At 38.7% G+C, this 106,403-nt stretch overlaps 1 protein-coding gene and 1 pseudogene across 1 annotated transcript; both read left to right on the top strand.

The window, feature by feature from the left end:
• The first annotated feature begins 307 nt into the window (after positions 1 to 307).
• GMPS (guanine monophosphate synthase) lies at positions 308 to 69,122 on the top strand. The gene is made up of 16 exons (XM_045903495.3): positions 308 to 775; positions 21,127 to 21,308; positions 25,189 to 25,303; positions 30,468 to 30,565; positions 34,077 to 34,180; positions 40,434 to 40,627; positions 40,883 to 41,048; positions 44,149 to 44,300; positions 44,781 to 44,954; positions 46,458 to 46,563; positions 49,033 to 49,148; positions 51,414 to 51,539; positions 57,103 to 57,218; positions 60,970 to 61,100; positions 62,075 to 62,247; positions 63,836 to 69,122. The coding sequence occupies exons 1-16, from the start codon at positions 749 to 751 to the stop codon at positions 63,935 to 63,937; spliced, it is 2,082 nt and encodes a 693-aa protein (XP_045759451.1). The 5' UTR covers positions 308 to 748; the 3' UTR covers positions 63,938 to 69,122.
• LOC123835002 (U6 spliceosomal RNA) lies at positions 14,895 to 14,992 on the top strand (annotated as a pseudogene).
• Positions 69,123 to 106,403: the final 37,281 nt, after the last annotated feature.

Below are 106,403 nucleotides of genomic sequence, written 5' to 3'. Positions count from 1 at the left end.
TCCTACTCCGCTCCCCCAGCCTCTCACAGTGGTTGAAGGCCGCCGGCCGGCAAGCCTCCTGCAAGCTCTCGGAGGCTCGGGTTTTTCTCAGAGGTGGGCCTTCACGGCGAGGAGGGGCCGACCGCCTCGGGCTCCTCCTCCTCCCAAGGCCGGTTGCCCGGTGCGGGGGCGGGACGGGAGCCGGGCTGTTAGTTGCGGGCTCCTCCCCCCCAGGGGAGGACCAGAGGGGGCGGAGGCGGGTCAGGTTCCTACTGGGGGGCGGGCTTTGGCGGCGGAGGCGGGGCCGGGCGCCGCAGTCCCTTCTTCCCGTGGACCCGCGGGCCGGAGAAGCTGCGGGTTTCTTTTCCCGGAGGCGGACCTGGGCGGCGGGAACGGACCTGGGGGGCGGGGCCGGACACCGAAGGCCCCTCCTCCCCAGGCGGGCTTATTTGGCGGCGGGGGCATCTGCCAGGAGTCCGCGGTTTGGCTCCCTAGCCGAACGGGCTCTGGCTCCTCCCAGTGGCCGGCCGGGGCGGAAGCAGGAGGCGGGGGCAGCGTGCGCGCTGCTGGTCTCCTCTCCCGCGGCGCTGGGGCCCGCGCTCCGCGGCTGCTGCTACATTCGGCGCCTCGCAGTCGGCCAGCTCCTCTCCGCGCCCGCCCGCTTCTAGACCAGGCCTCCTCCTCAAGCCCCAGCCCGCGGCGTCGACCCCGCCGGCCCTCTCCCGCCCCGTCTCATACCGTGGCCGCCGCTGCCGCGGCCCCGGCCCCGATGGCTCTGTGCAACGGAGACTCCAAGGTCAGTCTTTGGCGTGGGGCTCCCTGCCTCGCCGCTTCTGGGAGCAGGCGAGGCTCCGGGGCCAGGGAACCACCGCTCGACCCTCCTCCCCCCAGCCCGTCTGCGCAGCCCTGCGGCCCGGGCAGCTGCGCGTCGGAGAGTCCCCGGTCGGGGCCTGTGGCATGTTTTCTCCTCGGGAGCGGCAGGTGCTTTGTTGATTTTTGTCTTCGTGTCGGGGTTCCTGCGCCCGCCGGTCTCCGGGCGTCGGGGAGGGCGTCAGCTCCCCGCGGCCACGCCGCTGGCCCTCGCCTCCCCCGCTCCGCTGTGGGGCTCGGAGCCCGAGGAGCGTGGCCGGAGGGTGGAGGTAGGGAGGCAAGCGGGTGTGTGTGTTTGCTTCCTCAGCCTCACCCCCGTCCCTTCGGGAGGCTGGGGGCCTTTTGTGGACCTCCTGGGGCCCGCGGAAGGCAAGGCAGGGTCGGGGCCTCGCGTGCGGCGTTCAAGCTGTGCTGGCCTCCAGTCTTCCCGCCTCCCCATTTCCCGCCTGTCCTCGGTGAGGCCCTCCCCGTTCCCCAACGCCGGCCTTGGGGTCCGCGGCGGCGAGGCCGGCCCTCCGCGAGGCCGCGTGATTGCAGTCCTCCGTCCTCCCCACCCCCCGTGCCCGGTCAGGGCCGGTGACCCGAGGGTCGTTCGCTCCGCTGCCCTCCCCCCCATCCTTCTCCGAGGGCTGGAGCGTGGGTCTAACCCCGCCCCTAGTCGCTGGCTGCTGCTTTGGCACGTTTGTTTGCGGTGGATCCGCTCCCCGCGGCGGGGAGCCCTCTCCGGGACGCGAGCCGCGGCCACCGCGTCCGAGGGCTGGGGAAGTGGGGAATCCCGGGGTGTTGGAGAAGTTGCTAACTTGATGTGGGGAGAGCACGTTTGGGTCGCCGCTGCGCTTCTCGTCGCCTCCAACTCACTTTTTTTTTAGACCCTCCTCTTTCGTCTCGCTTCTGAATTGAGCACCTTCGCGTTCACTTCTGTATTAAAATTTTCGTTGGCTTGGAGTTTTCAGACCCTCACAAAGTCGCTTTTGTCAGCGATAAAGTGCATAGTTTTGAATTGGCGATTAACTTGAGCAAGATGTATCTCCTGTACACTGTTTAGAGCCTGGCTTTAAGAAGTTACTTCATTAAATTTTATTCATGTGTATGGGATTTTAAAAGTCAGGTGGGAATTGGTGTTCTAAGTCAGATAGTAGTGCCTCATGCAGGTGGTATTCTCTTTCAAAGGTGGTGTCTAAGTGTCACATATTAGTAGTAGATCCTCTCCTACTAATGATTGCCTAGTACCTCCTAAACATTAAAATACTATTTGTTGAACAAATGAGGAAAGATGATAAGGTAGCGATATGTTCTTTTAAACCGAGAAAACTAATGCGTAGACAATGTGAAACTCTTTTCTCGGGACTCTAAAGGGGAATGAAGACAGTCGAACTTGTTTTTGACCTCAGAAGCTAATGTAAACCTCATTGTGCAGCTCTTTTCTGTACATTAGCTCACTTGCAAAGCATTTTTCTGTTTTGAGACTGATAACTTATCTTTGTGCGGGTGGAGGAAATGACCACTAATAGGAGGACTTAAACCTAATTTCAGACTTTGAAAGATATGTGGTGATTTGAGAAGAGTATTTTCACAAAATTAACTGGCAGCAGAAAGTTCAAGACTCAGTTTCCAAATTTGTGTGTCTTAGGTGTATAGAGCATATATATATATTTTTTAAGATTTTATTTATTTATTTGAGAGAGAGAATGAGAGAGAGCACATGAGAGGGGGGAGGGGAGGGTCAGAGGGAGAAGCAGACTCCCCGCCGAGCAGGGAGCCCGATGCGGGACTCGATCCCGGGACTCCAGGATCACGACCTGAGACGAAGGCAGTCGCTTAACCAACTGAGCCACCCAGGCGCCCGAGCATACATTTTTTTTTCCTAGTTGATATTTTTGTTTTGTTTAACTTGCATTTTAAGGAGAGTCTCAATCAATTTGATATATTTTTGAATATTGCTGATTCAATATTCAATTAATCAGCAGTGAATTGCTGATTAATTTTATTTCAAGGTCCTTTAAAAACATACTCAAAGATGTGTGTTTGTGTGTGTGTGTGTGTGTTTGGAGTAACAATTAGATGTGAACTGAATTGGAAGCACTTTCAGGAGGAACCATCAGGGAAATAACATATTTCATCAAATCTGTTATTATTTCATGTACTCTTAAGGAGGAAAAAACTCCCTATAGTTAAATGGTGATATGTCATTGATCATAAGAAACATTTCAAGTAAAGAGATGTGTAAACTTGGGATAATATGCATAATAAATTAGGTGAAATAAGGTATGTCTAAGAGGTCCACCTGGAAATCTGATAGGCATCTCTTTTCCATAGTTTACCACTGAACCACCCTTCCCTCTGGAGTGAAATACAAGTACTGTACCCAAGCTTACTTTGTTACACCTATTGTGACTCTTGACAGTTTTGTGTAAATCCTGGTTCATAAATTAAAGTGGGAGGAAAGAGCTGATTTTGATTCCTATTCTGGTACATTTCAGTTTGTATCAGGATTTTCTAAAATGACATTTTTGCATGATAGAAATTAGGGAGAGACCTAACATCTATAAAAACATTTGGGCTGATTAACTATCCAAAGCAGAGGTTATTGTTTTCTTATTTAAGGAGTTGATATAATGTCTTTAAGAAGTTAAGATTTTATATAATGGTTTATTTAAAAACTTTTTTTTACCGCTACTCAATGTTATATATGAATACTATAAAGGTCAAGTATCAGACATAGTAACTATTTTCTGTTTTATTAAGGCAGGATTATCAGAATATTGTTCTTTGGGCTACTTGTGAAATTTCCCACTTTTTGGCCTTATCTAACCCTCACATTCTTGGTTGGAGCAGAAGTGGGACCTGCTTCATCACCTTACCTAGATGTTGACTAGGGTAAATCATATTTGAATTAAAGGTGTTTTATAAATTGATTGTGATATAGAATCTTTAATGACCTCTACTGTTAAAATTTTAAATTTGGCATTTTTAAATTTAAGGTTTTTGGGGGGCACCTGGGTGGCTCAGTCGTTAAGGGTCTGCCTTCAGCTCAGGCCATGGTCCCAGGGTCCTGGGATCGAGTCCCGCATCGGGCCCCCTGCTCAGCGGGAAGCCTGCTTCTCCCTCTCCCACTACCCCTGCTTGTGTTCCCTCTCTTGCTGTCTCTCTCTGTCAAATAAATAAATAAAATCTTAAAAAAAAAATAAGGTTTTTTTAATAAAACAAGCCAAATTTTATTTTTTTAAAGGTTTTATTTATTTGGGAAAGAGAGACAGAGAAAGTAAGAGAGAGCACGAATGGGGTGAGGGGCAGGGCTGGATCCCAGGATTCTGGGATCATGAGCTGAAGGCAGATGCTTAACCAACTGAGCCACCCAGGTGCCCCTTTAAATTTAAGTTTTTGAATCAGGTTGAAAGATAACAAGATTTTTTTCCTGGGTTGCACTGAGTATTAAACAACTGTCCTTTTATGATAACTCTATAGAACACTTTTTTAAAGGTCAAAGATTTTTTTTTCCTGCTTCAGATTTTGTTCAGATAATAAGATATTCATCTAGGGCTAGGTTGATTAAGTGTCTGACTCTTGATTTTGGCTCAGGTCATGATCTCAGGGTTGTGAGATTGAGCTCACATTGGGCTCTGTGCTGGGGGTGGAGCCTGCTTAAGATTTTCTCTCTTTCTTCCTCACTCCTACCTCCCTCTCTTTCTCCCTCTGCCCCTCAAAAAAGAATCTTCATCTAGAATGAAAGAGCTGTTACAAAAGGAATAGTTTTTATTGTTTCCTGTTCTTAGACTTGGAAGGTTCTGAAATTCCTCCAGGAGCTTCAGATAGCCTTGTCTTTTAGCTGGACCAAATGTAGACTTGTCCTATACTTTTCAAATGTATTTGATACTTTTAAAAGGCCGTTTAATGATTGCTATTCCAAAGGATGCTGTTTAACGTAATGAATACTTCTTTGCTATCCAGAAGAATAAAATTTACCTCTGTTAATGGTGCTTACAATGTCTTCATGTTTCCTTCTAACCTAGACTCTGTTTAGATGCTCAAAATGAAGTCCTCAGGGCTAAAACATAATTCTGAAGCACTTTGTGAATCAACAGAAAAGTAATCATTTCATAGGAATTTGACTCTTTGTATAACATGTATAATTCTGAGTTGTGTAGAATACTTTTCTCATGCTTATTGTGGAATAGAGACGTTTCTGTATTTGCTTAAGAATCACAGTGGTTTAAAAAAATAGTTTTACTATAGTAGTAATGTGGTATTAGTTGGTTTTCTAGTGGTGGATCCTTGCCATGTTTTGAGGACCAAGGAGATGGTTTATATAGTTATGTCCGTACATTCCCTAATACAATACATTATAATGTGATAGGGAGTGAGGTGTTTGGTTATAGTAGTGTGACCTTATAGTCTTTGTCTAAACTGGGGCACTTAAACATAAAAGGAATTGGTAAAAATAAATTGTAATTTTCTCTAAAATAAAACATTACCAAACAAAATAAGAAATTTTGGTTTTATACAATATAGTAAATAAATGGCAAAACTCCTGTAGCAAGAATGCTCAAATTACTCTCTTTGGAAATCATGCACGGGAACACACAACATCTCTTTCCTGCATATACTTTACAGATACCTTATTCACATTTCCCACTGACACAGATGATGGTGGTCTAGAGGTTTGGTGCATCTTGCAAGCTGAGCAATGGCTGTGGCACTCAAGACTGGATAGAGTTAGCTACTCTTAGATGTCCCTGTCCAGGTGTACTTCATTTTATTAGGAAAGGATGTGGAAAAAGAAATGGTATATGAGTGGTTGGCTTGCAGATTGAACCTAAAGTTAGAAGTGAGAACTCTGTGTTCATTGCACCTGTACTCCACAGAACTAGACAAAACCATGGCAGAAGGTGGAAGTATAAAGTGAAAGTGTAACAAACCCATCCTATGTTACTTTAATGCAGTTATTCATAAGAATGTTAAAAAATGAAGACTATGAGATAAATGGGTGGGTGTGGGAATAACAGGTGTAAATTAGGACAGTCCTGGCAAACTGGGCCATATGGTCACTCTAGTTATAGAGCACGTATTGCCCTGAGTTTGGGTCTTGATTTCAACAGTGACATCTATTTAAAATTTGGCTAACATTTAATCCTAATGTGTATATTAGAATAATTATTTCTGAGTTAGTAACTATGCTAAGAGTTTATGAAATTCTTAAAAACTGAGTGTCACATTACTTGTTTTCTAAAAGGTGAGAACCAGCAGTGTTGAAACTGACCAACAGATAAAATCTGCTCTACTCTACCATAACGTTTTCAGGGGATGTTTCCCAAACTTTTAAAGCTGCCTGGACATGCAAAATTCTGATATTCTTGTTTGTCACAGGAGAACAGAATCCTTTTTGTCTCTTAAAACTTACTGAGATCTGTGTAAATTTAAGTCACCTTCACCTTGTCTGTAATTTGGAAAATTAGTTTTAGTAATTCTTATCCTCTGAGTCTCATTATGAATATAAATCTAAGACTCTGGAATTCTAAAATGCTGCTTTGAACAAATTTTGGATGAACAATTCCTAACTAATTTGGGAAAATTTAGATGAATTATAGATAAATCATTGTTTTGATACATTTATTGGTAATAGTGAACTTTTTATGCTGTAATTTTTTCCCCCTTTAACATTTTATGAAGCATTTCAAACTGACAAGCAAGTTGAAATTTTAGTCAGCATTTAGGTGTAAAACCTAGATTCTACTCTTTATTTTTCTTAAAAAAAATATATATATATATTTTTAGGGGCGCCTGGGTGGCTCAGTCATTAAGCATCTGCATTCGGCTCTTGGGATCGAGCCCCGCATCGGGCTCCCTGCTCAGCGGGAAGCCTGCTACTCCCTCTCCCACTCCCCCCTGCTTGTGTTCCTTCTCTCACTTTGTCTCTCTCTGTCAAATAAATAAAATCTTTAAAAAATATATTTTTATAACCACTTTATTGAGATATTCGTATACCATAAGATTGTGCCATATAAAGGGTTCAGTAGTTTTTAGTATACTCACAGATTTGTACAACCATCACCACAGTTAATTTTAGAACATTCTCATCACCCCCAAAAGAAATCCTCTACCTTCTAGCAATCAGTCCTCCTTTCTCCTGGTCTGCCTTTCTCTCCCAACCCTAGACAACTACTAATCTGTTTTGTCTCTATAGATTTGCCCATTCTAAACATTTTATATGACTAGAATCTTACAGTATATAGTCTTTTGGGACCGGCTTCTTTTATTTAGTGTAATGCTTTCAAAGTTCATCTGTCTTGTGGCATGTGTTAAGTACCTTATTCTTTATTACCAAATAATATTCTGTTGTATGGATATACCACCTTTTACTTACCAGTTCATCAGCTGATGGACATTGGGTTTTTTATACCCTTTGGATATTATGGATAATGCTGCTATGAAGATTCTTGTACAAGTTTTTGCGTAGACATAAGTTTTCATTTCTTTTGGGTATATACATGAGGGTGGAATTGCTGGGTCATGTAGTAATTCTGTATTTAACCTTTTGGTGAATGGTCAGACTGTTTTCCAAAGTGGCTGCAGTATTTCTGTCAGTATTTCTGCAGCATTTCTGTCAGTAGTGCATGAGGTTCTAATTTCTCCACGTTTTTGCCAGCACTTGTCTTTTGGATTATAGCCATCATAGTGGATATGAAGTAGTATCTCATGGTGATTTTGATTTGCATTTCCCTAACGACCGATGACGTTGGACATCTTTTCACGTGCTTATTGTCCATTTGTATATTTTCTTGGGGGAAATGTCCATTCAAATCATTTGCTGATTTTTAAAAGTAGGTTACTTGTCTTTTTATTGAGTTGTAAGAGTTCTTTATTCTAGTTTGACAAGTTTCTTATCAGAAATATGTTTTGCAAATATTTTCTGCCATTCTGTGGGTTTTTACTTTCTTAATGGTGTCCTCTGATGCATAAAAGCTTATAATTTTGATGAAGTTCAACTTATTTTCTTTTGTCACTTGTCTTTTGGTGTTTCATCTAAAGAGCATTTCCTTTTTATTATTATTATTATTATTATTATTATTTAAATTCCAGTTAACATCCAGTGTAATATTAGTTTTAGGAGTAGAATTTAGTGATTCGTCACTTATATATAATTCCCAGTGCTCATCACAAAAGTTCCCTCCTTAATACCCATCACCCATTTAGCCCATCCCTCCTCCTCCCCTCTAGCAACCCTCAGTTTGTTCTCTATATTTAAGAGTCTGTTTTTTTTTTTTAAAGATTTTATTTTATTTATTTATTTGAGAGAGAGAATGAGAGAGAGAGAGAGAGCAGCAGAGGGAGAAGCAGACTCCCTGCTGAGCAGGGAGCCCGATGTGGGACTCGATCCTGGGACTCCAGGATCATGACCTGAGCCGAAGGCAGTCGCTTAACCAACTGAGCCACCCAGGCGCCCCTAAGAGTCTGTTTTATGGTTTGCCTCCTAAGGGGCATTTCCTAATGACCTTGAATCTTGTATAATTGCCTATGTTTTCTTCTGAAAGCTTTGTAGCTTTAGCTCTTATATTTAGGTCTTTGATCCATTTTTGTTGTGAGATCCTAAGTTATAATTTGGTGGAACATTTTCATATTGTTGCATTATTGTCATGAACTGTGAGATATGGTCCTCCCAACTCCCGACATCTGATTGGGTGAAATAAGGCACCAGATTTACAGCATTAGACTGAGGAGATAACTTTTTAAAAGGTAATTAAAGGTAATTAGGAATAAAAGTACAAACTTTTAATGGATGGTTAATTGGATGCTTAATCCACTTAAGTGGATTTAACCTGATTTTGGTTTTGTAATGGAGGGGCTCTTAGATTTGAGTGAATGTTGGCCTTGTTTTTGACACCATGGCAGAGCTTGACCATCTGGTGCCCCTGAAGGCTGAGGGTAAACAATTGCTTATTGTAACATTGTCAGTTTGTGGAGACACATGGTTTGAAAAAGGTCACTAATAAGTATTTTGTTTTGCTTGTTTTTATTGAGGTAAAATGTACATAGGTGAAGTGTATAGATCTTTTAAGTGTACAGTTTGAATTTTGACAAATGTATATACCTGTGTAACCACTACCCCAATCAAGATATAAAACATTTCTATCACTCCCAAGTTCTTGCATGTCCCTTGGTTCCTCCAGCAGCAACCACTGTTCCCATTTCTATAGCCAGACATTAGTTTTGTCTGCTTTGAACTTTATATAAATGGAATCGTATGGTGATGTTTGGCTTCTTTCATTCAGCATAATGTTTTTGAGGTTTATCTATGTTGTATTAGTAGTTCATTTTTATTGTTGTGTAGTATTCCACCGTAGGATATACTAGAATTTATCCATTCACGTGTTGATGGTCATGTGGACTGTTTCCAGATTTTGTGGACATAGATGTTCATTACTCTTGGATAAATACCTAGGAGTGGAATTACTGGGTCAGAGGATACCTTAATAGGTTTTGGTATTTTCTATTTTGTACAGTTTAGAATATTTAGGTTATAATAATCTACTTGATGCCTGGAAGAGATAAACACTGGTAGAGTAAAATAAACTTAAAAAAATTGCATCATGGGGCGCCTGGGTGGCTCAGTTGTTAAGTGTGTGCCTTTGGCTCAGGTCATGATCCCAGGGTCCTGGGATCGAGGCCCACATTGGGCTCTCTGCTCAGCGGGAAGCATGCTTCTCCTTCTCCACTCCCCCAGCTTGTGTTCCCTCTCTTGCTGTGTCTCTCTCTGTCAAATAAATAAATAAATAAATAAAGTCTTTAAAAAAAATTGCATCATAATATTTTGTCCTTAAGGGTATTTTAAAAAGTACCTTGTTGAGCTGTATTTTAATGGGAATAGGATATGGTTTGTTGGTAAACAGGCTACTTTTAGATTGGCTTTATAAACATGTACCAGTAGAAATGAACAACTTCTTTATTTGATAATAGCAATCTGAATTTTAAATTCAAAAATAATTTGAGGGCTTCTGGGTGGCTCAGTCAGTTAAGCATCTGACTCTTGATTTCTGCTCAGGTCATGATCTCAAGGTCGTGAGATTGAGTCCTGTGTTGGACTCCACGCTTAGCAGGTAGTCTGCTTGGGATTCTCTCTCTCCCTCTTTCTCTGTCCCTCCCCCTGCTTGCATGTGTGCCCATGCACTCTCTCTCTCTAAAATAAATAAAATAAAAAAATAATTTGACAATAAAGCTGATGAAAAAGGATTTGGAAGCACTCGGGATTTTTTTTTTTTTTTTAAGATTTTATTTATTTATTTGAGACAGAGAGAATGAGAGACAGAGAGCATGAGAGGGAGGAGGGTCAGAGGGAGAAGCAGACTCCCTGCCGAGCAGGGAGCCCGATGCGGGACTCGATCCAGGGACTCCAGGATCATGACCTGAGCCGAAGGCAGTCGCTTAACCAACTGAGCCACCCAGGCGCCCAGCACTCGGGATTTAATAAGGCTGGGTTTCTATTTCTTTTTTTTTAAAAAAATGCAACCTTGGCATTGGTGCAGTATTTGCATATAAAAAACTATTTTCAGGTGTTTGATAAGAACTTTTCTATCAGTTTGTGAGGCATAGTATCCTGGTATGGTAAATCTTGGGTTCACCAGGCCTACCTCTCCAGAGGTTAATTAATAGTGCCTCTACGTGGTTCCTTTTCCCTTATGTCTTTCCTTCATTAGTTACCCCCTTAAAAAAAAAGATAAGTATGTATTTATGTTTTAAATTTCCAAAGCTAGAGAATCAGTGTAATGTGTATCTTAAGGACAAGGTCACAGAGAGCTAAGCATGATTACAGCCATTTTGAATAATTTTGCCCTGTATTCTTATGCATTTCTGCTATATATGGCCAGGGAAAGCAGAATCATAGTATGTTACCGATTGAGAACCTGCCATGGGTGCTTTGGTGTTAAACAGTTTTTGTAAAATTTCACTTTAGGTGGTATTAAACATTCAGGACATGTGAACTAATTTTTTGCTGACAAGTTTGTGGGTCAGCTCAGCATTGCTGAGCTCCACTACTTTCATCCTTCTCTTGGGACTACTAGGTTGATGGTGTTTTCATGATGGCAGAAGGACAGGATGGAAGTAGAATCATTAAGATGGCTTGGCACTCTACCATTTCAGCCCTCATTACCTTGGCCAAAACAAGTCTCATGGTTGAGCCCAATGTCAAGAGTGAGGAAATATATTCTGCCTAAAACAGGATGAACTGCAAAGTCATATGAGAAATGGCATGGATATAGGGAATAGTGAAGAATTAGGGCCAATAATACAGTCTGTTACATATAGAATATTAAAAACATGCATAAGTAGAGCAAAGAGTATAAAGTACTAACCAGCTAAACAGATATAAGCATATGGTCAGACTTCTTTCATATACGTGTACATAGAATGAACTACTGTATAACTGTCAACTGTATTCAATAATTGCACCTAGAGGGCGCCTGGGTGGCTCAGTTGGTTAAGCGACTGCTTTCGGCTCAGGTCATGATCCTGGAGTCCCTGGATCGAGTCCCGCATCGGGCTCCCTGCTCTGCAGGGAGTCTGCTTCTCCCTCTGACCCTCCCCCCTCTCATGTGCTCTCTCTCTCTCATTCTGTCTCAAATAAATAAATAAAATCTTTAAAAAAAAATAATTGCACCTAGAATTTTTTATATATATCTTAAGAGACTTAGACTTTTTTGAGAATCATATACCACTTACAATTAAAAAAATATGAACTAAATTAGTTTTGGTATTTTTAAAACTTTCTTCATGTTTAGTCTGATACTTCTAAGTTATTTTTTGACCTGAGTTGTCCAAGAACTGTTTTTCCACACATCTTCCATGCCATCAAGAATTTTGATGATTCAGCAATTCTTGAGAGTGCTCACTTACTTCTGGAATTTTTTTCCAGGCCATTGATGACTCATTCTGCAAGTTTTTTTTTTTTTTAAGATTTTATTTATTTGAGAGAGAGAGAGAGACAGCGATAGAGGAAACACAAGCAGGGGGAGTGGGAGAGGGAGAAGCAGGCTCCCCGCTCAGCAGGGAGCCCGATGCGGGACTCGATCCCAGGACCCTGAGATCATGACCTGAGCCGAAGGCAGACGCTTAACGACTGAGCCACCCAGGCCTCCCTCATTCTGCAAGTTTTGATGCTAGTACTTCCTTGATCTTACCAGAAGATATCAATGGAAGTTTTTCAGGTAGTATCCAGAATTCAGCCCTTCTTCAAGTAGTTTTTAAATGTTAAGGGGTTGCACTTGTCCAGTGATACTACTAGTAGTAACAAGCCACTGCACTCTCCAGAGGTCTTGCTCAAGTGTTTGTAGAATACATAGAGAAATGACATAGAGAAATGAAATAGAGTTATATAAAGTTTCATAATGTCTATCCTAGGTGAATTTCAGCCAAGCTCAGCTATATTTCTTTTGCTCAAACCTTGGGACATCTTTCTGCTCTAAGGGAAATTTTCTGAGAGACTCCAGGGAATCTCTTTCCCTTGAGGGATTTTATATCAAATTGTACATAACTATGGCCATGGCAGTGACAGCTGTGTCACTGAGCTAATGGAAAATTTAAGATACAGTGTGATTTTAGAGGTGTCTGGCTTCTTTCAGTTGGCATGTCTGAGATTGATTTATCCATGTTGGGATTTTTCAGCCAAAGAGGACATTACCCTCTGTGGGATCATGGGGTGTTTAAACAGCAGTTTAGGTTAAAGATTAGGTCAAGACCTTATAGGGCTTGGACGGTATTTTGGACTTAATTGAACTTTATTCTGAGGGGAAATAATTGAAGAATTTTAAGCAGGGGGAGGACTTGAAGTCCGATTTCTTTTTTCTTTTTTTAACATAGGCTTGTTAACCAACTGATCAAAGTCAGGATCACCAATAGTGGAATAAAATGACATCGTATCCTTGCCATCGTGTTTTATTAGGAAGAAGCATAATTACATCATCAGTGTAAGATTGTTGCCAAAAAAATGTTTATTTGGAATCTAATCATAAGGCAGCAAATAGAATCTGGTTGAGGCATATTCTACAGAAAGCTGGTCTGAACTTCCAAAAAAATGGCTGTGTCCTAAAAGACCGTAAAAAGGTGAATAGGTAGTTCTGGATTAAAGGAGACAATGACATGACAGTGTGAGTACAGAGTCTGTGGTTTTTGATAGGGTTCTGGAATTAAAAACAAAACAAAACAAAACAAAAAAGCCAGGGGCACCTGGATGGTTCAGTTGGTTGAATGGCGGACTCTTGATTTTTGGCTTAGGTCATGATCTCAAGGTCCTGGGATCAGGCTCCACCCTCAGTGGGTTTGGGGGGGATCTGCTTCAGGATTCTCTCTCTCTCCCTCTGCTCCTCCCCCCACTTGCTCATGCTCTCTCTCTCTCAAATCTGGAAAAGAAAAAAAGCCATAAAGGACATTAGTGGTGACATTTGAGGAAATTTGTGTATAGATACTATTAGGACTAAGTTTCTTGGGTGTGATTATGTATTGTAGTTATATAGAGGAATGTCCCTGTTGGTAGGAAGTAAGTACATGCTGAAAAGTTTTTTGGGAGAGAAATATCTATAATTTATTTTCCAATAGTTCAGAGGAAGAAGTATATATAGATAGAAATAATGCAAATGTGGCAAAATGTTACTAATTGTTAAATTTAGGTGGACAGTGGGGTTTATCGTGCTATAGATTTTTTTTAAGTTTATTTAAATTTAAAATTTTTTTAAAGTTTATTTATTTGTTTTTAGTAATCTCTACAACTAGTGTGGGGCTTGAACTCACAACACCGAGATCGAGAGTTAACATGCTCCTTTGACTGAGCCAGCCAGGCACCCTATGCCATATTTTCAACCTTTCTGTAGATTTCTGTAGGTTTAAAATTTTTCAAAAATAAAAAAAGGAGGGTAGAACACAAGCATATAAGATCAAGAGCTAGAGAGTCTCTTCCATTTAACCCTTTAATTGTAGGCTCAAACTTCATTCAGTGTTGTATGTGAGGTGATGGTTTCTTAAGAAAAACCTTCAGTTAAGTTTGTTGACATTTCTAAAGTACCTAAGATGTTAGATAATTTTGTGAAGAAAATGTACAATTTTTCCCAAGTTATAGGTATGGTGAGATTAAATAAGTAAATATGCTACTTCAGTAGCCTTTTGGTAATGAAAGGATTATTCTGGGTAGTTGAGTATTTCAGATGACTAAAATGTCTGTGTGTGTGGGTGGGGGGTGGTTCTTAAAATCTCTTTTAACCCTAAGACTTTTATTTTGGCAACTGAAGTCTACTAAAGTGTTTTTTGAAGAGCAACTACCTGAATAAGTTTAGTACTGATGAAATTCAACTTCCAAAATCATTTATATAGCATACTACTACTTTTCTCAGACATCAGCAGAACATTATTTCACTCATGTAAGCAAACTTTCTAAAGTAATAAAGCTTACCTTTTAAGTACCAAAATATTAAAAATTAAAATAGGGCGCCTGGGTGGCTCAGTTGGTTAAGCGACTGCCTTCGGCTCAGGTCATGATCCTGGAGTCCCTGGATCGAGTCCCGCATCCGGCTCCCTGCTCGGCAGGGAGCCTGCTTCTCCCTCTGACCCTCCCCCCTCTCATGTGCTCTCTGTCTCTCTCTCATTCTCTCTCTGTCTCAAATAAATAAGTAAAATCTTTAAAAAAAAAATTAAAATAACTTTGAAGTCTTCCAAAAATATAATGCATATTTACCCACCTCTATAGTGCTACTTGTTTTGGGGTTTGAAAAGGCCTACATTTACCTTCTTCTGCCAGTGTGTCTCTAGGCAGGTGATATAGTATCGGAATCTCATTTTCATCTGCAAAATAGAAGTACATACCATTATGAATAAGAAAATATGTAAAGCACATGAAATACTAGGTATGAAGTAAATATTAGTTCCCTTTTTTTTAACTGTAAAAATCTTTTTATTGTAAAATAAAACATGGATAAAGAAAAGTACACACAACAAATGTATAGTTGAGTGAATTATAAGTCATGTGTGCTTTTTATCCAAAATATTGAAAGGTTTTTTTCTTTAAAGCCCAGTAATTTGCTAGGCATATGTGTTGGTACAGAGAAGATTAGCATGGCCCCTGTGGAGGGATGACATGCAAATTTGTGAAGCGGTCCATATTTTTCCATTTGCAGCGATGTGGATGGAGCTCTATAGAGAGTATGATGCTAAGCAAAATAAGTCAGTCAGAGAAAGACAAATACCATATGATTTCACTCATATGTGGAATTTAAGAAACATAACAAATGAGCAAAAGGGGAAAAAAGAGAGAAAGGCAAACCAAGATACAGACTCTTAACTCTAGAGAACAAACAGATGGTTACCAGAGGGGATGTGGGTGGGGACGATGGGTGAAATAGGTGATGGGATTAAGGAGGGCACATGTCCTGATGAGCACTGCATGTTGTATGGAAGTGTTGAATCACTATATTGTACACCTGAAACCAATATTACATTGTATGTTAACTGAGTGGAATTTAAATAAAAATGTAAACACAAGTATATGTTGAGATTGGTCATTCTGGGTTCATAGTCTAATTTTGATTCGTAATCTTTTATGCCTTACATAATTTTCTTAATATCTTTTAGTTCATTTAAAATTGTACTTTCCAGTTTTGATCTCTTCTTTTTGGCTTGCTCTTGTAGGATGTTTTTATTCCTTATTCTCTCTTTTTTACTTTGAGTAACTTTGTATAGGATTTGACTTCTATAATTTGTTTCTCTTATATGTGAATATAGTTTTCCTGAGTTTTTAGAAGGAATCTTGATTCAGATAACTTTTATAACTTTATAGAGCCCCCTCTTCTGTTAAAATTATGGCAGCTTGTTCTCTGAGGATTCCTTGCTCTGATTCTTCCCTCTATTTTAGTTTGACACTTCTATTTTCCTTCTTCCTTGCCCTTGTCCTGCTTAATTTTGATTCTGCTCCCAGCAGTTGCTTCTCATTTGTGAGCCTTGTTCTAGAAGGGAGCCCTGGCCCATTAGTTGAGAAAGTTCATGGGGATTAAACTCCTTCCACCTGTTTAAGCCTTACCTTGGGTCTCCTGCTACCCATGTTACTGTTGGAGTATGCATACCTTCTCCCGGTGCAACTGCTGTAGTCGAATTGGCCCCTGTACTTTCTTTTCTTTTAAATAAAGATTTATTTATTTATTTGAGAGAGTGTGCTTTTGTAGGGGGAGGGGCAGAGAGAAAATCTTCAAGCAGACTCCCCCCTGAGTATGGATCCCAACCTGGGGCTTAATCTCACGACCCTGAGATCATGACCTGAGCTGAAACCAAAAATCAGGCATTCAAGTGACTGAGCCACCCACGCGCTCCTGACCCCTGTGGTTTCTAGCGAGTACCTTTTTGGCTATCTTGGAATTCTGTTCTCAAGTTATTCAGTGAAACTCGGTTGTTTCCCCCACAAATGCTGTTACACTAGAGTTTGTGACTATGGTAGTTTATTCCTACCAGCTTCTATTTGGGGAGATAACTTGTCATTTAGTTTTTGGTTTTGCTGTTCAGTGATACATGGAAATTCAGGAAGATCCAAAAATGATACCATCTTCATCTTATGAGAATCTGCCAGATTATTTTGCTTTATTGTTAAATTAGGGTACTGATATGGTTTGATTGTTTCCTTAATATCATTTGTTGATGTCTTAAAAGATATCTTTATGAACATCATTTACTTTATTATGATGACCTCAAGTCAGTTGAGAGGGATGTGAACCTTTTAGGCATTTGTGTTTCTTTTTCTTTTTCTTTTAAGGATTTTATTTTTAGGTAGCCTCTACACCCTAAGATTAAGAGTCACACGCCCTAAGACTGAGCCAGCCAGGCGTCTCTGTGTTTACTTTTTAATTGTATAAATAGATATAATAGATTTTTCTGTTGTGTACTGTTGAGTTTTATTTGTCTCTACTATTGATGTGACTAACAGCTTCTTTTCTCATTAGGGTCCTTTTTCTAATCTGTTAAGGTTTGGAAGTCTATCAAACTTTATAACTCTGTGAAGTAGGAGTAAATAGAGTCTAGGTTTTGAGGGAAAGGAACTTTTGCTTACGTTACTGGTGACCTTTTTGCTTTCCCCTGAGTTGTTGAAGTTTGTGCTGGATAGGCAAGTTGATAGCTGAGGTAGAAAGAATGAGTCAAGGATTCAGTATTTCCTCAATGACCTCTGATATTATATGATTGAACATTTTCAAAAGCTGATAAGAAAACAGTATACATTTTTCTTTTAAAATTCAATTAAGTAAAAATGAGTTGATTTAAAGAAATACAGACAGTCCTCACTATATAATAGTAGGACGACCATAAAAATGATTGTGCAAGCTGAAACCATGCGAAGTAATTTATTTCTTTTTTTTTTTTTTAGAGAGAATGCATGCATGTGCACACATACAGAAGAGTTGGGGGAGGGGTAGAGGGAGAGAATCTTTAGGAGACTCCTCCCTGAGTGTGGAGCCTGACACAAGCTTGATCTCAAGACCCATGAGATAATGACCTGCGCGGACACCAGGAGTCCGATGTGTAATGGACTGAGCCATCCAGGCACCCCGAAAATCTCAGGCAGGCTCCATGCCCAGCGCAGAGCCTGTTGCGGGATTCATTCTCACCACCCTGACATCATGACCTGAGCTGAAATCAAGATTTGGATGCTTAGAGGCACCTGGGTGGCTCAGTCGGTTAAGCATCTGCCTTTGGCTCAGGTCATGATCCTAGGGTCCTAGGATCAAGCCCCACATCGGGCTCCCTGCTCTACAGGGATCCTGCTTCTCCCTCTCTCTCTGCTGCTTCCCCTGCTTGTGCATACTCTCTCTCTCTCTGTCAAATAAATAAATAAATAAATAATAAAATCTTAAAAAAAAAAAAGAATCTGATGCCTAACTGACTGAGGTACCCAGGTGGTCCTTATGCAAAGCAGTTTTATTCAGTGTGAAGATTACAGTGGTTTGGGGACCTTTAAAATATTTTGTTAAAACATTAAATCTTACTGTTAATTATACAAGTATAAGAAATAAAATACTATAACTGTTTAGTATAAGTTAAAACATTAGACACAATGAGAATTGTTTTCTTTGTGAAATATGAATCAAGAGTAGTTTAAACAGTCTTTCCCTTTGCATCTTTTCTATGCCTTAAAACAGTGTTTCCCTTTGCATCTTTTCTGTGCCTCCTTGGCTTTTGACATTTTATCCTTTACAATTGAAATGTCATGAAATACCTCCAAGAGTTTCTTTCTTTTTTTAAAAGATTTTGTTTATTTACTTTTGAGAGAGAGAGAGAGCATGAGTGGGATAAGGAGCAGAGGGAGAAGCAGGCTCCCTGTAAAATGTCATGTGGATTTATTACTGGGCAATAAGGAGGTAACACAACTGTACTCTAGCTATTTGTTTTGCACTGTCCAATTGCAATAAACTTTAAAAGAAGGGACACATCGGTCAGTGATCATCATATTTGTTATTAATGTGATTTATGGATTGAAGAGCTGACAGCGAAGTTTGTACTTAATGTAATTTCTCACAGCTAATTATGGTAACTGAAATTTGAGCCATGTTATTGCAGACTGTTGTTAGTTAACTAAACCTTGGTATAAACCATGATAACTGAAATTTATGCTTGTCAGAATCATGGAAAGTGAGAACTCTGCCTGCAGTGTTAAAAAAAACAAAACAGGTTGTACTGGATTTGGTAAAAATTTTGACAGTGATAAGGGGACACAATAACAAAGTAGTCCTTCAAAACACTTTTTTAAAAAGATTTTTATTTTTAAGTAATCTCTACAGCCAACATGGAGCTCAAACTCACAACCAAGAGATTAAGAGTCATGCGCTCCATCGACCAAACCAGCCAGGTGCCCCAAAACTTTTCTTTCTCTTCTTTCTTTGCTCTGCTCCCCTCCCCCCTTCCCCCCTTCTTTTTTTAAGTAGGCTTCCCACTGGGCTTGGAGCTCCATGCAGGACTTGAACTCACGACCCTGAAATGAAGACCTGAGCTGAGATTAAGAGTCGGTTGCTTAACTGACTGAGCCATCCAGGCGCCCCAACACTTTCTATTCTTTACAAAAAAATAGATTAAGATTAAAGAATTTTAGATAAATTCTTTAAAGAGTAGTATGTATGTTTGTGTGTGGACTAAGGGCAAAGGTCTAAAAGGAAAAAGTTTTAGTATTTCTTGCACTCTAATATATTTTATAAACTTTCTGTATTCTGCTTTTTCTACATTGTTCAGTATTCATATGATTAAAATCTTCATTTTTGTGATCTGAGTAATTCTTTCTGGCCTGTGGTCAGTCCTTCTCACAAATCCTCCTCTGTAGATGGCTGTGATTGTTGGCTTTTTTCATTACTGTAGCAGAAGTGTTAGTGATGTTGTGAGGTCTTTTGTTTTTTCATATAAAGGGAAAAGGAAGAGGCATGGAAAGAATTACATAAGTGTCTGAAGGACTGGCTTATGCTTTTTTATGTGCAAATTTTACAGCTGGAGGGGGGAAAACTCCAAAAATGTTTATTGTAAACATTTAAAACATACTGAAGAAGACATGTATCATATGATCTCACTGATATGAGGAATTCTTAATCTCAGGAAACAAACTGAGGGTTGCTGGAGTGGTGGGGGGTAGGAGGGATGGGGTGGCTGGGTGATAGACATCGGGGAGGGTATGTGCTATGGTGAGCGCTGTGAATTGTGTTAAGACTGATGAATCACAGACCAGTACCTCTGAAACAAATAATACATTATATGTTAAGAAAAAAAAAAAAAAAGGAAGAAGATAGCAGGAAGGGAAAAATGAAGAGGGTGAAATCGGAGGGGGAGACGAATCATGAGAGACTATGGACTCTGAGAAACAAACTGAGGGTTCTAGAGGGGAGGGGGCTGGTGGGATGGGTTGGCCTGGTGATGGGTATTAAAGAGGGCACGTATTGAATGGAGCACTGGGTGTTATATGCAAACAATGAATCATGGAACACTACATCAAAAACTAATGATGTAATGTATGGTGATTAACATAACATAATAAAATAAAATTAAAAAAAAAAAGAAACAAAAAAAAAACCATACTGAAGAGTATGAGAAAAATTGTAAATCACCTGTAGCTCATTACTTGGATACAACCTCTGTTAGTATTTTTGTGTGTATCTGTCTCTGTGTTTCTTCTTCATACATGTATATACATTCTTGATGAAATATTTTAAAATGGGATTATATGCATCCTACAAGTGTTTTTCCAGAGTACACACATGTTTTTAAAGTTTTTTTCTTTTTTTAGATTTTATTTATTTACTTCACAGAGAGAGACAGCGAGAGAGGGAACACAAGCAGGGAGAGTGGGAGAGGGAGAAGCAGGCTTCCCGCCGAGCAGGGAGCCCGATGTGGGGCCTGATCCCAGGACCCTGGGATCATGACCTGAGCCGAAGGCAGACGCTTAACGACTGAGCCACCCAGGCACCCCTAAAGTTTTTTTCTTATATAAAATGTACAAAAACAGAATAGAGACTAGACTAAAATGAAGACTGTGTATCATTCAGCTGAAGTGATTTCAGTGCATAGGCAAGCAATCTTGTTTCATCCATACCCACCTACTCTTACATTAATCTGAAGCCAGTTCCAAGTAACTATTCCAGCATACATAGTTAAAAATTTTACATTTTGTCAAATGGCTTTCCAGAAAAGTATTATCAATATATAGGTGACAGAAATAAGATTAAAAAACCTTTTTAAAATTCTAATGTTATGGGTTGGATGCATCTGTATATAACCGTTTCCTCATGTAATACAAAAAATCCTAATGAAATGAATTTGAGCATGCTTATACTCTGGCAGCAAACTTTAAGTTCTTCATCAGTATATCCCTCATAGGAATACTGTGACTGTTAGATAGGGTGACCATATAATTTATTGTTCAAGCTAGGATGCTTTTGAGATTCACAGGAGGCCCTCTTAGTAATAATGCCAGTATAACAGGCATAAACTAGGACTATATTTTGGCACAGCTGGGTTGTATGTCCACCATGTTAGATAATATATATAAGATGCATTTATATGTAAAGTGACTATATTACATAGTCAGTAAATGCTGGCTTTTATTAAAGTGTTTATGTATGCCCACGTATGGATATGTATAAAAATCTTCCTTTTAAAAGAAGTGCTTTTGAATTGGCAAGTTAACAGTTTTTGTTTCTGTATGTTTTTGGAGCTGACAGTGACCACTCTTTTTTAAAGGAGCTCTAATTTTTATAACTAAGAGGACATTTGCCTTAATATTTGCAGCTGGAGAATGCTGGAGGAGACCTTAAGGATGGCCGCCACCACTATGAAGGAGCTGTTGTCATTCTGGATGCTGGTGCCCAGTACGGGAAAGTCATAGATCGAAGAGTGAGAGAACTGTTCGTGCAGTCGGAAATCTTTCCCTTGGAAACACCAGCATTTGCCATAAAAGAGCAAGGATTCCGGTAGACCTTACACTTGTATTTTCTATGAGATTGAGCTTAGGTTGTGGAATTTTTTATTAATTTGCTTGCGCACTGAATTTTTTTTTTTAAAGATATATTTTGAGAGAGCGAGGGAGTGTTCGGGGTTGGGGGAGAGGTGGTGGGGCAGAGAGGGAGAGAGAGTCTTAAGCTGACTCCATGCTGAGTGCGGAGCCCGACCTGGGGCTCTGTCTCAGGACCATTAGATCACTACCTGAGCTGAAACCAAGAGTCAGACACTTAAACGACTACACCACCCAGGTGCCCTGGGCACTGAATTTTTTTAAATGAATATAAGACATGCAGTGGTTTTACAAAAAGTTTTCTTCTGTGGTTCTGATTTTTAAAGATTTTATTTTTATTTATTTATTTGACAGAGAGAGACACAGAGAGGGAACACAAGCAGCAGGAGAGGGAGAGGGAGAAGCAGGCCCCCCACGGAGCAGGGAGCCCGATGCGGGGCTCAATCCCAGGACCCTGGGATTATGACCTGACCCGAAGGCAGATGCTTAACGACTGAGCCACCCAGGCGCCCCTGGTTCTGATTTTTAAAAAATTAAAGGAAAAATAATTTTTAGTTAAAAAGATTGCCTTAATTTTAATTGCACAGTTACAAGAATTTTTCATTTGAATATTTTATTTTTTTTTTAGGATTTTGGGTCAGACTTGAATTTGGCTATTATGGTCATTCATTCATCCCCGAGCGTTTGATCAAAGGAATATATACAGTGGCTAGAATACCTAAATGAGAAGAATTCTGTGTCCAATGAGTCTCTTTTGCCTCCTATCCCAAGAGACTGAGTTTCTAAAATATGAAGGTTTCTCAAGTCTAATATAAGGTCTAATTCAACAGCTTTTATGCTCAGAACTAGTCAAAATGACAGCCAACTTATATTGTTTCTTCCTTTAACAATTTCTGGTTAATGCTATGCCTTTTCTCATGGAATTGATGGTCTTTGTATATTAAGAGTGTTACCAAAAGCAAACAACTGCAGTTTGTAACTTTAATTGGGTCTTAAACATTAATGCTATATTTCTTTCAAAATACAATATGTTTAATTTTTCTCAAAAGCATAATTTTTTTCCATTAGAGAAATGGTTAACTTTTAAAGTCTTCATAGACCTGTTTATCCTGTGATTCTTGTTTCTGAAATAGAGTGAATTGGAAAGCAGAAAAGACAGGTTGAAATTTAACTGTCCTAGTCTTAGGATACAGTTAAAAACAGTCATCTCTTTTTATTTATTTATTTAAAAAAAGATTTTATTTATTTATTTGACAGAGAAAGACACAGCGAGAGAGGGAATGCAAGCAGGGGGAGTGGGAGAGGGAGAAGCAGGCTTCCCACTGAGCAGGGAGCCCGATGCAGGGCTCAATCCCAGGACTCTGGGATCATGACCTGAGCCGAACGCAGATGCCCAACGACTGAGCCACCCAGGCGCCCCAGTCATCTCTTTTCAAACTGTAGAATTTTTAGAATAAGAAGGGACCCTTGAGTTTCTCTAACGTGACTGTGTCAGTTTGCCAGTGAGAACCAGTTTTAGGGAATCAAAAAACTGTGTGAGAATTCTAAATGTCTCTCTGTCATAACTAAGCTCCTTCATTCCCTTCACCCCAAACAAACAAAAAATCTCCAGCAGACTAACCCAGGCTAAATGTTTAAGAATAGGGTAGCTGGGGGCGCCTGGGTGGCTCAGTCGTTAAGTGTCTGCCTTCGGCTCAGGTCATGATCCCAGGGTCCTGGGATCGAGTCCCGCATCAGGCTCCTGGCTCGGCGGGAAGCCTGCTTTTCCCTGTCCCACTCCCCCTGCTTGTGTTCCCTCTCTCACTGTGTCTCTCTCTGTCAAATAAATAAATAAAATCTTAAAAAAAAAAAAAAAATAGGGTAGCCAAATACTTGGCAATAGAATGCTAATTATTTTTCCTGCCACCTGATTATAAACAATTCTTAGGTCCTGCTTGTGTCTAGAGGTTCTTTCTGTGTAGGAGTATAGGAACTATAGCCCTGTGGCTTTGCTTATTATAATCCTGTCTGCTATCTAGTTGATCATCCTTTTCCTAGAATATTAATATTATGAGAGGAAAGACCTCTTAACCTACTTGTTTTTGGAAATTTGACCTGCTTAAAATTGGTATCTGGAATGCCTTGTGGCTTATTGGCTTTGTAATTGCAAGTTAGTTTCAAAATAATTGCAGGGTAGAACTAGAAGACTGAGTGATTAGCTCTTCTTGAGAGTTATTGAGATAAGAATTTTCATAATTGGCTTAAACTGCTTAGGTTTCATCCTTGACTAAGTCCATTCCCTTTTCTTTTTAATAGTCTTAAGAATCTTACAGTCATGAGTTGTTTAGCAGATTAATGAGAAATGCTGGGCAGTCCCATGGTGGTTATCTTTTATAAAACTAAGTATAATGTACTGAAATTCTAGAGGGCTGTTTATTTATGTTTTATAGAATTTTAGCTTATGCATTTTTAAAGAGCTAAGTTGCGTATCTACCCTTAAGGCTAATGCTACACCCCTTTAGGATTGTTATCTTAAAGATGTTACATTTATCATCTGAGTAGGTTGTCTTTAGTCTCTTTTGCAGGAGACAGGCTAACAAACATGATGAATAGCATAATTCATGTTAGCAATACAAAGTTCAAATGGGGCCTTTGAGCTCACTTGAATTGTTATATTTTTTAAAAATGTCCTGTCTTGCTGAATAATTTTTATGAATTTGACTATTATATCATTCTTCTGGATGTATTATAAGCCTGTATTTTAGTTTGTGTGTTTTTATATGGCAAGCAGCTGCTAATTACAAAGTGAATTGCCTAAATTTGTAAGAAGATTTTGGTTAGATCTTAAAATGCATTTTCCTTTAGAAATGTAGATAAATCAGGATTCCTGCAAAACTCAAACCTAAAATGAGTTTGAGGATACCTTAGATTAAGTGATGAGCATAGGTATGCCTCTATTGTATAAGAGGGCATGTGTGGCAAACTGGGAAGCAGGAGTAGTCTGAAGATGCAGGTTTCTCTGTGATTCCAGTTGTTTGTAGCCATATGAGAGTGAAGGTCAAGTGCTGCTAGATTTTTTTTTCCCCTCTTCCTAAAGAAAACCCAGAAATCTGGATTTTTATGTAAAATTTGTAATATTAAAATGTTCTCAATCTTTTGAGTGTATGCTGAGGGCCAAATTAGATCTATCACTGGCCAGGTGAAGAGCATAGGCCTCAGTTTGCAGCCTTTTCCATAATAACTGTTTGACTCCCAAGTTAACCCATCGAATGCTCTGTAAATTATAATATAGTGAAATTATAATATTGACCTGGGTTCTGAGAGAATGCCATATGGGCAAAATTCGTATGTTAGCTCCCTTTCCTGGGTCTCAGGTAAAATTGTTGGGAACGTTGGATAGGTTTTCAACAGGCAAAGTTAGGTTATTATTCATATTCTGTCCTCCTTTGTTGTATTTTGCTGTGTCATCTAGGGTCTTTCTGTGACTTGCTTTACTCCTTGCTTCCCGGAAGACCTATATTTTCTCCATCTCCCTTTAGAATTCTCATTTACTCCTTCATTAATGTGGAAGACAAAACAAACTCATGCTAAACCTTTACAGATAGAAACATTAGTATTTATGTATTTGAAGTTTGTACTTATTAACAAGTGAATGTTGAATTGATGGACTTTCACACATTTCAGTAGAGTACAGATGACTGAGCTGTGTAGGAGGCTGGATCTGCCACGGTACTGAAAACATAACAAAATCTCTGCATCTGTACTGAGTCTTAGTGCTTCAAGGGAGAGAGGGCATGGACTTCGGGATAAAAATTAGCAGTTAGAGGATTCTTCACTGACTCTCTTCCTTAAATCCACAGTGCTATTATCATCTCTGGAGGACCTAATTCTGTGTATGCAGAAGATGCTCCCTGGTTTGATCCAGCGATATTCACTATTGGCAAACCTGTTCTTGGAATTTGCTATGGCATGCAGGTACATCTGTGAATTTGCCTTAAGAGTTGACTTAATTTATTCTCTTTGTGATTCTTATTGTACTAATATTTTCTGTCTTTAGAGTATTTAGGATATTGTATGAGTTAATTTGTGCATGTTGCGACTGTTTACAAATTGTTATAGCAGTATGGCAGAACCGACCTGAGTGGAAATCTGTTTTTAGAGAAGTAACTATACTACTGAATACAACATAACACTGTCCATTAAAAAAAATTTAGACATTCAAATTTACATGTTACAGAAATAGTACACAGAGCTCATTTATATTTTTACTCAATTCCCTAATTGTTGACATTTTTAAAACGATTTATTTAGTTTAGAGATAGCATGCCTGCATGCGTGCATGAGCCAGGGGAGGGGCGGAAGGGAGAGTGAGAGAATCTCAAGCAGACTCCATGCTGAGCACAGAGTTCCAGGTGGGGGGGGGGGCTTGATCCCATGACTCTGAGCCCCGAGATCATGACCTGAGGCAAAATCAAGAGTCGGATGCTTAACCAACTGAGCCACCCAGGTGCCCCTCTTACTGTTGACATTTTTAACTATTTGAGAGTAAGTTGCACACATTATGTCCTGTTACTTGTTGTATTTCCTAAGGATGAGAGCTCTCTCCTATGTAACTACAGTCCAAATATCAAAATCAGGAAGTTAACACTGATTCAGTTTTGCATCTAATCCACAGACTGCATTCACATTTCATTGTTTGTCTCATTAATATCCCTTGTAAGTACCGTGTCCAATCTAGGACCATGTGTTATATTTAGTTGTCATGTCCTTTATTTTGGAACCATTCCTCAGTCTTTTCTTCTCTTTCATGACCTCGACAGTTTAAAAAAAAAAAAAAAGACATTCCATTTACTTTATAGATTCTCCCTCAGTTTTGGTTTATTTGATGTTTCCTCATTGTTAGGTTCAGGTTCTGTTCTTTTGGCAGGAGTAGCACAGAAATGCTCTGCTCCTCTCAGAGCAGGTCATTAGGAGGCACGTGATGTCAGTGTGTGCCATGACAGTTTGATCGTTTAGTTAAGACGATGTCTTCCAGGTGTCTCCACTGTATCGTTAATGAGTATGCATACCTTGGAATTGTATCAAAAACAAGAATATATAGGGACTGAGGTCTAGATATAAAACTATTCTTCTATAAGTTAAATGTTTAGAAATCTATTTTGGCTGCTTTGATACCTTTTTAGAGGAGTATAGGTTTATTAGACAAGTAGAATGTGATTACTGAATAAGATGATAGAAAGATAATACTGAGCCAGTAACATGCTAAGTTCTCACTTAGAATGATTTGTTCAATAAGATCTACTTACTAAGGAGGTGGGAATAGAAATAAATACATTTAAGAAAAGTTATCCCTAGTGATTGTAAGCAAAATGATTTTCTAGTTCAGGTTAACTTTTAACATTGTATCTTACTTAACCACATCATCTGAAAATTGAGCTAGCTGGGATAGTATTCCCTGGGTAATATAATTACTAATTGACATGTTATAGTATTTTGCCTTTTCTAGTGTCAGAAGCAAGATAGTTTTTTTTTTTTTTAAACTCAGAATTCTCTGCTATGATAAGAATAGCCAAATAAATACAATGACTGGATTCACTTGTTTATAAATGATCTTGATCTCTTTTCCCTTTTGCCCACCTTTTGGCTTTAGCCTGTACTAAATCAGACGGGAAGACAGGGTCACAATACAAGTGGAATATCTAATGTGAGATCCTAACTGACCAAATGGAATCGGTATTAATTAAAACATTAGCTTTTTAATTTCCTCATGATACATTGGTCCTCCCTAATTGATTATTGAGAATTCTCTATTAACTTTTGATTTCTTGTATATATGGCTTAAGATGATGTGTTCTTTCTCCCAGTGACTGAGTTGTTTTAAGTCCTTGGATTGAAGATAACTTGAAATTTTAGTAATGGGCAAAACAGAGGGAGTCGTTTTTTTTTTTTTTTTTAAACAATCTGGTTGAGGGGCGCCTGGGTGGCTCAGTCGTTAAGCATCTGCCTCCGGCTCAGGTCGTGATTCCAGTGTCCTGGGATCTAGCCCTGCAGCAGGCTCCCTGCTTGGCTGGAAGCCTGCTTCTCCCTCTCCCACTCCTGCTTGTGTTCCCGCTCTCGCTGTCTCTCTATGAAATAAATAAATAAAAACCTTAAAAAAAAAAGAATAATTAAACAATCTGGTTGAAATTGCTGTGCTTTAATATGAATATTGTACAGAAGGAGGCTGTCTAAAAGGTAGAAAGTGAGCAGACCAGTATATTTTATCTGGCCCTGGAGCATTCAGCAAAGGAAAAAACAATAAAAATCAATGTTCACATAAGAATGAATATTTTTGTTGTTCTTATACTTGATACAAAAGCAGAATATTAGGGATCACTGGTCTGTAAAACAGCTTTACCAGATTTCATTTCTTGCTAATTGTTCATTATAGTTTTCCACTTTGATTTAGAGGAAATACTGACCCCTAAAAATATGTGATGTATGAAGTTCAAAAGCTACAACAATGGGTATTTTTTTCTCTAGGAAGCAAGCATTTTCTAGTAAAAGGCTCTTTTTGTCCTGTTAAAGTTTTCTGAAAAGCCAAGTGGTGGTTATGAATTTGACTTGGATAACAACTTACTTTTGGATTTTCTTATATAGTATCCTAATGAATACATTTTCTTAGAAGAGTCTACATCCTGATTGAGTTGAACTTTGGAAACTGGCTGGTTTTTTTTTTTTTTTAATATACCTTTGCTCTTGGATGTAATGTATTTACATAATTTATTGATCTCCCATGCCAGAGTAGTCAGTATTAATAATGTAGCACAACTTAACGTTAAATGATTTTTAGTATATTGAGGTATTATAACATTCTGTAAGGAAGAGTCTCACAGATATTTTTTTTTTCAGGACCCCTTATAGTGAAATATGTCTGGAAAATGCTGCCTTAACTTAAGTGCTAGTGACTGACTGTTTCTCCCTTATGCCAGTCCCCCATATAATTGTAAGGCCTAATTTTTCTGTCATTCAGTAGAGATCTTGCGGTAGCCAGAGCTAGGCCTGCTCATGTTAAATATGTAAAACAATTTGCCTTTATGTCCTCTGAACTTACTTATTAGGACAATAGAATAGGCTGATCTTGGTCCTTTAGATAGAAATTGTCTTTCCATAAAAAAAAAAAAAAAGAAATTGTCTTTCCATAAAATATTGGTATAGATGATACCATCTAGCTAATATGTTGTTTTTAAAGGACTAATAATTCTTAGTGATTGTTAGTTGGGTAAGTTTAGCACCAAAGGTCTCACCCTAGTGTATACTTTTGCCCCCAAGAGCATCCTGAAATTTTAGTTATTTCAGTGTCTTATGTACCATCTTTCCCATTCACTGGACTCTTGTGAGAACCTTTCTAATAGCTTTCTGGGAATTCTTTGCTTTAGAAGAAAAAAGACTGTCTTGCCCATTGCTCCTTTTATCTTTATATCCCCTCACTCAGCGTAAGAAATAGAATATTAGTAGAACTTTTGAAACTCTTTATACTTTTCTCCATTCATGTTGTTCTCTTTTCTTACCAGAGGCAGCACTTTCCCTGAATTTTGTTATTCATTCCCCTTTTTCTCTTTACAGCTTTATACATAAGTTTATATCCCTAAGTAATATATTTAGTTTTGCCCATTGACCTTTGTGGACTTTTAAGATTTTATTTATTTATTCATGAGAGACAGAGAGAGAGAGAGGCAGAGGGAGAAGCAGGCTCCCAAGGAGCAGGGAGCCCGATGCAGGACTCGATCCCAGGACCCTGGGATCATGACCCGAGCCGAAGGCAGACGCTCAACCATCTGAGCCACCCAGGCGCCCCCCTTTGTGGACTTTTAAATTGCGTTGAGTTCCAACAGTTTTAGTTATCTTGATCATTCAGCTGTCTTCTAATTAAGAACAGCAAATTAAGGAAGGTAGAGGTACACAAGGTTCACTGAGTATATAGAAGAAAGCACTTAATTTTTCATTCAGAAGCTTTTAATGACTGCTTTGGGCCACATACTTTGTTAGGCCCCTGGGACTGTGAAGAGACCTGAAGACGTGGGGGAGAGAACATGGTCTGTTTTGGCAATTACTCTAGCTTGAATGGTTTGAGTACAGAATGAGGGGGAAGAAGAGAAGTGACTAGAGGCAGGGGAACTGGTTAGATTGTAGCAGTGTTCCTAAACTGTGTGGTAGTTAATGTGCTGCAGAAAGTGTTTGATAACCTGGGTTTTTTGTTTGGGAAATACTGGGCTAAATGGGTTAGCAAGTTTTTTTCCTGCTGAACTTAACCCAGACCTTTATTGCAGTAAGCTTTATTGTGAATGTCTTAAGAGGAGAATGTAGAGGGCAGCATTTGCTGATGGTTTTGAAGGCTATTCCACTGTGCATTATCCGAATGAACACTTATTAGCCCTCTGCCTGCTTTTTTATCAGGAGCTGGATCAACTTGTATCTTGCATGGTTATGGCAGGTATCTTGTGACAACTGTGTGAAACAGATATACGGAGATGAATCATAGTGATTGCATCAAGGCAGAATTAACGATTGTAGAAATTTTGTGTGTTTTTATTTGGTGTTGGGGGGGAGTCTGTAGATGTATCGGATTTATACAAATAAATTTAATTGAAAGACCAGATTTTCTTGCTTATGCTCTCTCCACAACATAGCCTTCTGCAGGCTTTCAGACTGTTCCTTTGGGGCCAAAGGTTAAATCATTTGGAGAAATTTGTACCTGCCTAGTTTTAATACCAAAGCTCTTCCTTTCGTCTGCTCTAGCTTTTTCTAAGCTCAGAGTACCTTTTAAAATGCTTTTAAATTAAACCCAGATGTAAGTATTAAATATCTATTTTTAACAAATGAATTAAAATACACTAAATGGAAAATCTGCCAGTGTTTAATAGAAATTAACCTCAGGTCAGATTTCTAATCTAGTTTTGTTTTATAACTATTCCTCTTAATAACTGTATAATTACATATAATAATACCAAGCTGTCTACATTTATCTAACTCTTTATTTTGGGGACACAAACAGCAGATATCCTGAAAACAGGAATATAAATTATTAAATTAGCATAATAAAATGATTGGGTAATTCTTTTGATTCATATTGATGTCAATTTATTTTCTCTTTGAACAGATGATGAATAAGGTATTTGGAGGTACTGTGCACAAAAAAAGTGTTAGAGAAGATGGAGTCTTCAGTATTAGTGTGGACAACACATGCTCGTTATTCAGGTATTATAGATATTTTTAGATGCATAAGAACAGTTAGTAGAGTAACTGACTTAAATTTGGGATTGTTATTCTTCAAAATTAGAGATTCCTTCATTCTTAGACAAATTAAGGCCGTACTAGTGGCCAGAGGTGTAACTGTCATATTTGTTTTCCATTTGAGTGTCAGGGTGGCAGAGGATGGTGGTGATGCTAAGTAGGGGTAAGGAAAGCACTTATGACATAACTTAAAAGCACGTGTTCAGTCTTGGATCCTTGTTTGGGAATGCCAACATTTGTAGTTTTTCCTTTTTACTCTTTGGAGTGTGATTCTAAACATTAATGTGCCCTATGTGGCAAATGGATGTTTTAAACTATCTTGTATCTACCAAATGTGTTTGTATATCTCTTCCCTCATGTTTTTGCTGGGTACTTAGCACACAACCAATTTGTTGGACTCATTATTAAATATGTGTTATGTTTCCCTCCTGCTCACTTTCTCTACGTTGAGCATAACTGTACCTAGCATACTATCTTTTAATATAGTGAATGTATTAATTGATTTTTGTTCTAGGTAACAACAGATGAGGTGCTATAGCTCTAATCTATTTAAAAATTGGTGGATGAGCTATTCACTCCCTTCCTGGAACCATTTATCTTCTGCTTGACTTAAAAAAAACATGGCTGCATTTTCATTCAGTTTTCCAGAGGACCAGAAGCTTTCTTTTTTGGGAGTTTTCCATGTTTTGGGTAAAGCTCATTTTAGGGGATTGTTGATAGGGTTACTCACTTGCTTTTTTTTTTTTTTTTTTTTTAATTTTTAAATAATCTCTGCACCCAGTGTGGGGCTCAAACTCACAACCCCAGAATCAAGAGTAGTATGCTCTGTTGACTGAGCCCCCTGACTTGCTTCATTTTGACTTAAATTTCATTTTTATTTTTTCGTTTTTTTAAAGGATTTGAAGTAATCCTACACCCAGCAGGGCTCAAACTTAGAACCCTGAGATCAAGAGTTGCATGTTCTACCGAATGAGCCAGCCAGGAGCCCCTTAAATTTCATTTTTACTTTAAAACTACATTTCCCCCTTACTGCATTAAATCTATAAAATTTATAAAACTGATGTCATTTAGTGAGCCACAGCTACCCCTTTTTGTGTGTGTGTGAATCCAAGAAATTTACTTCTATCTATTTATAATTGAAGTATAGTTGACACAGTGTTAACATTAGTTTCGAGTGTACAGCATAGTGATTCCTCAAGTCTGTCCATTATGCAGTTACTTCTTGTTATCATTTCTTTTAATTGTGCTAATTATTTTTAGTTATAGGTATGTTTTGTTAACATGCTTGTGCCTAAATTAATTTCTAATGAATAGTTTTCTCCAAATTGGACAGATCAGAAATTTTAAAATCCAAGTTATAAACTTATTATCTGAAATGGAGATATCCCAGATTATAAACAAAACTGGCTATGGCTGTCTCCTCTTTAATTTTGAGGAAGAGCAAAAATAAGTATATCTGTTCGAATATTCTCGTTTTCAAAGGAAGATTAATTAAAAAAGCCATGGTGGCTCAAAATAATCTTATGAGCTGAAGCTACTCATTACCAAAATGCATTTGAAATCTAGCACTTACTGCACTTCATAATGGAGAGGTTTTGCTTACATTCTTCTGCATCTAAAGTGACTAGCCTTGAGAACCATTTTAGGAATCATGGTAGTATGTGATACTGCAGAGGCTTTATATCTAAAGATCTGGTTAAAAAATATTTTTTTTTCATTAAAAAAAAATTTTATTATGTTATGTTAGTCACCATACATTACATCATTAGTTTTTGATGTAGTGTTCCATCATTCACTGTTTGCGTATAACACCCAGTGCTCCATTCAATACGTGCCCTCTTTAGTACCCATCGCCAGGCTAATCCATCCCCCCATTCCCCTCCCCTCTAGAACTCTCAGTTTGTTTCTCAGAGTCCATAGTCTCTCATGGTTCGTCTCCTCCTCCATTTTCCCCCCCAAGATCCCGTTAAAATTTAAAGTTTTCTGTCTGTCTTCCTAGTTGTAAAATTGTGGAACTCATTCACAACATACATTAATCCTAAGCAACAACGATGACAACAGTAGTAAGCCTGAAACATCCATTTGGCTTTAATGTAGTTTATTTTCTTGCTTTATTTTTAATTTACTTTTTTTTTTTTACTTCTTAATATTTAATATTCAGTCCTCTGTCAGATTTTCTCATAATGTAAGAAATATCTTTTTATAGTTGATTTGTTTGAATCAGGGTCAAGAGAAAGTCCACATGTTGCATTTGATGAATGTTACATCTTCTTTTTTTTTTTTTTTTTTTTAAAGATTTTATTTATTTGACAGAGAGAGCACAAGCAGAGGGAGAGAGAGGGAGAAGCAGGTTCCCCGCTGAGCGAGGAGCCCGATGTGGGACTCGATCCCAGGACCCTGGGATCATGACCTGGGCCGAAGGCAGTCGCTTAACCAACTGAGCCACCCAGGTGTCCCGAATGTTACATCTTCTTTAACCTATGCCTTTAACGTGTTTGGCATGAGAAATAGAGGTCCACATTGCTACTGGGTTGTCTTTGTTTCTAGGCCCTTTCAGTGAATAAATTTAGTCAATATGTATTCTTTTAGAGAAAACAAAATCCGTGTATACTCTTATTTCCATTTAAAATGAAAGTTTATGGGGTTTTATAACAACTTTGATTTTTGTATCTCCTTACTCTGAGGCTGAAAACCTCAATTCCTAATTATTTAATATTTGTTTTAACCTATAACATGCATGTATTTACAGTATATATAGCTGCAAAATAACAATATCAGTATTAGTACTTTTACTTTCTGATATAAAACTACTGAATGTTTAGATCTCTGAAATGCCTTCTCTTAAGATAAATCCTAATAGAGAAAAAATATTGAAATTATTATTTTGTAGCTTCTTGAAATAATTTTTTATGCATGTGGTTATACCACCAACTTTTAAATATATTTTTTTCAGTTTTCAATTTTTACAGATTGCCTTTTTTGAGATTTAATACTCCGTTTGGCTTTATTTATAATGCACAGAATAAATTTAAATTCTAGCAGTGTTGCACTGCTACGTACTTTTTTTTCCCTATTTTATTGTTTTCCACATATGGTGAGTTAGTATATTAAAGGAAAAGAACAAACTAGTTGTAAGATGAGTAAGTTCTGGGGATCTAATGTTCAGGCATGGTGACTACAGTTAACAACTGTCTTGTATACTTAAAAGTTGCTGAGAGTAGATCTTAAATGTTCTCCCTATACACATAAAAAAATGGTAACTATGTGATGTGTGATGTATGTGTTAACTAACCTTTCTGTGGTAATTATTTCATTATATATATATATCAAATCATCATGTTGTACATCTTTAACTTACATACTATTACATGTCAATTATGTCAGTAAAGCTGGAAAAAAATAAAGCATAAGATCCCATTGACCATGTCTTTAATTAAGATATTTCTGTGTTGTGTTTTATTTTTTGTATGTTTAGGGGTCTTCAGAAGGAAGAAATTGTTTTGCTTACTCATGGAGATAGTGTAGACAAAGTAGCTGATGGATTCAAGGTTGTGGCACGTTCTGGGAACATTGTGGCAGGTGAAAATTTTAAAACTTTTGCAGATTTCATTTTAAAAAACTTCTCTAAAGAGTCTAAGAATATGTTTCTGTATGAGGTACTGTTATTTTTTTAATTTTATTTTTAAAAGATACTGTAAATGTCATAGGATCAACCATTAATTTATGAAGGGAATTTAGTGTTAGATTATTTAAAAGTCACTTACTGGTTTGCTCTGAAATACTTTAAAAAATGTTCGTTCTAATAAAAGTTCTCCAGATGTAAAACACTACTTTTACGGCTCAGGAAAAATTTGAGAATGGTCTATTTTCTAGTGTGCTTTATTCATTGGGTTTTTAAATGCCTTTCTCAGGTGTACATAGGCATATATCTTGGACATCTGTGAAACACCAGACTAAGCACTCAGGACATTTCTCTGAGGCAGGGTTGACAAACTATGACCTGTGGGTCAGATCTAGCCTATAGCCTGTTATGTTATTGAAGGGTTATAATAAAAGACAGGGACTGTATGCATATGTTCCACAGAGCCTAAAATTTTTATGATTTAGCCCTTTGTAGAAATTTTGCTAATCTGTACTTTAAAGCCATTTTTATTCTCTGCTTTTTCGAGGAAGAGGAATTGATTTTCTGGCAGTTTGTGATTTTTTTTGACTTGCTTATTTGAATAGTTGTTATGTAAATAATTATCAATAATCTTGGAAGTCAGTAAAAAAAAAAGTGGATTTATCAATAAAGTTCTTTTTGTTTGAAATGCCACACCTCAAGAGTAAGTTGAAAAAAGATTTGTCATGGATAAACTGAATTGAGTAATTTGCCTGCAATTACTTAACATAAGAATAGGAATGATCCAGAATGGTTTTCGTATTGAAATGTTTTTACTTAAGATTAACAGTGGTAGATGGCTTATGTATTTGTATTCATTCAACCAATATTTGTGTGCTTTGTGCCAGTAACATTTCCAGGTGCCAAGGGTAAAGTAATGAACAAAGTGGACAAAAATCTCTGTTTAACATTCCAGTTTGGGGAAGGGATGGGACAGCTAATAAACAAATACAGAATATGTCAAGTGTCAGATAGTGTTTAAGTACATTGAAAAGAAATACAGGAAGATAAGAGTGTTGCAGAATATGTGTGATTAAGGTTGTTACTCTTTTATATAGGATATTCAGGGAAGGTATTCCTATAAAATGATACTGAACATGAAGGAAGTAAGTGCTGACCCTTTTGGATATTTGGCGGGAAGAGGAAGTAGCAGTACAAAGCTCCCAGGATGGGACCATGTTTGAGGAACAGCAAGGAAGACTACATGGTTGGAGTAGAGTAAGCATGGAGGAGAGCGGTAGAAGATGAGGTTAGAGGGATGGTCAGGGGGGCCAGGACACAGGCCATTTGAGGCCACTATGAAATTGTTGGGTTTACTTATGATCTAATTTCAGGATTACCTTGGCTATAGTGAGGAGAAAAGAGAAAGGGTCAAATGTAGAAGTAGGGAGATCAGCTAGGAATCTACTGCAGCAATCAGGAGAGGAGACAGTAGTGTAGGGAATAGTGTGGTAGAGGTGGAAGTGGTCCAGAGTGATTGTTTTCTCATATAGATCTTGTACATATTTTGTTAGATTTATACCTTAGTATTTCATTTATTTGGGTGCTAATTGTTTTTAATTTCAAATCCCACTTGTTCATTGCTGGTATTTAGGAAAGCAGTGAACTTTTGTGTATTAACCTTACATCCTACAACCCTGCTGTAATTGCTTACTAGTTCCTGGAGTTTTTCTGTTGATTTTTTTTCCAGATTTTCTATATAGATAATCATGTCATCTGTGACAGTTTTTCTTTCTCAGCCTGTATACCTTTTACTTCCTTTTCTTATTGCGTCAGTTAGGAATTTTATATGGTGTTGAAAAGCAGTGGGGAGAGGGAACATCCTTGCCTTGTTCCTGATCTTAGTGGGAAAGTTTTGAGTTTCTGTTTAGGTATGATTTTAGCTGTAGGTTTTTAGAAGATAATAAAGTTGAGGAAGTTTCCCTATATTACAAGTTACAGAGAGTTTTTATCATGAATGGGTGTTGGATTTTTTTCAGATGCCTTTTCTTTCTCTCTTGAATCAGATCATGTAACTTCTAAAACTGATAGAGGCCTATTGAAATTATCTATTTCTTGTGTGAGTTTTGGTAAGTCGTGTCTTTCAAAGAATTGGTCCATTTCATCTGTGTTATAAAATTTGTGGACATAGAGTTAGTCATAGTATTCCTTTATTATTTTAGTGTCCATGAGACTTGTAGTGATGTCTCCTCTTTCATTTCTGACACTAGTAATTTGTGTCCTCTCTCTTTTTCTTAGTTAACCTGGCTAAAGGCTTACCAATTTTATTGATCTTTTCAAAAAACCAGCTTTTAGTTTTGTTGTTGTTGGTGGTGGTGGTGGTGGTTGCTGTTGATTTCCTGTTTTCAGTTTCATTGATTTGTTTAATTTTTATTATTTCTTTTGCTTACTTTGGATATAATTTGCCCCTCTTTTCTCATTTCTTAAGGTGGAAGTTTAGGCGATGGAATTTAAATCTCCTTTTTCCTAATGTATGTATTCAGTGCTGAAAATTTCCTTCTAAGCACTGTTTTTGCTGTCTTTTGGTGTTCTGAGAGCAATTTCCAGTGTGTGGGGAGAGTTGGGGAGTTTTTCCTACACCAACAAACAATTCTTATACACCAGTATAGTATTTGAGCGGTCACCTCAGTTCATCTCAATTCTGACCCCGTGTACCTGGAGATAGCACCAGATTGCACGGGTTGAGGGCTGCATCCCACAAGACCACCCCCCTTCCCTACCCACATACACTTCAGACACCAGTTACAAGCCGAGGTTATCACCTGTGCCTCTGACTGAACAACCATAGATTGGAGGTTCTAGTGACCCCCTCCTTGGGTTTCAGACACCAGTCACAGGTCCAGGTTACCTGTATTCTTACTGACTGGCTGGAAATCAGAGGTTCTCATGACCTCTTCCTCGTTTCAATTAGTTTTCTAGAGTGGCTTACAGAATTCAGAGAAACATTTTACCACTAGATCCCTGGTTTATTATAAAAGGATATAACTCAGGAAGAGCCAGATGGAAGAGATTTATAGGGCAGAGAATGGGGAAAGACACGGAGCTTCCATGTTCTCTCCAGGTGCACCATTCTCCCCAAACTGCACATGTTCATTAACCTGGAAGTTCTCCAAACGTCATCCTTTTGGGTTTTTATGGAGGCTTCGTGACATAGGCATGGTTGATTAAATCATTGCTCCCTGGTAATTGATTCATCTTCCAGCCCCTCTCCCCTCCTCGGAGTCTAGGAGGTTGGGACTGAAAGTTCCAAGTCTCTAATCACATGGTTGTCTCCCCCTGGTAACCAGCCCCCATCCTTAGGTGCTTTCCAAAAGTCACCTTATGAATATGAGAGATACCTTTAAGCTCTAATCTCTTAAGAAATTCCAAAGGTTTTGGGATCTGTGAGCCAGGAACTGTGAATGATGTTCTTTTCTTTATGTAGACTAAAGTTTCTGACCTTTATCATTTTCCTTTTCTCTAAAGAAATTCTTTTATCCGTTCTTGCAAGGCCCATGTGCCGGCAACAAACAGCTTCAATATTTGCTTGTCTGAGAAAGTATTTTTCTTCACTTTTGAAGGATAATTTCTCAGGGTACAGAATTCTAGGTTGGTAGTTTTTTTTTCTTCTCTCAACCTTTTTTTAATTTAATTTTTTAGCTTTACTAAGATTAATTGACAACATTGTAAAGTATTTATAAAGTATACAATGTGCTGATTTAATATAGGTACACGTAATGAAAAGATTCCCCCATGGAGTTAATTGACACATCCATCACCTCACATATTTGCCTTTTTTTGTGTGTGTGAGAACACTTAAGTTCTGTTTTCTTAGCAAATTTAGATTACACAATACAGTGTTATCCATAATAAGTCACCATATTATTAATTAGGTCCTCAGACTTTATTCATCTTATAACTGAAAGTTTGTACCCTTTTACCACCTCTCCCTATTTCCCCCAGCCAGGCCCTGGTGATCACTTTTCCATTCTCTATTTCTGAGTCCAACTTTTTATTTTTTTTTATGATTCTACATATAAGCAATACCATTCAGTATTTGTCTTTGGCTTAATTCACTTAGCCTAATGCCCTCCAGGTTCATCTGTGTTGTTGCAAATGACAGGATTTCCTTCTCTTTAAAAGCTGAATAATACTCCATTTAGTGTGTATATATTATGTGTGTGTGTATATATGTGTATGTATGTTTCCTTGGTTTGTGTGTCTGTATTTATGCCAGTACAGTACTGTTTTGATTACTGTCATTTTGTAATGTAGTTTGAAATCAGGACATGTGATGCCTCTTGCTTTTTTTTCCTCAAGATTGCTTTGGCTCTTTGAGGTCTTTTGTGGTTTGATGCACATTTTAGGATTCCTTTTTTTCTATTTCTATGAAAAAGTCATTGGAATTTTGATAGAGATTGAATTGAATCTGTATATAGCTTTGGGTAGAATGGGCATTTTAACAATATTCTTCTAATCTATGAACATAGGATATTTCTTCATTTATTTGTGCCTTCAATTTCTTTCATCATTGTCTTAGAGTTTTAAGTATACAGATCTTTCACCTCCTTGGTTAAGCTTGTTCCTAAATATTTCATTCTTTTTAATGCTATTGTAAATGGGAACGTTTTCTTAATTTCTCTGTTAGTTTAACTTATAGAAACACAACTGACTTTGGTATGTTGATTTTCTATTCCACAGCCTTACTGAAACTGTTTATTTGTTGTAACAGGTTTTTTTGGTGGAATCTAGGTTTATTTGAGATCTTTTTTTCTTGATGTAGTTATTAATTGCCATAAACTTCCCTCTTAGAATTATTTTTGCTACATTCCATAAGTTTGGGTGTTATGTTTCCATTTTTATTTGTCTTGGGTTTTTTTTTTTTTTTTCCTCTTTTGATTTATCCTTTGACCCATTCCTTTGTCAGGAGCATGTTTTTTAATCTCCATGTATTTGTGAATTTTCTAGTTTTGTTCTTGTAATTTCTGGTTTCTTACCATTGTGGTTGGAAAAGATGTTTGATAGGATTTTAATCTTCTTAAATGAGATTGGATTCTGATATGTTTTGAATGGAAAGACTAAGGAGTTCCTGTTGGATTGCATTTGGAGTGGGGAAAAAAGGGTATAATTGAGTTTTAACTTCCATGTTTTTTGATCCAACCATCCAGAAAGTTGAAGTTTCTGTTTACTTGAAAGGAAAGAATGCAGTCATTCAAGTTTGTAGATTAAATTCAAGATGCCTTATTAAACATAGAAAAAATGGAATGAATATGCAGTTGTATATAGGAGTCTAGACTGTAGAGTAGAAAATTGAGCTGGAGGTATAAATTTGGGGGTTTACCATCATATGGGTAAAATGTAAAGTTATGAGAGTTGTAGATCACTCAATGTATAGAGGAGAGATTTAAGGGCTGTGTACTGGGCAACTTTCATGTGTAGAGATGGATAAGATGAGGAGGAAACAACAAAGATTAAGAAGGAGCAGACAGTGAAATAAATGAACCAAGAGAGAGTGGTGTCCTAGAACCAAGTAAAGAAAATGTGAGGTTTCGTGGTATAATAGAATGAGTATGAATTTGGGAGCCTGCTCAGCCTGATTTAACTACTTAAACAGCTATAAGTTTCTTGATATCTCAGAGCCGTAAACAGGGGTAATGCATACACAGGTAAAACATGTAGCCTATCATCTTTTGCTTAGTAAATAATTCATAATTTGTCAGAAACACATTACTCAAATCCATGAAGTTACATTTGTGGTTAATAGTATCTAAGAAAGGAATACATAGAATATTCTGACAGGCCTAATACATGAGGTTTTTCTAATACATAAAATTGATAGCAGTATATTGCATATGAAAGCCATGTGGAACTGAGAGCCAAAATTGAGTTATCATTGTATTAAATAGACAAAGTAATCTGGGTGGAGAAGGAAAGTACTATGAAGTAATCTGTGTAGGACTTATTTCACTGTCCTATATAGTGCACTAATTGCTACCTAAGGACTTTTAAAGAAAAATTGTAGCAACGTAGTTTTTATTTATTTATTTTTTTTCCCCCTGTAGCTAAAAATGCACTAAGTTGTATCAGTTTTTGTATTTATAGAGGAAGAAATTGTGAGGAATTACTATGGGTACTTAGTTGAGTCTTCCACATGAAAACATTTTTAATTTGTGATTATTTTCTCTATTAAAGGTATAGCAAATGAATCTAAAAAATTGTACGGAGCACAGTTCCACCCTGAAGTTGGCCTTACAGAAAATGGGAAAGTAATCCTGAAGAATTTCCTCTATGATATAGCTGGGTGCAGTGGGACCTTCACTGTGCAGAACAGAGAACTTGAGTGCATTCGAGAGATCAAAGAAAGAGTAGGCACATCAAAAGTTTTGGTAAGGAATTTACATCTGAAAGTGTACAAATTTATGTCAATAATGCTAGAACTCAGAGCTGGCTTCAGCACCATAGCCCTTAAATATTGACTGGGTGATCGGATGTTTTGTGAGTTGTACTGTTTCAGAGTGCTTTTTCAATTACCATATCTACTTTGATAAAATCAGTGTTTTTAAAGGTAATGATTTAAGCTGATAGTTTTTATTTTTTTGTTGTTTATTGTACTCAACTTGATTTTTAATTTCACCTTGTAGGTTTTACTCAGTGGTGGAGTAGACTCAACGGTTTGTACAGCTTTGCTGAATCGTGCTTTGAACCAAGATCAAGTCATTGCTGTGCACATTGATAATGGCTTTATGAGAAAACGAGAAAGCCAGTCTGTAGAAGAAGCCCTCAAAAAGCTTGGAATTCAGGTCAAAGGTATTGATGAGCCCCCAGAAAAGTCTATATGTGAGGACTTATTTAACAAATCAGATCTAGCGTTATGGTTTGAGTGAGCTCATTGTCTTAACCAAGTATAGGTTTCTAGAGGTGCCTGGGTGCCCCAGTCAGTTGAGTGTCTGACTCTTGATTTTGGCTCAGGTCATGATCTCAAGGGTGTGGGAATGAGCCCTGCCTCTTGTTCCGTACTGAGTGGGGAGCCTGCTTGAGAGTCTCTCCCTCTCTGCCCCCATTCCCCGACCCCACCCCCTGCTCTTATGTGCTCACACAGGCACACACACTCTCTCAAATCTTAAAAAAAAACAAAAAACAAACAAGTACAGGTTTCCCAATAACTTATAATTATGTTTTTTACTTTTACATTATAATTATCTGGTTCAAGAGGGGTCCTAGGATAAATTTTAAAACTGAAATCAATAGAAATTCCAAAAAATCAAATCAATAAAAAAAATCAGTGAAATTCCATCTGTCATTCTATTCTCTTCTACTTGTTCACTCTTTTTGAGTTATCTTTTCCCATCCATAATATTATTTATGTATGAGAATTTCCAAGTCTTCCTACAACAAATATGGATGTACAGATTATTTTACAAACTGAAAGGCTTATACAGAGAAGAGAAGTGGAGAGTCCATAGTCACTTTTTTTTTCTAGTTTAATGAGAAATAATTGACTTACATCACTGTATGAGTTTAAGGCTACAGCATGATGATTAGATTTTGCATATATTTTGAAAGGATTATCACAGTAGTCTCCGCTAACATCAATCTTCTCATATGGGAACAATAAAAAGGAAAAATATTTTTATGATGTGAACTCTTAGGATTCACTCTTAACTTTTCTATGTATCAGCCAGCAGTATTAGCTATAATTGTCATGTTGTACAGTATAGCCTTAGTACTTATTTATATTGTAACTGGAAGTTTGTACCTTTTATCCATCTTCTTCCAATTCCCCTTCTCCTCACCCTCCACCTCTGATAAGAAGTCTGATCTCTTTTTCTGTGAGTTTGATTTTTTAGATTCTACATATAAGTGAGATCATACAGTATTTGTCTTTCTCTGACTTATTTCACTTGACATAATGCCTTTAAGGTCCATGCATGTTGTCACAAATGGTAGGTTTCCTTATTTTTTATGGATGAATAATTTTCCTGTGTGTGTGTGTGTGTGTGTGTGTGTGTATACTACATCTTTATTCATACATTGATGGACACTTAGGTTGTTTCCATACCTTAACTATTGCAAATAATGCTACTATGAATACGGGAGTGCAGATATCTTTTTGTGTGTTTTCATTTCCTTCGGGTATCTCTCCAGAAGTGGAATTGCTGGATCACATGGTAGTTTTATTTTTAATTTTTTGAGGATCCTCCAAAAACTTGTTTTTTTTAAAGATTTTATTTATTTTAGAGAGAGGGAGTGTGAGCGGGGCCGGGGGACAGAGGGAGAGAGAATCTCAAGCAAACTCCACGCTGAGCATGGAGGCCAGTGTGGGACTCTTAATCTCACCACACTGAGATCATGACCTGAGCTGAAATCAAGTTGGACACTTAACTGACTGAGTCTCCCCCCAGGAGCCCCTCAAAACTCTTCTATAGTGGGTGTACCAATTTACAATCCTACCAACATTGCACATGGATTCCCTTTTCTCCACATCCTCGCCAGCATTTATTATCTCTTGTCTTTTTGGTGATGGCCATTCTAACAGATATGAGGTGATACCTCACTGTGGTTTTAATTTGCATTTCCCTAATAAGTAGTGATATTGAGCATCTTTCTATGTACCTGTTGGCCTTTTGTATATCTTCTTTGGAGAAATGTCTCTTCAGGTCCTCTGTCCATTTTTTGATTGGGTTATTTGTGTATTTGCTGTTGAGTTGTAGAAGTTCTTTATATATTTTGGATATTAATCTCTTATCAGATATGTCCTTTGCAGTATCTTCTCCCATTCAGTTGGTTGCCTTTTCATTTTGTTGATGGGTTCCTTTGTTGTGCAAAAGCTTTTTATTTTGATGTAGTCCCAGTAGTTTATTTTTGCTTTCCTTTCCCTTGTCTGAGGAGACATATCTAGTAAAATGTTGCTAAGGGGAGGAAACTAACAAAAGCAGGACTTGTGGGGAGGCTCAAGATTTGGAAACATTGGCTTCCCTGTGGGGTGTGGTTCTCTGGGTGAGCCTAAAACAGTTTGGTTGAAAATCTGAGAAGGCGATTCTTTTCCTTAACACAGGAATAAATTGCTGCTATCCCTCCCTATGGGAAGACTGTGGACTTATTCTCTAGAGAGGCTACATAAAAGAAACTTTGGATTTGGGCATATCAATACCAGGCATAGTTGAGGGTGGAAATAAGATTCTACATTAGAAACAGTAGGGTGAAGCAAAAATCTGTATACTGAATGGTGACTCTCTCCCTGCCTTCTGGTGTTTCGTTATCAGAGTGCTGATAGGCAGGAGATTGGAGGTGTCTTTTCTGGGGCAATTGACCAGTTTAAGAGAAAGAGCTACAAATTCACTGGTGTCCCGCAGTGAAATAGCCAGCTGTATTTCAGTGAGGTTCACCAGTTGTTCAGCCTTACTACCAAATAGAGATCTTAGTAAGTTTTTAAGTACCTTGCTCTTTAAAAATAAAAGGATAGCCAGTGATTGCTAAATGTATGCTGATAAACATCAGTTTTTCAAGAGACTGTTTAATTCAGTGTGCAGTTTGGAGGATTTTGATCCCTGTATATGAACCACTACTTTTAGTTAGTTCCCTTGGGGCTATGCTTCTTCCTTTGGCTTTTGCTTGTTGTTCTGGTGGGGCACTGAATACAGGAAAGCAACCAGCATAATGTATGATATTATGGCCTTAGATTACTAAATGCCACAGGATTCTCAAAAAAACAAAATTTAGTAAGTTCCTGTGTCTGGACTCTATTAATCGTGGTTTATTGGTAGTTCTGTAATATGTAGCCAAGGTAAAAGATAAAAGATAAAAGGTAAAAGATCGATCTAGGTTTTCTTTCTGTAGTTTGACCCATTATTTACGTTTTTTAAAATCTTCTGTTAGTTTTAAAATGTGCTTCTCTTCTCTTTCTCAGTGATAAATGCTGCTCATTCTTTCTACAACGGAACAACAACTCTACCAATATCAGATGAAGATAGAACTCCACGAAAAAGAATTAGCAAAACATTAAATATGACAACAAGTCCTGAAGAGAAAAGAAAAATTATTGGTGATACTTTTGTTAAGGTACCTTTTTAATATCCACAATGTGTACTATTTTTGATGTGAATTTTAGTATTTGTTTTTCCTTGTCCTTATATGAAATAATCAAATTTGCTAATTTTGATTTTTTTTTTTTGATTAAGAATTTTAGTGTATGTTACTATTATACTGACTTGTTTTTAAAAAATACATATACTTACGTTGCCAGGCTTTTATTTTAACTATTTTAAGAATAGGTGTTTCAGTTGATATTAGACTTTTTAGTTCTTTGAGTATTTCAATGGCTAGTTTTCAGGCTCTTGAATGTTTGCTTATCTTTATGAATCTTTCTAAAGCACATGTTCTTAAAAGAGTTTACTTTGGGAGTTGGTGTGGATTTTATCTCTTGGTCAGTATTGCAAAAGGATTCTGAGAAATCTTGTCGAAAGTATAAATAAAAAAGACTGCTATCTTTTTTTAAAGATTGATCTCTTTAAAAGGCTGTTTTACTCCTCTTGGTTATAGATTGCCAATGAAGTAATTGGAGAAATGAACCTGAAACCGGAGGAGGTTTTCCTTGCCCAAGGTACTTTACGGCCTGATTTAATTGAAAGTGCATCCCTTGTTGCAAGTGGCAAAGCTGAACTCATCAAAACTCATCACAATGACACAGAGCTTATCAGAAAGTTGAGAGAAGAGGTAAAAGCTTATGAGAACTTTGCCATAAAGCCTTTCTCCCTCCCCCTCTCCCTGAACCATTTTTAAATGGATAGTTCAGTAATATTAAGTATATTTGCATTGTTGTGACACAGATCTCCATAACTTATTAATCTTGTAAAACTGGAACTTTATATCCCTTGAACAACAGCTACTCTCTTCTTCTTCCCAACCCCTGGTAACCACCATTCTACTTTCTGTCTCCATGAATTTGACTACTTTAGATACCCTATAAAAGTGAAATCATTTGTCTTTTTGTGACTGGCTTATTTCATTTAGCATAGGTCCTCAAGGTTCATCCATGTTGTAACATGTGAGAGGATTTCCTTTCCTTCTTAAGGCTAAATAATAATTTATTGTATGTATATACACATTTTGTTTATCCATTTATCTGTTAATGGACATTTGGGTTGCTTCTACTTTTTGGCTATTGTGAATTGTGCTGCTATGAACATGAGTTGGCAGATATCTCTTGGAGACCCTGCTTTCAGGTTTTTTGTTTTTTGGTTTTTGGTTTTTTTTGTTATATACAAGCAGCAGTATTGCTGGATCATATGGTAGTTTTTGTTTGTTTGTTTTTGTAAGATTTTAAGTAATCTCTACACTCAGCATGGAGCTTGAATTTAAAACACCAGGATTAAGAGTTGTATGCTCTACTGACTGAGTCAGCCAGCACCCCATGGTAGTTCTATTTTTAATTTTTAAAAGGGACTTCTTAATGTTTCCAAAGCAGTTATATCATATTATAATCCACCAACAATGTTCCACACCTTGCCAACAATTGTTATTTTCTCTCTCTCTTTTTTTTTTTTTTGTAATTCACACTCATTAAGATGGCTACTACCTGTCTTTATTTTAGGCATCTTAGTGGATGTGAAGTGGTATCTCATTGTGCTTTTGATTTGCATTTTCTTAATAAAACTAATGATGTTGAGCATCTTTTCATGTGCTTATTGGCCATTTGTATATCTTCTTAGAAATATCTGTTCAGATTTTTTGCACATTTTTAATTGGTTTATTTATTTTTTTATTACTGAATTGTAAGTGTTCTTTATACACTCTGTAGGTCCTTTATCAAATAGGAGTAGTTGTCTGTAGGTCCTTTATCAAATAGGAGTAGGTTGTCTTTTCACTTCATGGTATCATTTGGAGAGCTTTAATTTTGAAACACTAGTATGATGTTTTCTAATTGCCTTGTATTCTAATGAGAACTAGATCAGAGATGGTGGGTAGGACTGCTCTGATTTATTTATATTTGAAAGGTTTATGTTTAAAATGTGTTTCAAAGAGAAGTATGAAGATCAGTAAAATATTCATCTAATTCCTTACGACACATGGGAGAAGATAGTTTAAGATACGAAATTTTAAGAAATGTCTTTCACCTTAGATTAAAAAATCAACAGGAAAGGCCAATGATATGTTATTCTTTATTTTCCATGTCATTTTCATTACTAATTTGTATTAATTGGCTTTTTCCCTCTGTAGGGAAAAGTAATAGAACCTCTGAAAGATTTTCATAAGGATGAAGTAAGAATTTTAGGGAGAGAACTTGGACTTCCAGAAGAGTTAGTTTCCAGGCATCCATTTCCAGGTAAAAAAAAAGGAATTGCTCAATTTGTCATTAGACTTTCATGTTGAAGAAAAATCAATTCAGACAGTTTTGAAATAACTTTTTATCTCGGAATATGTAACTTTAGAGAAAGGAAAGTGTGGGTAGGGAACAAAATTCTTCTTAATATCTATTGTATATACTTCGTTTTCTTACATAATTATTTTCCATTGTATTTATATTTAAATATTACACCACCCCAGTGAGTCTGGCCTATAATGTTGCCATCAGATGAGAAAAACAAGGTATAGAGGTATTTTAATAACATTGCCACACAATTCTTTTTTTTTTTTTTTTAAGATTTTATTTATTTATTTTAGAGTGAGCATGAATGCCAGCAGGGGGAAGGGCAGAGGGATAGGGAGAGAGAATCTTAAGCAGGCTCCACACCCAGTGCAGAGCCCAACATGGGGCTTGATTTGACAACCCTGAGCCGAAATCAGTCAGATGCTTAAACTGAGCCACCCACGTACCCCACATTGCCATACAATTCTTAGTGTTAGAGCTGCAATTTATATGTTCTTTCTACTATACCATGATGCCTTCCATGGAAGACAAGGTTAAAACGTGGTTCTCTGCAATCCTAATCCTATGGTTGACTACTTATCTGAATGAATTACTTCTTTGCATAGGGCTGTATGTAACGAATTCATGAACAAATAAAACATACTCAGTTTAAATAGTCATTTGCTCCTGTCATATAGAAAAATAACTAACTGAAGGTGGTATTTATTTAAAGTTAGGACTGAGAGTCTTAAACTGTTTTTGTTAGAAGTTCTTGAGCTTGGGTAAGTCTTGTACCTCAGTTTCTGGTTCTTTATAGTAGTCATTAGGTGATGAGTCGAGAGAATGGTCTAATTAAGCATAGTAAAAGTTAACAATTCTTTTAAAGATTTTATTTATTTATTTGAGAGAGAGAGCATGAGAGACAGAGAGCATGAGAGGGAAGAGGGTCAGAGGGAGCCCGATGCGGGACTCGATCCCGGGACTCCAGGATCATGACCTGAGCCGAAGGCAGTTGCTTAACCAACTGAGCCACCCAGGCGCCCAAGTTAACAATTCTTAAATACTAGTGTGTGCTAGGCATTCTGCTAAATATTTTACAACTGTCTTATTTGATCCTCACAATAAAACTACCATTATTCTGCTTTATAGATGAGGAAATTTTGGGAACAGAGCCTAATTTGCCAAAAGTTAATGCAGATTAGGTTTGGAGCTGGGATTCTAGCCCTGACTGTCTCACCTCAGAACTTGTATTCTTAAATATCATATTGGTCTTATACGCAATCTCACAAAGGTATAACTCGTGGTGATTAGCGCTATTTGTATTAATAAACTTCAAATCTGGGAATTCAAGATGTTCAGTCTCTAACCTGTGTATTGGCAAAGGATTGTGTTTGAATGTAATGGAGGGAGCCAAGTGGTCCTGTGTCCTTGGTCATCATTGCACTAGAGTCACTTGACTTTTAAAAGTCTATTTATATATTGGATATTTTTCATTGTGTAAGATTTCTTTGGTAAAAAATATTTTGGTGCTTTTAAAAAAATAAGGCATACTACTTACTTTAAATAAGCTGTTTATTCTACAGATGAAGAATGAAACTGAGGAATTAATGGAACATGGCTAAGGTTTTGTCTATAACCAAGTATCTCACAGGATACCTTTTCTGTTATAGTAAAGAAGCAGAATCCATTTTTTTTTAGATCCACGCATACCTTATGTTTTCATCCTTTTAAGTATTTGGTAAAATAGAAATACCAGTTTGCATTTTTGGAATTAAACACTGTTGTACTTTTTTTTTTTAAACAGCATATTCTTCTTCCTAAATTAGATTGGTAGTTGAACATGGGTGATGAATAATAAGGTGGTTCATTACACTGTCCTCTTTACTTTTCTATATATTTAAAAATTCCTTTAATAAGTTTAAAAAAGATGGGTGCATATATTGTGAATTAATATTTATTGGAGAATTTTGTGACACTTAATACATGGGCTACCAAAAATAGGAGATAGAAATCATTGATGTAAAGAGAACTAAAGCATTCTAAAAAATGGTGAGTTGGATGGGAAACTAATAGTTACATTTGAAATAAAAGACTTAAAAAAACTTGAAGTGGAGGGGCTCAGTTGGTTGGGTCTCCCACTCTTGGTTTCGGCTTGGGTCATGGTCTTGGGATCGTGGGATCAGCCCCCCCAGTTGGTCTCTGTTCTTGACAGGGAGTCTGCCTGGGGTTTTCTCCCTCTGTCCCTCCCCGTGTCTCAAATAGATAAATCTTAAAAAAAAAATAAGCTTACAATGGTTATGTGTCAGTTATATCTCAGTAAAACTGGAAAAACCTTAAAATGACCAATGGATTTTAATTTTTGGAAGGATTTTATATTTGGAAACTTGTATTTTTATATTTAAATATAAAATTTATATTAAATACCATTGTTATGGTTCTCTTTAGGTCCTGGCCTGGCAATCAGAGTAATATGTGCTGAAGAACCTTACATTTGTAAGGACTTTCCTGAAACCAACAATATTTTGAAAATAGTAGCTGATTTTTCTGCAAGTGTTAAGAAGGTAATAATTTGCATTGAATTTGTATATTAACAGGAGCTTTAAATAGACATAGCTCATCAGTATAAGGAATTGAATGGATTCTTGTAGTACTCTAGTATCTACAATGAATTTATTAGAATTTCATTTTCTTAAAATTTAGGGTAATTTAACATGTTAAATGACTATACAGAAAATATTCTACAGAGACTTGTAGACTTACCTTTTTAGCCTTACAACAGATAAGATACCTTGAATCCCTAAAAATTCTAGATATGAAGGGGTGTTTAAAAATATTTTAGGGGTGCCTGGCTGGCTCAGTTGGTAGAGCTTGTGACTCTTGATCTTGGGGTCATGAGTTTGAGCCCCATGTTGGGTGTGGAAATTACTTAAAATCTTTAAAAAATATATTTTATATGTATTGCAAGAAAATAAGGGAAAACATTTTTACTCCAAACTAAGGATGAATGTAAAAGTCTCCCAGTCCTTCTGTAGAGTTGGTGCCTAAATTTATAATCTTTGTGGTCTGAAAAACTTCAAGCTAAGAATTTAAAGCGGACCTTGGTTGGTAGTGCTTCCAGGTGTCAGGCTTAGCAATGTAAACTCTTTCTGGGATTGTCTTAAGGCCTTAAAAGATCTCCACATATACAGTTCCAATAAATATATATGAACTTAAAATATTGAAAAATATATATAGAAGTAAGGTAACATGAATGAGAGCTAGTGGAAAAAACTGGCACAAGACCCTCAAACACTTCAGATACTGTAGTTAGTGTAAAGTACGTAGAATTAAAAGAAGCAGTTGATAATGAGAATAAGGTATATGGTAAAAGACTATCAAAATGACTTGGGCAGCTTTGAAAAAAATTAAGTTCTAGTAATGAAAATAACTGAAATTAAAAACAGCTAAAGAAAGAAGTAATGAACTCAAAAACAGATGTTAAGAAATTTTCCAGAAATCGGAACAAAGCATCAAAGAGAAAATATAGAGAAGAGGTTAAAATAGAATGAAAAGGTCAATTTTAACATATGTCCAGGGGGAGATAAAAGACAAAAGTATTTGAATTCGTCCACACTGGTGAAGACACCATAGCTCAGATTCAGGAAATGTAACACATCTCATTTAGGATGATGAAAAAACAAATTGACACCTAGTAGGCATACCTATCAAAACTGCAGACTGCCAGAGACAAAACAGCTACAGAAGAAAGATGGTTTATCCTTTGAAGGAAAGACTATTATACTGAAAGCACAGGAAAAACAAGAAGATTTCAGAGTGCCATGAGAAAATAATTGTGAATAGTGAACAGATGAACTGTCTTCTAAGAACTAGGGCAAATGAAGACATTTTTAGATAAACAGAATTTATTACCAATAGTCCATTACTTAAGGAACTAAAGGCAGTGGTTCTCAGCCTGAAACAAACATGGGCTGTATAATAAAAATAATCTCAAATTTTTGTTTGTTTAAAAATATTATAACAATATACAGCTAAAATAGCATATAAGCCACAGGAAATTGATTGCAGTTAAAGCATTCAAAGATACTTGTATTGTTTGCTAGGGGGACAGAGAGATTGATTCTCTTCTGTTAAGTATCCATGTTAACACTTAGGGGGAACTACTAAAAGAAGAAAAATATAGGGTTTAACTTCAAAACCAGTAGAAGGGAAATAAATGAGCTGGGACAAATAGTTTAGAAAAATGTAAGAAAAGACAAAGAAACCTAAAAACTGGGACAAATAGAGGCTACTGAATAAAATGGTAGCATGAAATCCAACCATATTATTAACCCACAATTAATTAAAAGGACTAACATCTCCAGTTATGACATAGATTGTCAAACTGGATTGAGAAGTAAAATCTAATTACAGCCTGTTTACCTAAGGATAGAAAGAGTGAAAGTAAAAGAATGGAAGAGCATATACCAGACAAATACACCAAAAAAGGGAAGTTGGTGGAGACATATTAATTTTAGACAAAAGTGACTTTATGGTAAGAGGTTTTATTATAAGGAAAAGGTTTAACTCATGCGACATATGTCCCTTGCTGCTGACAGGATTAAATCCCCGAAGTATACAAATATAATCTGTGTTTCTTACCCGGATACTTCTCATAGCCCTGGCCCTCAGGAGTGAAATTCTGATGTACTACATAGCACACACAAGTCAAATATCAAATAGGATCTATTGCTGTAAACCAGTAAGTGTAGATGCATAAGACAGTAATAAATACCAAAAGAATACCTTATTTCTTGAAATCTTAAGAAATGTCTGTTTGGTTTTCTCAGCCACATACACTATTACAAAGAGTCAAAGCTTGTACAACGGAAGAGGATCAGGAGAAGCTGATGCAAATTACAAGTTTGCATTCATTGAATGCCTTCCTGTTGCCAATTAAAACTGTAGGTGTGCAGGTGAGTTGTGTGAATTCATTGATCTGTAACGTAACTTTTTGCAGTTTATTCTTTCCACTAATATTGAAATAGGAACGACTTAGGAAAATGAAATATGAAAGTATATACACCACATTTGGAAATGTAAAAAGGTGGTACTTTATAGAGTGTTCATGGAGTGAATAAGGTTATAGGAACTGAAAATTCAGGCTGAGATTTTGTAGTTTGGGAACATCTGTCTTCTCCAACCAAAAGTAAATATTCAAACAATGGTTTGCTGTAGGGTTGACTTGCTTGCTTCTGCCTTGAAGGGCAGGTACCAGGAAGTCCTGTCCTTATGTGTGCTTCTTGGTGTGAAAGTGTACTGTGACTTTAGAAGTGTTCAGTGCAAGGCCCCCAGATGAACATGTTACACTATTTAAGTCTGGGCTCTCAGCTTGTGTATTCCTTAAACCCAGTGCTCTCTGCATCTTCAACATGTTCTTTCTTAGCTGTAATCATGTACAACTAACATTTTTGTATTTATTCTTCTGTTTTTCTATTTGTAAAAGCATGTGAGGATAATATAGTTTTCACTTTTTAAAATGTTATTTATAAATAGATTATATTAATTCTCCTTTATATGATCCTCAAGTGAGTTTCTGGGGAAAAGCTTGGGAGGGTAGGGAAGAGGAAAGTTTCTATTCTGTTAGGGCTTTTAGTTAAATGAAAACTAGAAAAAGTGTCAGCAATTCAACTCAAAATGGTATGAATGCCAGTTATTGGGCCTTCCTTACGTGTGGGAAGAAATTAACTCTGTTTTAGAGATTATTCATCTGAAACTTAGTAAGTATACTTTTTTTCCTAAATACATGAAGTTGAGTCATCAATTTAAATTCCTCCTTCTCCTGAATCCATGTAGCTCTGTCTGTAAATGAGGCAATAAAAATTCATTGTTGTCTTCAAAGTATTTTAGTTCATGGAAATGATAGGTCCAGTTATTTTGGAAGGCAGCTATGCTCACCACTATACCACCAACGCAGGTCCAGTTATTTTGAACTTGTTCCCTCTTCCCCCCTTTTTAAAGGCCATATGTGAAAGCTATGTATATTCTTTTTAAATCACTATTAAAATAAGCCTTTCTGGAATTGTAGAAATAATTTTCTTTCAGTGGTATTTGGTTATCATACACAGATTCATTTTGAAATTTATGCTATGATACTTACAGGCAGATATTCTCCTACTACATAAAAATAGAAGGACAGATAAGTTATTTGATTTGTAAAAGTTTTTCCAGTCCTAAGTAGATCTCTTACAGAGGACTTCCAACTCTATACTAACTCCTGCTAGGTGGGAAGTTGAATTAGTTCCCCATTCCCCTCCTTAGATAATTATTATAGGTAATAATGTTAGATGAATAGGTGTTTGAGGCAATTTGTTAGATGAATGACTTCTTTAAAAATGAAGCTTATTCAGGCTCCACTACTTTTACCATCAAAGTAAAAGTTTTTTTTGTTGTTAGATATCTTACTTTATTCTAGTCTTTTATGCTTTTGAAGGTGAGACCCTTGGAAGCCCAGAAAAAAAATCATAATTAGTGGTTAGTATAGCGATGAAACTTATTTTCTAAATACCAAAATAAACCATACTTGTAAAAAAAAAAAATTCAGTACATTTAGGATAATTTTCCCTCTGCCTATTCTCCAGTTGTATTGTATGTGTCCTTCCAGAAACACTAATTTTAAAAAGAAAAGAAAAGGAATTATAGATGTGTATTGTCATCTTTTTCCTTTAAACTTGATGACATGAATTTCTTATCTTTGCGTGCCATTACAAGTAGATTATTCTTAACTACTGCCTTGTATTCCATGTATGGTTATACAATAGTTTAATCATTTCCCTACCAGTGGACATTTAAACTATTTCAGCTTTTCACTATTATAGGCATTTCAGCAAGTAATATCTTATTCTTCAAGCAGTTATTCATGCTTCTGTAAGATCATGTCCTAAATTAGGAACATGTACACTTTAAACTTTGATAGATACTATCAAGTTAGCATTCATATAATCTGAATTCTCATATTCTCAGTATAGTGGCTGGTAGGTAGTTAGCTAATGAATCTTTTTAAATTGCTTATTTTAGTTTAACTTTTTTTTTTTTAATTTTTTAAGCAAATCACTTGGGTTAAAAAGGACAAAGGAGGGGCATCTGGTGGTGCAGTTGGTTAAGCATCCTACTCTTGGTTTCAGCTCAGGTCATGATCTCTGGGTCATGAGATCGAGCCCTGTGTTGGGCACTGCACTCAGCGAAGAGTCTACTTGAGATTCTTTATCCCTCTGCTCTTCCTGCTTGTGCTCTCTCTCTCTCTCAAATAAATAAGTCTTTAAAAAAAATAAAAAGGACAAAGGGAAAGGGAATCAATATTACGTTTTATTCTTTTATTTTTAAGTTAACTTTCAGTGGTTCATTTTTAAAGAAATTTATAGTAAATGTTTATGAAATTATTTTTATCTCTGACTTAAGAATACTTAAGAATATCCACCTAATAAACATGGGTAGATCTTTTTTCATTTTAATAGTTGTGTGTGTGTGTGTGTGTGTGTGTGAGTATAATTGACACACAATGTTACGTTATTTTCAAATGTACAGCATAGTGATTCAACTTCTCTATATGTTATACTATGCTTGTTACCATAGGTGTAGCTATCATCTGTCACCATACATCCCTATTATAAAATCATTGACTGTATTCCCTATGTTGTGGCTTTTATTCCTGTGACTTAGTTAACTTCTAACGGGAAGCTTGTATCTCTCCCCCTTCACCCATTTTGCCCATCCTCCCACCCCCCTTTCCTCTGATAATCATCAGTTTATTCCTGTATTCATAGGTCTGATTCAGCTGTTTATTTGGTTTTTAGGTTTCATATATGAGTGAAATCATACGGTATTTGTCTTTCTCAGTCAGACTTACTTCACTTAGCATAATATCCTCTAGGTCTATCCATGTTTTGCAAATGGCAAAACAAAACAAAACAAAAATCTCATCCTTTTTTATGGCTGCATAATATTTTCTCTCTGTGTGTACGTGTGTACATATCACATCTTCCTTATCCATTCATCTGTTGATGGACATACTTTGGTTATTGTAAATAATGCTGCAGTAGGGCACCTGGGTGGCTCAGTTGGTTAAGCGACTGCCTTCGGCTCAGGTCATGATCCTGGAGTCCCGGGATCGAGTCCCGCATCGGGTTCCCTGCTCAGCGGGGAGTCTGCTTCTCCCTCTGACCTTCCTCCTTCTCATGCTCTCTGTCTCTCATTCTCTCTCTCTCAAATAAATAAATAAAATCTTTAAAAAAAAAAAAAGTGCTGCAGTAAACATAGAGGTGCATGTATCTTTTCGACTTAATCTCTTTTTTTTTAAGATTTTATTTATTTATTTGAGAGAGAGAATGAGATAGAGCATGAGAGGGGGGAGGGTCAGAGGGAGAAGCAGACTCCCTGCTGAGCAGGGAGCCCGATGCGGGACTCGATCCCGGGACTCCAGGATCATGACCTGAGCTGAAGGCAGTCGCCTAACCAACTGAGCCACCCAGGCGCCCTCGACTTAATCTCTTCATTTTCATTGGGTATATACCCATTAGTAGAATTACAGAATTATTGAATCATATGGCATTTCTATTTTTAATTTTTTGAGAAACTGTTTTCCACAGTTGCTGTACATTCCCACCAACAGTATACCAGGGTTCCTTTTTCTCCACATCCTTGTCAACACTTATTTCTTGTCTTTTTGATACTAGCCATTCTAACAGGTATAAGGGGATATCTCATTGTGGTTTTGATTTGCATTTCCCTGATGAATAGTGATGTTGAGCCTCTTTTTATGAGTCTTTTAGCCATCTGTAGGTCTTCTTTGAAATAGTATCTATTGAGGTCCTCTGTCCGTTTTTTAATTGGAGTGTTTGGGTTTTTGGTGTTGTGTGAGTTCTTCACATATTTTGGATATTAAACCCTTATTGGATATATCATTTGCAAATATCTTCTCCCATTCAGTAGGTTACCTTTTGGTTTTGTTGATGGTTTCCTTCACTGTGCAAAAACTTTATTTCAGTGTAGTCCCAATAGTTTATTTTTGCTTTTGTTTCCCTTGCCTCAGACATATCTAGAAAAATGTTTACTATGGCTAATACCAGAGAAATTACTGCCTGTGTTCTCTTCTAGGATTTTTGTGGTTTCAGGTCTCACATTTAGATCTTTAATCCATTTTGAGTTTAATTTTGTGAATGGTGTTAGAAAGTGGTCCAGTTTTATTCTTTTACATGTAGGTGTCCAGCTTTCTTAGTACCATTTATTGAAAAGACTTTTTCCCCATTGTATATTCTTGCCTCCTTTGTCATAGATTAATTGATCATGTAAGTGTGGGTTTATTTCTGGGCTCTCTACTCTGTTCCACTGATCTATGTGTCTGTTTTTGTGCCAGTATCATACTGTTTTGATTACTATGGCCTTATAGTTTATCTTGAAATCTGTAATTGTAATACCTTAGCTTTGTTCTTCTTTCTCAAGATTGCTTTGGCTATCCAGGGTCTTTTGTGGTTCCGTACAGATTTTAGTATTATTTGTTCTAGTGAAAAATGCTGGTGGTATTTTGATAAGGATTTCATTGAATGTGTAGATTGCTTTGGGTAGTATGGACATTTTACAATAGTAATTCCTCTAATCCATGAGCATAGAATTATATCTTTCCATTTGTTTATGTCCTCTTCAGTTTCTTTCATCAGCGTTTTATAGTTCTCAGAGTTACAGGTCTTGTACTTCTTGGTTAAGTTTATCTCTAGGTATGTAATTCTTTCTGGCACAATTGTAAATGGTATTCTTAATTTCTCTTTCTGCTTTTTCATTTTAAGTGTATAGAAATGCTACTGATTTCTGGGTATTCATTTTGTATCCTGCAACTTTACTGAATTCATTTATTACTTCTAGTAGTTTTTTGGTGGAGTCCTTAGGATTTCCTATGTGTAGCATCACGTTGTCTTCAAATAGTGACAGCTTAACTTCTTTACCACTATTGATAGCTCTTATTTTTTTTCTTCTCCGATTGCTGTAGTCAGGACTTCCAGTACTACATTGAATAAAAGTGGCAGGAGTGGACATCCTTGTCTTGTTCCTGCTCTCAGAGGAAAAGCTCTCACTTTTCACCATTGAGCATGATGTTAGCTGTGGGTTTTTCATATATAGCCTTTATTATGTTGAGGTAAAACATGGGCAGGTCTTGTCTGCCAAATTAGGTGTGCTGGCTATATACATTTGTGCGGATGCTTGGAATGAAACCCCAGTGGGCCTCTGGCATGTGTTGAATAAAATTTTAAAATTTCCACAACACTTTGTGTCTGAACTGATTTAGATAGAATTTAATATGGGATTTTAATTTAGAGTTTATATCATTAGAGAAATATTTGTATATACTTTTATTCAAACATGTTTTTGTTTAAAAAAAACAAAGAAATTATTATTGGGGTTACCATGCATGGAATATTTTCCAGTCCATCTTTTGGCTTTTATAAAACCATTAAAAATTATTGACTGTATTTTTTTTTGTTTTTTTAGGGTGACTGTCGTTCCTATAGTTATGTGTGTGGCATCTCCAGTAAAGATGAGCCTGACTGGGAATCTCTTATTTTCCTGGCTAGACTTATACCTCGCATGTGTCACAACATTAACAGGTATGTTCTGCAGGGGACAAGGGGTGAGGTGAAACGGAAGGGTGTATTTTTTAAGATCTTCCCACTTTTGAGAGACCAAAGACTCAAAAGTATAGATACAGGCATGCACATAGGTAACAATTGAGCAGATACTTAATAATACCTTGTGTTTTGTTCCTTCATCACAGTGCCATCATCTGCTTATTAAAAAACTTTTTGCTCTTGTTTAAACAAAAAATAGGAAGGATTTTTTTTATTAAGTATTAAATATTAAAGGCACTTTTAAAACCTGTCTTCCAAATTAGGAGCTTATGCTAGCTGTTGGTTTTATGGTAATATGTTTTCTTCCAGGATTTCTTCTACTGGAAGGAATATGTATGAGTTATAGAATTACCAATAGAGACTTGGTTAATTTAGTAATAATCCCAGGAGAAATCACAGAAAAGAAATAGGCGTATGCCAGATATCATTAAAATAACTACATGTGGGATTTATTTTGAATTTATTTTTTTCAGATCCAGTTTTTCTTTCACTTGCATGGTAATTCTAATGTTGGATATATCAACAACTGATTTATAATCTTTGTGTAATGGTCCATTGCAGTGTCCCATATAGAGTTCAAAAAAATCTACCAGATTGCTGATTAGATGTTCTAGTTTCACCATTGTCTACTCTTTTTTCATTTTCTTCATGAGTATTAAGCAATTAACAACCAAAAAGAATTACTTGAGGTTTCAGTTTACTCAAGTTTGCTGCAGGAATTAGGAACCTACCTATTGGTGTTCACCCAGGAGGGTGTGTATAGTTCTAGAACTGCCTGTTGATATGTCCTTTGAGAAAGGAGTCAGAGGGAAGCCAGTTTTTTACTGGTGGGAACATGCCCACTAAAAGGCTAATATTATTACGGTGATGAATCTAAGGCTTGCAGATAGAGAAGCACCATCAATATACTGAAAAGAGTGAATTATTAATAAATAATGGTAAATTTGTAATCACCTATTTTGAATGGAGATAATTGCCTTGGTTAAAATAATGGTTCATTATCTATCTTCTAGAGAATGCTTAATGTCTAAATAAACTTTTTAGTCATAGAGAACATTCCCTTTCCCTAAGTTTGACTCAACTGCTTCTGTTTTTCATTTCACAACATTATTAGTTTCATCTCCCTCTCTCTTTTTCTTTTGCCACAGGTCCCTCACCCTTGCTTAAGCTTTATCTGTCCTTTTATATGCTGGTTTCTCTGCCTGTTTTCTTTTTCCCTCATTTGCTCCTCCCTCCTTTCCCGAATGTCCCTCCCCCCTGCAAAAAAAATAAAGTCTAACAACCAACAAACAAAAAATAGATTTTTAAAATATGAACCTAGCAAGCCTTTAAGAGTCTTGGTGAATTTTAGATTTCCTTGCCAGGGTCTGTTTTGGGAATTGGAATTTAAACAGTTAAAACATTTTTTTCTATTTTTGCCAAATTTTTTCTTAATTTGCATTGTGGACTCTTTGTATAGAGAGTGTCCACTCCAGTTTTACTGTCCTGTACAATGTGAAAGAGTACTTATTCCTGTACATTCTAGGAACACTCTTATTTGTAAGAAATAAGACAAAAAGAGCGAGTTCATGGCATTCTTTTTCCTAGTTGATTTTTCCTCGAAGGATCATTTATGAACTCTAGGGACTGTATTGTTTAGTAGAAGTGTGGTATTTGAGGGACACCTGGGTGGCTCAGTCGGTTAAGCGGCTGCCTTTGGCTCAGGTCATGGTCCCAGGGTCCTGGGATCAAGTCCCACATCAGGCTCCCTGCTCGGCAGGAAGCCTGCTCTCCTTCTCCCACTCCCGCTGCTTGTGCTCCTGCTCTCACTATCTCTGTCTCTGTCAAATAAATAGATAACATCTTTGAGGAAAAAAAAAATGCAACTGATTTAAAAAAAAAAAAAAGAAGTGTGGTATTTGATACATGGGACAAAAACTTGCTATATGTATGTTTGGGAGGAGGCAATGAATTAGTTGGTGGTAGTTTGGTTTTGATCTGATGCTGTTTTCTTCTGTATGTTTTTATTCCAAGTACATATTAAGAAAAAGGAAAAAAGCATTATTAAACTTCACCATGGAAGTTGCCAAGAGAGATGCATTTTCTTTGGTTAAGACAGATAGGGCTAGGGAAAGGGGACAGTTAGTTGGGACCTGGTTGGAGTCCAAGTCGGGAGAGGTAGGATGCATTCATACCTATATCCTGACTGCCCCTTGTTTTCTGGGTGAAGGTTGTGGAACAGATCCTCCCAACCAGTGGTAGGATTTCTCTTGAGTTGTAATTATCTGATCCTAATTTCTTCAAGCTGTGTTCTTTTATTAAAGTTACTTTTATTAACGCCTGCAGTGCATCTTCCTATCTTTCAAACAGATGTTTACTTAAGAAGTAGTGAGTTATTCCTTTTAGGAGCAAATAGTAGGATATCAAGTTCTATTTTGGTAACATTTTTAATAATGGGGAAATGAGAATCAATCTTTGAGATCAGTGTTTTGCAAAGTGAAAAAGAATTTAGTCAAATAAGTTTAGGAAATGCACTGTAGCCTTATCTTCGAGGTTTCTAGTGCATATTAACATATAGTTTCTGAAGTTCTGGCATAAAACAACCTATTTATTTGTTCAACTCAGTGTTTCCCCAGGCTTATGTATATTTATTTCTTAGGGGTACTATAACAAATTATCACAAACCAGGACGCTTAAAACAAATTTATTCTCTCGCAGTTCTAGAGGCTAGAAGTCTAAAGTCAGGGTGTTAGCAGGGCCACGCTCTCTATGGCATAAGGCTCTGGGGGAGGATCCTTCCTTGACCCTTCCTAGTTTCTGGCGTTTACTGGCAATCTTGGGCTTGTGGCAGTATAACTCCAGTCTCTGTTGCCATCTTCACATGGCCCTCTCTATTTTGTCTGTTTCCAAGTTTTCCTCTTCTTAGAAGGACACCTTCAAAGATTTTTGCCTACCCTGATCCATTATGACTTTATCTTAACTTGACTACATCTGCAAAGACCCTATTTTCACCTATAGATTCCAGATGGACATGAAGTTTGGGGGATATGTATCAATCCAGTACATCATATGAAAAGAGGATTGTGATAATCACATATATCTTTGTATACTCTGAGATACTATTTTTCCAAAGAATACACTTTCAAGAAGGTACACAAGAACACAGACCCTTCTATAATCTTATATCCTGGGGGACCTGGATGGCTTAGTCAGTTAAGCGTCTGACTCTCAATTTTGGTTCAGGTCATTATCTCAGGGTTGTGAGATCGAGCTCTGTGTTAGACTATTCGCGGGGTGTGGAACCTGCTTAAGATTCTCTCCCTCTGCTCCACCACCGCCCCCCCCGACATGTGCATGCTCTCTTTCAAAAAAAAGTATATAATCTTATTTTTAAGATTTTATTTGAGAGAGAGTGAGTGAGTATGAGTGGGGGGAGGGGCAGAGGGAGAGGTAGAGGGACAAGCAGACTCCGCACTGAGCATGGAGCGTGATGCAGGGCTCAATCCCAGGACCCTGAGATCATAACCTGAGCCAAAGTCAGATGCCAGAGCCACTCAGGCACCCCTATATATATAATCCTATATCCTGTCTTACCCATGTGGTGATTTAAAGTGGGTAAGAGAGGGGCCTCAGAATTAATGGAAAGAATGGTAGTCTATGTTCCTTGAATTAATGGAAAGAATGGTAGTCTATGTTCCTTGCTTCTTCTACTAAATTGTCATTTCTCTATAATTTTCACCTCCCCTTCTAGAGTTGTCTATATATTTGGCCCACCAGTTAAAGAACCCCCTACAGATGTCACTCCCACTTTCTTGACAACAGGGGTGCTCAGTACTTTACGCCAAGCTGACTTTGAGGCTCATAACATTCTCAGGGAGTCTGGTAAGTTGTTCATTTTATTACTACATGCTCTAACTAGAATTTTGAAATGTGGCGTTATGATTGCTAATTAGGAGGATGCAAGTTTGAGTTTTTAGATGCTTTTATTTTTATTATTCATTAATTATTTATTTTATTATTTATTATTCATTCATTATTTATTCATTCAGTTCTATGATACTGCCTGCCATACAAAATTTTTCACCTTTATGGTCATTTGTGGATATGTACATGTAAGCAAAAATTTGAGTTGCCTGACTCCCATTGTTCCCAGCTGAGGTTATACAAGGTGATATTCTTTTTGCTCACTCTTAAGTGTCCTTTTTGTAGTCTATTTAGTAGCATGTTTTTTGCATTTCTGTGCTTATTTCTGATTTTACTGTTTGAAAGGTCCCCCAGTCATAGGGCTGAGGTGCTTGGGTTTCTGAGCACAGGAAGGCTGTCATGTGCCTTATGGAGAAAGCATGTGGGTTAGATAAGCTTTATTTATGTATGAATTATAGTGCTGTTGCCTATAATAGTGCTGTTGCCTATAATTCAGTGTTAATGAATCCAGAATAAAAAAGGTGTCCTTAAACAGAAACATACATAAAACAAGGTTACGTATTGACTGGTTGATGAAAATGTTGTAACCAGAGGCTTGCAGGAATCTCTTTATTTCTTGTAGGGACAGTGGTTTACAATTTGCTAATTCAGTGTTTATAGTATAGACCATAACTACCTTGAGTAACAAGAATGGACTTATATATATATTGCATCACTGTAACATCACCGCAATCATCAAATTCTACTGTTTGTATTTGTGGTTGAGTTTACTTAAAGATATGACAGTAGTTGGAAACAATGCATGATGACAGTCTTAACTGGTATGTTTATGTATGTGATTTTAGATATTACCTGGGAGGATTTAGTGGGACTGGGTTAGAGTGCTTTTTCCATGGCATGATCATTGGGTTCTACGTGTTTACTTTTTCTAGGGTATGCTGGGAAAATCAGCCAGATGCCAGTGATTTTGACACCATTGCATTTTGATCGGGACCCACTTCAGAAGCAGCCTTCATGCCAGAGATCTGTGGTTATTCGAACCTTTATTACTAGTGATTTCATGACTGGTATACCTGCAACACCTGGCAATGAAATCCCTGTAGAGGTAACTTACATATTTTTCTCATGTACATTTTTAATATCTCCTACATTTTATAATATGGTGACTGGAATAGACTATGACAAAATTGATATTTCTGGGGTTGGTTTTCTGTTTGTAAGATTGGCTTTTTTATTTTATTTTTTAAAGATTTATTAGCATGCGTGTGCGTGGGATGGGGGGCAGAGGGAGAGAGGGCCAGACTCCCCACTGAGCATAGAGCCTGAAAGGGGTGTGTGTGTGGGGGGGCTCTAGGCAGAGCTCCATCCCATGACCCTGAGATCCTGACCTGAGCCAAAATCAAGAGTCAGACTCTTAACGGACTGAGTCACCCAGGCACCCCTAGGCTTTTATTGTTTTTTTTTTAGTCTCCACATAATTGATTAAATAAAGCACTTGGTGTTATAGTCAACTAATGAACCATTGAACATTATATTAAAAACTAATGATGTACTATAACTTGGCTAATTGAATTTAAATTAAAAAAATAATTATTGTAGTTTTCTAGAAAAGATCTTAAATTTATTATACCCCTCCAGATGTCTGATTACTATGTGGAGTAACCACCTCTAATCTTGCCAACCTCTACTTTATAAATTGTATTTTCCAAATAAAGGAGAAAACCCTGGTAGTGAAGAAGAGTTTATTAGAAATATGGATGAGATTTGATACCATGATGGCTAGACACCCATGAATTGCTTAATGCTCTGCCTACTACCAACTATTTTTTTTTTTTAAGATTTTATTTATTTGAGAACAGAACGAGAGAGAGCATGAGTGGGGGGGAGGGGCAGAGGGAGAGGGAGAAGCAGGCTCTCCACTGAGCAGGTAGCCCAATGTAGGGCTCCATCCCAGGACCCTGGGATCATGACGTGAGCTAAAGGCAGATGCTTAACCGACAGCCACCCAGGCGCTCTGACTACCAGCTATTTTTGATCACCATCTCCCTCTCCTGTTCTCTCTCCCCTGGAGTGTTCCAGAGCAGCTATTTGCATAGTAGCAAATGAAATCCAAGTGAGACTTTATTAGGTGGACCTCTGCTCTGTACTCTAATGCAAGGCTCTGGTTATAGTTAGATAGCTAGGTTGGGGTTTGTGGCTTAGAGTTTGTTTCCCCTTAGGCTCAAATTTGCCAAATCTCTGTCCATTCAAGTGACCAGGCCTTCTTCTCCTCTTGTACACTTGGTAGTGGTTGTTATTACAGTGCATTATGTGCCACTGCGCTGGCCGTGGACTTGTACGTTTCAGCCACAGAATATATGTGAAGCATTGGCTTTTAATATATAGTATCACATGCTTGGATGTCACAGCAATTTCAAATTGCTATAAATGTTTCTAAACACTTGTTAGGACAAACATAATTTGCAGACTGGTAACTGTTTGCAGACTACGCTTTGAGTAGTACTGAGTTAATTCACTTAAATCTATAGAAGGAAATTAGGTTCACTACATAAAATTAATCAGAGACCATACTATATACACAGAAGAGAATAATAAAAGTAGATCGCATTTTAATTATAAATGCAAGCCTTCTAAGTATGTTGGACATGCGCTGGATCCTGGCTCTTCTATTTATGATCTTTGTTTTATAACAGGTGGTGTTAAAGATGGTCACTGAGATTAAGAAGATTCCTGGTATTTCTCGAATTATGTATGACTTAACATCAAAGCCCCCAGGAACTACCGAGTGGGAATAATAAACTTCTTGTTCTATTAAAGTATTGTGTTCAGTTTAAATTGATTAGAAACCATTCCCAGTATTGACATGTGGTACTGTGAAAAGAGTTACTGGAGCGGCTGCATCACATCTGAGTTCTCTACAGCAAAAATCTGCGGCCTGAGAGCTGAGTCGGGGATCACTAAAAGGGACTGAAGTGTTTGTACGGGTATAATCAAAGCACCATTGCCTACACGTATCAGACAGATTGGCACTGCTTTTGCCTTTGCCTCACTTGTTCTTTATGTATAAACTTACTGTTGCTATTAATGTCTCTGTCAATGAAGATATATGAAGGTGGGTGAGTTTGGGGGTAGTAATAGGCTTCTGTCCCCTTGCCAGTTTCTAAGAGCTGTTAGAAAACACGCGTTATTTACCAGTGTGACTTAGTATGTATGTCTTTCAGAGAATTTGAATTTGCTTATAAGTAACCTTACTCCTCCAAAGGTGGGGGTGAGGGATGAACATACCAGATAAGGTGTAGGTGGGCTGTTCCAACCCTTTTGCAGGACACTGGAGCTATCAAATGTAAGCTCCCTTAAGATGGAAAACACCAGGAATTTGTTGAAGTACTTTAGAATATTATGACATTGCAGCCATGGGAGAAAGAAGCTACGAATGGTCTTGGTTTAAAATGTTTTCAAATCCTGTTCCACATAGATGCCATGGTGTTCATTGTCAGCCTGTTCATTAGTGAGGAGCTTTATCCCCCCACCACCCACCCATGTTGCCAGCTCCCAAAGCCTTGTGAGGAAGTTTCTGTTCTCTTTCCCGGAAGAGGCCGTCTCTGGTGTAGCATAAAGTCAGAGTTTTGATCTCATTTGGTCAGAGGGCCAGCTCTGAGACCACAGAAACCATTACACATGCCCACAGCTTAGACTATCTAGTAAAGAGTTGTAAAATGAACTCTTAGATGTAATCTGTAGGCAGGTTTATTACCCACTGTTCAGAAGACTGTAACCAGTCTTGGTGCATGCAAGATATTGCCACACCTTGTAATCCTCTATCATTTGTAGGATTCAAGAACTTGTATAGGACTCCTTGCCATTGCCACTGGTGTCTACCAGATCCTTTATAACATTCGTATAAGCACTATAAAAATAGTACTAGACTTAAATTCTATAACCATTTCTCAATATTTTAGCTGTTGTTACTATTTAAGAACATTAAAGAGTTTTTCCTTTTTTTTTTTTTAATTGAGGTGTAATTGACCTATAGCAGATTAGTTTCTGGTGTCATGTTTTTCTCATGCCTCTTATGCATGTTTTTCTCATGCCTTCTCATGCCTTTCTCAGGTTGCTGCCTCTTATTTTCAAGATCCTTTGTATTAATCAAGTACAAAATTTTGTTTGGGATTCAGTATTAGGTAAATGGTAAAATCATGCATGGCAGAAGTCTACTTTTTATTCTGGCTGGCCCAGAGGACAAAAAAACTGTATTGTCAGACCAGCAAGGGAAGAGCTTCTGTCTGTTGTAACGGATATCTGTACCCGAAACAAAGGAGTGTTTGACTTCTACAGAACTTGAAAGGTTCATTTTCTGTCCTGATGATGAGGTATTCATACTAGCCTTTTGGAAAGAGGATGTGTAAGTGATCTGGCTGTTGGAGTCATGTTATCTTAGAGCTGGAATAGACAACCTCTAAAAGGCTTACAAATATTTACATTTTTGTGAAAAAATTCCTCTTCTAGCAGAAGTTTTCGAGCAAATAGGAAACTAGGAAGAACATATAGTGAGAGTGTTTTCTTTCTCTGTATGTTCTATGGAACACTGCTCCACTGAGCTGATCCTTGTCAAAAGGGTTAGATGGTCATGGAAGTTGGGAAAGTGCTGTTCGCTTTTCCTTCTATCTTGGAAAGTCATGGTGTACATTATATTCAAAGCTCTGAGAAATTTTGATGTGAAAAACAGTTGTTAAACTTTCTTAACTTGATGTTTTCCTGATCTTTGTCTGCTAAACTCTTTTTATAATCCTTAATACTGGAAAAAATGGTCTCCAAAACACATCCTGACATGATATAGTAAAAAAGTTAATTTTGGGGGAATTTTGAAATTCCCTAATATTTTGAACCCCCTCTTCCTTTGCAAAGCACTTTTTGCTTTGTGTCATACAGTATTACTCTGTATCTTCACAGTATGTCATCCAAGCAGCTGAGAAAAGTTAAGATTATAGTCCATTTTACATTAAGGAAACAAGCTCAGCTTAGTAAGGGTTACCTAATGAAATTCAGAATGAAATATGATCCTTGGTAGATTATGACTGCATTCCCATCAAATTAAATATATTTTGTTCCTTCGTACTGATTAGGAGTAGGTAGGCAGGTCAAAGCATCATTTATTCCCCAAATTGTCAGGCTTGCCTTGAAAAGGTACTTGCCTTTCAAGTACCCAGTTTCACCTTAATGGTGCTATTTTAATCATCACCTGTTTTAGAAATAACATGACCTGGCATAATTTCGGAAGGTCGGTCTTTAGATGTATCTGGGAGATGGGTTACACTGTTTTTCCATCTTTTGCTGCCCCTTCATCCTGAGGTAGCTGCCTTCATGTAGCCAAACAAGCATCATAAAAGTTTTTTTCTCACTGTTTGGGCTTATCTCCTGATAGCCTATTTTACTGTATAAATGAATCAAATCCCCTAAGAATGAGGGCATTCAGATTAGGTAGGTGGGACTGTCCATCTTCAATGCTTTTGTGCTGACGCTAAACAGCTGTGTGAACGATTAAGTAATTTGTTTCTTTATCTGTAAGATGAGACAGTTGGGTTAAATTTACATGAAATTCAGCCATAAATTTTTCATAAATAACAAGGAAAAGCATAGGAGGAGACAGAATGGAGAAATTGAGGGGTTTTTTTTAAGTTCTTTTAACATTAGATATGACCTTACGCCAGTCAAAGGTAAACATCAAAATACAGTGTAAAGTCAAATATTAATTACCTTGTTTTTTGAAGCTGTAATATAGATCCGCAAAATTTGACTACTTGAGAATCTTCTGTTGTGACCATGACACTTGGAAAATATCCATTAATAGAATGAAAAGTCTCCCATAATCAGTTATCTGTAGCTAATTGTTGGCAGAGCTGGAGCTAGAATCCAGGCTTTTCTGTTTCTCTCTATTGAAGAGGTAATCCTCTAAGGCCTTTAAAGACAAGGCTTAACAGGAAGTTCTCCTTGTATAGTTGACCCATCAGGGATAAATGTATTTCTAAAGTGTAAATCATGTCCTTACTTACAATAAGTAGTTTCTGTCATGCCCAATGTTATACCCCTCTTTCTTTTTATTATTCCTCTCCACTACTCTCCATACCCTCCTCCTCTCTCCTACTGTTTCCTGAATTTTCATTGGAATGTGGTAAGGACACACTTTAGCTATTACCTCAATGGGTATTCCTTTCATTGGCCCAAATTCAGAAAGTATTAGGGAACTGAGTATAAGCTGGATCTCTATACCCTTGGAAATTCCCCCCCGCCCTTGTTCTTACTGAGGTAGTTTAGCCGTGCAGGTGATAGAGGGAACCAGGGTATCCGTTTTTTCTTTTTTTTTTTTTTTTAACCACTGCAGGGCTTTGACAATAGTAACGGTGGTATCCTTGGCTCTTACGTTCCTGACCATTTCATTTAATGACAAGTGAAGAGATTCGGAATCCCTCCCCACCCCCCCGCCAAGAGTGCCAAAATGCCAGGTCTCAAACATAGTCTTCTGTATTGAAGAGGCCCAGGTATTCTACCCAACTCTGACCTTTTGTCAGTGGTTCTCAACCCTGGATGCTTATTATTACTACCTGAGTAATTAAATCTGTATAATGTCTAGACCCCACAATCAAGTCAATTAAATTAGAATCTTCGCAGAGCCCAATTATTGATAGTTTTAAATCTCTCCGCTCCAAAGAAATACTACTGAGGAATATACCTGGCCTATCTAGTTATGGCTTAAAATCTTAGTCAAGTCTATGAGAGAAATGATAAGAGGAGGCCACAGATAATGTATTGCTGAAGACGTCCTAGCTAAATTACTTCAGAACAAGGGACCAGACTGGAATTGATCCTATGTATACTGTATGGTAGGTCAGACACTCTGAGGGCGTTTGGTCTACAGCTGACGTAAATGTTAACCCTTGTTGAGGTCCATGCAACAACGACCTAGGCGTCTCTCAGCCTCTCCTCACTCCTTTTGCTTTTTGTCACAGAAAAGAAACCCATCCCTATGCTGTAGCCACCTCTCTGAACTTGACTGTAGCTAGATCATGAAACACACTGAGCTCTTCTTACTCCACCAACTGAGAAATCCTTCTGGAGCTGTGTCATTTGGATATAATTTGTCAGCTGGAGAGTACCTACCTGTAACCTATGTTCCCGGAATGAGAATTTTTTGAACAGTCCCATTTTAAGTGACCTATCATTAGTGTCTTTGTTCACTGGTGGATCCCATGGCATCTTTTGACCTTGGTAAGGGCTCCTTGATTAGCAAAATTGGGAGACTTTGGGGAGAGTTTGGCTCTTTCTTGGGTATACGAAGTTCAGTAGCTCTGAAACCTTCTAAGTTGTCCACGAAGCCTGAACCTTAAGTAATCCAAGTGGAGTAATGCCTTTGGAGAATACAGATATTTAAGGTAAGTAATTTTCTGTCTTTGAACCTACTGTGACATTGTTACAACCTTATGGTATTAAATGAAGAAGTGAATGTAACCTTTTGAACAGATTTTTTTATAAAGAAGTATTTTGTTAATTGGAATAAGTAGTATAGTTGTGAAATCACTATGTAATTGTTTATGGTATACTGATACATTCTTGTATGTTGTGGTAATGGCATAAAATAGCTTTGCCAAATCAATATGAATGACTTTAATGCCTTTTGTTTTCAATATACTTCATAAAGGAAAAATGATGACTTTCATAACTTGTCATTAACCTTCAGTGTTTATGAGAAAGTCAGTGAAGGACAGACATTACCAGGGTACGGGAAGTAAGAAATTGCATATACTGTCAGACGTTTCTGGATAATAAATTTAATCTATTTCTCTTCTATATAAGGAAGGGTGTCAGGGTTTTGCCCAGAGTGTAACAGTGGACATGGTAGAAACAAAATATTGGGTAGCTTTTTAAGTGAATAGCTAGAAGGGTGTGTGTATGTGTTTCCAAAATTAAAGTCCTATACACACGCACCACTTATTTGACTTCTTGCATATTTATTTATATTTAACTCTGTCCTCAATTTCTTAAAACATACATTACCTTTATTAATTTGATACAAAAGTTGGATCCTGTTTGTTGTTTGGAAGTATAAAAGTTGATCAAACCCATCAAAGTAAATGTATTAAGTTGCTAATATGATGATGAGAGGAAATAAACCATGTTTAGGAATTGAACTCAGTAATTACTTTCAGGTAACTACATTGCTGTGGTATGATTTCTTACAGATAAGTGGCCTGGTCTGACCTGCTATTTGAGAAAACTGTATTTTGAAGATTCAACTAACTGTAAAGGTTTTGCTGTTTTAACATGGCCCAAAACAAAAATATTACTGAGGTTTTATCTTGAACTCTCAAAAATCTGCCATTCTACATCTTATTTTTAAAAAAATATTGTTATCAAAATTATCTTACATCATAGCTAACCTTTTTTTTTTTGGTAGATTGTTAGTGAATTATTCTGAGTTATAAGACATTAGATTCTAAGAAACACAGCTAAAAATCTCACTTTAACCTTACTGTTATCCAAATAATGTGTCAAATTTTAATTAAATCCTTTTTTCACATTTTAGAATGCTATTCCACTTAAAATTGCATATTACTGTTTTTTTTTTTAGACAATACCTAACCTGCCCACACATTTTTTTTTTTTTAATTAACACTACAGAGAAAACGCTATTTTAAAAATTCCTACTAAATGTGGCTACATTAAATAGTGGAGAACATGAGGGCCTTTTGTCAAGGTGTCTTTACCTAATTGCATTAGGATGATTGATACTTGTTCATAATAAGAAAAAAGTTTCAACAGACTAAAATATATTTAGCTAAGTGCAAGCAAATTCCATCTTCTGATTCTTTTCAAAAGCAACTTCTATTACAGTGTGGGTGATGAGGATGTAATGAATTCAACTTGTTTATAGTGCTTATTATAGTTTTGGGGGAATAATAGTAATATATATATATATATCATGACCATTTTTGTTAAAGAATCTGCTTAAAAATTTTCAAGCAACTCACAAGTGGAATAGTACAGCTAGCACCCTCTACATCTTACTACTCAGATTCGAGAATTAAAATAGTGCCTTTCCTTAATTACTGAATAAATCATATAGCACATAGTTGAAATTACCCCAAAGTTGATAATAAGTACCCAGAGATTTTTAAGTAAATGCAGTATCTTGGAATATTTAAAAATAATTTAATGTTTATGTTGTGGGCTTAGCCTGTTTTCAGATTTTTGCTTAAAGAGAAATTTACCATTGAATAGGAAACAGTTTGAAAGATCTTTTTACCTTTTTCTTTTTTCTTTTTTTCTTTTCTGGTCAGGCTCTTAAAGCACCTGATGTGAATTTAGTGTGGAGTTTTTCAAACTTTCTCCTTTCACAGTTCCATTTAGTGTTATTTTGGTCTAGGGTTGCTATAAAAAAAAAAAGTAATAGTCCCATTTTTTTAAGTGATGGTAATGTTCAAACAACTTAAATATTTATGCCCTAACAACATAGTAACCACTTGAAAAAATATCCTTTGAAAGAATATATTTTCATTCTTAAATAACTGGAGATGGTTACTAATGGGATGCATGCATCTGTTGGGGACTGTGCATCGTACTGAACTTTGCATACATTGAACACTGCCATCTTCATTTTCTGTTCCATGCTGATGCTTATGCAGTCCTCTTTATCACAGCAGCCACTGAAAACTCAGCTTTGCAAAGACATGACATCATTGGAGGAAATGGAGCATGATGCTGTGTTGAAACTGACCTGCCACAAGCTAGTAGCTTATCTTGTGTATATGTGAGTTTGCTGTGGTGGCTCGGAGTGCCTCAGTGAACAGTTTGAGAACCACTGTGTCTGAGTTTTTATTTTATTTTTTTCCCCCTTCTCAACTTCAAAGGATATATTTAAAAAAACTTGTATCCTTAAAATTGATTGTCTTTCTTGGTTTTGATGTTAAGAGTTGGAATATTTTGCAAAAAGAGATATTTTTAAATCTCAACATCTTTTTTTGAAAGGTCCTTTCCTTTTTTTTTTTTTTTTAAGATTTTATTTATTTATTTGAGAGAGAGAATGAGAGACAGAGAGCATGAGAGGGAAGAGGGTCAGATGGAGAAGCAGACCCCCTGCTGAGCAGGGAGCCCGAGGCGGGACTCGATCCCGGGACTCCAGGATCATGACCTGAGCTGAAGGCAGTCGCTTAACCAACTGAGCCACCCAGGCGCCCTAAAATCTCAACATCTTTTTATGAGTGCAGAAATAAGATTTGGCGTATGTTACATAATGTACACATGCATAGAATCTGCCTAGATCCAAGTTTGATGTATACTTACTTTGGAGCTTGCTTTGTCTGGTAACAGTTGTTACTATAAAGACTTCCTATACTTTTTAAGTTGAGGATATATACCCTTTATACTGTAGAAGTGAATATTTTATTTTATTTTTGATTTTTTTAAAAGATTTTATTTATTTGACAGAGACACAGAGAGGGAACACAAGCAGGGGGAGTGGGAGAGGGAGAAGCAGGCTTCCCGCTGAGCAGGGAGCCCGATGCGGGGCTCGATTCCAGGACCCTGGGATCATGACCTGAGCCAAAGGCAGATGCTTAACAACTGAGCCACCCAGGTGCCCCGAAGTGAATATTTTAATGTACTGGATTTACACCATGCCAAATATGCTATCTACACATTTGTTACTATATTGATTTCTCTTTGTAAAGCAAGGGGAAATAGTTACATACCACATACACTTAAAAAAAATTTTTTTTGGTTATGTAGACAATGATGGCCATCCCTTGAATGTTTTTAGAGTTTAGAGATGTGATTAGTTAAGACAGAGGGAATTAACATTAATCACATCACTTTGGGAATAAATTGAATTTAAAGCTTAGTAAAAGAACATGGCTATCTTGTATATAGTTTCACCTTTCTTTGACTTCTTTACTCTAGATCTCAGAAGAGAACCATTGTAGAAAATGTAAAAATTTTCTGAGAATTGGGAATAGGAATCTATTATGAAATCTTAGAGTATTAATGACATAGAATAAGATTCCTAGTTCTGTTGTTAGATGTAATTTTGGGAATTTATTTTAGAAATATTTCTTCCTAATTCTGATAAAATATCAGCCTGAAATTCAATAAACTTGGTATATTTCTGATTGCACATAGCTGTGTCACCTTGGGCAAGGCAGCAATCTCCTGGGCAATGGTTAACTCTAATGTAGGAATAATATTACTGGGGTGGGTCAAGTGAAAGAATGTAGGAAAAGTGAATACATTATGAAAATATGCTTTATCTGTAAAATGCTAGTGTAAGCATAGTCTGTTATTTGAAACAGATGGCAGTGCAGATGAAACAAATGATGTGGGCTTAATCCCGTTGTGCTCAATTAGCTGGGACAATTCAGGTAAGTTTACCACCATGTCAGATCTCCAGATTGTGAGGGTGGGGTGATATTGGGATAACCTACTTTCAACTACGCAAGGGCTATGTATGCATCTTTATGAAGTTTATGCCACTTGATATTAAAGAAGAGAGGGAACAAAACTGTCTCCCAATCTCCAGCCTTGCACTTGAAAAGTACAAAAATTGGGTGTCTAGTTTTCTTTCTGTTCTGATTCTAGTGGTGTATGCAATAATGTAATATTTGTCCCCTCTATCAATCTATGTCCCCAATCATAGTTGGGGAAAGAAGTTTGGAAAAAAATAGAAGTGATAAGTCAGCATGTGAGTAATTACCGAATTAAATATTCAGGTAGCACTTTCCATAAAATGTTGAGAGGTGAGGGAGAACACCTGAAGCTCGTGACGTTCAAGTGTTTTATGTCACGCCCTGGATTGGAGTGGAGTCTGGGTGGTAGGTTCCAGAGAGGTAGAAAGTATGGACTATTCCAGATAGGTAGAGGCCAGGAAGAGCCACAAATGAATAAATTGTGACTAGCATGGGTTGTTTGGGAGGGTAGAACTGGAGAGTTGGTGTAAAATTGTGGAGGACTATGATTCAGCCAAGGGATTGGGTTGTGTCCAGTTAGGGGTGTGTGCTGGATAAGCCAGAAGAGCGAGAATAGCTCCACTCTGTGGTAGCCCAGCTACCTCGTGAGACAGTCACACCAGCCCTTTTCCTTTGCCCTTTTCTCCCTCTCTCTGCTACACTATGGTCGGCTAGTCAGTCATACAGACGTTACCCAGGCTGTTTATATGGCTCAAGTGACCCGCGTCTTTCTGAGACCATCGACAGCCTAACTCTTGCCCACCAATCTGGCCTAACTGCCTTCTGTAGCCAGGCCGATCCACTTGTGGGTCCCTCATGTCCCCTGCTGTTCCACTTCTTACCTTTGTCCCTACTGCTCTCCCTGCCTGGAGTGCCAGCCCCAGGCCCCTATGCCCCACTCTGCAAACATTTAAGTCAGCTTTCAAGACTTAGGAGGGTTTCTTTTTCTTTTTTTTTTTTTTTAAAGATTTTATTTATTTATTTGACAGAGAGAGAGATAGCGAGAGCAGGAACACAAGCAGGGGGAGTGGGAGAGGGAGAAGCAGGCTTCCCGCCGAGCAGGGAGCCTGATGTGGGACCCTGGGATCATGACCTGAGCCGAAGGCAGACGCTTAACGACTGAGCCACCCAGGCGCCCTAGGAGGGTTTCTTTTACAAAAACTTCTTAGTTCATCCTCATGTCTGTAGGATGGAGTACTCGTCTTCTAAGCTCCCACTACCTGTTGAGGAATTCCAGGACTTTATTTTATGTCTTATTTCTATTTTACTTGTTTATATTGTCTACGACCAGACTATAAACTTCTTGAAGGCAGGATCAGTGATTTACTCACCTTTGAAGTCTTAGAGCCTGGCTCATAAAATATAAAAATGGAATGCTTTTTAAAGACCTGCAAGAGGACAAGGCTTACTTCAAAGGAATAAATGTCTAATAGTAGAATTCCAAGCATCAGACACCTAAGTGAAGAAACTAAACTCAGCCAGGTAACCTAGCCTGTACCCCTACTTTCATACTTGAAATCACCAAATAGGAAACTACTTATATTTAAACCTATGTTTAGCTTCAGCTGTTGGTGCCACAGCCCTAGGTGCACTTGCTGTGCTTTTAAAAATTACTATTTTAACTTTCGGCAGACAGTCTGTTTTTTTGACAAATTCTGTTTGACTTGTAAAGTAAAACATGAATGCTTGGAGAACAGCATGCAATTACTAGGGGTTTGCTCAATTTTTTCTTTTAATGAGGTTGGGTGGTTAAGGGCCTGCCTGTGTGGGAAGCAGAAAACCACAGAATTCTACGAAGTGGGGTGGTAGTCTTTGACGTCAGGTGGTCTCAACGGTTTCCATGGTGCTTACGGTTGGACCGGCCAAGTGGCAGTTCAGGTTTCTCTTAGAAACCGTTCTTCCCTCTGGCTCTTCTTTGGACATCTTGTAAGTATTCTTTTTGACAAAGCTAAAAGAGTTTGAGAAAAGATGAGACAAGTCTGAGGATTTTAGTGTTGTTCTTCAGCTTCTGTTGTAGCAGGGAACACTAGTTCATTACTCAACAAAAATCCTAATGGTATTAATCTTACAAGGTTTGTTTTTGGGTATGGAAGCTGCTGACGGCCGGGCAAATGTGAGGCAGCCATGGGCTGCATTTATTTTGTAGTTTAATGGCAGAAGAGTGAGAGAGATGTATTATCCATCATCATCATTACTTCAAATATTCTGCATTTATTTAGTAAGAGGAGGGTATAAATAACTTGACATTTGCTATCCTCCCAGCACGCAGGAGTTCAATCGTGGCGGTAACTATGGATTGAGCACCTGTTTTGTGCCTGGCACCGTGCTGGACTCCAGAGAACAAGGCCCAAACCTGGAGGAGGTCATGTCCTGTTCAATTGCCCTGGCTCCTCACCATACCCAACCCTCCACATACATATCCGGTTTGCTCTTAAATGACCCCCTCCTTCCAGGACGGCTCTTCAATCTGCTCCTTTCCATTCCGGGCTTCCACCACAGTCCAGCCCTCCGTTGTCTCTGAACTGTGTTACTGCAGCGGCAACTGAGGGCTTTTCTCTACCCTTCGATTCCTCTCTCTCCGAACTAGCACCTCCATTTCAAAACACAGATCATGGACTCAGAAAATCCTGGTCACCTTATTTGTCGGTTCAAAGTACATCAATAACCTATGTCCAGGGAATGACACCCTGGCTGCTTTAGCTACCACATCATCATTTTTCCAGCTTTATTTTCTAAAACAATCTTCTAGCCACCCCTCAAACTTAGGCATCTTTCTGCTCCTGTGTGGGTGTCCAGGTTGTGCTCTACCCAGGCTGGTGTGACCACCAGATGCCATGAAGCCAGCTCATGCGTTAGGCCTAGCTCATGTCACTTGTAGGAGCCTTCCTTGGTTCCTTGAAGGCAGAGCATTTGCTCTCTCCTCGTCATTCCTGTAGCACATTATGTACCTCTGTATGATGGCATTTATCCCATCTGCTCTGCTGTTCAGTTGTTTGCTTAGTTCCCATACTCAGTTGTAAACTTTGTGAGGGGAGACGACGGGTCTTGATTTTTGGGTCCCATTGACACCCATCATGGTGCTTGGCCCACAGCAAATGCTCAGCAAATGCTTGGTCAGTGTTATGTTCTGTGTTTTATATGTGTTTTTAATTGCTTGCTATTTGGTCAGCAAGCTCTTAATTTTCATAAATTACCATTATCTGTGCTTAAAAGAGGAACTGGACTATCATCATCCAAACTTAACAGGGGTTGGGTAGGGAAGGTCAAAGGTAGCCTGTAGGTGACAAGCAGGTCAGCTTCAGAGTAGAAGCAGCGTGGCATAGGGAGATTTCCTGAGGTGGTTTCTCCAGCATTATCAGTTACCAGCTATATAATCTTGGGGCAAGTTACCTCATCTTTCTGAACCTGTTTCCTCACTTGTAATGAGATGCAGATATTGCCTGCCTCCCGGGATTGTTGTACAGACTAAATAAGGTGTTTGAAATGCAGACCCTATGCAGTGCTGACACATAACGGTTTCCTGGCAAGTGGTCATACGTACACACCGCCTCTTCTGCCCACAGCCTCCGCTGCTTCGCTAGACTGGTTTTGTTTTGTATGACCTTACGCCTTCCAAGCTACAACTGACAGGCACAGAGACAGACAGCCTGTTCAAAGACCGGCCAGTGACCTGAGATGGCCTGGCACGAAGGGCTCCTAGATAGTTGACCACTATTTCCTGCCTTTAGAAATAAAGTAGGGGATTCTGAAAGAACGAGTTACGTAGGGGTGTAGGAACTTAAGGTAAGTTAAAGTTGGGTTTTGAGAGGCTGTGTTGGCCCTGTGCAAGGTAGTTATGAGTAAGTAGGGGAAAGTGGTCAGGTGAGGACAGAAGAGATGCACGGATGCAGGGATCCTGTACTGGGGCAGAAGTTGGGGGCCGGGGGTGGGAAGAGATGGCAGGCTCAGTGCTGAGTAGCTCTTAATAGCTTTCTGGAAGGTATGAGTGGCCCTCTGTGTCTTGCCACAGAAGACAGAAGGGCTGGCGTCATGTGACATCTGGGCTTTGTTGCTCTTACGTCCTGTTGTCCTAGGGCTGTGACAGGCTTGCTGGTCAGGCAGGCTCACACAGGAACTGCACATTTGATGCCTGGTGCCCTTCTTCAGACGGGCAGTCACCGAGGGATTGTCTGCAGTGTCCTTTCTGGGTCCTTTCAGACCTGGCGAGGCACGACAGGAGCAGTCTGTACTCCCCGGGGAGCTTGAAGGTGGTCACTTGTGGCACTAAGGGTGCAGGGCACTGGGCTGGTAGAGCCCACCCCAGACTCCTGTGGTGGACAGGAGCTTGGCATTAGGAGCCAAAGGAACTGACTCAGACAGGAGTCCACAGACTGCCGCCTACAACCACGGTTAAATGCCACAAATGTTGAAAATTTGAACAAGGGGGAAAAAAATCTTAGTTCAGTTTTGCAGTTTAGGCAATGAAATTATGGGCTAAAACAATCCATCCATTCCGGTCTAATAGTTCAGAAATAATAATGAGATTTACCTAAGGGTCCTCTTTGCGCAGTAAAGGTTAATCACGCCCCAAATCTCCAGCTCCCTCTCCCACCTTCCAACACCCAAGTTGAGGCACAATCCTCTTTACCAGCTTAGTTTCTGAACCAGCCTGGAAAAGAGTTCCTATTTTATTTTTTTAATTTATTTAAAGATTTTATTTATTTATTTGACAGAGAGAGAGAGAGGAATCACAAGTAGGCAGAGTGCGGCAGAGGGAGAAGCAGGCTCTCCGCTGAGCAAGGAGCCCGATGTGGAACTCGATCCCAGGACCCTGGGATCATGACCTGAGCCGAAGGCAGATGCTCAACGACTGAGCCACCCAGGCGCCCCAAAAGAGTTCCTATTTTAATTGGTTCCTTTCCCTTTTCATCTTTTAGCACCAGAAGTCAGCCTGTCTCAAATACATTTGCAACCAGATGTCTGGGAAAAAATGAAGTCAATTTTTGTTTTAAGCAATTAATCAGTTACCATTCTTCTGGAGCTTTTTGGCCTCTAGGAAAAACAAAAATAGGGTGTATAAATTGGTGGGTGCAAGCTGTTGGAGCTCATATAGCGTGACTTGGTACAATAATTTAAGTTTATTGTTTTAAAGATTTTATTTATTTGAGAGAGAGACAGCAACAGAGAGCACAAACAGAGAGGAGAGGGAGAAGCAGGCTCCCCACTGAGCAGGGAGCCTGATGTGGGCCTCGATCCCAGGATCCTGAGATCATGACCTGAGCTGAAGGCAGACATTTAACTGCCTGAGCCATCCAGGCATCCCATAATTTAAGTTTAAAATGCTTATTTATACCTATTCATCCCTCAGCTATGCAAGCCTAATTATTTATACTCTCTGCTTCCTGTCTTCTTACTGCCTGACATAGCTACTGAACTGCTTGTTATCATCTTGGTCATTAGGAAGGAAATAAGAGGGAAAGGCATAGAAACACAAACTGGTTAATTTTCTTTTCTTTTTTAAAGATTTTTATTTGAAAGAGAGCACAAGCAGGGGGAGTGGGAGAGGGAGAATTAGGCTCTCCGCTGAGCACGGAGCCCAGCGTGGGGCTTGATCCCAGGAGCCTGAGATCATGACCTGAGCCGAAGGCAGAGGCCCAACTGACTGAGCCACTCAGGCACCCGGTTTATTTTATTTCTTCATAACTTGAGCTTATAAAGAGGTTTTGTGGCAGAAGAAATACTGTTGGCCTCAAGGTTATATGTATCAGATCATAGACACTGATTTTTCAATCTTTAGAGGTCTTCTGGGAAAGCAGAATTTAACTTTTTAAACGTTTGAAGAAAAGACATTTAATGCCTTCAAAAGCTAATTCATTTAATTGTTTAACCATTCAACTTTTGAATGCCAACTCCATGGTGAATCATCTCATGACACTTGAACAGAAGAGAATCATAAAATGGTTCTCAGATACTTTGATTCTGCTTCATATTTTAATCTCTCTCTAGATAGAGCTATGAAGAAAGTGATATTTCTGTTTTAAACCTATGCAGCTTTTTTTGATGATGACTCCTGGGATCTCAGTGGTAGGCCTGGATGAGACAGAGATGAGCTTCTGCTATGAGGGCCTGGGTGAGTACACCTAACATGGTTTAGGATTATCCCCAATCTCTACGTGTCCATGAATCCCAACCTCAGAATGGGAGGTGATCGCAGACTGAAGTGGCACCTAAGCAGGAGCAAGGCTCTGCTTCCCTAAGTAGGACTACAAGAGAGGCAGGGTGTCCAGTGGTGATAAACATCAGACTATGGAGAGTCAGACCTGATTGCATTACTATGTGCTATCTTTATCACAACGAAGGAACAAACATTGGTACATTACTATTAACATTTTTTATTCCTATTTCACTGGTTTGTCCCTAATGTCCTTTCTCTGTTCCAAGATCCTATCCAGGATACCACTGTACATTTAGTTTCATGTTTCCTCTGCCGCCTCTTGTCTGTGACAATATGTAAGACTTTGTTTTTGATTACTTTGATTTTGAGGTGTGCTGGTCAGGTATTTTGTTGAATATGCCTCCATTTGTTGTTGTTTTTAATACTGGCTTTATTGTTGCAGAATTCACATACCATAAGACCCACCCATTTAAAGTGTACAATTTAATGGTTTTAAGTATATCCACTAAGTCGTACAATCATTTCACAGTCAATTTTAGAACATTTTCATCACCCCCCAAATCAGCCCTAGAATCAGCCATTTCTTCAAGGAGTCTGGATTCTTTTGTTGGAGAATGGTATTAGAAACCAAAATCTGGGTGCTGGGTGTGCTTGTTGCTATTGGGGTGTGTGTCACTGTTTCTAGGCCCTCTCAGTGGACGAAACTAGGAAATATCTGTATGTAGTTTAGTCCATGTATATACCCATGTCTATAATTATTTTGGTATCCATGCCCAATGTTGAACATGACTTCGAAGTTAAGATCACTTTTAAAGAAATATACTAAGAAATGGGCAAACACCTCAAGAGAGGTTTAATGTTTAAACATTATGGCTTCTTAGTGTAAGATAGAGAACCATTTGTTCCATAAGTGGAAACAGTGGTAAAGAATCCTCTACCTGACATAATTACTTCCCCACATTTAACCACAAATGCAATCTTGTCCTATCCATCAGAAGACAACTCCCATCACACCATGTAGCTTCTATTCTCAGGGCCTCTGGTGGTTCATTCTCTTCTAGGTGCAAGTCTTCAGGGTCTGGTAACCTGAGGACAATAACATACTGGCTAAATGAATTAAAGCACATCCATGTGATTATTAAAATTGGTGTTACATAAAATTGTAATCATAAGAACTTTTAAGATGTTTTTGTATACAAAACATTATTACTAAAGGAGACTTTCTGCAAAAATGTGCATACAGAAATATTATGAGGATATTCACTGAAGTGTTATTGGTGTGTTAACTCAGCATAGTGAGATTAGAGGGGACTTGGTTTTCCACTTTTTGTTTGAATTTTTCTAGATTCCCCACAATTAACACAAGCTACTTTCATAGTAAGAAAAAAACTCCCCCAAAGTAGATGCTCTTCTTAGAGGAAGGCCTAACAATACTTTAATTAGACCATAATTTTGCTTAACTGTAAACTAAAGAAACCAGGAATAGGACTTTTAAGTGAGATTAATGGATTAAAAGTGGTTTTCAGAGCCTGGGAGAATATGAGGAAGGATAAATCGTGATAAAAGCAAAACTTACTGATACTTGACAAGGGAGTATGAGTTCTCTGAAAGTCCAAGAAAAAGTGCAAAAAAACACCACACAAAAGCAGTTGCCTATCAGGAAACCTCCAGCTTGTGGTTTGGCCTGATGCCCTTGTTGAACTGGGTCTTTGAAATCAAGTATGCCTAGGGAACCTGGGCACCTTGTAAGGTGAAATGAGCTCCGTGTTATTTAACTTGCTTAAATGTAAATCCACAGCTAAGAAGCCACAGAGCTGGGGCCCTGGATTGGAGAAGGGAAAGCTCTGAATCATCCACCTATGGGAGATGCTGTTCCATCCATTTCATAGAAGGTAAAAACAGTGGCCCTGGAAAGGTGCACATGAAGAGGAATGAGTATGGGGGCTTATATGTAATGGCATACTTGGACATGCATTGTTTTTTGTCTTTGGTTAGTTTCTTGAATTTTAATGTTGGATCACTGTCACTAATTAACATGTGGCTAGTAGTTGCCCAAACCAGGGAAGTTTATTGAGGAAAGCACAAACTGGTTTATAATTCATCCAAACCGACCTAAGCCTGGACAAATTCCTTTTCTATTCCAAATATCAAATTTGGTTGTCAGTTAACAGTTAAAAGAAGATTTCATAATTTCTCAAAATTATTAAAAAACATCTTAGTTTATTCATTTAGATTTTGTATTTATGATGAGATTTTAAACCAAGATTTAAATGAATATTTATTTTTTTAAAGATTTTATTTATTTGACAGAGAGAGAGAAAGCACAAGTAGGCAGAGCGGCAGGCAGAGAGAGAGGGAGAAGCAGGCTCTCCACTGAGCAGGGAGCCAGACGTGGGGCTCGATCCAAGACCCGGGGAGCATGACCTGAGCCGAAGGCAGCCACTTAACCAACTGAGCCACCCAGGCGCCCCTTAAATCAATATTTAGAGACATATTTCTATGTCATAAATTTCAATTGAGCACCCATTAAGAACAAGTACTAAAAAATTTGCGGATTGAGTAAAAAGGGTACTAAATAGAACTTTTATTTTTCTTATTTGTATTTGTATTTTTTTTTTAAAGATTTTATTTATTTATTTGACAGAGACAGTGAGAGAGGGAACACAAGCAGGGGCAGATGGGGAGGGAGAAGCAGGCCTCCCGCTGAGCAGGAACCTGATGCAGAGCTCATCTCTCTCCCTGCATCTACATTTCTTTTTATTCTCAATGCAACTTCAACTCTGAAGCTTCCTCTTTGTGTGACAGACTTTTTTTTTTTTTTTTTTTTTTTTTAATTATATGAATCAGACCTCATAGAAAGCTTCTCATTTGACCACCAGCAGAGCAGGGCCGCTGACCCAATCAACAGGTTTAATAAATTAGTACTTTCCCAGTCTTGTTCTTTTGGATCCAGCTTAGCCATCTAGGTGTTATCCTAACCCAGTTTCTCTCTGGTTTCTCTCTGGGCTCCTCTTTATTCACCCTAAAGCCCTTCCAATTACCATCAACAAAGGAACTAACATTTTTTTTAGGGCCCAGATCCTCACTAATTACGGGCACTGATTAGCTGGTCCTTGTGAAGAATTGGCCAGCCAAGTTTTGCCCTACCATTTGACTCCAATCTCACTAGTCACCCCAGAGGTCTTCTAATTACTACCATCAGCAAAGGAACCAACATTTTCCAGTACTCTGTTCCTCATTCAGTGTAGACACCATCAGGATTGTCTCTGTGAATAAAAACATTAGCTAAGTTTTATCTATTTCACTGCAGTCTCCTCTATAGCCACTGTAAAGCACTTCCAATTGTCCTCAACAAAGGAGCTAACACTTTGCCTGCACCAGGTCCTCACCCAGTGTGAGCCCTGCCTGGGTTGTCTCTGTTAACTGAGGTTGGTCACCCATGTTTTGTCCTACCGCAGTTTCACTCCACATCCTCCTTCACTCATGCAGTTATCATTAGCAGGAGGGCCAACATTTCCTGGGGCTCAGTGCTCACTAATGTGGGCCTCACCTGGCCTTTTGGATTCAAGCATACTGTAATAAAGAAGCACCTCCTAGGACCCAAGTCTTTCCTAATTAAGATGCTAGTTCTCTACATCCTGGAGAAGACTCCCTGTCCAACACCTCAGCTGCTGTCCTATTCCTGTTCCATGCTCAAAAATCCACTCACCAGTATTGACAATTGTCAGTCCAATGTCCCTAGATCTCGTTTGGATTCCAAACGTCTGGACGTGCTCCAAATAGCCCCATAGATGATACTCGGGTAAAACTAAGACCCTAGTTAAATATCCGTTGTCCAGCAGCTTCTTCCTTTCCTTGTACCCTCATATCTCCTCTCATTGCTTTTTGACATTCTCGTCTCTTTCCCTTTGTCTACATGATTTTAGAAGTGACACCAGAGACTCTCTCCTGTTGGAGTGAAATGAGGCCATTCTCCTCAAATTCAACAGAACAGTTCCTATGTTCTGGTCCCAGCCTCCGAAGAGGAAGTGGCCACATTTCCTATAGTCTTGGACTGCTTCATGCTTCAACTGTTTCTTATGGTTTTGATGGCCATGTGTGTCTCATCCCCTTACCTTCTCTTTATCATGAGCAAAGAAAAAACCAACACCCCATCTTCCTGTCCAACCCAGCCTACTTCACTGAATCTGCAATTATCCTGTGGCCCTTGCATTCCACACTTGAGAAGTGCTGCCTTAAGAAGAACCATCAGATTCTGGAGCACCAATCCCCTTTACCCTGTCCTAAGACTGGCAATACATTCCCCTCTAGGGAGAGAGAAACTCCCTAACTTCTCCCTGTGCGGTGTCTCCTTTTTCTTTGTCTCAATACCCAGCTCAGCCCTCAGGATTTTTCTTTCCTGCATAGAGAACAGGAACCTAGAAACCTCAGATGTCAAAGGTAAATATCTTTCCCAGCCCAGAGCCAAAACAGCTTGTTAAGGAACTGGCCACCACATACATACACACCCAGATTATGAAGCAGAGATTAGAATATATCCCAATAAGTTCAGTACTGTCTATGAATCTCCTTCCCCCTGAAACAGTCTTCATGCTACTTTGTGGGTTTGGGTTGGCCCCATGCTGCATCTAGGTCCAAATACCTTTATCAGCCAAACCCCATAAAGTGTCTTAGTTGGTTATGCTGCCTACTGCCTCCCCACGGTTACCTACCGATGAAAAAGAAATCAATCTCTACCTTTTCTGTTCTCCCAATAGGAAATATGACTAGGAAGCTCACCAGTGATCTCAAGACCTGCTCTGCTTTCAGTCCTGAAGCCTGCAGTGTTCCTCCTGTCAGTAATTCCCTGGCTTCTGAGCAGAGTCTTCAAGCTGCCTAGCAGGGTTTGCTGAGTTTCCAGGCAGGGGACCAAGGGCTTTGGTCCAGAGTTCCCAAGGGTTTCAGCAGGTGGTGCTGGGGAGCAGCAGCTCATTCTTCAGGGAAGCTAATTTTGGTCCTGCCTTTGGTGGTGCTTTCCTCAGCCAACTGGGTCAGTTTCAGTCATTCAGCAAACACTTAAAGGGATCCTAACAAGCTCAGTTCTGGAAGATGACTAAGAGACATGGAATCAGCGCCCAAACACCTCACATCCCTTGGGGAGGCCTTTTGAGAAGGACTTCTTGAGAAGTCGATTTCCAAAACACAGACGTGTCCTCAGTTCCCAGGGGGCAATGTTTCTCTGGCTACTGGGTTCCAGCAGACCCCACAACTCTGTATTCCACTTTGACCTTCACATCGCTGAGGCAGCTCCTCGGTGAGTTCCTGCCAGTGGTCCTAGTGCAAGCTCCGTCAGAGTTTACTCAGTCTCCTACTGGTTGCTGTTGAGGAAGCAGTCATCTTTTAGGTTTCCCTTTAAGATTTTGTTGTTGTTTTTTTGGTTTTTGTTTGGTTTGTGTGTGTGCTGTTCTCTGAGACAGGAGAAAAGATCCTTAGATTATCTTTGCCTCTAGGGAGCACTTAAATTCCCATTGAGGTGCTCCAGGATCCCAGGGTAGAGCTCAAGGAAATACTTACGGAATCTCAGGATCTGCAGTGGTCTCTGAAGTGTGGAAATGTGGCGGAGGTCATTCAGCCGATCAGCAGCCCCACCCTCAATACCAATTTACTTTCCGCCTCATTTTTTTCAGACTAGGTTTTCATACTTAGAGTTTTGATGGCCACTGACAGCCACCCAATGAGTGGATGCTTTGAAAGGACACCCTTTGTTATCCAAAGCTGTTCTTCGTTAATGCTATGTAATTTTGTAATTGGGAAAATTACAAAATTTAACATTAAATGAAAACAGTGGGGCACCTGGGTGGCTCAGTCGATTAAGCATCTGCCTTTGGCTCAGGTCATGATCCCAGAGTCCTGGGATTGAGCCCCAGGTCAGTCTCCCTGCTCAGTGGGGAATCTGCTCCCTCTGCCCCTCCCCCGCTTGTCCTCTCTCTCTCTCTCTTTCTCAAATAAAATCTTTTGAAAAAATTATTAAATGAAAACTGCAAAATACAAAATTATATTTACCCTATCATCATGCCTGGATAAAAACGTGGATGCTCGGCGCCTGGGTGGCTCAGTCGTTAAGCGTCTGCCTTCGGCTCAGGTCATGATCCCAGGGTCCTGGGATCCAGCCCTGCATCGGGCTCCCTGCTCAGCGGGAAGCCTGCTTCTCCCTCTCCCACTCCCCCTGCTTGTGTTCCCTCTCTTGCTGTGTCTCTCTCCATCAAATAAATAAATAAAATCTTTAAAAGAAAAAAAAAAGTGGATGCTTATACACCACATCTGGAAGGGAATACAAAACAGTCATGTGGTGTGTTAGGAAGGTGCGTTTGTAAGTGATTGTATTGTACAAATTTACTTGCCTTTGGGGATTACAATTTTTCATTAATTTATGGAAAACATACAACATAAGTGGAAAATAAACGGAGTAAGTGGGAGAAGGAATTGAAACAGGAAGATGAGAACTGCCAGGGAGGGTCTTGTAACCGCTGCAGCTCTACAGACCAGAGCGACCTGGTGACGGGGCTGTGAGGTAGGAAGAGCCACCAGCAGACGTGATCCTGAGCCCCAGCTCAGTGTGACAGCTGTGAGCTGGGCCTTAGCTATGGTGCTGTCCTGCTGAATGTAAATAGTTTTACAAAACCTCAGTATCTGCCAGGGTCATTCTGTGTCCATGGTGAAGGGAGACAAAAACAAGACCACTCTGTAATCATGTCTGAGCACAGATGAAAATAAGAACCTGGTGCAAGAGTATTTAACTGTCCCCTCGCCTGGCTCACACGAGTGGCCACTGATCTGCTCCTCCACCAGTTACAGCACTTGCCCCCTGTTCTGTTCCTCCTCCCTGCTAGATACAGATGATCAAAATAGCCAAGTACAGAACTGCCCCATTACCTAAGAGCATCCAATCCAGAACGAAACCACATTTCTTCACATCTTCCCCAACATCGATCCCAAGCCCTGGTCATATGATAAGCCCTTCCTAAGAAACTCTTACCAAGGGGTCCTGTGGCTTTCCATGCTGGCAAGTATACCATTTTGATTATAGTTATGTTTCTGGTGGTCTTTGGCAGGAACCCTTTAGCTTCCTCTGGGTTCTTGAGCCAGGAATTCAAACTTGCCACAAGGTGCTTTTACCTATTCGATGGAGAAGAAGAGAGGCTCTGGAAGAAAAAATGAGAAACTGCATGTGAAAGTACATTACCAACCAGGGCAATATTCTATATACCTTCCTTTGAAAACATGATATTCTCTTGCTGCCACAGCTTTATGTATGCTCCTCCCTCTGCCTGGAAAAAACTTTCCCCAATCGCCTTCAAAACTCTTATTCTTCCTTTGGCTCTAGGTGCCAAGGATACTGGTGTATTCATTTTTCATTGCTGCTGTAACAGATTACACATTTAGTGGCTTAAAACAACACAGATTTATTACCTTCCAGTTCTGGAGGTCAGGAGTTCCAAAATGGGTTTTGCTGGGCAAAAATGAAGGTTTTGGCAGAGCTGTGTTCTTTCTGGAGGCCCTACGAGAGAATCCATTCTCTTGCCTGTTGCAGTTTCACAGGGCTGCCTGTGTTCCTTGGTGGGTGGCCCCCTCCTTCATTTTCATAGCACTGGCCTGATAAATCTTACATCCCCATTGCTCCAACCTCTGTGTCTGTTATCACATCACCCCTCTGATTCACCTGCCTCTCTCTTTCCCTTCTAAGGAGCTTTGTGATTACACTGAATCATATTAATCCAGGATAATCTTCCCATCTCATGGTGCTTAACTAATCACATGTGCAAAGTCTCTTTTGCCGGGTAAAGCAGCGCACTTCACAGGTTTCAGGGATTAGGGCGTGGACATCTTTAGGGCCATTATTCTGCTTATCTCAATTAGGGGAAAGAAATGAAGGTCCTACATTCTGCTAGTGAGAGACTGGCAATAAGAAAATGAGAAAATTTATTGTGACGGGTGGTCTTGCTATGAAGAAAAATAAAGCAGGGTGAGGGGCTAGGAGGTTCCTGAGGGTGCTGGGACTTTCCATACAACAGGCTGAGGTATACTTAGAGCTAGCCGTCCTTGTAAAAGGAGGGAGTCTATACTCTGTTTAGAAGGGCAAAGTCAGCATCCAGATTGGCCCTACCTAATTGTGAAACCCTATTATTTTTACTATAAAGTTGTAGGGAGTGAATGATATACAGGAGAAAGCATTGCACAAAAAGTCAAGAATTTAATACTTGAGTCCTGGTTCATTTACTCCTTGTGTTCTTGACCAGAATTTAAATATTTGGTGGTTGTATTAACCCAGATTATCCTAAAGGACTCTTTCCCCTAGGATATTTTTTAAGAAAATCATGTAAGTAAATACTGTGGTTCCCTTACTCAGAGTAGTCATTTGAATTCAAAGTGCCCGGCAATTTATAACAAAAATAAATAAGAAATACTTCTTATAGGAAAACCTTAGATGACAGTCATTATCATGCCGCCTATGAGTTGTGAAGATTTAAAATTATTATGCAGTGATAAATGGTGGGTGGGCCTCTGAGTGCGGAGGGAAGGGACATGTTTGCTGGATTCTGTGCTTTTTTTCTCTTTTTAAATTTTTTTTTTTTTTTTTTTTTTTTTTTTTAGTGAGCTCTATGCCTAATGTGGGGCTTGGACTCAGGACCCCTGAGATTAAGAGTGGAATGCTCTACCGCCTGAGCCAGCCAGGTGCCCCTGTGCTCTTTTTTTTTTCTTGTTAATGCAAACTGTTCCTTCCTAGCCTTTCCTCTTTCACCGTTGGAATCCTAATCGTTTCTGTGTTTTTTTTTTTTAAGATTTTATTTATTTATTTGACAGACAGCTAGAGAGGGAACACAGGCAGGGGGAGTGGGAGATGGAGAAACAGGCTTCCTGCGGAGCAGGGAACCTGATGCCGGGGCTCGATTCCAGGACCCTGGGATCTTGATCTGAGCTGACGCTTAAGGACTGAGCCACCTCAGGTGCCCCTGTTTCTGTGTTCTTTCCCCTCTCCCTCCCCTTTCCTCTTCCTCCTCTCTGTGCCTCTCCTGTCCCCTCTTTGCCTGCAGTGACTCATGTTTGTTCATGTTGTGTAGTTTCTTTCAGTTACTTGGTGACTTGAGTTAATAAAGGTTGGCCTTTGTACAGTTAGCATCCTTTTACATTGCTAGGGATGCTGTAACGAAGTACCACGAACAGAGTGGCTTAAATGAGAGAAGTTTGTTGTCTCACAGGTCTGGAGGCTGGAAGTCCAAGATCAAGGTGTTGACAGGGTGGGTTCCTTCTGAGGCTGTGAGGAAGAAGCTGTTCCAGGCTTTGGAAGCTTCTGGGAGCTCTTGGTGTTTTGATAGCAATCTTTGAGTCCCTTAGCGTATAGAAACATCATCCTGATCTCTGCCTTCCTGTTCACATGGCATTCTCCCTGTGTATGTGTCTGTATCTGTGTTATAACGATAACAGTCATATTGCCTACCCCTAAAATGACCTCATTTTTACTTGATTACCTCTGTAGACTCTCTTTCCAAATCAGGTCACATTCTGAGAGTTAGGACTCCAACATCTTTTGGGGGGAACACAGTTCAAGACATCACAGCATCTAAGGGAATATGTATGTGGCAACCAGGTGTCTAAATGGTTCAGTAATTACTAATGTTATGGAGCATTTACTAGGCTGGGCACTTTATGCAAGTTATCTTCTTAAAATAATGAGATTGGTGCTATGTCAATCCTCATTTCACAGATGAAGAAAGAGAGGCTTAGATAAGTGACCTGCTCAAGGTCACACAGATTATATGTGGCAATGGCAGATTTCAAGCTTAGGACTGCATCTCCACTATCTGAACTTGTAGCCATTATGTATACTCCCTCCAGATGGACCACTGGACCCAGGAAAGAAAAATGCTCCATGCTCCGATTTCATTTTTATTAAGTAAAACCTGTTCCCCTCTTTCTCCATTTCTGCCAGTAAAATTGAACTCTATAGGCTAGTTTCCACCCCCTCTTATTGTTTAAGGTATTATTTTGATGAATTTTAGCAATCTTACAATATCCTGTAACATCAGCACAATCTAGATATAGAACATACTTTTCCTCCTGGCCCTTTACAGTCAATCCCTGTCTGCCACCCCCAGGGCCAGGCAGCCCCGGATCTGCTTTTTGTTATTATAGTTTTGTACAGGCCTGGTTTTAGTTTATAAGTGCTAAGATCCTAAAAAAACAAAAAACAAACAAAAAAACCCAGTCTTCATTATTAACCAAAGGAGTTTGAAAAAGAGAAGCAGCAAATGCTTTTCTCTCCTACAGTTAAAGAGGGAGAAATAACTTTTTGTTAAAGTTGTTAAAATAATCTGACTTGGTAAGAGTTAATTTGATAATATTCACAAGATTATTAATTTTCCTACTCTGTTTAAATACTTCATTCATCTATTTTGCAGTTTGAATTCACCTTTTACCCATGCATAATTTTATAACATCATGCATTTGTCATTTGGAAAATACTGGCTTATTCTTATGCAGGTCTTCCAAATGTAGCAGATTTCATTATACAATAAAAGAAAATCACATTTGTTAATGTCACCACTGATCTCATCAGAAAAGTCTTTGGGAGTGAGAAATTGTCAAGTTCGTGGTGATAATCACAAGTTTTCAAAAGTCCAGATTCCATCTTTGAAACCTGAATTTTATTATTAGCAAAAAATACTGTCGGGGCGCCTGGGTGGCTCAGTTGGTTAAGCGACTGCATTCGGCTCAGGTCATGATCCTGGAGTCCCAGGATCGAGTCCCACATCGGGCTCCCTGCTCAGCAGGGAGTCTGCTTCTCCCTCTGACCCTCCTCCTCTCATGCTCTCTGTCTCTCATTCTCTCTCTCGCAAATAAATAAAATCTTAAAAAAAAAAAAAAAAATACTGTCAGGTGTTTGTCTTGAAGTGGCAGGCTCACCGTTCATTTATGAGAAAACATCTACCAAACTCAAATGTGGAAAACCTAGTTTATCAGCTATTTTTTTTTTCAGATTTATTTATTTATTTGAGAGAGAGAGAGAGTGCACGTGGAGAGAGGCAGAGGGGGAGGAAGAGAGACAAGCCGACTCTAAGCTGAGCATGGAGCCCTGGGATAGTGACCTGAGCAGAAATCAAGAGTCAGATGCTTAAAGGAATGAGATCTTGCCATTTGCAATGACGTGGATGGAACTGGAGGGTATTATGTTGAGTGAAATAAGTCAAACAGAGAAAGACATGTATCATATGACCTCACTGATATGAGGAATTCTTAATCGCAGGAAACAAGCTGAGGGTTGCTGGAGTGGGGGGTGGGGTGGGAGGGATGGGGTGACTGGGTGATAGACACTGGGGTGGGTATGTGCTCTGGTAAGCGCTGTGAATTGTGCAAGACTGTTGAATCTCAGATTTGTACCTCTGAAACAAATAATGCAATATATGTTAAGAAAAAAGAAAAGAAGAAGATAGCAGGAAGGGAAGGATGAAGGGGGAGAAATCGGAGGGGTAGACGAACCATGAGAGATGATGGACTCTGAAAAACAAACTGAGGGTTCTAGAGGGGAGGGGGGTGGGAGGATGGGTTAGCCCGGTGATGGGTATTGAGGAGAGCACATTCTGCATGGAGCACTGGGTGTTATGCACAAACAATGAATCATGGAACACTACATCTAAAACTAATGATGTAATGTATGGGGATAATATAAGAATAAAAAAATTAAAAAAAAAAAAAGAGTCAGATGCTTAACCTACTGAACCACCCAGGCACCCCTATCAGCTAGTCTTTCAAATAAAAACGGTAGGGACACCTGGGTGGTTCAGTTGGTTAAGCATCTGCCTTCGGCTCAGGTCATGATCCCGGAGTCCTGGGATCGAGTCCCACATCGGGCTCCTTGCTCAGTGGGGAGTCTGCTTCTCCCTCTCCCTCTCCCTCAGCCTGCTGCTCCCCCTGCTTGTGCTCTCTCTCTCTCTGATAAATAAATAAAATCTTGAAATAAAAAAAATAAAAATGGTATTCCACATGCAGCTTGCACATCAAACTGATGCACAAGTGTTTTCCCTTGAGGCAAATATCAACCTTGGGTATGAGGCAGAAGGCCTCTATGTATACTTCCATTTCATGCCAAAGAATACATAAGAGACATATGCTCAAGGAATGAGAAACAATAAAATGTAATTGTATTTAACTCCTGCCTCCAAGACATTTGTAAGTGGAACTGGCTTCTCCCCACACACCTTCACCGCCTGCTGATGAGGAATGCAATGACTACTAGTAGTTCAATGCCACTACCCTGATTCATGCTAAAGAGCCAACGGTTTTATTCATCATTGCTTTTGCACTATCACTGCAAATGTTAATACACTTTAAAAAATGCAAAAAGTGTTTTAATGTTATTATGAAACTAGTTTTGACCTCATGAAATTCTTGAAAGGGTCTTTTTGGTCCTCCCAGTGATATTTAAACCACATTTTAGAACTATTCTTCTAGTGGAAAAAGCAAAAACCAGAGTGAGCCACTAATCAAACAATATATTCTCAAACCAGTAACATACATGTGATAGGCTACAGTGTTATATAAAGTAGATATATCAAAATCCTCTGAACACAGAAGAGAGAAAACATCAGCAAAAGTCACCCTATATCCATGAAAATATAATTAATTGAAGTAGAATTTTCAAAGAAAGAATCAGAACTTCTTGCCCTAGCAGTAGAACTTAACCTCAGCAATCAAAATTCAGATTGCACATAGTACATGACTTGTCTTATATAAGACCTATTTAAGAGTTAAGACTCTTGGGGCGCCTGGGTGGCTCAGTTGGTTGGGTGTCTGCCTTCGGCTCGGGTCGTGATCCCAGGGTCCTGGGATCGAGCCCCACTTCAGGCTCCCTGCTCAGCGGGGAGCCTGCTTCTCCCTCTCCCTCTGCCTGTTGCTTGTGTTCCCTCTCTCGCTGTGTCTCTCTCTGTCAAATAAATAAAATCTTAAAAGAAAAAAAAAAAAGAGTTAAGACTCTTAAGACATGTTAAGACTCTTAAAGAGTCTCCTATAGTGAAAGACTAAGGAGCTGCCATACTTCATGAGGATCTTCCAGAACTTAAGGCTATTGCCAATCAGAAATCAGCTTAATATTCTAAAATTTTATTTAAAAAATTATTTAACATTTTATTTATATGCAAACATATATAACATAGATGCAAGTTATAAGGCATAATTATAAAAGGAACACTGATGAATCCACAAGCCAATCTGAGAGCTAGAGCTTTGACAATGCCATTTAACCCATCAGTGTTCTCCTCTATTCTATCCTCTGCCTTTCCCTTTAGAGGTAGACATTATCCTATATTATAGATTTATTACTCCCTTGCTTTTTTAAAAAAGTAGTTTTATTACATATATATGTATCACTAAATCATATTTTTTGTGCTTTATAAAATTGTTTTTGTATTACATGTATTCTTTTATTTTTATTTATTTATTTTTAAAGATTATTTGAGAGAAAGAGAGAGCACAAGCAGGGGCAACAGCAGAGGGAGAGAGAGAAGCAGGCTCCCCGCTGAGCAGGGAGCCCAATGTGGGACTTGATCCCAGGACCCCAGGATCATGACCTGAGCTGAAGGCAGATGCTTAACCAACTGAGCCACCCACGCACCTATGTGTATTCTTTTAAAACATGTTTTGTTTTGTTTTGTTTTTCGGTCAACTTTATGTTTCTAAGATTCATCCATGTTGCCTCAATCATGATTCATTTTAACTGCTGTATAGTATTCCATTATATGAATACAGAATTTATCCATTCTTTTGTCATTTGTTCTTTGGGTGTTCCTAGGAAGTTTTTTTGCTATCATTTACACTAGTTATATAAAAATAGTTGTGTATGTCTCCTGGTACATATGTGTAAGAATTTCTCTTGGGTACATAGCAAGGGGTGGAGTTGTTGGTTTATAAGATACACATATGCTTACCTTTACAAGATAATATCAAATTACCTTCTATAGTTTCAGTACCAATTTATAGTTTCATATAATGTATAGGCAAATATGTAGTATATTTACCTATATGCATATAGGGCTATAGGATTTCCCATTAATCTACTTCCTTCCTAATACTTGCTATTACCAGTCAATGTGGTGGGAATATAATGGTGTCTTGATGTGATCTTACTTTCTATTTTCTTGAGAAGATTGAACATCTTTCTATATTTATATTCACCATTCTTGCCTCCTCCTCCTTGAAATACCTGCTCATGTCCTTTTCACATTTTTCTACTGTATCCTTTTTTATTGACTGGTAGGAGTTCTTTATTGATTCTTGGTATTGATTCTTTGTTAGGTATACATGTTGCTAATATCTATGTGTTGATGGGTCACATAGCTATAATTCTTAGGTACCATGAGAATAACTTGGTGATGCAGCTTGTGGGCCGGTATTGCCCAAACCCAAATTTCTTTTCAGAAATCTTCAAATGATAAGGTCTATTATGTGAGAAGCTAGAAAAAAAAAATGTGCTTATGAGTTTTTAAAAACCCAGGTGCTACTCACTGTCAAATGATATTACAGGCTATGATCCCAAAGTCCTATATTTTCTCAGTGTTTCATTTTCATCACAAATGTAGAATATTACAGACCTTAGAAATGTCAGTGTCAAAATGTGGACCTGATCCAGTATCCTGATAAAAGAGCTCTGAAATATTAAAATGCTTATTGTAACCACTGGATGCCCATAGGATTCCCTTTCTCCCCAGGAAGCCAGATAGAAAGAAGAATTTTCAGAAGTAAAAATAAAAGAAAGAAACCTGTAGATGTTTACATGGATTTCCCTTGTGTATTGCCCTGTATTTCTCTAGCTGTCTAAGAGAAACCAAACCTTCCTTTACTGGCAGGACTGTCCTCAGAGCTTCAGGACTAAATGGGTGTTGGGATAGAATCCTAAGATACTTGACTGGTGTTTCAGTGCTTCCCTTTCACTGTACTGCTGACTCCTCTACTTTACCTTAGACGGTGACGGATACAATAGCAAGGGGAAACCTCACTCCTCTGATGGCAGGAATGGATGTAGGAGTGTTCTGTGCTGTAATTGGCTATGGGTTTTATTTTTTTTTGTAATTGGTTATTATTTTTTTCAGATTCTCCCATCTCATAATTTCGAGTGACGCCCAAAGGGAAGCTGTCCTATAAAGCTAACACTTAGAAACTCAAAGATTCCAAATAAAGATGTTTGTTTTTTTTTTTAATTTACATTTTTATATTTAAAGCCCCACATAATAGAACTCTTGCATATCTTCAAGCTCAGCAATTCTTTCTTCAGGCGTGTGTAGTCTACTAACAAGTCTGTCAAAGGCCTTCTTTATTCTGTTATGTGTTTGGTCTTTAGCATTTCTTTTTGCTTCTTCCTTTGGAATATCCATCTCTGTGCTTACTTTACTCATTTGTTCTTTTACCATGAGCGCCCTTAGCATATTGGTCACAGTTGTTTTAAATTCATAGTCTGATAATTCAGACGTCCTTGCCATATACGAGTCTGGTGCTCTATAGTTTCAGACTGTGTTGCGTGCCTTTTGGTATGCCTTGTAATTTGGTTGAAAGCCAGACAGGATGAACTGAGTGAAAGGAATGCCAATAAATAAGCCTTTCGTGATATGGTGGTGAGGTGTGGGAGTAAGGGAAGTGTGCTACAGTCCCAGAATTAGGTTTCCACCTTTTAGTGAGCCTGTGACCCTGGGCTGTGAACATCACAAGTGCTTCTTAGTTTCAGACCTACTGCTTCTGGCTTAGGTGGGACAGGATGGCTACAGTGGCCAGGGTTGGCTATTTCCCTTTCCCCAGTAGGTTAGACCCTAGTAAAATGGTTTTTTTTGAGGGCAGGTCTTGTTAAGAACAGAATGTTCTGGTGTATTTCAAAATGGTTCCTTTTCTTCTCTCACTGTTGGAAGCACAAGGGGATTTTTCTCTGATATTCACTATGAGAAGCAGGTTCAGCTCCAGGAAGTAAAACTATGACTCTCTTCCCTGGCATTTTTAACTCTCATATTTGTCCACACTCAGCCTCCAACAATTCATCAATTACAGGTTAGGTTTTTCTACCCCTGCACTGGTTTCCATGGAGGCTTCTGCTCTGGCAAGTTGTGATTCTTTGTATCTACCTATCCACAATTTTGAGGGTAGCAGTTTGCCCTGTGACCCCTCTTTTCTGACATATATAAAAAGAATTGTTGATTTTTCTGTTTGTCTGGTTTTCCACTTCTTAGGACAAAATGGCAACTTCTAAGCACCTTACATACCAACCTGGAAACTGAAAGTTGGTACATTGGAGAACTCTTTAAAATAAAAAAAACCTTGTAAGTTTAACTCACTTCTAAGTTCTCAAAGCACTTTTCAGGGACATTAGTAAGTGTGCTTAGTAGTCTGGTAAAGACTCCTCGGTGTTAAAGGATAGAGGCCACACAACAGTAATTGTATTTATTGACAGATAATTTCAAAACAAAACAAAACCCCCACTACTTTGAAGAGTATTAGCAAGAGAACATAACGCACGAATAGTTTGGAAGGAAAGTGTCCAAGATGCAACTAAGGTGGGTTTCTTGTAAGAAATTTTATCTGTCAGCTTAGGCTAAATTATGCTGTGGTAGCAAATAGCCTCATAGCCTCAGTGGCTTATGACCGCACAGACTTATTTGTACTCATGCTCCATATCCATTGCAGGTCAGCTGGGCCTTTGCACCATGTCATCTTTATTCTGCAACTTAGTTTAAAGGAGCAGGCGCTCTCTGGGACATGCCAGTCAAAGGAAGAGAGAAGATTTTGCTCAAGAGAGGCACACAGCCCCTCTGTTCACCTTTCTTTGCTCAAAGCAAGTCATCTGGCTGCTCCTGAGTTCAAGAAGATGGGTTCCAGGAAAGGGTACTATAAATCACATGGCCATGCATGATATCAGTGTGGTGGAAGGTGTAACTTTCCTACAGAAAGGGGTAGAGATATTTGAATGTTCATACAATTTACTATATAGTTTTCTCCAAGTTTGCCCCAGGAATAAGTGAATTGGCTATGGAGAATTCTCGTATCCAAGTTGTTGCAGGACTGTGATTACTACTGTGTAGTTGTTATCAACCACCTCCATACTTTGAGGCTGAATTCTTTTACACTCCTTTGCTAGAGGATGATGGGACAAAGGAATTCATCAGATAAATACTTTTGTGAGGCACCCTTGGGCATTGCATGGGATTGAAGACCCAGCACTTGCTCTCAAGGTATTTACAAAACAGTGCTCTCCAGCAACTCCTTGTAAACATATATTCCTGGAATCTGCATTGTGAGATGGTAGAAAAATAACTCCTCTTGGGGCGCCTGGGTGGCTCAGTTGCTTGAGTGTCCAACTCTTGATTTCGGCTCAGGTCATGATCTCAGAGTTGTGGAATCAAGCCCGGCAGGGGGGCTCTGCACTCAGTGGGGAGTCTGCTTGTCCTCCTGCCCCCACCCCCCCACTTGTGTTCTTTCTCTCTATCCCTCTCTCTCAAATAAATAAATAAATAAATAAATAAATAAATAAAAATCTTAAAAAAAAAAAAGAAAGAAAGAAAAATGACTTCTCTTTTAGGCCAAGTCAGATTTTGCTTCTTGAGAAGCATGTGGCTACCCCATTGCCGTCAGGTGGCATGTGTGTAATAATAAGGAAATATGCTGACTGAGTGATGGGGATAAAATTACTAAATGGGCAGGATTAGGAACACATTAAGGATAGGCAAACTATAATAAATGGGTAGAAAAAATGCAAGAACTGCTTATTCTGGCAATGACTAGAGTACAAAGCTTCGCAAGTCAGGTCAAAATACTAAAGAGATACTTTGTGATTCAAAGACACAAGCTGGTAGCTCACAGGTTGAGTCTGGGCCGTATATACCTTTTATTTGGGCAACACAGAGTTTTAAATATCAGGAGCTGTTACATTGAAAGAATCCAGATTCCTGGCTTTAGAGTTGTCAACTTTTGCCAACATCCCTGTTTGGCAACCTTGGCTGGAGCTGCATTGCTGTTGTCCCCTTGGGAGGCAACATGAATCTAGGTGGATTAAACACCCTAATAGGAAAAATAAAACTTTGAAATTTATGGAAGAAGATGTAGGAGACTCTCTTTGTTATACTGTTTGAAAATAGATTTCTTAAAGAAGAGTCCAGATAGTCAACACTATACATTAAAATTTTATTTTTAATCAAAATTAAGGATTCTTATTCCAATTTCTGAATATAATTAGAAAAATGCAATTTATAATAAAATGACTCCATTTTACAACAATCCAGTTGGCAAAAAGTATGAGGTCAGGTAACACCAAATACTGGCCAAAGATGTGGGGACGTGAGATTGCTCATATGTTGCTGGTGGAAGTATAAACAGGTATTCCAGTAACCTGTCTTGGCAGTGCAGAGTGAAATTATGAATATGCTACCCTATGCCTAGAAATTCCATGCCTGGACAAATTTCAACATCCAGAGAGGAAATAGAAGGAAGAAATATGGGTGTCTTAAAACTCTAACTTAAATTTTCATTCAGCAGTAAGAGTTTTGCAAAAAAAAAAGACCGCGGAAAGACATATGAGAATGTTCATGGCAATATTACATGTTCTGACAGACAAAAGGTCAGAAATAATATAGGTGTCTATCTTTAGGGAGATGTATAAGTAGACTGTGGCAATGCATCTTCATAGATTACTATACAGCAGGCAGAAGCTTGATAGAAATAAGATTTACATATCACAATACACATACACATGTTTGTAAATGAATATGTGTGAAAGGTCAGACTCTAAATATACCACAGTGGGTGTCTATACTTGGGGCAAGATTGGGATTGGGAATAAAGGGAATTAAAATAAAACGAAATAGAATATAAGAACTTTGCAGGTACCACCAACGGTAGCAGCCTATGACCTGAAGAATATGATCCATTCCATTCTGTAAACCTGGAGTTACAAAAAACATCAACAAAAAAGTTACTATTTCTTTATATTTTGGTCAAAGATAACCCTTTCAATCTTTTTTCTTTTGTTTTTAACTTGTGGGGGTGGAACGGATTCATGCTTTGGTGTGACTCGAGCAGCTCCGTAACCACACGCTAACTGGGTTGCTGCCGTCCCCTGTTGCCCAGGCATACATCTGTGGTCTTCCTGTTTTGTTGCTTTCAGTGTGTTCATTTATTTGCACTCAATAAAGTCCTCCTGCACATAACTGCCAGACGACCTACACCACTTTTGCCTAAGCAGTGCTTTTGTAGAAACCAGAGGGAAAATTCTTGCAAACTAAACCACCTTAATGCTGCTGGATTTGAAGTGGCAGATGGTGGTTGGATTTTACAAGACCCCTTTGCCCTCTTCCTTCATTTTCTGCCTGTTTTTACATTAATCTTCTCTGTGCAGATCTGGCGAGGTGTGTGAAGCACCCTCCAAGGAGCTGTGTTAATGATAAGCCCAAAGCTGGGTCTCTAAAGGGTCATACTGCCTTTCTTTTGCAGAGTCTGGGGAGCCCCTTCTGGCCTTTCCCATATTAAGGTTCTTTTTTTTTTTTTTTAAAGATTTATTTATTTCAGAGAGAGAGCATAAGCAGGGGGGGCAGGAGAGGGAGAAGCGGGCTCCCCGCTGAGGAGGGAGCCCGATGTGGGGCTCAATCCCGACCCTGGGATCATGACCTGAGCCGAAGGCAGACGCTTCACGGACTGAGCCACCCAGGCGCCCCCATATTAAGGTTCTGCAGCAACTGTGATATTTAGAGAGAACACACGTGCAGCATGGGGAGGCAGGGCTTGCCAGTCTTCTCAGCAGAGGGCCTCCGGGCAGGCTGGATTTACTGGATTTTTTGTTCCCTTTCGCCACTTGGATTTCCAAATACTTTTTACTAGTTCAACTTTAAAGCTCAGAAATTCAGCCAAATTGTAATAAAACACTATAGGCTTAGTCCCCCGGGGTCCAAGAACCATTGCTGAGCTTTTTCCAATGTGGCTGCAAAGCAACATCTGCTTAAGTGTCCTGCCTCACCTCCCCAGCCAAAGGGACATCACACCCAGTGCTGAAATTTTTGTGATAAACAATTGAATCAGTATATCTTATACGTCAGTTTTTTCATTATCTTAGGCTTTGTGTTACTGTTTCTAGTTTAGGAGTAACTGAAGCGATTTCACAATGCTTAACAAAGCAAGATTTTGTTCTTTAGTTTTGAGTCATTCATTCATTCATTCATTCATTCATTCATTCATTCATTCATTCAGTGTTTTTTGAACATATGTGTCAGGTATGTGGCTCTAACTCTAGCCAGGTAATTGTTAGGTTGTCCTCTATCTCTGGTGATGAGATTTGTATTGTGGTTATTGGGCTGATCTGATCATAGTTCTGTGAGGTAAATAAATGCTGGAAATTAAGTTGCCAGTTTCTTGTCAATTTGCTACATGCCTTTCAAACTCTTAAATAGAGAGTTCATGTTCTTGGAAATAGAAGGAAGAAATATGGGTGTCTTATAACTCTGACTTAAATTTTCATTCAGCAGTAAGCTTTGCCACTAGTTTTTAGTAAATATCACCTGCTTTCATGCTATGCTAGAGTGAGGCATAATATGGTGTGGTATAGTATCGTGTGGCATGGTATGTTATGGTGTGGTGTGGTATGGTGTGGTATGGTATTGTATGGTGTGGTGTAGTATGGTTTGGTATGGTGGATAGTACAGTACAGTGTAGCGGGTGGACCCCAGATTCAAATAATAGCTCAAGCATCAACTTTTCCATTAACTTCCCTAGTGATCTTGGGTAAATGTCTTAAATTTCTGGACCTCAGTTTACTTAAAATTATATGACTGTTTGTAATTAGAGTTATTGAAAAAAAATTAAGTGAGGTCTATTTGTTCTCAGCACATGGTAGATGCTCATTAAATGTCAGTTTTTCCTATGGCATTTTAAGAGGAATATATAGTGGGTAGGAAGCCCAGTCCTAGTCCTCAGGAACTCATGGTCTAGTTAGGGGGATGAGACATAGACCCTATGTAAAAATCACCAGAGAAAGTGCCTCTGAGAAAAAACTTAAATAGCATGAGTTAACTTACTCTTCCCCATCAGTACCGCCAGTTCTGGAAGCGAATGGCTGACTTTTTATTTTATTTTATTTTATTTTATTTATTTATTTGAGAGAGAAAATGAGACAGAGAGAGCATGAGAGGGGGGAGGGTCAGAGGGAGAAGCAGACTCCCTGCTGAGCAGGGAGCCCGATGCGGCACTTGATCCTGGGACCCCAGGATCATGACCTGAGCCGAAGGCAGCCGCCCAACCAACTGAGCCACCCAGGCGTCCTGACTTTTCTTTTAAAATGTGTTTATATTTGACGTCCAGAAGGCTTTCTATAAACCAACAACCCTTCTTCTTGGAGCAGTGAAATGCTGGAATTTTATATGAATATTAGTGACTTAAGGTTGACATTTGGTTGAAAATTGTGTGTTTGATCCATCTAGTGACAGCTCATAGAACATGTTATTTCTAGTGTTTGCAAATAATTATCTAAATAGAAATCGGCTTGAAGAGAGTTTATTTAATATGTATACCCTGAAAAGCTATTTCCTTTGCCACATTATATATGAAAAGAATTGAAAATCTTCCTAACATTTACATGCCTTCTTGCTATTTGAGGTGCAGGTCATGACGGCAGAGTTTGAATGTGTCCTTTGCTAGTCCTAGGTTAATGTGAGCATGATCTCTAGCAGGGGCCCCTTTATGAAGCAGTTATTTTCAGGGGAAAAAGCAAGGGCTTTGAAGCTAATGAGATGTGGGTTCTGATCTATATCCTTTAGAATGAAGTGTTCAATATTTGCTGGGATGGTGGTAGTCCCATTTGCATAGGGGACGTGGAACCATCTGGGATCAAGGGTTGATACTTTCCCCTTCTCATGGTAACTGTTATTAAAACATCTCTGATGATTGAAATCATCCCCAATGGGAGCAGTGTAAGAAAGGCCACTTGAGATTTCCCTAAGGGGCATTTACTAGGAGGGTGACCCCTAACCCCTGCCAGTACCTCAGTTCTCTTGGGGAATGAGATGGTTCTGGACACAGCTTGTGTCTGAAGTTGGGATGTCAAGACTTTTCTTTGGTGGTGAGCTTAGCAATGCTTCAGAGGAAGTCTTAATGACCAGCCATGCATCTGCTGACTTGACATCTTACAACGTTGCTGGTGTCACACACAGGGGCAGTGTTGCTGAGGATTCTTTGGTGATCCCCTTCTGGGGAAGGTTGTGCCAGTCTGAAGTGTTGAGAAGGCGCTTATGGGCTTCAACTCCATCAGTGAAGTTGGGGGTGGGGCGTGTGGAAGTGGGAAGGTAGAGGGTTGGAAATAAGGTGATTCCAGGTGTGTGTGATAATCAGAGAAGGGGATTTAAATACTGATAGAGTATTTAAAGGAGTTAGGGATGGAGAAGTTCTAACCACTCCTCTCCTTGCAGAAGCAATGAATAAATTAATTAACAGCAGAGTTGGGAGTGGAATGCAGGTCTTGTTCTTCCTCTGGTTCTGACCTTCTCTCCAGTCTGACCATCCCTAATGAGATGATTTCCTTAGGGCCCTAGGGGAAAGAGAAGTAGCTTATTTGGCTAGCCTTGCCCTCTGTGATGATTGTCCATTGAGCAGGTGTCAGTGGCTACACTTCCTGAACCCCTGCACAGTTGGATTGGAGTGCCTCTCGAGGAGCTCCTGAAGCCCCCGGGGTATTTTTTTTTAAAGATTTTATTTATTTATTTGAGAGAAAAAATGAGAGAGAGAGCATGAGAGGGGTGAAGGTCAGAGGGAGAAGCAGACTCCCCACCGAGCAGGGAGCCCGATGCGGGACTCCATCCCAGGACTCCAGGATCATGACCTGAGCCAAAGGCAGTCGCTTAACCAACTGAGCCACTCAGGCGCCCAACCCCTGGGGTATTTTTTGAGGTGATAAATTTAAAGGATTTGGCCCTTTCCTTGACTACTCTTCTCATGTTAGAGTATTCTCAGGATGGAGAATTCAGGTTTCCACATGGCATTTTTCATAACTCCCCGAATGAACTTGCCCAAGTCTCACCCTCAGTGGCTGTTGGGGACAAAAAGACTTACTTTATTTGCTTCACATGTTGGATGCTAGGTTACAGTGAGAAAATGCATATGTATTTTAGTAAGATCTTCATTAGAAATGGAAGAATACAAAGCAGGCAGAGAGAAGCATTTTTAAGGGTTGCTGTAAGATCAGAATGAAATGTAATATTCCTTTCAAGTAAGTAAGTTATTCCCTATTAAAGCCCACCAACAAAAGATCATCAGGAACACACTTATTGTAGTGAAAAGAAATTAGGTTTATTTTTCTTGCAGTAACCAAACTGAGAGCACTCCAAAAGAACCATGGGGAGTTGGGAGAAGCTTCTTACAGAATACGGGTGTGTGTTGGATGATGCAAGGTGAGTTTAAGGGAGTGGAGGCCAGTTCTGGACTGGAGGTTTCAGGAAGCAGGAGCAATTTTGTGATTGTGTATCTTAACAGGGTTTCCTGATCAGATAGGAGGACCACAGTGGGGTGGGTGTTCTCGTTGGTAAAGCAAAGGTAGCGGCAGTCGCTTCTGTTAGACAGAAGAGGGGGCTGTTTCATCATTTTTGTGCTTGCAGAGTGACCTCGCAGTCTCCTTCCAAATATGGTAAGGGAGTGGCCCTGTTTAGACATTGTTTCTATCCTGTGAGTGTGGCTTGAGTTGGGAACAGCATGGCCTTGCTGCCAGCAGGGCTACCTTCTCACCTGGTTTGGGGTCTCTTTATTCACCTCTTTTCCCAGAGGGCAAAGAAGGCAATCATATTCTAGGGAGTGCCAAGGCTGAGCACTAGGCAGATGGTCCCTAACTGGGTTTTGGAGGCTATATAAAGAACAAGAATTAAGTTACACAAACAAAAGGGGGAACAAGCACCACCACCAAAACCCCAGGAGTGGAGCCTATCAGGGAGGGTGAATGAAACAGGGTGCGGGCCTGAAGCAATTCCAGAGCCCGAGGACAGCTTCTTCTCCTTGGGCACCTGTCTCTTCACAGGTACATGTGAGGAGTCCACAGAAGCAGTACAGGATTCCCATTTCCTGACTTTATAATTTTTTTTAGATGTTATTTATTTGTTTATTTGGGACACACACACACACACACACACATACTTGTGTGCCCCTTGTGAGCAGGGGGAGGAGCAGAGGGGGAGGGAGAGGGAGAGAATCTCAAGCAGTCTCTTCATTGAGTATCTTAGAGGCCCTCTCAGGACTGGACCCAGGACTCAACCCCACGACCCCGAGATCACAACCCTGAGACCAGGACCTTAGCGAAACCAAGAGCCAGACGCTCAACAGATGAGCCACCCAGATGCCCCAACCTGTTTCCGGACTTTAAATCCAGTGACCAGACTTCCTCCCCAACACCAAGGCAAAATTTATCCCTTTTTCCTCCCTGTTACCTTCCTGTGATCCTTCTCTATATAGTCTAGATCTATGTACATAGTCTTCATTTTAATCTTTATTTTATCTAGATAAAAATTGGAGTGGTAAACTGTTAACTTCTGGGTTACTTCTGGGAAGTGATACCTAAGGGTTTAAGAAGAAGTTGTCACTTTTTGCTTTATACACTTATTTAGTATTTAAATTTTCTGAGTTAATTTATTTTTTAATTAAGTTGTCAAAAACAAAAAGAAAAGAATAAAAATAGCAGCGATGGTGGCATGTGTGATTTGCCACTGGTGATGCTTTCTGAGGGGTGATTTTAGAATTAATATTTCCTTTTTTTTGGAAGGGAAATTCAAAATTCCCTTTTGTCAAAGGGATGTCAGGATCTGTTTAAAAGATCATTTTAATAAAAAGCTAAAAATCATGACTCTCATACAAATATACAATGAAAAATGGCCATGATTTTATTTGATTCACTAATTAGTGTAGAAACAGTGAGATGTATAACCAGTTCAAGAGAATTCAAAAGGCAGACATGCAAATAGACAACCAGGAATGGTGAAACGAATCTGCTTAATAAATGTAAACCTGGCTTCTTAGAGAGAGAAGAATACCAATTTGCACCTTGACCTGACGAAATTCATTTGCAGTGTCCAGACAAGAGCCATTTGCTTTTGGAAACTTGCAGTAAGAAGGACATATTGGAGGTAGCATCAGTCCAATTCTTCCTCTCTGTTTCCCTGGGAGTAGTATGCATCCACGTGTCCCTGTAGGGTGCCCCTCAAGGTGGGGCAGTAAAGTTTTTTTAAAGTCCTCTCTTTTGCTTTGAAAGACCTACCCCCCAAATTTTAGAAAACACTTGTTTATTAGAATACTGTTCACACTTCCTTAAATGGAGACTCTGCTAAGCAAAAGAAGTAGACAGTATTATTTTTGAAGGCGGATACCCTCCAGGGGAACAGCTCTGGCTCCGGTTCTAAATGCTATAAAGTCTCCTAGTTCAAGTTCCACATAGTTTAAATTCCACAGGGACTAGTCTGAAGTTTGCTCTACAAACCCTTTCTTCATAGATGGTGAAAATTAATACTATAAATAAGATTCTTGTAGTGTCTGGGGTGGGTGTGATTTATATTTGTAAGAGTAACTATATCCCAGGCATCTAAGAAATATCATTAAAATATTTAGTTAAATTAAACACATATTTATTATTTAGACTGCTAGGTTCTAAGAGGAAAATGGGAAAATTGTACATTCTGGCGTGGGCTATTGAAATTGCGAATCTGGCTTATTTTGAAGATCTCTCTCTCAACATAGTTTGAAGGAACTAATGAACAAAGGAATATCATAGCCTGATTTGAGTTATTATATGTATCTCACTAAATTAAATAAAATTTATTTTATGCCCCAAATATCTCCACAATAGTGATTTCTTTTTGAGACAGAGAGAGAGCACAAGCAGGGGGAGGGGCAGAGGGAGTGGGAGAAAGAGACTCCCCACTGAGCAGGGAGCCCAACAAAGGGCTGGATCCCAGCACCCTGGGATCATGACCTGAGCCAAAGGCAGATGTTTAATACAGTGAGCCACCCAGGTACCCCCATAATGGTGATTTCTAAAGAATTGCATTTGGTTCAAGGCAGCTGTACGATAACCTTTTGCTATTCAAGAAACTTTGATTGAGAGTGCGTGACTGTGAGCCAAGGAAATTTATTAGCTTGTTTCATTGAACTGCATTTTCACCATGAGATAAATTGTTTTAGCCAGGTTTCAAAGTGCTTCTGATCCATTCAGAAGTGACTTGGACAATAAAGCCAGAGTAATCAGATATTACTGAACATTTGACATTTGTACACAGAACACTATATACTGATAATAGCACTTACTAAGTAGTATAAAAAGAGACACTTTTCAGTGCTAATAAAACATATAGTATTGGGGCACCTGGGTGGCTCAGTCGGTTAAGTGTCTGCCTTTGGCTCAGGTCATGATGTCATGGTCCTGGGATGAAGCCGAGCCCCATGTTGGGCTCCCTGCTCAGTGGGGAGTCTGCTTCTCCCTCTCCCTCTCCCCCTCCCTCTATGCATGTTCTCTCAAATAAATAAATAAAATCTTTTTTAAAAAAGATATAGTATTAAATAGATCATTTAAAATGTGCTTATACCTTTTTTAGATATATTTTCTGGTTGGTTTTAATGTGCATGTGTGTAATACACCCTACATTTTCACCTAAGATTTTTGTCAAGATTTTTTTTTTAATAGAGAGGGAGAGTGGTGGCAGAGGGAGAGGGAGAGAGAGAATCTTAAGTGGGCTCCACACCCAGCACAGAGCCCCATGAGGGGCTTGATCCCAGGACCTCGAGATCACGACCTGAGCCAAAATCAAGAGTCGGATGCTCAACCAACTGAGCCACCCAGGTGCCTCTCAAGATTTTTGCTGATTTGAACTCTGCCCTTTTCTCAGAAAGCCAGAATGCACTTTCCCAGGTCTAATATATAAATTCTACCTAGTGCAACATTGCCATCCAGGGTTAGTCAGGCATCTCAGCAATGACCTTCTGCAAGGAGATCTAAAACACTGAAGGTAGAGTTTTATTGTTATTGTGGGGAAAGAAAATGATGGATATCCTTCATTGAGTGTTCCCTTTCTGTATATGAAATTCAATAACATGAGTGAATGACTACTTTGGTAGCTAAGGGACAAAGAAACTCTCAGTCTCTAATGTTAGCTAGATACTTCCTTGTGTGCCAGTGACTATGTTGAGTGCTATACCTGCTGTTTCTTTCTTTCTTTCTTTTTTTTTTTTTAAGATTTTATTTATTTATTTGGCAGAGAGAGCGCAGGAGAGTGGCAGAGGGAGAGTGAGAAACAGTCCCCCTGCCAAGGAGGGAGCCTGATGCTGGCCGATCCCAGGACCCTGGGATCATGACCTGAGCCCAAGGCAGTTGCTTAATCAGCTGAGCCACCCAGGCACCCCTATACCTGCTGTTTCATAGTCATGCTTAATCCTCACAACGAGCTTAGTATTGTCTCTATTTTTACATATCAGGAAACTGAAGTGTAGAATAATTAAGTGACTTGTCCAAGGTCATGCCGTTGGTAAGTGGTACAGCTGGGGTTCCAAATCCTGGAGACGGAGCCTCACACTTAATCACTGCTATTGTAAAAAAATGAATAT

The sequence above is a fragment of the Mirounga angustirostris genome, unplaced genomic scaffold (assembly GCF_029215605.1).
Source record: "Mirounga angustirostris isolate CCGP_5_RB_7025 unplaced genomic scaffold, mMirAng1.0.hap1 SCAF_1, whole genome shotgun sequence".
NCBI lineage: Eukaryota > Metazoa > Chordata > Mammalia > Carnivora > Phocidae > Mirounga > Mirounga angustirostris.
This window is presented reverse-complemented; position numbering and strand designations above follow the sequence as displayed.

Excerpts from the sequence above, each read along its gene's own strand:
- GMPS (XM_045903495.3), top strand. The coding sequence starts at position 749 with ATGGCTCTGTGCAACGGAGACTCCAAG. Across the intron at positions 776-21,126 it reads TGTGCAACGGAGACTCCAAG|CTGGAGAATGCTGGAGGAGA; the intron begins GTCAGTCTTTGG and ends TAATATTTGCAG. Across the intron at positions 49,149-51,413 it reads TTTCTGCAAGTGTTAAGAAG|CCACATACACTATTACAAAG; the intron begins GTAATAATTTGC and ends TGGTTTTCTCAG.